The sequence below is a fragment of a genome, unplaced genomic scaffold (assembly GCF_019419815.1).
Source record: "Pyrus x bretschneideri cultivar Hongxiangsu unplaced genomic scaffold, Pyrus_bretschneideri_v1 Contig61, whole genome shotgun sequence".
Lineage (NCBI taxonomy): Eukaryota > Viridiplantae > Streptophyta > Magnoliopsida > Rosales > Rosaceae > Pyrus > Pyrus x bretschneideri.
In genome coordinates this window covers 318,376-443,636 of record NW_025999800.1, presented here as the reverse complement: position 1 = coordinate 443,636, position 125,261 = coordinate 318,376, and the positions used below count along the sequence as shown (strand labels likewise).

At 37.9% G+C, this 125,261-nt stretch overlaps 15 protein-coding genes across 40 annotated transcripts; 9 read left to right on the top strand and 6 right to left on the bottom strand.

Moving 5' to 3' along the window:
• The first annotated feature begins 4,068 nt into the window (after positions 1 to 4,068).
• Positions 4,069 to 6,188, top strand: LOC103929278 (trihelix transcription factor ASIL2-like). Its single transcript, XM_009338444.3, has one exon. It carries the CDS (start codon positions 4,758 to 4,760, stop codon positions 5,808 to 5,810), a length of 1,053 nt encoding a protein of 350 aa, XP_009336719.1. The 5' UTR covers positions 4,069 to 4,757; the 3' UTR covers positions 5,811 to 6,188.
• An 11,851-nt stretch (positions 6,189 to 18,039) lies between these two features.
• Positions 18,040 to 30,013, top strand: LOC103929277. Of its 4 annotated transcripts, none has more exons than XM_048572410.1 (11): positions 18,040 to 18,472; positions 19,138 to 19,271; positions 19,366 to 19,548; positions 19,661 to 19,760; positions 19,850 to 19,880; positions 22,176 to 22,218; positions 23,072 to 23,224; positions 24,362 to 26,534; positions 26,706 to 28,107; positions 29,054 to 29,137; positions 29,501 to 30,013. In XM_048572410.1, the coding sequence occupies exons 2-11, from the start codon at positions 19,213 to 19,215 to the stop codon at positions 29,563 to 29,565; spliced, it is 4,293 nt and encodes a 1,430-aa protein (XP_048428367.1). In that variant the 5' UTR covers positions 18,040 to 18,472; positions 19,138 to 19,212; the 3' UTR covers positions 29,566 to 30,013. The 4 variants fall into 4 exon arrangements, with proteins under 4 accessions (XP_048428367.1, XP_009336718.2, XP_048428369.1 ...); XM_009338443.3 differs by having other exon boundaries at positions 19,094 to 19,271; XM_048572412.1 differs by lacking the exons at positions 18,040 to 18,472; positions 19,138 to 19,271; positions 19,366 to 19,548; positions 19,661 to 19,760; positions 19,850 to 19,880 and adding an exon at positions 21,490 to 21,662.
• A 7,469-nt stretch (positions 30,014 to 37,482) lies between these two features.
• On the top strand, positions 37,483 to 44,056 carry LOC103929276 (ABC transporter B family member 19). The gene is made up of 9 exons (XM_009338442.3): positions 37,483 to 38,994; positions 39,253 to 39,307; positions 39,424 to 39,599; positions 39,711 to 39,875; positions 39,970 to 40,265; positions 40,420 to 40,736; positions 40,846 to 41,069; positions 41,361 to 43,256; positions 43,481 to 44,056. The coding sequence occupies exons 1-9, from the start codon at positions 37,837 to 37,839 to the stop codon at positions 43,823 to 43,825; spliced, it is 4,632 nt and encodes a 1,543-aa protein (XP_009336717.2). The 5' UTR covers positions 37,483 to 37,836; the 3' UTR covers positions 43,826 to 44,056.
• An 889-nt stretch (positions 44,057 to 44,945) lies between these two features.
• On the top strand, positions 44,946 to 47,431 carry LOC103929275. 2 transcript variants are annotated; one of them, XM_048572539.1, is made up of 5 exons: positions 44,946 to 45,138; positions 45,293 to 45,982; positions 46,128 to 46,364; positions 46,475 to 46,566; positions 46,646 to 47,431. In XM_048572539.1, exons 2-5 carry the CDS (start codon positions 45,347 to 45,349, stop codon positions 47,268 to 47,270), a joined length of 1,590 nt encoding a protein of 529 aa, XP_048428496.1. In that variant the 5' UTR covers positions 44,946 to 45,138; positions 45,293 to 45,346; the 3' UTR covers positions 47,271 to 47,431. The 2 variants fall into 2 exon arrangements, with proteins under 2 accessions (XP_048428496.1, XP_018498521.2); XM_018643005.2 differs by lacking the exon at positions 44,946 to 45,138 and having other exon boundaries at positions 45,152 to 45,982.
• A 1,012-nt stretch (positions 47,432 to 48,443) lies between these two features.
• LOC103929274 lies at positions 48,444 to 51,538 on the bottom strand. Of its 2 annotated transcripts, none has more exons than XM_009338439.3 (4): positions 51,069 to 51,538; positions 49,781 to 50,407; positions 49,266 to 49,610; positions 48,444 to 48,845 (listed from the first exon to the last, which is right to left on the bottom strand). In XM_009338439.3, exons 1-4 carry the CDS (start codon positions 51,309 to 51,311, stop codon positions 48,570 to 48,572), a joined length of 1,491 nt encoding a protein of 496 aa, XP_009336714.1. In that variant the 5' UTR covers positions 51,312 to 51,538; the 3' UTR covers positions 48,444 to 48,569. The 2 variants fall into 2 exon arrangements, with proteins under 2 accessions (XP_009336714.1, XP_009336712.1); XM_009338437.3 differs by having other exon boundaries at positions 49,781 to 50,410; positions 51,069 to 51,533.
• Positions 51,539 to 52,935: 1,397 nt separating this feature from the next.
• LOC103929273 (25.3 kDa vesicle transport protein) lies at positions 52,936 to 55,472 on the top strand. 3 transcript variants are annotated; one of them, XM_048572584.1, is made up of 6 exons: positions 52,936 to 53,096; positions 53,634 to 53,834; positions 54,199 to 54,359; positions 54,482 to 54,628; positions 54,713 to 54,789; positions 55,353 to 55,472. In XM_048572584.1, exons 2-6 carry the CDS (start codon positions 53,647 to 53,649, stop codon positions 55,434 to 55,436), a joined length of 657 nt encoding a protein of 218 aa, XP_048428541.1. In that variant the 5' UTR covers positions 52,936 to 53,096; positions 53,634 to 53,646; the 3' UTR covers positions 55,437 to 55,472. The 3 variants fall into 3 exon arrangements, with proteins under 3 accessions (XP_048428541.1, XP_009336710.1, XP_009336711.1); XM_009338435.3 differs by having other exon boundaries at positions 52,938 to 53,096; positions 53,612 to 53,834; XM_009338436.3 differs by having other exon boundaries at positions 52,939 to 53,096; positions 53,630 to 53,834.
• Positions 55,473 to 56,261: 789 nt separating this feature from the next.
• On the bottom strand, positions 56,262 to 60,069 carry LOC103929272 (3-oxoacyl-[acyl-carrier-protein] synthase II, chloroplastic-like). Of its 2 annotated transcripts, XM_048572559.1 has the most exons (14): positions 59,930 to 60,069; positions 59,105 to 59,475; positions 58,745 to 58,950; positions 58,464 to 58,667; positions 58,134 to 58,244; positions 57,960 to 58,055; positions 57,818 to 57,863; positions 57,646 to 57,725; positions 57,495 to 57,563; positions 57,310 to 57,394; positions 57,018 to 57,172; positions 56,859 to 56,939; positions 56,628 to 56,687; positions 56,262 to 56,533 (listed from the first exon to the last, which is right to left on the bottom strand). In XM_048572559.1, exons 2-14 carry the CDS (start codon positions 59,187 to 59,189, stop codon positions 56,414 to 56,416), a joined length of 1,398 nt encoding a protein of 465 aa, XP_048428516.1. In that variant the 5' UTR covers positions 59,190 to 59,475; positions 59,930 to 60,069; the 3' UTR covers positions 56,262 to 56,413. The 2 variants fall into 2 exon arrangements, with proteins under 2 accessions (XP_048428516.1, XP_009336709.3); XM_009338434.3 differs by lacking the exon at positions 59,930 to 60,069 and having other exon boundaries at positions 59,105 to 59,920.
• A 1,529-nt stretch (positions 60,070 to 61,598) lies between these two features.
• Positions 61,599 to 64,975, top strand: LOC103929270 (zinc finger CCCH domain-containing protein 62-like). The gene is made up of 9 exons (XM_009338433.3): positions 61,599 to 61,979; positions 62,111 to 62,229; positions 62,386 to 62,500; positions 62,583 to 62,644; positions 62,876 to 62,927; positions 63,209 to 63,320; positions 63,526 to 63,624; positions 63,711 to 63,838; positions 63,934 to 64,975. The coding sequence occupies exons 1-9, from the start codon at positions 61,789 to 61,791 to the stop codon at positions 64,673 to 64,675; spliced, it is 1,620 nt and encodes a 539-aa protein (XP_009336708.2). The 5' UTR covers positions 61,599 to 61,788; the 3' UTR covers positions 64,676 to 64,975.
• A 466-nt stretch (positions 64,976 to 65,441) lies between these two features.
• LOC103929251 (peroxisomal (S)-2-hydroxyacid oxidase GLO4-like) lies at positions 65,442 to 68,596 on the top strand. The gene is given in 13 exon segments (XM_009338412.3): positions 65,442 to 65,595; positions 65,894 to 66,041; positions 66,119 to 66,243; positions 66,333 to 66,346; positions 66,348 to 66,380; positions 66,456 to 66,533; positions 66,659 to 66,783; positions 66,979 to 67,036; positions 67,151 to 67,213; positions 67,349 to 67,418; positions 67,642 to 67,742; positions 67,917 to 68,021; positions 68,127 to 68,596. Coding segments are annotated over 12 exon segments (1,095 nt in total). The 5' UTR covers positions 65,442 to 65,595; positions 65,894 to 65,898; the 3' UTR covers positions 68,307 to 68,596.
• A 1,824-nt stretch (positions 68,597 to 70,420) lies between these two features.
• On the top strand, positions 70,421 to 77,882 carry LOC103929268 (peroxisomal (S)-2-hydroxyacid oxidase GLO4-like). 17 transcript variants are annotated; one of them, XR_007253831.1, is made up of 10 exons: positions 72,949 to 73,237; positions 73,552 to 73,699; positions 73,777 to 73,901; positions 73,991 to 74,037; positions 74,113 to 74,848; positions 74,929 to 75,100; positions 75,270 to 75,347; positions 75,471 to 76,450; positions 76,538 to 76,820; positions 76,928 to 77,882. XR_007253831.1 is itself a non-coding variant. In XM_009338464.3 (7 exons), the coding sequence occupies exons 3-6, from the start codon at positions 73,557 to 73,559 to the stop codon at positions 74,212 to 74,214; spliced, it is 417 nt and encodes a 138-aa protein (XP_009336739.2). In that variant the 5' UTR covers positions 70,421 to 70,483; positions 73,193 to 73,237; positions 73,552 to 73,556; the 3' UTR covers positions 74,215 to 74,848; positions 74,929 to 75,632. The 17 variants fall into 17 exon arrangements, 1 of the variants encoding a protein (XP_009336739.2); XR_007253835.1 differs by having other exon boundaries at positions 75,454 to 76,450; XR_007253832.1 differs by having other exon boundaries at positions 75,424 to 76,450.
• Positions 77,761 to 85,060, bottom strand: LOC103929267 (protein PHYTOCHROME-DEPENDENT LATE-FLOWERING-like). The gene is made up of 12 exons (XM_009338430.3): positions 84,620 to 85,060; positions 83,790 to 83,853; positions 83,648 to 83,712; positions 83,468 to 83,551; positions 82,917 to 82,997; positions 82,596 to 82,757; positions 82,403 to 82,501; positions 80,936 to 82,320; positions 80,310 to 80,536; positions 80,020 to 80,165; positions 79,405 to 79,443; positions 77,761 to 79,323 (listed from the first exon to the last, which is right to left on the bottom strand). The coding sequence occupies exons 1-12, from the start codon at positions 84,761 to 84,763 to the stop codon at positions 77,761 to 77,763; spliced, it is 4,059 nt and encodes a 1,352-aa protein (XP_009336705.2). The 5' UTR covers positions 84,764 to 85,060.
• Positions 85,061 to 85,358: 298 nt separating this feature from the next.
• On the bottom strand, positions 85,359 to 96,275 carry LOC103929256 (nuclear pore complex protein NUP107). The gene is given in 26 exon segments (XM_009338419.3): positions 85,359 to 85,792; positions 86,231 to 86,347; positions 86,457 to 86,617; positions 87,036 to 87,177; positions 87,418 to 87,620; positions 87,819 to 87,975; positions 88,112 to 88,286; positions 88,695 to 88,883; positions 88,985 to 89,083; positions 89,339 to 89,461; positions 89,777 to 89,908; positions 90,372 to 90,460; positions 91,122 to 91,179; positions 91,295 to 91,530; positions 92,321 to 92,419; positions 92,630 to 92,706; positions 92,709 to 92,796; positions 92,879 to 92,916; positions 92,919 to 92,970; positions 93,945 to 94,103; positions 94,330 to 94,455; positions 94,605 to 94,636; positions 94,892 to 95,007; positions 95,101 to 95,170; positions 95,362 to 95,669; positions 96,059 to 96,275. Coding segments are annotated over 26 exon segments (3,195 nt in total). The 5' UTR covers positions 96,139 to 96,275; the 3' UTR covers positions 85,359 to 85,723.
• A 6,126-nt stretch (positions 96,276 to 102,401) lies between these two features.
• On the top strand, positions 102,402 to 104,821 carry LOC103929246 (protein FLUORESCENT IN BLUE LIGHT, chloroplastic-like). 2 transcript variants are annotated; one of them, XM_009338407.3, is made up of 5 exons: positions 102,402 to 102,556; positions 103,079 to 103,194; positions 103,643 to 103,805; positions 103,974 to 104,297; positions 104,459 to 104,821. In XM_009338407.3, the coding sequence occupies exons 1-5, from the start codon at positions 102,454 to 102,456 to the stop codon at positions 104,659 to 104,661; spliced, it is 909 nt and encodes a 302-aa protein (XP_009336682.1). In that variant the 5' UTR covers positions 102,402 to 102,453; the 3' UTR covers positions 104,662 to 104,821. The 2 variants fall into 2 exon arrangements, with proteins under 2 accessions (XP_009336682.1, XP_009336680.1); XM_009338405.2 differs by lacking the exon at positions 102,402 to 102,556 and having other exon boundaries at positions 103,079 to 103,202.
• Positions 104,822 to 105,034: 213 nt separating this feature from the next.
• Positions 105,035 to 109,680, bottom strand: LOC103929263 (oligouridylate-binding protein 1B-like). The gene is made up of 12 exons (XM_009338424.2): positions 109,421 to 109,680; positions 108,422 to 108,483; positions 107,876 to 107,978; positions 107,622 to 107,698; positions 107,475 to 107,536; positions 107,293 to 107,380; positions 107,043 to 107,118; positions 106,740 to 106,770; positions 106,472 to 106,591; positions 106,204 to 106,289; positions 105,753 to 105,929; positions 105,035 to 105,574 (listed from the first exon to the last, which is right to left on the bottom strand). Exons 1-12 carry the CDS (start codon positions 109,523 to 109,525, stop codon positions 105,287 to 105,289), a joined length of 1,275 nt encoding a protein of 424 aa, XP_009336699.2. The 5' UTR covers positions 109,526 to 109,680; the 3' UTR covers positions 105,035 to 105,286.
• An 8,530-nt stretch (positions 109,681 to 118,210) lies between these two features.
• On the bottom strand, positions 118,211 to 119,273 carry LOC125471804 (protein TIFY 6b-like). The gene is made up of 2 exons (XM_048572587.1): positions 118,676 to 119,273; positions 118,211 to 118,574 (listed from the first exon to the last, which is right to left on the bottom strand). Exons 1-2 carry the CDS (start codon positions 119,164 to 119,166, stop codon positions 118,451 to 118,453), a joined length of 615 nt encoding a protein of 204 aa, XP_048428544.1. The 5' UTR covers positions 119,167 to 119,273; the 3' UTR covers positions 118,211 to 118,450.
• Between the last annotated feature and the right edge of the window lie 5,988 nt (positions 119,274 to 125,261).

The window sequence follows — 125,261 nt, the reverse complement described above, 5'->3', positions numbered from 1 at the left end:
CATTTCTGAACCAAATTCCATGAAATTGGTACCAAAATGAAGCTTACAACAAGTAGAACAAAATCTTACCACTTTCAAGCCCTGAAATTCACGGAATCTCGCCGGAGAAACTTCGCAAAATCCGGCCAACCTTAGAATTTGCTATCTCGAAGTCCAAAATCCTTCAAACTTGTTCCCCGAGCTTCGTGAGAGTATTCTAAAACTCCCTAAGACCTTAAAATCCACTGAAACCTTCGCAAGGAACAGTGCATGAAAATTGGGTTCTCGGGTTCTAGGGTTTTCAAGGGTTTCAAGTTCTAAAAGTGGTATGGATGAACTTAGGAGCTTGCAAGGAGTTCGAATCTTACCTTCTAGATGTTGATCCGTGCGTGAAAGGTTGGTTTTGAAGTTCGTCCATACACTTGCAAAGGAAATGGAAGAAAATCCGAGAGAAAGAAGAGAGAGGGAGTCACATGAGTGTATAGTATAGGTGTATGTATGTGTTCTGTAAAGTCAACCACCAAAAACAACAAAACAACACACCAAAATGGCAAATACCCACCAAGGGCATTATCATCATTTCACACCTACGGTACGATTAATTCGGGACAGGCTGTCACACGACCCGTAATTCTAAGAACTCAAATCTGAACTCAGTTCCACCGTTATCTGAACCCGCTGCTAACCCATTTGCGAATTGAAGAAAGTCTTCATTGTGTGAGTAATTTTTTGCAAATTTTGGGTTTGAGAATTAATGTGGGAAAAAGGGTGGGTGATGAGGGATGGGAGAAGGGGGTGGGCTCAAGTGGGGAAGACGAAGGGGATTTGTGTTTGTTTGTTTATTTCTTTATTTATTTTACTTTTCTTTAATTATTTATTTTAATATTCCAAATTTTTAATTAAGTGTTTAGTAACGTGGCAGAAATGTGGCAGCCACGTCAGCACAAATGAAGACTCTATATTTGTCATATCATCATTTAACGGTTAATTTAACAGACTTTGTAACAATTGTATGAAATTGAAATAAAATAATAGTAAATGTATAAAATTGAAATGTTTTAAAAATATTGTATGAGGTTACAATTGCACCGAAACCTGAGGGGGTAAAATGTACTTTATCCTTTTTTAATTCTCCAATAAATAAATGTGAAAAGTAAAAATAGATGTGTAAATGCCACTCAGCACTACAGTCTAAGGGTATTCCTCTTTACTTGAAAGTGAGAGGTCTTAAGTTTGAATCTTGTGGATGGCGAATTCGATACTAAATTAGGTTACCCATTGTGTGGCTTAACCGAACTCTCGCTCCCTTTAGTGTAAAAATATAGATGTATTAAACAAAAATAGAGGTATAAATAGAACTTTACTTTCTTTTTTACTAAATTTTATTTAAATCCAAGAATCTGTAACTACAAGCAACTAATAAAGAACCATATTGCCACTTAATACAACAATCTAGTTGTATTAGTATTCCTCTTTACTTATAATTTACTTATAAGTGAGAGGTCTTAGGTTCGATTCTCGCCAAATGTGAATTTGAACCACATTATTACTAGTCTATAATAAGACTAAACCCACCCATCCTTTTTAGTGTAAATTAGGGGTGCAACTTTTGGTTAGGCCAACCCGAACCTGCTCAAACCCAACTCAACTTTAAGCCCGAACAAGTGGGCTTTTTTTTTTAGTTATAACCCGCCCGAACCCAACTGATTTCAACCCGTTCATTGATTGGGTTGGGTTGGGTTGATCCTTTGCCCGCCCAAATCAACCCGAACCCATTTATTGTTGTGGCACATAGAGCTGTTAGGATCACCCATAACTCTTACTGCTTCCAAGTTGATATGGAATTATATGGACTAGAAGGATGTACCAAAGATATGAATTGTACTCGAAATCTATCAACAATCTGACTTTGAATTCATAAATGTTTAGTGGCACAATCATCCATTTGATCCAAATTTGACCTTGGTTCATTCCAGTGGGATTATTATTTTAGCTACCTGACTATTGTACGTCTAATTCAGGGGGATGAATGTGGTAGTTTGGTGGACTTCGGTGCTCCAACCGTTGATGTGCAATACACTTTTAGTAATTTTTCATTCAAGGCAAGGCATATAAACCCTAAGCTGTTATTTTTCTTCCAATGCTAGATGAAAATGAGTGATGGTGGTTTTTTCTACACAGCTCTTTTGGCACTGGAGTTTCATGCTCTACAGAGACTTGATTCTAGCTTTGGAGGGTTCAAAACTTTATAATAAGGATACTGTTAGAGAAATCAAAATTTTAAATCAAATGATATGGTTATTGATAATTGAATTGATTAAGGTGCTTATTTGTTATGAGTGACATATCATTTGGTTTGTAAATTTGGGTTAATATTTTAGTCTCCCTAGCATCACCCTTACAATAATTTAGGGGATAGTGGAGTTTCAAAACACGGGGAACATAAGTGAAAATTGAACACCCTATACACTAGGATATTAAGCCACATGCAAAATTGAAAACCGATAAACTTATCAAACAAACCACAAAATCAAGTTATCATTATCACCTTCTGTGAACTGGGTTTATGTGTTCTTCAAAAACCCATAAACAAGGGAAATGGATCCCTTCCTCATAATCCATCAAATTTGGGGATTTGGACCATTAAATTTGATCAAATGGCTAAAGTTATTATAACTTCTAAAGTGGACTTCTGTCTGGAACCGTTGAATCAAATTTCAGTTGTTCAAATCTCCGAATTTAGTGAATTCAGAAAAAGGGATCCGGAGAGCCTGCTTTGACTGTGCAGCCCCGTGATAGCCTCATAACGTCCAAGCACCCAATGAGCCTTACCTATGACCTACATGAGCATGTTCCCTTATCGTGGCATCACCAGCGGTCACTGGCAAGTGTCAGTTTACCGTCCGATTAAGCGATTACTAGCTAAATTATGAAGAATGCAATTCCAATTCCCAACCAATCGGAATGCCCAGCCTTTTGCTTTGCTAGCTTGACAATTTAACTACTCAACTAAAATTACTTTATTACCCTCAACAAATTGATACTTTTTGTCCTCTTTCTTTTTCTTGTCATCTAATCTTTTGGTTGTAATTTGTGTGGATTGTTTGGACAAATGATACCTTTGATTCCTTCGTATCAACTCTTGATGCTAATGAAATTTGAACTTTTTTCACTAACGCAAAAACGAGTTAATGTTAAGAGAAGACATGTCGTATGACTTTAGATTCTTAGTTGCATGACGAGAGTAAAGAAATTTGAGTATGATATTCTAACTACGTGAATAGTTAGACATTCTCACAGAGAAATTTGAGTATGATATTCTAACCAGGTCATTAGTTGTTCTTTACACTAGTAACGCAAAAAATCTTATGTGTATTTTTTTTTTTTTATGTATTTCTCATTCTCCTAGTTCTTCTATTTTTCTTCTACCATATTTGTCTTATTTTTCTCTCTTTTTGTGTGTGATTCTATTGTATGCACCATGTGTTAGATGAAATACCTTAGTTGACAAGCATCAGCAGTCTTCAACGTTACTCCACCATATACTGCATCAAACCTCGACATATAATAGTAGTTGTCAACATATGTTGGCATAAGCTTTTGGCATATGTTGGCCGGACTTGACATGTGCTAACTAGATGCTTGACAAAATCGCCTAATAAAACATTTTTTATTAATATTATGACCGTTTTATTTGAAAATCCTGGCTCTACCACTGTTTCACAGTGTTTGAGTAATTCGAGTTTACGCATATATAGCTCTCAATGCATGTGGTACAACTCTTATTTGTACAGCATGACGACATTAATCAAATATAATCGTATCATTAAATCAAGGGAATTATTATTGTCACTTCAAAAATCTCATTCTAAACTTATCAAACAAACGAGTTATTAGCATTCCAAATTTTTTGAATGCTAATAACAATTCTCTAAATCAAATAGATAAAATTAATGACTTGAGAGAAATTAAACACATGATAATTAAAGATCTTCGAGATTCTCACAAAAAAAAATCCGGAAAAGATTCTCATTCTGCGTAAAAAGCAAACAAATATTGATCTTTGTGTATGTTCAAGTTCGTGTACCAATAACCCTAACTTTTATCAAAAGAATATTTTCCCTATTAGGAATTCCGGAACACCGGAATTCAGATCAGGGAATCCGAGCCAGATAGAGGTCAGGTAGGTAGGGAATGACCGCAGCGGTAATTGCAGTGTATGGATAAATGGGACCAAGTTCCCCACGCTGCCTATCAAGCTGGCTCTCCCGTGACGCCGGTGACGGGAACTCTACCTCTCACCCAATCAAATCCGGACATCCCCACTGCCCCGTCCCCCACCCTCGCCACGTGTCCCCACGTTCTGTACCCCTCGACGGACGCCGTCAAACACCCAACGCCTCTCTCTCCCCCCCCTCAGTTTTTTCCGTCAACCGAGTAAATGCAACCCAACAAAAAAACACCCAATTAACGTTTTCCGTAAACGCGGAAAGCCGGTCAACCCAAAACACCTTCTCTCTCTTTCTCTCTCTCCTCTTTTCCGTCTCGCGCACTAAATGCATTCCAACCCCCAAAATCTTAAAATTCACATCGCCGATATCTCTTATCGTACGACCTCCGGCGCACGGTAGCACCCACCATAATCCTTACTCTCAATCCCTCTGAACCGGTCCCAGCTCCCAGATCGGTGATATTCGACGCACCTCTACGCAGTTTGCCACCGAGTCTTGGATCTAGATCGGACCGATCCAGATCGGCGCGGGATAGCAGTTGCATCGATGGAAGAGGACGACGAGATCCTGTCACCGGCGTCTGGAGGAAGCCAATCTCAGACGTCGCAGAGGCAGAACGGTCGGATTACGGTGACGGTGGCGGTGCCGCCGGCGCAGATTCCGGCACCGACGCCGTCTCAGAACAAAACCCTAACCCTAGCTCTCCCGTCGTCGGGTAAACAGCAAGGGCGGAGCAGCGGCGGAGGAAGGGAAGATTGCTGGAGCGAGGGGGCTACGGCGGTGCTGATCGAGGCGTGGGGGGGGAGGTACTTGGAGTTGAGCAGGGGGAATTTGAAGCAGAAGCACTGGAAGGAGGTGGCGGACGTCGTGAGTAGCAGGGAGGACTACGGTAAGATTCCCAAGACTGACATACAGTGTAAGAATAGGATTGATACTGTGAAGAAGAAGTATAAGCTCGAAAAGTCGAAGATTGGGGCTGGAGGAGGACCCAGCAAGTGGCCCTTTTATGAGAGGCTCGATCATTTGATTGGTCCCTCTGGTGCTAAGGTGGGTCCTGGGTCTGGTGGTGGTGGTAGTGGTAGTGGTGAGTTTTCGGGACATAGCCAGAAAATGCCCGTCGGGGTTCGACATAGCCAGTTTCTGGGGCATAGGGCGAAACGGGAGGGAAAGATTAGACAAAAGGATTTGGTGGAATGGGACTCAGATGAGTCGCGGGAGCTGTCGCCTTTTTCGATTGATAATGAGGTTTTCGAGCGGAAGAGGAGGAGGACTGCCAATGCCAATGCGAGTGTGGGGAAGGGGGTAGGGGGTGGATTAAAGCCTTGTGCGGTGGGTAGAGAGAAAGAAGGAGGAGGCGGAGGGTGGGGAAGCTCGATGAGGGAATTGACTCGGGCGATATTGAAGTTTGGCGAGGCTTATGAGCACGCGGAGACAGCGAAGCTGCAGCAGGTGGTGGAGATGGAAAAGCAGAGGATGAAGTTTGCCAAGGAGTTGGAGTTGCAGAGGCTGCAGTTTTTCATGAAGACACAGGTGGAGATTTCTCAGTTAAAGACCGGAAGTGGAAGAAAAAGCGGGGTTAATGGGGGTCGGGAATGCTAGTAACCATCGTAGCAGCAACAACAACAACAACAGTGATTGTAGCAGCTAGGAAAGGTAAAAAAACCAACCCATGTTGGCAAATTTGTATTAAAAAATGGTAGATTTGAGTGTGTGATCTGTTTCTTGTGGGTTTGTGACATAGTAGTTGAGTCAGTTTGTGAAATCATGGTGTTAGGAGAGAGTAGCGGTTATTGTTAAAATGGTTGATTAGGATTTAGAGTCGGATTATTGCTGGAAGTATCGTCGGATTATGAAGTAAGCATCAACCTTAGCGAAAGGAGTAACGAAAAATTTAGCGTTGTTGCTTGCTGCTTATCAAGTGTATGATCTTCATGTATTTTTATGGTCACTTGTAATGAAATGTCGTTACTGTGAGAATCTCGAATTGTCGTTGCTGGTTGTAGATTGCTTATGAGATGAATGATGGCTCGTCTAGGACTGATTTTGTGCTTCTGTAAGAAACACTTATGCTCCTAAACACTTTTTCTAGAAGCACTTTTATTAGAAAAACATTGAAACTTTTGTTAAAAATCCAAGTGCTTTTAGTAAAAGAGTTGGAAGTGCTTTCGCAAGGAGCACCTAAGCTTCTTTAAAAAGCGTTATGGGAACCAAAAGCACTTTTAAACTTATTTTTTTGTTAGAGTGTAGGCGGACACGTTTTGATGGCGGGAAAAACATGCTTTTTTAGCATATGTGATACTAGCTAACTAGTTTATAAATTAACTACGGCAAGTGGTCAATTGGAAATGCGGTAGAATTTTAGGTATGCAGTATGCTCTCGGTCTTGGGTTTGAAGGATGATGGTGGTAAAAACAAGGATGATTCCCTGGTTTGAGAAGGACGTGTATTATTTGACTGTTGTCGCAGTGCACTGAATTCCTTTTGTCTTTTCGGGCCCTTTGGAGATTAATCCTACCATTCAGGATGCGGGATACCTCAGACTTGAGCCAAAAAGAAAAAATTACTTTGTAAATTACTTATTCTAGTGTGGTGAGAACTGATAATGTAAGTATGAGATGTTTATGTTGAGGACTGAATGTTTGTATGAGATGTTTACCGTTTACTTGATGAGCTCCATAGCCAAAATTCAAAGTGATTAAGCGCATATTATGTTGGGTGTACTATATGGATCGAGTCAATAAGTTGGGCCACAAATTGTTTACAGAAGGTGGTTTTTTTTACACCCAATTTTTATTTTTGGACACCTCAATTAAATTTACATGTTTTTTTGGACACCCATATAAATTTATAATATTTTTAAATAGTCCGTACTTAAAAATAGAGAACAAAATTGGCACAACCATCTCAACTGTGAATTCCAACTCAAACCGGCCTCCCAAACCCTTCTCATTTCTATCGCGTAAATTACATTTTATCTCTCAAGTTTTGGTGTAATTGCAACCTTGTATAATATTTTTAAAACATTTCAATCTCATACAAAAACTTGTATTTGAGCCGTAATTTCATACATTCAAAGTCAAACCGTCAATTTGATCATTAAGTAATAGGGTGGCAACTGCGGGTCTCTTTTGCTGAACTTTTTGAAGGTTGAGTTTTAAATCTATTTAAGCCTTTTGGCTTCTATTGTAATACACATTCAAGAATTAGTTAAATAAACTTTTCGGTTTTCCCCCAAACTCTAGTGGATTCTTAACATTAAACTTCTGCGGTTTACGTTTGTATCCCTTGTGTTGTTAGCTTGTGCTGCGCGCATAAAACTACTGGAGAAACAAAAGAATGATAACAATGGCACAAATTTCTTTCATGAAAAGTAACTGTGCAATGCAGACAACTGGGTTTACGGGATTGAAATGGAATATAATTAGGATAAAAAATACCAAGTTAAAACCCACTTTATTATTATTTTTGTTGTTGAAAGAATTACACCATTGAAGCCATGGCATGATTTTTGTAACTTGTTCTTCTTCCATATTCTCACTTCCAATGACCCAACACATGTAGTCTTTATCTTCAACTTTGCTCTGTAAATATTCTAAATAAATAGATGCTATTTAGACATATGAACTGATGCTCTGTAAATATTCTAAATAAATAGATGCTATTTATCTTCAACACATGTAGTCTTTATCTTCAATTTTATAAAAAAAATCTTACAAAATTTAATCACAAATTTCATTTGGGTAATTATCAAAATAAAAAATAAAAGAGATTAAAAGGGTCAAAGAAAAGAATTAGGATAAGAGTTAAATACTAATAAATAAAAGGAAAATGAAACAAAAGAATGAAACTACAATCAATATTAAGATGTCATTTAATACTACGGTCTAATATTATTCTTCTTCACTTGTAAGTGAGAGATCTTAAATTTGATTATTACCAAAGGCGATTTTGAACCAAATTATTGCTAACCCATTGTGAGGCTTAGCCCATAATATCGTTTGTTCAAAAAAAAAAAAAAATCTTCTATTCAGATTGATCATAGTTCTCTACAACAGAATATTTGATGATTTGAAAGTTAAAGTAAAGGTGTTCGGCCTTCTAAGACACATTAAATACTCTCCCTTAGTACAAATAAAAAAAATAAAAAAAATAAAAAAAAACCCCAATTCATAGATTTTTGAGGCCTCTGATTTTTCTACCAAAATATGTAAGTCATCAAATCCATGTGCACTTCCTATTTAGTTTCAGGTAGATATGAAACTAATTACATAAAAAGAGTTAAGCTATACATCTCAACAAAGAGGTAGGCTATAACATAAAAAGATTGCTTGGTATAACATCTAACAAAATCACTTCAATGGAAATATAAACTTTATGTAAGTGGCCAGTCTCCAAATTGAACATGCATTACCTAAATCTATCTTCTGGAAGTGATGATCATAAAAAACACCCATATGATCGCGCCAAGCTGGAAGCAAAATGTATTTTACTTATGTGAAAGCTTACATTTTTATCTCATACCCAACACTCAAATATACAATAGCAATACAAATTCACCAAACACTTAGGCATAAACAAACAATAACCGACTAAAAATAATGAAGAAACTCAACAAAAAAAACCCAAAAAAGTAAAAATTTACATTCAACAGAAAAAACACACATCATGGGTTGTTCATATCAACATGGATGGTGTGATTATGTATTTAAAAGGCAGCAGATTAATTAAAAAAAATTGGGAATTATGGTTGTTTAATTGTACCTAAGATACAATAGTTGTGGTTGCTGGTGTTAATTGGCCTTCGAGGGAATTGAAGACCTTGAATTATAAAGGAATGCAGAAACTAGGATTAAACTAAGAAATATGCTACTAAAGGTCCCTTAAGACCGAACGGAAAGCTTATGCAACATTGATCTGCACGCAAAACATACTTTACATGTAAGCAATGGGGTTTGAGATTAGTAACCAGTGAGTATTGGAAAAACTATAGTATTTTGATATGCGTGTTAAACTAAGGAATGATTTTTTACATTCTCGTTTTCTCTTTTTGCATTCTTTCATTTGTTTTCATCTCATAATTTTCTTTGATTTGACCCATAAAAAAAAAAAAATTTCCCCTCATAATATCGAAACAAAAGGAAGTGCAACGAGGAAGTGCAGAAATCATTTTCCGCCATATTTATGCCTTCTTAGGTGGCCATTTGGTGTTTTCTCCTTAGGTCGGGATGGTGTACTGTTTTTGGGCAACAACTAGAAAGGCCCAACACCAAAGTGCACGGTAGAAACTGCAATGAGAAGCAAACTAAAATGCAGGATGCAAAGTGAAGTGGCAGGACACTCATATACGTGGCGTAGAGTTGGATCTTGTTATCGGACATGTTGTGCGGAAGCTTCAACAAGTGTGAGTGAAAAATAATAAACCCTAGAAACTGATAACAGATAAATGGAACAATACCAACAAGAACACCAAGATTTATACTGGTTCGGTAATGCCTACATCCAGTTTGGAGACGACGGAGTATTTCACTATAATCAATGAGAACATACAATAGTGTTTATCACTCAATTTCCCAAAGACCCGAATAACCCAAGCTCACACACTTACAATAGGAAGAGAAAACCAAAAAAAATACAAAGCAAGACAATTTGAGAAAATTCTTCTCTATGCCGAATGGCTTCTTGCTATTTTCCTTTCTTCCTTGTTATATTTGAGTTATGCCTACACCTCCTTTTATAGGCCAAGGCCTCTCATCAAGTAATAAAGAATTAGGCATAAGTGCATCTCCCACCTGTAAGTGCATCTAATTTTTATTTCCCACCTGTAAGTGCATCCATTTTTTATTTCCCACATGTAGCATGCCAACCATAAAAGTAGCCGAAAGTAGCTGACATCATTTGTTGGTTTTAGACTACTTTGTTTGAGCCAATAATCAACAGGACAAAACTTCTAAAAGGATAAGTTTAGGTCTCTTGTGCCTGAACCACACCATTCACACCATTTTCTTACGGTTCTATATTTTTCAACCGACTCCACCGAGACCGAGAAAGAGATAGAGTCGACAACTTTGTTTCCTTTTTTCAACCCTCTTCATTGTCTTCTCCTTCACGATGCACTGTGTTGGACGAGGGTTTAGGAGGTTGCGGCTATCCAATGGGGTTTCCAAGCTACCGACATTGGTAATGTATATAACTCATATATAATACACACACACACACATACACATATAAATTGTGTGGTTGGTTTTCTTAGGGTAACTTGTGGAGAAAGAAGGAAATAGCATTAAAGACTTTCGAAAACATCTACTCAAGGACTTGAGGAATTCGAAAGTGAGGTTAAACTTACTGAATACTATAACATGTGAATCTAGTTTAAATTAGTCGTATAAGTAGAAATCTTAAACTGTATCTGGAATAAACCATGATGGAAGTTATCATCCAATGCATTTTATCTTTTCAACCGAAGAATCCTAATAGTTGTCAACAATGCATTAACAGAAGATCTACAAAGAAAACAGCGATCATTTCTTATTTTCGTTGATTGACATCATTTGAAGGCATGAAATGCACACTACTAGATTTTGTATGGGAAGATATTGAGGAGCAACTTTGTCATTACAAAAATTGGATCTACGAAACCAACAATTTGGTGAGCAACGCATTGTCTCTACAAAAACCAACAATTTAATGACTAAAATACTTCGCGTACAAATAAGTAAAAACTTACGAGATCAAATCAAAAGCTGATAATTTATTACACAATAAAATAAAAAATAAAAAATAAAGCAATTAGTCATATCTTTTTATAAGCTAACGAAGTAGAATAATTATAATGATGCAAAATATATATACCTTTGATTGTTTTCTAAACTGGGAATGGAAAAAAAAAACCTAAATATGAGAACAGTAAACTTTAAATAAAATTAAAAATACAAAAGCGAATCTTGCTTGAAAGTAGATCCTAAAGTACCGTTTGGTACGTGGGACGGGACGGAACAGAGTGGGATAAGGCGTTCTATCCCACGTTTGATGCGCCTAAAACGGGTGGAATGAGCTATTCCACGGGACGAGTTTTGGGTGAATTTTCGTTCTACCTCATCCCCTGGAACGACTCGTTCCACATCTGTGGAACACAAAATTATAACCTCTCCGTCTTCTTCTTCTTCCTCCTTGTTTCCATCCGAGGGCATCTTTACTCCCGCTCCGTTTCGTTCCATCCTGTCCTGTCTCGTCTGCATACCAAACGATACCTTACGCTTGATCTTGGAAAGCAAGTCAAACCCTTGTACCAAGTCAAAATCAATGTGAATAAAAATTGAAATTTGAGAATTAGGGATTCCAGATTTTTCCCAAGAAGTACGGTAGTACTTGACAAACTCCTCCCTCGAAGCTTGGCATTCTACTGGATACCACAAATCTTCAACGCGATTTAGGTCTGCTTTTTGTTCGATTCTTTCTCTATACACGCGTACAAAGCGTCCTGAGCCTTTCCAAACACATCAAGTTGCAGATTAAACCCCAAACTTGACAGGGGCAAAATGGAAAGCACAATGTTGTTATGAACAGTAAAACAGTTTGTTTTGGGTTTTAGTATGCATCAAGAGAGATTATATTAACACACTCCAAATTATTTCTCCTATATCTTTTTAATTTTTTAATATTTTTCTGACGTAATTTGAGATGTGTGAATATAATATCTCTGTGTTAAATATGCTTATATTTAAGAAATAAATCTGACCTTTAACAAACGAAAAAATTGAAGTTATATAGTCCACTTAATAAATCTAACATTTAAACTTCATGCTAACATTCGAACATATCATTCTCCCACTTAAGCATAGGGGTTGTAAAATCCCGTTCGTAGATTTCACTGTTATAATCTACTTATTGTTATTATTGAAATTCTATGTTATTTTTTGGGAATTTATATTAATTTATTTGAATTTAGATTTTAATTAAACTAATTACGAAGTTTGAAGTTTGAAAATTAATTAATTTAAAATCTGCAGACCTTTCATATAACAGAACTCTGAATCCAGAAGGTAATACCATTTGCTTGTTAATTGATATAACAAATCAGTAGTTTGGTTTAACTCAATTTAATAACCTTATCAATAATATATATATATATATATATATATATATATATATATATTTGCCGCATATACATGTCAAAAAGGGGTAGTGGCAGGAGTGAAGAGGTAGTGTTTTAAGTTGAAAACCATTAACTTTAAGTTGGTTTATTAAAGGATAGAGAAAGAAGGTTACGATAGAACCTTACAATGTTGATTGCATAGATGAGAAATAATATGTATGGTTACTAGTATGAAAATGTGACTTGGTTTTATAAATGTGTTTTATATGAAAATGTGATTCTTTTATAATTGGCCATCAATCTATTTTATCAAATGTGAATTGATTCATGGATTGGTAATATTTGTGAAAAGGTGATTTGAAGTGCATATTGAAATGTTTATGAATTGTGTTATAAATATACATTTGAAATGTTGAGAAATGCGAGGGCTAGTAGGGGACCGTTACCCTAGTGTCACGGGGTTAGGTGACACCCAGTCCACACCATGTAGCAGTGGTACATGAATGGTCCTACTTGGTTAATCCGCGATGGGGGACCATATTATTTATGGATCACGCTTGGTTAATCCACGATGGGTGATCCTTATGCCCATGTATACTTAAGAGTGATCATGCTTGGTTAATCTGCGATAGGTGATCACTACCTAATAGTTCCATAGGTGTGACTCTACTTGGTTAATCCGCAATAGGGGGTCACTACCTACTTAGCTATCTTGGTCCTGCTTAGTTAATCTGCGATAGGTGATCACTACCTAACAGTTCTGTAGGTGTGACTCTACTTGGTTAATCCGCGATGGGGGGTCACTACCTACTTACTTTTCTTGGTCCTGCTTGGTTAATCCGAGATAAGGGACCATATTTTCTATGGATCGTGCTTGGTTAATCTGCAATAGGCGATCCTTATATTTTTGGTATGCCATACACACTCTTAGGGGTGATCATGCTTGGTTAATCTGTAATAGGTGATCACTGCCTAACAGATGCGTAGGAGTGACTCTGCTTGGTTTATCCGCGATAAGGGGTCACTGCCTACTTGGTTACTGCAGGGGTGGTTCTGCTTGGTTAATCCGCGATAGGGGGCCACTTCCTATTTGGTTACTTATGTAGGTTTCGGCCGAACTGCGTCCCTCTAGCCCTAGTTTTTAATGCACATATGAAGGATGGTTTTGGGAAATCTTGGTGGTTTGAATGGGAAAAGTCATTGGATGTCTGGGTAACTCCTTTGGAGTTTTCAGTGACTTGATTATGATTTCATAAAGCATGATTCTATACTCGATGTTTATAGATTGTGATCGATGATCTGTTTTTATTAAATATCACATAATTGTATTATTGTCACTCACCCGAGCTTCACAGCTTAACTGAGTTCTGATTTACCAGTGCACCATTCCCTTGATGTAGGCACTGATTTTCCATATGACAGGTCTGGGTATATTACGAGAAACCGTTTGGTATTTTGGTTTCGTTAAGTGGTCCGGGACCCGATGTTATTGGATTCCGTTGAGTGGTTCAGAATCCTTGCTCTTGTTCATTTCCATAAGGTTATCGTGTATCCTAGATTTGAGTGAATGAGAATTACCCACAATAGATCTTGTGAATACAAATTAGAATTACCATGTTATTACTCATAATCCAAGTAGGGAATTATATAGAGTTCCTTGGTTAAATTCGTGAAATGATATGTTACTGCATTCATTGATTAATGTAATTAAATGCTAAGATCTTGCATCTTTGATTCATGAATTGATTAATTGACGGGATCGTGAAATGACGATGGATATGATTGTTATTAGTATGATTATTTTAGTTGATTGATGTGGCTAGAAAGTAATATTGTGCTTTGTTGATTCTTTAATTGGTTACATGCTATGTATTGTGATTTTATGTGGAGAAACATGATGGTTTATATGATGGATGAAGTGGAAATATTAATGGTCTTGTGGGATTGATATGTAACCCTTAACCTAGTAATTTCAAGAATGTCAAGTTCTAATAATTGATTGGTGAGTGCTATAATTTTCCACTTAAAAGTATTGTGATAAAAGTTGAGGATTATGTTTGAATGAACTACGAATGGCTTGATCCCTATTTATGGTACGTAGGTAGTCTAACTGAGGATGTTAGAGGCAGCTATAAAGTCTACAAAAAATTATTGCCCAATTGGATCTTAAGTTGTGTTTTGCCATTTCCTGAAGGCGAGGTATGTTAGAGTTACGGGTATTTAGTGACGTCACGTGTCGATCCTGGACGTATTTCGGGATCGAGGCGTGACAGGGGTGGGCACGGGCTAGGCTGGGCCCAAATTTGGAGGAACTAGCCCTACCTGTTTTAAAATGTAACGGTTAGGGGCAAACCGAGTAGAAGCATTTTGAGTTTTGGAACCGAACCTAACCCGACCCGTTTAAAACGGGCCGGTTCAGGACGGGTTCACAGGTACAACTTTTTTTTTTTTTTTTTTTGGGTCAAAGAAACTTCAATAACAACACAACAATAATTACACAACTTGAGGCCCAATTATAGACAACAAAAATGGACCCCAAAAGCAAACGGCAAAGAAGCCCAAAACAAACCCTAATTGCCTACATCCGCCGCCGTCGCCAAAACGCTATATATCGAGCCTCCAACAACCACCAGAATTCAAGTTGATCATAGCCCCATAAGTGGATGAAAAAAAGACTGGATCATCATCCAAAAAGCACCCACGAGATTGTAGCCACCAGTGGATCATCCTCATGGTGGAATGTTTCCATCAAATCGAAAAATATGACAATGGATTATTCAAAACAGCCAACAATGGAATGAAAACGATACAAAAAATAAATGAAAGGGATATTTCCTATTGCACCAAACAGTGAAACCAAAATTAAAGAACAAACACACACATATCAAATGAATACAATTCCATCCCCACAACCTTCATTCTGATAGCTACAATCTTGTATTCCCCAACCAAAAATTTAGAACCCAGAACAGAATCTAGACCATTCCTGATTCAAAAACCCTAAATCTCTAAACCAAAAATTCACATAAATAACAAACGCCTAATTCAAAATTACCAAAATTATAGCAGCTAACGACGGTGATGGGGTGATGATGATCGCGACGGTCATCTAAGAATCGAGATGGGTGGTGCCGACGAGGAGGAAAGAATCGAGATGGTTTGTACCATCGGGATGGCGGTGCTTTGGGATATCATCAAGGAGGAGAAAAGGATGGGTGATGTCTTTTAGGAGGAGAAGATAGAAGAGGAGAATGATGGGTGGTGCCGACGAGGAGGAGAGAATCGAGATGGGTGATGTTGAGGAGGAGAAGACAGAAGAGTGTGGGTGGTATGGACTTTGGAGAGAGGATTAGACCGGGAAACTGAGTGGGCTTGGTAGAAACGGGTCCAGCGGGGGCCCTGTTTCTTAGGCCTTTTGGACCCGTCCTGCCCCATTTGTGGTTTACAATTTTCAAACCCTGCCCCGAACCGCATGGACCTGACCTGCCCCGCGGGTTTAGTACCTATTTGCCCACCCTTACTTGAGCATAAGTTGAAGCTATCACATAACTAATAATGAAATCAAAGACATGAACCAATTGTTCATGATGAATTTATTTTTATAGTTCTTGCATAATCTGAGATTGAACTAATTGATCAAATCATACTCCATTGTTCAAACTGTTTATGTATTAAAAGATAGTTTCAATCCTTTCAGAACAACTCATCGCACATAAGTTAAAGTACACCAATTCCTATAATGACCAAAATTTCAAAAGCAATCACAATATTTTTGCATTCAATTTGGTTCTAATTGGCTCCTATCCATCGAACAAGATCAACCAAAATTTTGATAATGGTCGGATATTGCGATAATATATCTTGATTAAAACGAGATAATCATGACCATTACTTCTTCTCCAGAACTCAAAATTCATCTTCATGCAGAAGTTAGTTTTACAAAAAGATTGAATGCGCATGAATCAAATATGTATATCCTAAAAACTACATGAATTATAATGAGTTCAAGTAAATAGAAAATCACTAAAATTTAGCTTTTTTATTAAAAAAAAAAAAAAAAAAAACAACCAAGATTTCAGATACATCAACAAATCCTAAGAGATAATCAAATGGACACAACATCCCTCTCAATTTACGATTCCAATCTAAATATCGGAAGCATGAATCATAATTGAAATCACAAATATACCAGAAGGGGAAGAAAATTTCGACATAAAATAAATTTAATTTCTTTAAGGTTCTAACAGTTAAGTTAGTGCGATAGTAACAAAAATCAGGTAAAGTCACAAAACCCAATCCACGAGCCAAGTATCTTAAAACTCTATAATTTTCACAACTATAATAAAACGGATCATAAACAACAATAAGTTCTACTCATGGCCATTCTTTTGAATGACAGTTCAGACTAAAAGTATCAACTGGCAACAAATAACATGTAAGTGAAACCCAAATATTCGAACATACATGGTGTTAGATAATTAGGAACATGCCAGTACAGTCGTAACTGCACTGCACACCATAAAGTTTCAATTAGAAACTATGCAATACCTTAACCATAACCATAATTAATTAAAATTGGTCTAACCAAAACTGGAATATCAATTACATTCATAACATTAAAGTCATCATCAATATAATACTTGTATGATCCGAAGTTTCCAATTTAGGCTCTGATACCACATGAAAGAACAAAATCTGACCTGAAGGAAATTTAAAAAATGAAGTCGTGACCGATTTCAATAGGAAGCTTATCCTCTCTATCAAATACAGAATGCTTAACCAAACAGTAGGTCTTTGGTCCAATAATGAGTGTTTTTTATCTGTGAGACTAGGGTTCGCTATTTCTACATATATATTGACAAACAATCCCCTTGATTCTCTTATTAAAACGGTTGTAGGAACCTAACATTGTCTCCTAGTTTGAAAATAAGTGAGTAATTATAGGATCAATTCTCAGTTTCAATCGTACATAAACTAGGACATCCAAATCTCTTCCAGTAATATTTTTCTAAACCAATTTGCACTCAAACATTTGGCCAAAATAGAGCTCATCCTTTAATAGGTGGTACTATTTACACACTAAATTTTACCTTTCACACACTCCTCTCGATTTCTGTCCGTTTGATCGAATAAATTAAAAATGATCAAATGACGAAAATTAACATGAAATGTGTGAAAGGGAAATACGGATATGGGGGTAACACCATCTAATATAAACTTCAACCTATTAGATGTTTTAAGCAGGGAAAATATCATCAAATGTGTAATATGTAGTTAACTAGTCTAAGAAACCCATTTCTTTCACGGAAAACAATAGTAGATAGTATAAATCGTTTTAAACGAATGTAGAATGAGTCGCACAACTAATTCTCATTTCTTGTTAAAAAAAAAAGATCTCTCTTGCTAAGTAAGCTATCTGTTGGTATAAAATTTATCTAATGTGCTCAAAATTTCAAAATAATGGGTAAGTTATGATTTTTTTCTATCACTCTTGATTAATAGATCGGATTAAGGTTTAAATCGAGTTTGCAACAAATGAAGTCGCATTAAATATACTGATTAAATTTGGGAAAAAAATATATAGAAGAATGGCAAACATGGTAATTTGGAGTCAAACCACTGTCAAGTCCATTTCGGTAAATTTACGTCAGCACCACCAACGAGTCTCTGTCTTCCAATTCTAGTTAAGATTTTTTTATTTTTTTTGACAAATTAAACCAAAATTTTGTCTGAAACTCCAAACACAGATACACACTCTCTGTCTTGCTCTCTCTCTCTCTCTCTCTCTCTCTCTCTCTCTTCTCTCTTGCTCTCTCTCTCACCTCTCTCTTTCTCTCTCAACTGTGTATTTTTAAACAGGGAGATTGTAGAGAGAGAAAGCAAACACAAAGCAAAGCACTTGGAGAAAAAAGGGAAAGGGGGGCAAAGATAAGGCACATTTGAGATGAATGAGTAAAAGCAAAAACCATATTGTCATTGCTGCTTATTAGGCTTTTTTCTCAAAAGCCCAAATATTAACTTGAAATAAGAACCCAATTGGAAAATTTGAAAAACGAAAATTTTAAAATTGGAGAGAAAAAGGGGAAGTGAAATGCCGGCACCGGAGTGAGCGAATCAGAGGATCCGATTGCGGCAATCGGAGATCTCCCGGGAGATTGAGCTAGTTCAAGTAAGTTCTTGTACGGGCGATCGGTTTCGCATTTGGGTTTACATTTTGGATGCGATTGGTGTGGATTTTGCATTTACTGCATGCAATTTTAAGCTGCATTTAAATGTGGGTGAGTCGGTTTATCTGTATGGTCGCGTCGGTTACGGTTTCGCATTTGAATTTGTTTTTTGGGGGTGAATTGGGCATTTTTGTATCTGGGGTTTGGTTGGTTTTGCATTTGAATTTGGAATTTGGAGAAATCGGATCTGGGAAATGTTTGAATTCTGTATTTGAAGCATTGGGGTTTCCGTATTTGGTGCAAATAGGTAGACTTTAGGTGCATTTTGCTTTTGGCTAGAGTTTCTGGATTGAGATCTGGTAGTGTATTTGTGGTAGTATTTTGGTCTAGAAGTAGTAAGTTTTAGCTACTGGGGTTGTGCTTTTTTCTTTGGGCATTTCCATGTATGGAATACCCCTTGTTGATTTCGATTGCGGATTAGTGATGTGGGATTCTTATATTTGATTCTATTAATGGAAGTTTCATTGTCAAGTCCTTAATAACTTCAACTTGCACAATCATGCTGACTTGCAAGAACTGATATAGCTAGTTTCTAAAACTTTTGTGTTTTTCTTTTGGTTCAGATTATGCATTGTGAATGAATTAATCAAAACTGTGAGAATCTCAGGCATTTGGGGGCTTGAAAACTACATCTGTTATATGAAGGGTCATTTGAGATAAAGGAACTAGTGTGACGGGGAAAATGAAATCCGATACTCCTATTGATTATGCAGTATTCCAATTGTCACCAAAGCACTCACGGTGAGTGTCACGCTTCTATGTACTCTTTGCGTTTTCATGTTCTTTTAATATTTCCACTTAGATTATTGATCAGATATATATTTTGTTTTGGCAGATGTGAATTGTTTGTTTATAGTGATGGGAACACTGAGAAGCTAGCGTCTGGTTCAGTCAAGCCATTTGTTACTCATTTAAAAGTTGCAAAAGAGCAGGTTGCACTTGCAATTCCGTCGATCAAACTTGAGGTTGACAAACATAAACATACTGAGACATGGTTCACAAAAGGAACGCTTGAAAGGTTATTTCGGGTTGCCAATGGGATATTTTTTTTCAGTTATCTAAACCATGCTGGCCTTTTATGTTGTAATAATTTAGGCTTCTTTAACTTGATTAGCCAATATTGTTAACAGGTTTGTGCGGTTTGTTAGCACACCTGAGGTGCTGGAACTGGTCAATACATTTGATGCTGAGATGTCCCAGTTGGAGGTGGCACGGAGAATATATTCTCAGGTATGGTCATTTATCTGTTAAGTAACTTTAATGCTAATGAAACCGCATTTTTCTGTTTTAATCGAACTTGCGGAACTTTTTCAAATCAGGGGATGGGCGGTCATCATGCTGGCGCATTAGGTATGTTCATCACTACCAACTTCACTTTCAATTGTTGATTGTATTTCAACTTGACTTGGTTTAAATGCAACAAAACGTGATTTCTGGCATCTTGTATAATTTGTAATTGATTGTATTTGCTTCAGTACTGGAGGACTTTGACCTTATTGAACTTTCTTTGTTATAACTGTTTGTGTGTGTGTGTGTGTGCGTGTGTGTGCGCGTGTGTATATATATCTATGTGAGTGGTTGAAACATGAGAGAATTTAGGATTGATGGTGCAGAGGTGGCTCACCATTTGTTTGTCTTAGTTTCTTCATCTAGGAAAGTTCATTAAGTTTCTTGCACAAATATAGATGGTCAGGGATTGTGTTGTTTACTTGAAAAATGCTATGTAATTTCATACTTTATTGGGAGTTCATGCCTTATATTTAAAGCAATAAATATATGAAAATTTTGCTACTATGTCGAAGATATATTAGTGATTTCCATCTCGTTTGGGGTTATTTTCAATGGCAATACTGATTTTGGTCAGATATATTTTTTGCTATAACTAGGTCAGATTGAAGAAGTACTATAGATTAGTTAGGTCAGATTGAAGAAGTACTATAGATTAGTAAATGTGTAAGGGGAGAGCGACAAGCACTTAAATATCACACCCTTCATAATTTTCAAGATCAGGCTCCATATCCTTATAGACTTTCTTCCACCATCTCTACAAGTCAGATAGGAAAAGGAATTGAAACGCACACATACACATAAAAGAAAATACTAATGATTTTTTTTTTCCACCGTATAATCGCACCATGGAATATTCTGGTCCTCATTCAAGGGAATGCAGTTGACACTGCTTCATGCTTCAATGCAACTTTACTGAACAGAAAACAACCAAAAAAACCCTTTATGTTGGTTCTCACCTTTTTAGGCTTTGACGTCTCTGTGCTGTCTGCCTCGTCCCTTTGTAGCTTGAATGTAGTTGCAGTAACTTGGTTTTTTTATTTTATTTTTTATTAGTGGATTAATCGATATTTTTAGTAATATTATTCTCGCCAGAACTCTTTGGTTTGGTGTTATTATACAGCATACTTGGTTGCTAGGAAATTAGTGTCCTTAGGTTTTTATGCTGTTACAATATTCTTTTTTTAGGGTGGGATATGGACTTAGTGCTAATCCCAAACCTTAGGGCTGTCATGCATGATGAAATCTTCAACTTACATTGGAAAAGTGAAAAACCAAACCAAATATGGTGGCCCTTGAATTTGTGATTAACAAACTAGGTACTAGGTCCAAAGTCAACAGAACCAAGACAAGCAAATCATCCATGCCATTCTGGGTTTGTTATTGATTTGTTTCCTAGTCAGGATTACTAGTTTATTATAAATAGGGCTTTTGGGAACTTTTTAAATCAGATTCTTCTGGATGAGTTAAACAATAAAACTCATATAGTTATCTCTTCCTTGTATTTGTTATGAATTCAGAGGACCCCATGGTGGATTCCAGAGTTTTCTCGCTTTTGGGCTTGAAGAATGCCACCGCCCTATCCTTTTCTTGCATTCATTCTGTGCCACTCATGGTCTGGCCCAAGTTCCAAACTCAAATAGGCGAGTGTTATGAGTAAAAGGGATTTGATGTCCCTTTCTCTTCAGGAAGTTTCAGTGTCCCGTTCATGCAAGTTAGCATCTGATCCTTGAAAACTGGGGTGTGCATTATGCAGTGAGGAAGTATTATATTTGTTGTGTTGAAGACATTTTCCAACTTGAAGTTGGGAAGTGCAGAGGCAGATCTGCTGATTGCAATGGTTAGGTATTTACTCTTATTGTAAATGCTTAGGTGTTTGTTCTCATTGAAAACGGTTGGGTGTCTGCTACTGCACCAGGAATTCTAGGATTTGAGTGGTGTTAACTTGGCCCAGCAGGATCTTTCCTAGCTAGCCTGGCATGGCAAGAAGTGAGATGAGATTATGCCTGGTTTATGGAAAGCATGGATACCGTGGGTGAACAGTTAAATGAAAAGTGCATGTAATGTACCTCTACCATGTGACTTGGGTGACTAAGCAATTAGGCACATCATAATATAATCTTCTGAAACAGTTTAAAGAACTCAGTCTATTATCATAATTGTTCTTGTATACTTTTCATAATGGTCATGTACATCTAATCTGACTTGGCATCTTAAATTCATCAACTTGGAATGTCATTATCTTTTTTCCTGTGCCATTGTACATCTGAAACCTTTATTTTTATTAGTGTTATTTCATTCACATCTGGATATTGATCAAAGCATGAATTTTATCACAATGCTGAATTACTTGCTCAGGTGGGGATGGAACAGGTACCACAGCAGCAGCAGATGCAACAAAGTAATGCTCTGTTAAATTTTAAATTCGTTAATAATTTACTTAATGTTGCCTTAGATTGCAGTAAATTTTTTATTCATTAAATTTGGTCAGAGTTTAAGTTATGGAAGAATTATAATGAAATTGCAGCACTAGGAGAAAATTTAGGAAGTTCTTTTAAATAACTGAACGCTCTTTAAGCGAAAATGTTTTTGCAACCTATCCTTAATAAAAATGCAAGTTAATCCTGGAAAAACACTTGAAGTGCTTCCTGCAAGAAGCACATAACTGGTGCTTCTTGAAGAAAGCACTTCAAGTGCTTTTGAAACCCAAAAATATTTTCTCTAAAAGCGCTTGCAGTCATGAAAAAGCAGTTCTTAAACAAGCCCTTAAACTCATTAGGTTGTCCTCATTTTGAACTTTTCTTTGTGTTGGAACTTTGAAGTCAGCAGTGGGAAGGATTTTTTTGTTTTAGTTTTTTAAAGTGTTGATCTGTTGGTGGTGATAATAATTGGGTCATTACCATGAGATGTGGTTGTGGAACTTCTTTTATATGAAGTTATTATGGTTTGAGATATTTAGGAATGTTTATTCGATGTGAAATATTGAATTGTTGTTTGACAAAAATTAAAATGGAAAAGAAATATATTCACAATATCTGTATCAAAGTCCAAATTACTAGGTGAAGTTAGCAGTTAAAGATAAAGATAGGAGTTGACTGCGCATGTTAATTTGAACAGTTCGCCATAGCTCTGCTATCATCATTACTGATGGCAGTAAATAATCTAAGATGCATATTCTATTTTAGAGCATCCCACCCCCTTCTCCCTCCCAAAACTGATGTCTCATTTTTATTCTCTCAATACAATTCGTACAGGAAGGAGCTTTTGAGGGCTATGGATGTACGACTTGTTGCAGTTAGGCAGGATTTAACCACAGCTTGTGCTCGTGCATCTGCGGCTGGTTTCAACCCTGATACAGTCTCTGAACTACAACACTTTGCCGATCAGTTTGGTGCCCATCACTTAAAGTAAGATTCTTGAAATCCTCTCTGTTCGCTGCTTCATCAAGTTTAATTTATATTATCTCAAACTCACCTTCTCCAAAAGAGAAAAAGGTCTTATTTAATAGCCCAGTGCCCCTGCCGTATCTCTTTCTCCATGTGCGTGTGCATGCTCTCACTAGCATATGCTTGTACCTCCATGCCTGCATCTTGGTGCTAGTGATGAGTTTATCTGGTTTTTAGTTGTGACAAACACAAATCCAATATAAATCTGGAGGAAACTGTCTTGAAACTTAACTTGGGTCAATTCTCTCAAGAATCAACTGCATAAGGAATGCAAAATGAGATATAACGGTTGACCAGGTTATTCCTTCATGGTATATAATCATTTTTCCTATTTGCCAATGTGTGGTCTTTTTAGGCTCTACTTTTTCCATTAGTACTATAGGACTAACTCTTGTCGATGTTGATAGGCTATTCCAGGTTCTGCAATCATAACCTGATGCATTATTCTGAAAGCGATATGCTATCACAGCCCTTCGGGTATCTGATAAACTTGAAAATAGCAACTCTTAAATGGAAAAATAGTTTAACAGGGTGGCCTGATTAAAGCATGCCATTGGACCTTTTTAAATGATTAAAGATGGGTAGCTTTTCGTAGAAAATGTGACTCCTTGTTACTTGTCTGCATATAATAGTTGGTTCTTTTGTTCCAAATCCTTCATATCTTTTATTAGCTGACAAGGATGTTCTTAGAACAAATTGTTTTTTTTCCTATGTTATTTTATACTCATTTTTTAGTTCTTTAGTACCAACTTGATTTGAATTTAGTAATCTTTCTATAAGACTTTGTTTCTTCTGTGTTTGGTGATCATGTGAAGTACATTGAGTGGGTCCATTATATATGAAGTATATTAAGTGGGCCACGTTGGGCCCACTGTAAAATGCTTAAGGGAAAAAACGAAGGTTGGTAGAACTTAGAAAAATAGTAAAGCAGTCCGTCACAATATGGCAGTTGCAATGGTCTTTTCTGTTTTTCTCAAATCTCAACTGCCATGTACTTCTTACCTAATAAAAATATTATGAATTCTGTAATTTTATATCTGTATATATGAATACATTATTCTTATATAACTACTTATTTATTTTATGAAAACTGTGCAGCAAAGCTTGCCGCAAATTCATCTCACTATGCCAAAGAAGATCCGACGTGATCTCCCAATGGAAGCCAAGTGCGGACGACAGAGCTGTTAGATCCTCATGTGAGTCTGACATGTCCATTGATGACCTCACTGAAAACTCGTCTGGGCCCCACAACCAACCCCAAAATAGGCAGGAGCAACAAGAAGACCCATTAAAGCCCTCCACGTGTCAACAACCTGAGTCCCTCAACGCCAACTTCCCTACACAACAACGTAACAGTGTAACTGAGAGAGACAAAGAGGAAGGCAAGGCCAAGGTGGAGAAGAAGGTTGAATCCCAGACTGAGTCGACGACTCCTTTGGGCGTGAGTCAACCCGGGAGGCGGCTCAGCGTCCAGGACCGTATCAGCCTCTTTGAGAATAAACAGAAGGAGAGTTCTGGCGGTGGCAGTGGTGGAAAGCCGGTTGTTGCCAAACCTGGGGAGCTCAGAAGGCTCTCCTCTGACGTGTTGTCTGCCAAACCTGGGGAGCTCAAAAGGCTCTCCTCTGACGTGTCGTCTGCACCTGCTGTTGCAGAGAAGGCCGTGCTACGAAGATGGAGTGGTGCCAGTGACATGAGCATTGATTTGAGCGGGGAGAAGAAAGAAACGGAGAGCCCCTTGTGCACACCATCGTCTTCCTCTGCTTCTCATTTATTTTCTCAGACAAAGGTGGCAGCGAATACAATATCTGGTGTGACTGTGGATAAGGACCAGAAGGGGTCAACTGACTCGACAGATTTTTGTAAGGTTGAGGGAAGGAGTGCTTCTAGTAGAGTTGGTGATGTTGAGCTGAAAGATGAAGCTGAGGGGCAGACTCGGGTTGGGGTTTTTGTAGGAAAGGAGGAGGTGGGTTCAAAGGTGAAGAAGGAGCAGGTGGGTTCTCATACTCAATCCAGGACTTCTAGTGGAAGAACTGAGCAGGTTGGGTTAGGTGATCAAGGGATTTATTCGGGTAGCGAAGAAAGAAGCAGTGGTTTTAAGGATCAATCAGGTTCTGAGACACAGTCCAAGATTTTTTCAGGTCGGACAGAGGTTGTTCGAGGGAAGAACCTGGTTGGGGGTGCAATATCTGGTGGTGGGTTTGGAAGTAGGGTAGAGGATTCAAGGCCGAGAGATCAGCCAATGACTCAGTTACTTCCTAGGGGTTACCAGGGTCATTCCCGATCTTTCTCAGGGCAGTTTGAGGGTGGTGTTGGACGAAAACTTGAAGAAGATTCTTCAGCACAGCTCCAAGGGTTTGAGAGTGATCAACTCCCTCCCCAGCCTATGTTTAGATCTTTTTCTGGAGAAATTGGGGAGGAGGGTAAAGTTGACTGCACATCATCTGATAAGAAACACATTAGAATGGAAGATTCTGGAGCTCAGAAAATGAGATTCCAGAAACCGGTTTCTGCCAGTCGCGAACAAATTAAGAAGCCACAGGGAAGGAGAGATGAAAGCAATAGTGGTCAAGAAAGCAAGTTGGATTTAACAGGTGACAAAGTTTCAAGGAATGAAGAGAGCTTTGCTACGATACCGACAACACCAGTCGAGCAAGTTCAGAGAGTTAGACAGACCAAGGGAAATCAAGAGCTCAATGATGAGCTCAAAATGAAGGCAAATGAGCTTGAAAAGCTTTTTGCAGAGCACAAGCTTCGGCTTCCTGGGGATCAGTCTAGTTCTGCTCGAAGAAGCAAGCCCGTGGATGCAAAGAAGGAACAGGCAGTAAGTTCACAAAACAGAAAACAAGCAGTGGAGGAGATTGCTTCTGCACAATTTCCTGCGGCTAACACAGTGTTGGAACCAATGGGTAGTTCTAGTGAGATGGAAAATTTCAATACTACTCCACCAATGAAGATAGCTGCTATCCAAGATTACGGTGATAATCTGAGGCAAAATTTTTCAGAGCCTGGTTTCTCTCTTGATTCTAAAGGAAAATTCTATGAGAGGTACATGCAAAAAAGAGATGCTAAACTGAGAGAAGAATGGGGTTCTAAAAGAGAAGAGAAGGAAGCCAAGTTGAAGGCCATGGAAGATAGCCTTGAGAAAAGTAAGGCAGAATTAAAAGCCAAGTTTTCAGGGGCAGCAGACAGACAGGATTCAGCATCTAGTGCTCGTAGGCGCGCAGACAAGCTGAGATCATTCAATTTTGGATCTAGTATGAAGAGGGAGCAGGTACTGATTCAATTTAAGTTACCATGAATTTAGGTGTAAAATTGATGACTGGAAAGTTTGATTTTTCCCATTTTCCTTTTTTTTTTTTTTTCCTGACCAAATCTTTGAAGATATTTGTGTTGCTGGTTGGTATTTGTATCTTAGGATAATAGTTTTCTGTTTTGACAACAGCCAATAGATTCCATTCGTTCGGAGAAGGATGAGGATCTCTCTGAATTTCCAGGCCAAAATTTGTACGGAGAAGATAGGTTCTCTAACGAGGCATCTTTAGGAGACGGTGCTTCTAGAAGCATTCAAAATAAAAAGCTTTTTCCCAATAGAAACTTGCCTTCGTCTACCCCCTGGACACCAACTGCACCAGCTCCACGGTCATCAGGCAAAGTTTCCAACCTTAGTTCAGGTCGGCGAAGACCAGAGTTAGAAAATCCTCTAGCACAGTCAGTTCCCAACTTTTCTGATCTCAGGAAAGAAAACACAAAGCCCTCTTCTGGAGTTAGCAAACCAGCTGTTAGCAAAATACCTGCTCGTTCACAGGTCAAAAGCTTTTCCCACAGCAAGAGCACTAGTGAAGAGATAATGGCCAAGGAAGAGAAGCCACAACGTTCTCAGTCCTTGAGGAAAAGCTCTGCAAATCCTGTAGAACTGAACAACTTATCTTCTCTACACTCTGATGGGGTTGTCTTGGTACCATTTGATGAAGAGCAAACCGAGCAGGACTCCTATGATAAATTTGCTAAATATGTGGAGTCGAAGTCGTTTTTTAGGAAGAGTAATGGCATAGGCACTGGTTCTGGAGTTAGTTTTTCCAAGCTGAAAGGATCCATTTCTTCTGAGACTTTAACAAATGAAGAAGAAGTTGAGGGAGAAGATTCAGTTGACACAGCCAAAGAAGAAGAAGAAGAGAAAGAGCTTGAAAATGGTGTTGATATGGATATGGCAGTTGAAGATGGTGATGATATGGATGTGGATAATGGGAAACGAAAACCGAGCCAGGATTCTGAAAGGTCTGATAATGTCGATTCCGTAAGATCTCTTTCTCAAGTGGACCCTGCTTCAACGGCTGAATTGCCTGCGGCTGCACCCTCAACATTTCATACTTTGGAGTCTCTACCAGACTCACCTGGGGAAAGCCCCATTTCATGGAACTTGCACATGCATCATTCCTTTTCCTACCCTCACGAGGCCTCAGATGTTGATGCCTCTGTGGACTCCCCAATTGGGAGCCCTGCTTCTTGGAATTCTCATGGTCTTACCCAAATAGATGTTGATGCAGCTCGGATGAGAAAGAAATGGGGAAGTGCTCAGAAACCTATCCTTGCTACCAATTCATCTCAAAATCAGTCACGTAAGGATGTGACAAAAGGATTTAAACGGTTATTAAAGTTTGGAAGAAAAAGTCGCGGGACAGATAATATGAGTGACTGGATCTCTGCTACGACTTCTGAAGGGGATGATGATACAGAAGACGGGCGAGATCCTGCAAACCGATTATCAGAAGATTTTAGGAAGTCAAGAATGGGATTCACGCAGGGTCCTGATGACAGCTTCAATGAAAGCGAGTTCAATGAACAGGGTAACTAACGGATATCCTAATTTCCAATTATTTTGACATATAGAACTTCTTGTATGCTGGAGTATATGATGTTGAGAATGAATCCCACATTGATGAGACGAGGGACCTTGCATGGGCTTATAAGTAAGTTGGGCTACTCCTCGTATTGCCAATTGGTTTTATGGTGGAACCTCAACTTTCTTTATGGTATCAGAGTAGGTTGTCCCATGTGTGAAGCCAAACGGCCACACACACTCCATGTCACCCCGTTTGTGTTGTTCACGTGTTAGGTTTGAAAATTGGGGGGGGGGGGGGGGCGTGTTGAGAACGAATCCCACATTGATGAGACGAGGGACTTTGCATGGGCTTATAAGTAAGTTGGGCTACTCCCTATATTTCCAATTGGTTTTATGGTAGAACCTTAACTTTCTTCATATGAGTCCCAACCATTTTCTTCTTAGGGTGAGAAAACCGAAGTGGCTGAAAGCTGCCATGGGTTACTAATGATCCTTGAACAGCTCTAGGAATCCTTAAGCAACCCAACATCTGCACTTTCCATTCCCAGCTAAACTTTCCACGTGGCCGTTTCTTGTTTTCTTATCCAGCTGGTATTTTGAGTGTTATTCCAGATCATCAAACACGCACACATATAATGTGTTCCATGTGTATCCGTAGTTATTGGAAGGACCTTCTTTGGATTGTACTTGTTATACAGAAAGGCCACTGAAATTTTCAATAACCATTGATCTGTCAGTTTAAAAATGTTTGGATCGAAAAGTTACTGTAGAATCATATGAAACAGCAAGTAGTTTGCAAATCGTAGGCCATCGATTTAAACAAATTTTCCTATTTGATTTGTTTTTAAAAAACCTGGTGAATTGTTTTCTTTTAAAATAAGTTTTCTTATTTCATTTCTCCTTTTAGAAAAGAATGAAGAGCTGATTTTTCAAATTTACATTCTATGCAGTACAAGCGTTACGGACCTCTATCCCGGCACCTCCAATGAACTTTAAACTGAGGGAGGATCATTTATCGGGAAGCTCGTTGAAAGGTGATGCTCTATGTACTTGTTTTGTCATTTATTTTACTTTTCTTGGTAGTAATGCAATGATTAGTTTACTCTGTTCGAGGTTCATCCTCGTATATCTCCAGTAGTACACTGTACTTTGTTGTCTCAACTGAGGAAACAAATCTCTCGTGTAGTAGCCCTGTTTTGGCAGATGAACGTGAAGCTGTTAAGAACTCAGAAATTGGTTGGCTTAATCATTGACAGCTTTAGTTCACCTAGTCGGAATGCGTTATCAGATTTTGTCATAGTCATTTAGGATTGCGTCAAGGAAAACGCTTATGTTTATTTACTGGCATTGGCATTGAATCTTTCTGATAACGGTATACTCACGGTTATGTGTTACAGCTCCGCGGTCATTCTTCTCACTCTCATCATTCCGAAGCAAGGGAAGCGACTCAAAGCTGAGGTAATTACCACTTGGAGAAAACCACATAGCAAGTGCTTGGATCATTTCAAGGTAGATTAAAGGGATGACCGCATTATATGATACGAACGATCGAGTAGGTGTGTCTCAGCCATCTATAATATAAACTCTACGGTGGGATTATGTATATGTTGGATTCACTTCACGAAGGCGTGGTCATTTAGTTAGCTATATACGTAGTTGTATTGGAAATATATGGTTGTATATTCTATTGAACGATGTCGATGGTTGGCGTAATGTAATCGTGTTTTCGGTAGTCGAGAGGCGTTCTTTTTCTTGTTCATGTGGTTAGCCTTTGTGTGATGCTGTATATCTCAACTTTTGTTAGAATCAACGTTACATTGTTGACAGTTTTAAAGAAGAGTGTTGTGAGTACGCGGAATAATAGCTTGTAAAGACCACCATTTTTGTGGTGTTGTCACTTCTCCTGTCAATTTTTGGCCTATGTAGGGACTATTGGCTACGTCAACAAATTTTAGTTATTTAAATTACTTTTTAGGAAAATGATAACGACCCATCATTTTCTTCTCCTATACGTTCTCATAGTTTTTAGCCATCATATTGAATATATCAAAAACAAGTAACAAAAGAGATTACACAAGAGTGTGTACTGTATAGGGTAGATACGGCATTCGTGTCGTATTTTTTGTGTTTGTGTCGTTTTCGTCTTATACCTGATATCTTAATAGGTTGTGTTGTGTAACATCCGTTAAATAAACAGGTAAAATGACCCGACCCGAAATTGACCTGATAATATTAACGGGTAATATAATCCGATCCGTTAACCGTTAAGGAAAAAATATTTTAAACCAATAAATAATCAAATGAAAAATATAATACTAAATAAGTATATACATATCATATTGTCACATTCAAAACATAAAAACACAATTTTCTTTTAAGTATATTTTCGCTTACCTAAATTGATCAAATGGTAAAATTGGAAGATATTGGAATAAAGAAGAGGTTTTTTCATCCAAAAAAGTTTTAATAATATAAATGAAATAAAATCCAACGGTATAGATTTACTATCATTTATCTTACGACTGTTATTTAAGTAAAGTCTTCAATAGTTTTTTAATTAATGTAGAAGTGTAAAAAATATAGAAAAAAAATATATAAACGCTTTTAATGACAAGTTTTACAACTTTCATGAAGAGCTTAACTTCGAAATTCGGACTATAATCATATAAATCATATATCAAAATTTAACTGTTGATTGTTGTTTACATTTACGCTTCATTGTTCTCATCAAATTTTGTTTTTTTTCTTCAGATTTTCTTTTTTGAAAACATGATCTATTAGAGAATGCAGGAAAATGAACGGTTTGGATCGTTGATATTATATTAAGAGTTTTACGGTTAGTGAAAATATTGCTTTATGTTTATAAAGTTTCTACAAACTATATGACATCAACTCATATCTCAGTCAACTGTAAATATCGAAACATGATATCAAAGATCTAAACAGTTCATCTTCTTACATCCGCCAGATGATCATGTTTTCAAAAAAGAAAATTAAAAAAATGAAATTTAGTAAGAAGAATAAAGCGTGAATGACAATTGACGGTTAAATATAAATTTAAGGTTTATGGATTATAATGCTGGATTTCGAAGCTGACCCCTTCATGAAAGTTGTAAAGCTTGTCACTATGAGTTATTTTTGTGTGTGTGTGTGTGTGTGTGTGTGTGTGTGTGTTTTTACATTTTTTACACTTCTACAATAATTATTATTAATTTGATTAATTTTTCCCTCAAATAAAAAACATTATTCATGAGGGTTTGGAGGATTTTAAAAATCTAAACGATAATGTAAGTGTAACCATTATCTACTCGTGGAGGAATAATGATGAATCACAAGTAATTATATATTCTTTTACATTTTTCATACTTGTATGTATGTCTTCTTAGTTCTTACCTATACACATACTATACTAGCTTATTTTAATTTTGGACAACATATTAAGTAAAATTTATCCTAGTAATGATAATAAGGAACCCTCATAGTAAAAATAAATAATGACTAAATTTTTCTTTTTTAACTTATATAGAATAATAATACAAAACTATATATTTAATATAGAATATATTGTGTATATTAATATGGCTATTGTATTTTATAATAAATTTTTTAGTAATTAAACTTTAAAATTATCAAAATAATTTTTTTCTTAACAGGTCGAAACAGGTTACCCACATGTTACCCGCGTGTATACCTGTTAAGAACTTGTTATTAACGGGTTCTTAATGGGTCACCCGATAATGACCCGATTAGTTATCGTGTTGACCTGAAACCTGTTATTTCATGTCGTTTCATGTTGTGTCATCGTGTCGTGTCAAAAACTTGCCGAGTCTAGTACATGCAAGAAAAAGAGAGTAGTTATCATTTATCTACTTTTTTAAAGTTTATTTTTCTTTCTAAACAAAATGTGAAGTGTCTAATTGCCACCTCGTGCCACGGTTTAGTGGTATTATTATTCACTTATAAGTGAGAGATTCTATGTTTAATTCTTGCTAAACATGAATTTAAATTACATTATTGCTAGTTTATTGTGAGGCTAATCCTATCCTCCTTCTCTAATGTAGATAATATTGTTTGTTAAAAAAAAAATGAAGTGTCTAATTTAAAGAAGAAATACATGATGACTTATTTATTTTGAAAGAAACTTTAGACTATTGAAGTGTGGAATAAACTCAATTTTAAAAGCTAGATACTTTTGACCGGTAATTATTAATATAAATTTATTATAAAAAAAAATTAAATAGTGAATGACACGTGCAGATAATAGTTAGACCAATTATTTAGAGTCCTGTCTCGGACCCCTTTGTGCCAACTAATCACGAAGAAGAAAATTCCATGTCAAATCATTGTGAAAATCATAGAAGTTCTAAGATTTCGAATTATGTAACAAAAGCTTCAATAGCTCTAAAGGTTAAAGAACATTTTGTTGAAATATTCCACATTTGTCAAAAGTAGAGAGAAAAAGAAAAGAGTTTAAATATCCTAATCTCACTTCATCTAATACAACGGTCTTTTGTGATAAAATTCACACGTATCGAACTTTGTAGGTGATAACTAATAAGTTATAAATAATATCGGTGTTATTGGAAATGAACATTTGACCGTCTTTCTTGTAATTTGACACATTTGCCCTATGTCTAAGACCCTGAATTAGTAAATTTGAGTCCATTACTTAATGTAAAAGATATTAAAGGATAATGTATTGGCCTAATGAATTTGGTGAGTCCAAAATGTTGGTCTGTTCATCTGTTTCTTGGTGAAAACTCCAAAAAGAGATTTTGATCAGGTAGTGGTGAGGTTTAGTCAGAAAAACGATAATTTCTAATGGAAATAAAAAAAGAAAATGCTTTGTAAATCATGAGCTAATGACAGTCGGAGAAACCTACACAGAATCTTGTATAAGTTGCTAATGCTAATTAGAGATTATCTTTGGGGCTGAATTTTCTAATATTATTCTTCTCATCAAGGAGGAAAATATATAATGTACAAGAGTGATTTACAAGGAAAGAAATAAACATCAAATAACCTAATTACAATTTGATTATAAGGACTCAAAAAAAGGTAACTAAACTAATTACAAAAAGTCAACTCTCCAATACTCCCCCTCAAGTTGGTGCATAAATGTCGTTCATGCCTAACTTGACAAGAGAGTTGTAGAACGCTTGACTTGCAATAACTTTAGTTAAGTTATCCGCTAATTGATCTTCTGACTTTACGAACGGAAATTGAATAATATTCCCATCCAACTTCTCCTTAATGATGTGTCTGTCAACTTCCACGTGTTTTGTGCAATCATGTTGAATTAGGTTGTGTGAGATATCAATAGCTGCTTTATTATCACAAAACAAATTTGAGGCTGAATTTGAAGGATACCCAAGTTCACCACGTAACCTCTGAAGCCATAATAGTTCACATACTCCTTTTGCCATACCTCTGTATTCCGCCTCTGCACTTGATAAAGCAACCACTTATGTTTAAGCAACCACTTATGTTTCTTACTCCGCCAAGTCACTAAGTTTCCTCCCACAAATGTAAAGTAACTAGATGTGGACCTGACGATCAGTAACGTTGCCTGCCCAATTTGCATCGGTGTAACCCTCTATTCGGCAATGATCATTCTTGGAAAACATGATACCTTTACCTAGGGAGGACTTCAGGTATCGTAGGATGCGTTCAACTGCACCCATATGTGCCTCACTCGGAGAATGCATAAATTAACTAACAACACTTACTATGTATGCAATATCAGGCCTGGTGTGAGATAAATAAATTAACCTTCCAACTAACCTTTGATAACTGATCTCTAATAGTGGGAACTTGATCAGGGTGCAAGGCAAGATGGTGATTTTGGACTATAGGGGTGTCAGCCGGTTTACAATCAAGCATTCCGGTTTCAGCTAACAAGTCAAGAACATATTTTCTTTGAGATAGAAATATACCCTCTTTAGATCGAGCTACTTCTACACCCAAGAAATATTTCAATCCACCAAGATCTTTCATATCAAACTCAGTTGCTAAGTAATCTTTCAGCCTTGAGATTTCCTCTTTATCATCACCTATCACAATCATATCATCCACATAAATAATAAGTGCCGTCAATTTACCCATTCGACGTTTCAAGAAAAGTGTATGATCAGAATTGCTCTGCCTGAACTCATACTTCTTCATAGTCGTCCAGAACCTACCAAACCATGCCTGAGGTGATTGTTTCAATTCATATAATGCCTTATTCAACTTACACATCAATCTGGGTTGTGAAATCGATGCATAACCAGGTGGAATATCCATATACACTTCTTCTTTAAGATTACCATGTAAGAAATCATTTTTCACATCAAATTGTTGTAATGACCAATCCAAGTTAGCCGCCAACGAAAGTAACACTCTTACTGTATTAATCTTTGCTATCGGAGCAAATGTTTCTGTATAATCAACATCATACATCTGAGTGTATCCTTTGGCCATCAATCGTGCTTTGTATCGTTTAATCGACCCATCATCTTTGTACTTGATGGTGTACACCCATCGACATCCCACTCTCTTCTTTCCTTGGGGTAGTAGAACTAAATCCCATGTTTGATTTTTCTGAAGTGCATCCATTTCTTCCTCCATTGCCTTGGTCCATCAATTATCAGATAGTGTCTCCTTCAATGAACTTGGTGTGTTATCATTGGATATTTGTTGTACAAAAGCTTTGCCTAGTTCTGATAATTTATGTGATGACATATCGTTGGCAATGGGATATTTAGAGCCTTTCGTTGTTTCCGGTGAATATTGATTGGGTGGCTTTCCTCAGTTGTGCCTGAAAGGTAACTAATAATTCGGAACATCGGATACATCAATAGGGATAATAGATCTTACCTCAGGAATATTCTCTGGAGTATGGTCATCTGGTGGTACTATATTTTGAGACGAGAGGGTAGTAGTATCAGTAGAAGTCTCAAGATCGGCAAGTGGCAGCACTATTGTCGTGGGTGAGCACAGCACTGCAGTGCCTGCTGCTAGTTTTATGGGCAGAGATGCTGCTTCTGCTTGGCTGGGCTGGCAGTGCAGCCATTGCGGACTCAGCTAATAGTGGCAATAGAAGATCAGTGGTAGCAGCAACCAAGGTCCAAACCTGCTCGTCATGCAGTGTCTCCCCCTAAAGTGGAGGGTTGGAAGAAGCTGAAGAGTAATACATCTCAGACTCGGAAAAAGTAACATCCATGGTAATATCCATCTGACATGAAGGAGGGTGGTAGCAACGGTATCCTTTCTGATGTAATCCATACCTCATGAAAACACACCGGAGAGCACATGGGTCAAGTTTTGTCTGTTGATTTTTATGTAGATGAACAAAGGCAACACATCCAAAAACTCGCGGTGGGAGCACCAAAACGGACGGTAGAGGCACGAATGTAGCAAGAACTTGCAAAGGTGTAAGAAAATTCAATACTTTGGATGACATACGGTTGATAAGGTAAGTGACAGTCTGAAGAGCAACATCCTAAGAAGAGCGGGGAACATCCGCCCCAATCAATAGCGATCGAGCTGTTTCTAATAGATGGCGATTTTTGCGCTCAGCCACCCCATTCTTTTAAGGAGTCTGAGGACAAGTAGTCTCGTGGAGGATTCCGTGATTAGTTAAATAATGTGTAAAATCATTATTAACATATTCACCACCATTATCAGAACGCAAAATCCAGATTTTAGTAGAAAATTATGTCTGAAGCATGGTGTGGAATGTCTTAAATGCCAGCAACACATCACTTTTATGCTTAAGAAGGTATAACCATGTCATCCGTGTGCAATCATATATGAACGTCACAAACCACCTAATACCAGATGAAGTAGTAATCGGAGATGGTCCCTAAACGTCAGAATGAACAAGACAAAAGGAATATCACTTTTATTAGAATTCAACGGATAAGAGACACGGTGACTCTTGGCAAGTACACAAGTGTCACATTTAAAGTCTGAAACTGAACAACCAACAAATAAATCCGGAAACATATGTTGTAAATAACTGAAAGATGGATGACCCAAACGATGATGCCATAACCATATCTGACACTGTTTGTGATCAATGGCTCTTTGGGCGAGATTGACCCGTCCTGTACTGACATCGTCCACAAAATAGAGATTCCCCATTTTAGTACCACGACCAATTATCTCCTTCATGAGAATATCCTGAATAAGACAAAACTTTGGATACAATAGTACACAAAAATTCAATTGCTCAGTAGCTTGGCCAGAAGACATTAATTTATGCTTTAGTGAAGGTATAAGTAGTGCATGCGGCAAAGAGAGGGTAGGCATGAGGCGTACAGTGCCAGCACCAGTTACCGGTGAGGTGACACCATTAGCATTAGTAATATTTCATCGAAATAGAACAGTATCACAAGATAAATCAGTCGAGACATAGGTCATATGATATGTGGCACCAGAGTCAATAATCCAATCGGACTGAGTATCGCAATTATTCATATTAAAAGCATAACCATAGTTACTAGACGACTTTGGAGGCATGTCGGAAGAACTCGAAACAGGAGGATTCATGGTAGGGTCAATTAGGGTAGTAGTGTTTAGTATAGGGGTAGGATTGGTTAGGATGAAATTGTTTCCACCGTGGAGTGGTGGTAGGTTCTTCATGGGAGGGCCGAGTTTGCTTGAGGGAACGGGCAGAGCAAAAATCCTAGGATCTCTGCTATGATACCATGCTAATTAGAGATTATCTTTGCGGCTTAATTTTCTGATATCATTCTTCTCACTAAGGAGGAAAATATATATTGTACAAGAGTGATTTACAAGGAAAAAAATAAACATCAAATAACCTAATTACAATTTGATTATAAGGACTCAAAAAAAGATAACTAAACTAATTACAAAAAATCAACTCTCCAACAGCTAATACGCTACGACGACGATAAACTTATTTAATTGATCTTCCTCGACATATCAGCCGGCCTTTAATTTTATTTTCGGCCTGCATGTTGTTTGCATGCCTATACAAGGGTTGATGAAACAGTGGATGGCGTGTCTTCTATTAGCTAGCCAGACGGTAGATACTACCTAAGTGCGACAGCATGCTCGGTCGATTATAATTGCATAACTTTGTTGTTCCATATGTAACAGACAAATTATTCAACTCCCTAAATTATTACTTAATTCAATAAATAAAACTGCTAAATTTGATACAGCAACATTTGTGTGTTTTCGTATAATGTAATTAGCTAACCTGATAACGCATAACAATTTTTTTTTTTCTTTTTACGCTACAAACGCATTCTAGTCATCTAATATTAAGAAAGAATGTATCGAATATGTGGTCTTGAGTGCATAATGAATACGATAAATGCTAAAAACTCTTTCTAAAAGCGGTATAATTTAAAAAATTGTAAACAATCGTTAAAGTACATAGAAATATTTTAGAATAATTAGACATTAATCCATGGAAGATTAAAACAATAGCCTTATTAAGTGCAGTGAAACATAGACGGATTCAACAAAGTATGGAACCAACAACCAAACATATTTGGACAGCAACAAATCATCGCAGCACAAAAGACAATCTACCCTTTTATTTACAAGTGCAACTGATCCAACTGAGAAGGGAGATAGCTCCTCTCCACTCGTCTCCAACTTCACCAATTGGCAACTTTCCCCACAAAGCTGGTAACTCTTTTTCTTTCCACTTTCCCACACCTTCTCACACAATCTTCTCACCAGCCAAACACTCCGTAAACTCCATTAAATCATGGCCGGTATAGACTCCTCCTTCGATTTCGAACAATCCTCCTCCAGTCACCGCCTGCCACGCCACCCCACGCCCTTTAGCTCCAGCTCCTTCACCCCGGTCAGCTCCAACTCCCAGTTTACCCAAAGCCGAACCCCCGGCAGCCGAAGGTCCCGCCACATCAAGCCCCCCACGACTCCATTTGCCGCAGACAACGACAAGTCGTGGCAGGGCGAGATTTCTTGGCAGTTTGAGCCCACCGGGTGGAGCGACACGCGAAATTTAGGCTCAGTTTTGAGCCCATGGGCCACAGCAAACACATCCTCCGAGGCCCACATAGTTCGCCGCTCCGCCAATTACTACTACCTCTCAAGAACTAGCAGACGCGCTGCCAGGAATAACCCAAATTACAATTCTGTCCCTGATGGCAGGCTTGAGCTTCAAAGCTATGTTGCTCCTCCTAGGGTTAATAATGGGAATGGCAACACTAATTTGAATAATAATAGTGAGAGTTCTTTAATTTCTGCAAATAGTATCTATGGTGCACAACATAAAAAGCCCCCAAGATTGGAAAAAATAAAGGAGTTGGGAAGTGGTAATTATAGCGGAAGTGGTTCATTAGCTAGAAAAGATGTGCTCGGTCTGATCGATTATGATCATCCACCAAACCGAACAAAAGATGACGCATCCGAAGTTTTGAGTCATGGGATGCCACATAATTTGGGTCATGACCTTGGTGGTCATTTTTACGATCATGGCCATCACAGTCATCATGGTACGTCGAAAATTATAGGACATGATGACTATGGTCGAGGGTTGTCACATGTGGGACGTAATCATCATCTTCACGGTTATGATGATCATGCATGGCAATCAACAGTCTCTGGCCACCATAACGGCGGCGTTGATGGGTATGCCGATAGCGATCAAGGTTCAGGTTATGATGAAGAGGATGATGAAGAAGAAGATGCCGTGCCACCAAAGCAAGTAGGGTTGCTCAGCTTGTTCAAGTATTCAACAAAGTGGGATATGGTTCTTGTGTTTCTGGGATGCATTGGTGCTCTCATTAATGGAGGGTCTCTTCCTTGGTACTCGTTTCTTTTCGGAACGTTTGTGAACAAGATTGCTAAGGAATCAAAGTACGCTGACAAGACTCAGATGATGGATGATATTGAAACGGTATGTCAAAACTATTCATACATGTTTTAATTTCTAAATTTTTTCTTATTAGCTTAGCCTTTTGAAAAGAAAAGTTGGTATTTTTACACGTTTTTTAATATTACTGCATGTATACTGTACTCAAAAAAAAAATTACTGCATGTATTTTTTTTTTTTTTTTGCCTGATACGAGCGATACTGGTATTCGAACACAGAACTGCAAAAAAATTTGGTTAGATTAACAATGGAAGCTCATTTTTCATTTCAATTTAATTTCAGATAGCCCTGTATATGGCTGGATTAGCAGCAATAGTTATAGTTGGAGCATACATGGGTAAGATGCACATGCATCATGATGTTCCTCTTTGTGTCCTTTTGAATAATATATTTTCTTCTCTTTTGTGGTACAAATGTTTAATACCAAAAGTATTTGTTGATCACTAAATGCAGAGATTACCTGTTGGAGAATGGTAGGGGAGAGATCTGCTCAAAGAATAAGAAGAGAATATCTAAGAGCAGTTCTACGGCAGGACATTAGCTTTTTCGACACAGAGATCGCCGCCGGCGACATTATGCATGGAATTTCTAGTGATGTTGCTCAAATCCAAGAAGTTATGGGGGAGAAGGTTTGCTTGCTATTTGCTTTTTATAAATTTCCTTTGAACTAATTTTTATGATTATGCGACGATTAGGAGCTGATAAATTTTGGGAATTTTGAACTTTGTGAATAATTTCAGATGGCACATTTCATTCACCACCTATGTACTTTCATATGTGGATACACAGTTGGATTTCTGAGGTCATGGAAGATCTCTCTGGTAGTCCTCTCAGTCATACCACTGATGATGTTCTGTGGTATCGCTTACAAAGCGGTTTATGTTGGCCTCACTACGAAAGAAGAGGTATCGCTTACAGCGCGGTTTATGTTGGCCTCGATCTTAAATTTTCTCAGCACTTACATATTTTCCTAAATCTTTTCTGGTGCATTTGTCACAGGTTTCTTACCTTAAAGCTGGTAATGTAGCCGAGCAAGCGATCAGTTCAATCAGAACTGTGTTTTCCTTTGTTGCAGAGGATCTTCTGGCTGAAAGATACGCAGATTTATTGAACAAATTGGTGCCTTTTGGAGCAAGGATCGGCTTTGCTAAGGGTGCTGGAGTGGGAATTATCTATGTCGTTTCGTATTCAACATGGGCGTTGGCTTTCTGGTATGGCAGTGCTTTGGTTTCTAAGGGAGAGATCTCTGGAGGCGCCGCCATTGCTTGTTTCTTTGGCGTCAATGTTGGAGGAAGGTATAAAGAATTTCTGTAATTGTGGGGGAGAGATTCTCTGTGCAGGACGTCCTTTCTTTAAGAAAGACAGGAAAGAAATGATGTCCTCCACAGAGACGGAACTGTAAAACTTCAATTTTCTTGACACATTTTGCATGTGGCTGAATTTTCACAGGGGCTTGGCGTTGTCCCTATCATATTTTGCTCAGTTTTCACAAGGCACAGTAGCAGCAGGCCGGGTGTTTGAAATTATAGATAGAGTTCCGGAGATAGACCCCTACAGCTCAGTAGGCAGCACCCTGCCGAGTACTCAAGGAAGGATTGAATTTAAAGGCGTTTCTTTCTCATACCCGTCTCGTATGGATGCTCCGATTCTTCGTTCCCTGAATCTGGTTATCCCATCTCGGAAGAGTGTAGCACTGGTTGGCGCTAGCGGAGGTGGAAAGTCCACCATTTTCGCTCTTATAGAAAGGTTCTATGACCCTAACCAAGGTATCATAATCTTACGGATTAACAACATTAAAAAAAAAAAAAACTTGTGATAAAATGGACTAACTCTAGTTCCTTCTCTGATTTGGTTTTTGCATGTTTGTTTCGGTAGGTACAATCACATTGGACGGTCATGATTTAAGGACGCTTCAGGTGAAGTGGCTAAGAGATCAGATAGGTATGGTCGGCCAGGAGCCCGTGCTCTTTGCCACAAGTATATTAGAAAATGTATTGATGGGGAAGGAGAATGCCACCAAGAAGGAAGCGATTTCCGCCTGCATTGCTGCCAATGCCAACAGCTTCATTTCTGGCCTTCCACAAGGCTATGACACTCAGGTTCAACAGCAAAAATATTCTTAAAGTTCTCTTGCTATAGTGTTAGAATATGCACGGAAATGTTCTATTGCAAGATATCTAGCATGACATGTTTTCAACAGTAAATCTGGACCACGCAATTAAACAAGAATTCACCTAATCCATGATCTAGATTGACAGTTCGAAGCACATATCCTCGCTTGTCTGGCAAGAGAACATTTACACAACGTTTATGTGCACATACACATACGTAAATACATAGATGCTTAGGTACTCATGGTGCAATGCTTATTTCATTGTCACATTTGGCAGGTTGGAGACAGAGGAGCACTGCTGTCAGGAGGTCAGAAGCAAAGAATCGCATTGGCTCGGGCGATGATCAAAGACCCTAGAATCCTTCTCTTGGATGAACCTACCAGCGCCCTAGACCCTGAATCCGAGGCTGCAGTCCAAAAGGCTATTGACAAGATCTCCTCAGGCCGAACATCGATTGTAATTGCTCACAGGCTATCGACAGTAAGAAATTCTCACACCATCGTAGTTCTTGACTCTGGCTCTGTGGTTGAGATTGGTAATCATCGCCAGCTCATGGAAAAAGCCGGTGCCTACTATAGCCTCGTTGAGCTTGCCGCTGATGGGGTAACAAAACCTTTGTTGAAACAAAATGATAATCAGAAAGTTACTCAGTTTTCGGTGTCTGATATGCATGATTTGTCAGGATCGCCATTCGCTCAAGAGAAAAGCCGAGTAGAGGAGAAAGATGTCCAAAAACAAAAACCGAAAAAGGTTAAACTTTTGGATATATGGTTGTTACAAAGACCAGAGGTTCCAATGCTCTTAGTAGGATTCTTCTTGGGTATGAATGCAGGAGCAATTTTGTCTATCTTTCCTTTTATTCTAGGCCTAGCCCTCGAAATATATTTCGATGACGACCCATCAAAAATTAAAAAAAAAATTGATCCTCTTTGTTTAGCACTTGTTGGGCTTGGCCTTGGGAACATACTCCTCATGACAGGACAACAAGGGTTGTGTGGCTGGGCTGGAACAAAACTCACATTGAGAGTGCGAAACCTCCTGTTTCGTTCGATACTAAAACAAGAGCCTGGTTGGTTTGACTCCGAAGAAAATTCGAAAGCAGTTCTGGTCTCGAGGCTCTCAGTTGATTCTGTCAGTTTTCGTTCGGTCCATATTGATCGATTATCAGTCTTGTTGATGGGTTTGAGTTCAGCCATCGTGGGACTTGGTTTGTCCCTTTGGATTAATAGGTGGCTAACTCTTTTGGCTGCTGCTCTCACTCCCTTGACTCTCGGTGCAAGTTACTTGAGCTTGATCATAAATTTAGGGCCAAAACTCGACAATGATGCTTATGCGAAAGCGAGCAACATTGCTTCTGGTGCTGTTTCAAACATAAGGACAGTCACAACATTTTCTGCTCAGCAACAGCTGGTTAAGTCCTTCGAAAGGGCTTTATCAGGGCCAAAGAGAAAATCAGTTAAGAGGTCACAAATCATGGGCCTAACACTAGGGTTTTCTCAAGGTGTTATGTATGGAGCATACACCTTAACCCTTTGGTTTGGTGGTTACCTTGTGAAAGAAGGCAAAGCAAGCTTCGGCGATGTGTACCAAATTTTTCTTATCCTTGTTTTGAGTTCGTTTTCTGTTGGACAATTAGCCGGTCTTGCACCAGACACATCCATGGCTTCAACAGCAATTCCAGCAGTTTTCGATATCATTACTCGCAAGCCATTAATCAGCAGCAGAAGCAGCAGCAGAGAAAAAGAAAGGAAGCTTGACCGGTCGAAACCATTGGACATTCAGTTCAAAATGGTGACATTTGCCTACCCTTCTAGGCCAGATGTGACCGTGTTGAGCGACTTTTGCTTGAAGGTCAAAGGCGGTAGCACCGTGGCATTGGCGGGCGGAAGCGGGTCCGGGAAATCGACGGTGGTATGGTTAATACAGAGGTTTTATGATCCAATTCAAGGGAAGGTGATGATGGGAGGGGTGGATTTGAGGGAGATAAATCTGAAGTGGTTGAGAAGGCAAATAGCTCTAGTGGGTCAAGAGCCTACATTGTTTGCAGGCACTATGAGAGAGAATATTGCTTTTGGAAACCCTAATGCTTCATGGTCTGAAATTGAAGACGCTGCAAGGGAAGCTTATATCCACAACTTCATTAGTAGCCTCCCTCAAGGCTATGAAACTCAGGTATATATAGTTCAATTTATAGCACTATATGCTCTTTAGTTCGGATAATTGACAAGTGTCGATAACGTGTCTGTATCATTATTTCCAACAAAACATACTAACATATTATCAAATACATTTTCGACAAAACAAATTAAAGAGCAAGCGTCGTGCACACAAAATTTTCTATCTTCTACGATGCGTATCTTTCACCATAATGGTTTTCTCTTTCCTTTGATCTATAGGTTGGTGAGAGTGGGGCCCAGCTATCCGGGGGCCAGAAGCAAAGGATTGCCATAGCAAGGGCTATACTGAAGAAATCAAAGGTACTACTTCTAGACGAAGCAAGTAGTGCACTGGATTTGGAATCAGAGAGGCACATACAAGAGGCACTTAAGAAGATCAGCAAAAGGGCTACAACCATCATAGTGGCTCACCGGCTTTCGACAATCCGAGAGGCCGATATGATAGCAGTGATGAGCAACGGCGCCATCACAGAATATGGGAGCCATGATGCACTTATGGCCTCTCACCTTAACGGTGTGTATGCTAGCTTGGTGCGTGCAGAAACTGAAGCCAATGCGTTTTGATTACAGTATGTAACTTGTAAGTTACCCCTGGAACTTTTGTGATGGAGAAGATTGATTAGCATGCTTGTAGTTATAGAGAAGTAGCCAATCCATATTAATATTTTTTTGGTCCACACTCTCATTACTTTTTGTGATGTTAGGGTTTGTAATTGATGTACCAACGTACATTCAATGACTCAAATGGTAGGGTTTAAACTTGTAAAGCCTTTTGTTCTAGGCTTGTTACCGCTAGTTTTTTTTGTTTGATTTTGTTTTCAACAAATAATATTGTCTGTACTAAGGAGGTGGAGAAGTGGACTTAAGTCTCAAAATGAGCTAGCAATAATGTAAGTAGCTTGTTATGGCTAGTTGGTAAATCTAAATAATAGGGACCCGGTAGGGTACATTGAAGTACTTAATATAATCACCTATTGACAGTCAAATATGGTCGTCAAATGTTATGATTGTATTGTACCCAAGTTCCTAAATGAGAAAGATAATATTTTAATTTTGGCAGGAATGAAATCGCATAATTGCGTCTACTTGTTTACTTTCATGGAATGAGAAAATCCTGAAGCGAGGAAGGGGAAGACAAAAATGAGTATATAGATCAACCATCTCCCCTAGTTAATTTCATCTTTGATTTTCAGGCATTAAAATGCGGATTTTAATGTGGTATTCTACTTTTTTTTTTGTTTTTTTAACAAACAATATTATCTACACTAAGCCTCACAATAGGCTAATAATAATGTCGTTCAAATTCTCCTGTGGTGAGAATCGAATCTAAGATCTCTCACTTACAAGTGAAGAAAAATACCATTAAACCATAGTACTAAGTGGTACTCCACTAGTTAATATCCTTGATTAAGATGCCTAATGTTTATATGATCACATGTAAAAATTCTGGTGAAATACTATATGAGGCTACTACTTTGTATATAAGCATAATTTGTGTTCCCAGAAATTGGAAAAGTCCTTCCGTCTCAATTAACTCTTCCCAAAAGGAGAAACGCAACCACAAAGAGACCCACGACCTAATCAACAAACCAAATATATAAAAAGGGTGATCAATCACATTTATCTTGATTAATGTTGGCCCTTTAATCGTCATTGATCATCACATAAATAATAAACAAAAAAGGCCATAAAATTCTGTGCGTTTTTATTGTAACTTGACTTTGAAGCCAAGAGAAGCTGAAGTTTACGTGCCTCGTATGCAAAGCTAAAGCCTACAGAAGTGCTTTTGGACAAGCCAATATTCTTGCCATTATTCTCTGCCTCATCATCACTATATGCAGGATTCTTCCCTTGATTTTACTACATCTCCCCTTCAGGTATTCAGAAATTTATGAACAATCCGATTGTAGTTGTTTTCGTTATCTTGGTTTTGTGGTTCAGAATTTGTAACTGATGCTAGTTTAGTTTTCGATGAACTAACCGATGTTAGAAATTTGATTTTCTTGATTCGTGTTGTTCGAGTTGTTTCAGAATGCGTGGCGTTCATTAGTCTGGGTTTAGCAGAAGAAGAGAAGAATTGAAGCAATGGCCTCCCTCACACCAGGAGTTTTGATAAAGTTTCTACAGAGCATAAACTCCAACGTGAAGGTTCGAGGAGAATACCGATCAGTCCTGCTTCAAGTGATCAGCATTGTGCCAGCCTTAAGTGGCTCGGAACTCTGGCCTAACCAAGGATTCTTCATAAAAGTCTCCGATTCTTCTCATTCCACTTATGTCTCGCTGTCGAGGGAGGACAATGAGATTATATTGAATAACAAGTTGCAGCTTGGCCAGTTTTTCTATGTCGATAGAATGGAGGCAGGAACACCGGTTCCTATTCTTGTTGGAGTCAGACCAGTGCCAGGAAGACACCCTTTCGTGGGGAACCCTAAGGATTTGATGCAAATGTTAGAGCCATCAGAGAATCCAGTCCAAGCTGATCATGAAGGAACAAATAATAGTTCCAAATCGAGGGAACCCTTTGATGAAAACCCGAGACAAAAGCTTGTTATTAAAGAGGAAAGGGTGGCTGTTGCATCTAGGTATATGCAAGGTGTTTCGACATCAAATTCAAAAGCTAGCGCAGCGGATTCCTATGGAGGTGGGAAGAACAATGATAATGAGACTGGTGCTAAGAAGGTTGGCATGGTGAAAGGCAAGCAGCAAGAGCTTAATGGTCAGGTACGATTTGCGCGCTAGACATAGTTTCCGTTTTAAGTATATAACTGTTTTTTGACAAATGTAACAAAGTTCTAGTGTAGGAAACACATTTCTGTTGAATCTTTTGACCAGTTATGTAGTATGGTCATTTATACTAGTGTAACAGGCACGCTCAATAGCTCCTCCCCGCAATCGACCTCGTGCGCTTGCATCAGAGGCAGATGTGGCTGCATCTAATACCAAGGAGACTGCTGTGCCTTCAAGAAGCGCTTCTGCAAAACGCACTTCAGGAAAACAGGAAACCATGAACACTAATTGCTTGTCAAACCGAAAAGATAAAAGTAATTCAGCAGAGGCAGTTTTGTGGCCTTCTCTTCCGGCTAATTTTGTGAAGCTCGGAAAGGTATTCCAGGCAACAACACATATTCATTGACTCTCATTCATGTGATCTAGGCAGCAATATATTGAATAACAATGTGACACAGTTCGTATATTTTGTCAAAATTTTACAAGGGAATGCTTAGAAGGAGAAATCTAGCTTCTTTGGTTGCAGCAGAAGCTCAAAAAGAAGCATCTACAGCTGCAACTCTTGTCAAATGCGTTAGGTAAACAATAATCTTACATGTATGAATCATCTTAACAATTGTCTCACAGTAAACTCTTTTTCTTTTCTTTTTTTCCAAGTATGTTCGCCGATCTATGCTCATCTGCTTCACCGGACAATCCCCACATCTCTCTGAACAAGTTTTTCATACTCCACCAGCTGATTGACCAACCAAATATGACAGCTCCATTAAAGGATAATTCAATTCCTTTAACTACAAAGCAGTTACCTCCAGATGTCGAAACGTTGAGCAAAAAGACAGGCCTAATTCATGGTAAAGGCACATTGAAGTCTTCGAAGGTCCCCGCTGAGTTAAGTGGAGCAGAGAAACTAGAATGGGCGAAAGGAGATAGTGCGAAAGAGATAACAGAACTCAGAGAAGCTCTCTTAAACGAAACAAGATCTTGGTTCTTGAAATTCTTGGAGGAGGCACTGGATTCTGGATTTCGTCTGAAAACCCCCCAAGAGAAGAAAGGTAAGGACAGTGCTGGGCGCCGCAATGAGCCAGAGAATCAAATCGCTGTGACGCTATCACAGCTTAAGAAAGGAAATGAGTGGTTGGATAAACTGAAAAACAGTCAGAGCTCAGAGAACAATGGATTGGTGGAGACCATTGACAGGTTGAAACAAAAAGTGTATTCCTGTTTATTTGTCCATGTTGAATCTGCTGCTTCAGCTCTAGAAAACAGATCCAATCACAATTGATTCAGCGAAACATACGAATAATTTATTACATTTGAGATAGATTTTGTTGCCAACCAATGTGATTTGAGCCAAGCATTGTTACTGAACTTGTGGATGATGAAATAATTTATGGACTGTTGCTTGTGTATAAATTAATTCCAATAAAATGATGATATTTTGTACATGAACTTTGAAGAAATACATACGAATTACAGAAGAAAAAAAAAAAGAGCATCAAGGATGTCAATGTGTAACACTTACGGTCGATGATGTTAAGGCCGTTGCAGCACTGCAGAACTAGAATCTGTTCGGAAATGAATTCGCGATACAATCATCGGTTAACTAAGTTAAAATGGGAGCTCCGAAAAAATTGGCCACCTTCACTACTGCCAACTTTGTGCCTGAAAAAGAGAGAGTCCAAGATGGAGAGCTAGAGCACATGCGAAATTCTCAGACAATGCTGATATATCTAGCATGTGCCCTGCTTCTCCAGCATGGCTCTTTCTCCCTATATCCACCCTCAACTTCCGGCTGAACGATCACCAACGTCCGCCAACGGCCTCCCCATAGGCTTTTTTTTTTTTTTTTTTTTTTTTTTTTTTTTTTTTTTATACGGTTAATTAATAAATATCTTATAAGAAGAATGGAAATAATGGTGATTATAAAGGATTTTATATGCAGAAATCCGTACTTGTGTGGATATACCTAATGCTGCTCAAAGCTGATGAGCCTATGGATCCCACCTACTAGGTTGGCAAGCACTTATGGTGGTGGTAGGGTTGTTTGCTCTTCTGCTTTTGCTTCCAAAATAAGCAATTTTTTTTTAATTTGTTGTTCTGTAAGTGAAGCAAGAGGAAAGTTGAACCATATGTTTCAACTATGCCCGAACCGTTGGAAGTTTGGCTACCAAAAGAGAAAAATAGGGTTGCATCTAGAGAACAAAAAATATTTGAATTTAACGAGTTTTATTTGGAGGAAACTACTCTCCAACCAATAAGTAATAATATAGGTATGGACGGTTCTATTGACCCAATTTCTTCATAAGTTTCCGTAAAATTTTTCGACGAAAGATCAGGCATAACATAACCTTGTCTGAAGATTTTGAGGAAATATGAATCACCGGCATCAGAACTAGATATAGGGCCCTGTTTGAAAGAACGACTGACCTAATTCCGAAATGGAAGTACTTGAATGTAACGTAAACCACTTTCACTGATATAAACGATTCAACACAAAGAGTCATTACATCATGAAGCTACCATGCTTCGTTCGAACTAACTCTGACTAGAGAAGCTTACGATGTGCACCAGCACAAAATTTTCAATACTCTCTGAAAGTAAGATTCAGACGGCCAGCTCGGAGATTTGTTTTTTCCAGCAGGGTCTTAGGAGCAGTGTCTGGCTTTATAGACGATACACCATGAAATACATGCCTCGATTTTCCACCAAATATTAGAACATCTCCAGATTCCAGTATAACCTTATTTGCCCTGTCAACATCCCTTTGCTCACCGTACAAGAATTCTGCAGTATCTCCAATGGAAAAAGAGACAACTGGCAAACATTTGCAGAGACTTTGTTCACTTTCATCACGATCCTGCAGGAAGGCATGGCCAAGAGATGTTATCAAGTAGTTCAGAACAGTAAGGTTTTACTTATTTTAAGATTCAGAAAGTAATACAGGATGAATTTCATTATATGGGAAATTTTGCAAATTTTGCTTCAGTCTTCTAAACGATCCAGAAATAACTAACGTGGACAACAGTTGCATTGGGTTATAGATGATTTGGAAGATGGTGCAGCTGCTGCGAATGAATGCCATGCAGTTCAGTGCATAAAATAAAAGTGACAGCTGTTCCTCCAAAATGGTTAAGAGATAGTTCGATGCCTGACAGTTACAGATGTAATGCTTACCAAAGTTGTATCAAATGCGCATACGACAGAGGGAGAAGGATTAAATTAGAAGAAAGAAATGAATCCACTGCAGAGAAATAGATAAGGCTCTTTTATTACAAACCTGATGAAGACCTAGTCGCCCAGAGGATGAGTAAAAGTTCACAAGACATATGTCTGGGATCATCCATGGAAGTATGCCTTTAGAATTGCTAGTTTTAGAATCTTTCATAATAAGGGACTGGGACTCTTTGATTGCATTTTCAACCAACTGAAAGAATTCATCAGGAATCTTTGGCGGAATAGCACCATCAACAGGTCGACGATCTCCATACTGACCTGTCTCAGGGTCCCAATTCTTACCAAGGCACATCATCATCAAATTCAGCTTTGCTCCATCACGGTAACCAGGTCTGTAGAAACCTCCAGAACCCAAACCCAAGTCTCGGCATAACTTGACTATATTCATCTAGAAGAAATCAAAAACAGAAAATCTCACAATCCATCAACTTACTCTACAATTTTCATGTACCATTCACATATTTCAGATTGGTGAAACATAATTATCAGTTGGAGAATGATTTAACAATGAAAACTAATCACAGAATTTAGAAGAAGTAAAAGAACACAAAGAAGCACCTGGTCATGGAGGGAAAGGTAACTTTTTAATAGAACCATTCCAGACTGCAAAACAATTCCACTGTTCTGTTCCTTGGAGCGCTTGATTTCATTCCGCCTTTCTCTATTCTGTACTAGCAGAGGAGCCTTTAGGGTAATAGAACCCCTTGATTTAGGAGGACATAAATCAAAAATCGACTGTTCAGAAGGCTCTGGCTTCCCTTGGTTGGTTGCATTTACAGGACTGTTAATAGGGAAAGGCACACCATGGGCCTCAGATTTGCAGGGCAGAGTTACACTATCCTCTGTCATCTCACTCGGGGTTTCTCTAATCTGCATTCTCTCTACCCCGGCATGCAAATTCTCAGAATGACTCAGATTAGAAAACGAAGGAGGATGCTCTCTGTAGCTTGCATCTGAGACAGCTGACCACTTTGAAACTTTTGGGTTAACACCCCTGGAATCAGTTGATTTATGTCCCTCCTTCAAACTCTCAGCATGAGAATGCATGTCCTCTCTTCCAGATGAATGCCATTCCTGCCGATGTGCAGAACTGGTGGCAGGTTTATGCTCAGAATGATATGATACCAGAAACTCATTGTTACCCGAGGAGTCATTAGAAAATGTTCCATGAGTTCCAGGCCCGGCCTGCTGTTTGTGCAAACAGTGTGAATAAACACAGTTCAATCAACTCAACTTCACAAAATCATGTGCAAGGATAACCAATATAAACGTCGAAGATAACCAAACAAATCCATTTCATAAAAGAGCAGCTAAAAAAATGAAATGCCACTAAATCTACCAAGGAATGGAGCTGAGTCAAGACATCAAAACTACAAGCCAGCCCTAAATTTATAACAGTTTTCCCATCCCAGACTTGAATTCGTAGCTCAAACGTACTAAATCAAAACACAAACCAACTATGATTTGTCTAAACACATATGCTGCTCAAAGTAAACACTTTTAAACCATTGACCACCACATGCTTGAAAATTCTCTTACTCACACCCAGTTCCCATAGCACATTCTAAATCCTCAAACCCCAAATGCCAAATCATTTAGAAGTGCAAAAGTAAGAAAAAGTTCCAAACTTTTCAACCAGAACTCACATTACATTCCAATTTAATTTCAAAAATCTCAAAGTAAGCATGTAAAATTAGAGTCTTTCACTTAAATCTAACAAAAGTTCATTATAAAATGCACAAAAATCCCATGATTAACAAGATCATAATCATAGAAAAGATGAAAAAAAAAAAAAAAAAACCAAGAAATCAAGTCTGTCAATAGATAGGGGTGGCGATAAACTTACAGGGCTGTGGAGATTGGAAGGGTGGCCGGCGGCGAGAGGAGAATGTCGGCCACCTCGTTGGTTTCCTCGGGCTTGACCTCCCCGATTCGTGGGAAAACGTCCGCCTCGGAGGCTTTCTCGAGCTTGACCTCCCCGGTTCGTGGAGAATCGTCCGCCTCGGAGGCATTCTCGAGCTTGACCTCCCCGTTTCGTGGAGAATCGTCCGCCGCGGGAGATGTCGCCATCTTGCGCGCGATTGTCCATGGAGTTTCTTGGACCTAAATCGCTGTAATTGGCGGGGAAATTACGGTTAATTTTGGAAGAAATGGAAGAAAATGACTGAACAGTTGGAAACGGTGAAGAGTGAGAAGTGAGAAGTGCGGAGGAGAGATCGAAAGGAAAGTTAATATTTGATTATATTAGAAAATGGATGGAGTTTGTGGGGCCATTTTATTGGAGGGAGAGAATATAAATGCCACTCTCTGAGAAACCTTCAGCCCGAAGTTACCAAGTCCTTTGAACTTCTTGGATTTTCACCTTTAACGATTCTCCACGAAATGCCGACGAAAGGAATATAAATCTTTATATTTTATAATGTAATCTCACTCATTTGTCTGTAGGGCTATCTACTCGGTCGTACACATTTTTTTACATTTTTTCCCCTCATATTTTGAGCAATAACCCTTTCAATATTTTAAAAACATTTCAGTCGCATATTTACGATTTTATTCTAATTTCGTATCATTATTATAAAATTTGTTAAGTTAGATGTTAAGTGATGGCGTGGTAACAATAGATCACATTTTTGTTGACAACTAATAAGAGATATTTGAGTAAATTATATTTGGCATCTTCATGCTTGTGTATAACTACAACCTCATATAACATTTTTAAAACATTTCAATTACGTTGGGATCCTCAGAGCATCTCCAATGGAGGACTCCCACCATCACTTTTGAGTACTTATTTAAGGACTTAAGGGAATCTTTATGTTCCTAAAAGAATATTGACTCCAATGGTAGAGTCCTTATAGTAGAAACCCTAAATTTGAAGTTTTTATGGTTTTACGTGATAATTTAATTAGATGTACATTTTTTGTTTATGCTGGTGTCCCAGTGGTAAATGCCGGATTATGAGGCTTCCTTAAAACTGAAAACTAGATGTCTTAGGTTTGAAACCCGCTGATGGTGTGGAAGTCACACTTGTGGTCAAACGAAGGCTGAAATGTCTATGTAAGTCTTCCCGGCCCTCAAAAGAGATGGATAACCGTAGCTTGCCACCAGTTGGCCTCCTTAAAAAAAAAAAAAAAAAAAAAAACCTTTTTTTTTTAATTAATTAAAATTAAAATCTTCAATCAAGATTGTGGGTATGGTTTTCCAATCAAGGTGCACACTTTTTGTTTTTGTTAATCATTTTTTTATTAATTAAAAGCTACGATTAAGATTATGGGCCTTGTTTTCAACTTAAAATTGTCTCTATACAAACCTTAAATGTGAGGGAATTCAATACAATATGTATTTGGTGAGTCTATATACTTTAAGGACTCACTTTCCGATCCATTGAAAATTCATTTTGTCCTATATTTATTTTATACTCATTTTATACCGTGGTCATCCCTATTGAGATACTTCTTTGGATATGCTCTCAGAAGGTAAAATCACTTACTATCTTTCTGCCACGTGTAAGTGAGACAAAATTACCTATTTGTTTCATGAGCGAGGCGGGCGACTCAGGCCTGTTTCTTGCATCGGCCCATATTCAATTCTATCCCGACCGACATCGATGTTTAAATGGGGCGGCCCGACTCGTCGTCGTTCACGAGCCTGGCAGCATCAAGATGTTGTACCTTTGAAACTTCTTTCTTGGCAATCTGAACGTACAACCTCATAAAACGCACGCAGAGATCGCAGATTAAACTAAAAGGCCAACCCTTATTTGCTCTGTTTGGTCCTCGAAAACCCCCTTTTGTTTTTCCAGAGCTTCTCTCAATTCTTCTCACTCAGATTGCACCATCGTCCTCACCGTTCCTCAGATCAATGTTATAAGCAGGTATACGTCTTCCAAATTCGCAATCAAGTTTTCGTTTTTTGCATCAATTTCTCAGATTTATCGTAAATTTTTTGGATTTCACTGCATTTCTTTTTATGATTTTGGATAAAAATTGTAGTTTAGGGATTTTTAGGGGCAAAGGGGTTTAGATGGTTAAGGGGATCAATCAACTGGAATTTCAGAACTTGAGCAGTCTTTGATTTTTGTTAGCTAAAAACCCAATTAATCAGTATTAAAAAAAAAAAAAAAAAACCCGATTAATCATAAAAACAACATTGGGTCTCGTTTGATATTTAATTTTTTTTGATATGGAAGATGGGATTTGGGTTTTAACTGTATTGGAATAGGAAGCCCAATTTCTAAGACTGCACGTTTAAGCTCTATTCGAAGGAAGATAATGCAGAGATAATGTAAGGCTGTCTGACAATGTGTGTATATTATTGTTGTATTTCTGGGTCATTTGTGTTTTTCAAGCTATCCTGGATCTGGTATTTGATGATCTTGACGTGGCACAGTTAATTTCGCATTGCTAGGAAGTTGTGAAGCGAAGATGGTGAAGCTGACTATGATTGCTCGTGTTACTGACGGTCTTCCACTAGCAGAGGGACTGGATGATGGCCGTGATGTAACAGACTCTGAATTCTACAAACAACAAGTCAAGGCTTTATTCAAGAACTTATCAACCGGACAAAATGAGCCTTCAAGGATGTCAGTTGAAACTGGACCTTTTGTTTTCCAGTATCCTTGTCGCTTCGTCTTCATGATTTATTGAGTTGAAACAATTTGTTTTATGTTGATAAATTTACTAGCTATAGGTTTGTGCAATCCCCTTATAGCTCCTGGACAGGATTTAGATGCAATACAAATAGTGATAATTGTGAAACTTTGTTGATAAATGTGTCTTAGGTTTGTTGCAAATCGGTTGACTTAATTTTATATTGGAAGACAATATGTTAGTTTCACATAGCTGTTGCTGTCATTAAAACTTAAGCTGCTCATTCAGTAATTGTCTTATTGATGCTGTTATATAAATGCTATGTTATTGATTGTTCTCGTTAGAGGAAGAGCATACAACTGTTATTACCTTGACCTTTGTTCTTAGCTATATCATCGAAGGACGTGTGTGTTACCTGACAATGTGTGACCGTGCCTATCCAAAGAAACTTGCCTTCCAATACCTTGAAGATCTCAAGAATGAGTTTGAGCGTGTTAATGGGACTCAAATTGAAACTGCTGCAAGACCTTATGCATTCATTAAATTCGGTAGGTCTATTGCCATAAACTATTGTCCGTCATATCATATGTTAGACTTGTGTACTTATTATCTACATTTTTGTTCTCCTTTTGCTGGGTTTGATTTCCTTCCACATTTTTGTGTTTAAAAGATACATTCATACAGAAAACAAAGAAATTGTACCAGGACACTCGCACTCAGCGGAATATTGCAAAGTTGAATGATGAGCTGTATGAAGTCCACCAAATAATGACTCGCAATGTTCAGGAAGTGCTTGGTGTTGGTGAAAAGTTGGACCGTAAGTCTTTCTATTTGCTTCTAGATGGAAGTTTATTTGTTTGTGTATATGTGATAAATTTCCTCCTGAATTTCAATTTTGCAGAGGTCAGTCAAATGTCGAGCCGTTTAACATCAGAATCTCGCATATATGCTGATAAAGCAAGAGATTTGAATCGACAGGTTAGTCTTATCTGATTATCCATGATAGGCACCATTTTAAACTAATATTATATGGATTCCCAAACGTTACATATCATATGATTTCCCTTTACACCCCATCCTTGATTCCTGTATGAATGATGTAGCGTCCAATCATTTCGATTACCATATTCTTTGGATTGGACATCTTTTGTGTGTCTCAAATTCAATCAAATTGTAATGTCTTGTGGCAAGTACGAATGCAGTTGTGGCTGAGGCATTTACATGACATCTTTGTTTTGTTTACTTGAATACTTGTTCAAAAGCTGTTAGTTATGCATGCCACTGGGCTTATTAAACTCAGGTAGCTGTTTGCTGATGGTGCTGTATGCTGGTGCTATTGCTAATCCATAATAATTGAGTATTTCTTTTACGAAGTAGGTCTTTCTAGCCACATTTGTTTGAATTAGGAATATTGCCTTCTCCAATCTGCCACAAGTTCTCTAGATTGAGCTGTTTATGTCAAAGAATTTATGTCATATGTAACTTCTATTGCCAAAGTAATGTAGCAGAAACTTATCATTTCACACGTCTGTTAATTGTAGGCTCTGATCCGAAAGTACGCGCCTATTGCCATTGTGCTTGGAGTTGTTTTCCTCCTTTTCTGGGTCAAAACAAAGCTCTGGTGATCAAACTGCTTCATCTATGTTCTGAATTTGCGGCAATTTTGACGGGCTTCTGTTTGTTGCGCTGGACTGTTTCCGTTCCATACGGGACTTGGGAACTTCAGATTGGCTGCCTTATCCTCGTGAAAGATTTAAAAGATGTTTCGGGGTTACTTTTGTTGGTCACGCCGAGTTTGATTGAGAAAATTAATTCTGTAAGAACCTCTGCTGATGGGAACATATCCACCCTTACGGAAGAGAGACCCCTCAAAACAACAGATTGAGGAGTCAGATCTTATCAGTTATCATACTACTAAGTACAAGGGAGTAGATTTTGCTGTTTTATATATACATTGTCAAAATTCACTCACTGTCTAATATTATTTGTGGCGTTTGGTCAGTACCTATCAACAGGAGCGCCTTTGTGCGGCGCATTCTGTCGATTGCGTTATCTTGTTTATGATTCTTGCACAATAATGCACCATACACAATTGATCTTAGTCTTGCATCTACAAGATCGACGAAATCAATACGTTCTGTTGTGCACAATTTCTGCAAACGCTCTCTCGATAGCGATTTTGGTTGCCAGTTTTAACCCGTTGAGCCATGCCTAATTGAGCTTGCACAAAACTTTGCAAGTGCTTTAGTGACGAGCCGGGTCGTGTCATATAAAGCAATACAGAACCAATGTAACTCTAGTGCTCTGCAAGGGCTGGGGGTTTTGTAGCTCGGTTAAAGCATTCACCGGTGCACACAAGGTCCCAAGTTTAATCTCTCTCCTCCAGTTTCGCTTGGATTAACAAAGAATACAACGTTGTTCGCTATCAACAAAATTTCACTAAAAGTAAATAGATTGAAAGGATCTTATTTTTGATAAAAATGGCAGAACAATCAGAAAACAAATTTGCCCTCACATTAATGGATTTTGGCCAATATCTTGTCAAATGATAATGGAGTTTTCAAATCTCCAAATTTGACATCTATACAAATTTCTGTAGTATTCATGACTTGTAGGGTGCAAATAAGATAGAAGAGTTGTGTCCACCAAAACCAAATGAGTTGGAGAGTGCAACTTTTATGTCCAACTTCTCCTTCTTTGGGCCGACAAGCACATTCATGTCCTGCTCATTTCCGATATGTAAATTAGAAACAAAATACATTGAAAATATTCTGCAAAACCGTAAAATTTGATTATAAACGACTAGAGATGCATACCACGCTTTTGTCTGGATTTTCAAGATTGATGTTCGGATGGATGCATCCCGTCTGTATAGCCTACATTTTCAAGATTTGATTACAATGAATCTACTCTTTAAGTCTTCTTTGCAAGCCAAAAGAAACAAGTTGTTCTTTTAACAATTGTCGTCCATGATAACTGATCTCATAACCTCGTCCAACAAAGTAGAGACTGACGAATGACGAAATTAAAACATGAGGCTGACTGACCTTGATTGTTGCAACAGCTTCCACAGCACCTGAGGCTCCCAGGAGGTGACCGATCATGGATTTTGTGGAGTTCACTCTTAGCTGCAATAACCAGAAATAGTTTTTCAGCACCAGAGTCACCTGATAACTTCAATGACTAGAAAGATGTTTCGTTTTCACCTCTGGATTATTTCCAAAACATCGGATTAGAGCTCGATATTCTTTCAGATCACCCGTTGGTGTTGACGTAGCATACGCGTTTATGTAATTCACATCTTCTCTGTTGACCCCAGATTGAGCCAATGCTTTCTCTATGCAAAGAGCAACTCCTGTCCCTGGTTTTAGACGTAAAGATGGAGGGTGATGAGCAAACCATCAAGTCATTTTCGACATATCAATGCGATACTGATGCACGTCTGTTCTCACGTCCTGCATGGAGAAATTCTGGTGGTTAAAAGAGTTTTATACATACCGTCAGGATGAGGCTCAGTCATGTGGTACGCGTCACAGGTGAAGCTTCCACCTAGAAACTCGGCATAGATTTTCGCACCTCTTCTCTGTAATGAGAGGGGAAGAAGAGGGGTTGAGCCGGAAATATGTGGATGCACGAAACTTCAATGATCCATGGAAAAATACAGAGATTGATTTGCAGCAAACCTTAGCGTGTTCTAGCTCTTCCAAGAGCAAAACTCCAGCTCCTTCTCCAATGACAAATCCGTCGCGATTCTTTTCAAATAGCAAATAAAATTTCAAGTTAGGGATGAGGGATACGAAAATCCTAGTTTGAGGCTGAGAGAAGATGCATTACAATATCCCAAGGGCATGAAGCTTTGGTCGGTTCACTATTCCTTTGAGACAGCGCCTTGCACGCCGAAAACCCTCCCAAGCCTGCACTTTAATGATCCATGAAACTCGAGTAAGTTCACACGCTGCAGGGATTGTAAACTGAATTACGATATGGAGAATGACAAGTAGTACACCTATGGGGATAATAGCTGCTTCGGATCCACCACAAAGCATCAGGTCCTGCAAATTTCAGCAAGTTTTGGTAAGAGCATTTGGTTAAATGATCCAAAGTGCACATTGTATATTATGTCTGTCTAAAAGCTGGTGAAAACTTACGGTTTCACCTCGCGAAATATGATACGCAGCATTCAGCATACAAAAGTTACTTGTTGCACAAGCTGTAGATATTGAGTAGTTAGGGCCCATCCAACCCTGCAATTCGACAACTTAGATATGGCTACAAGGTTTCAAAAACCTATCCGAAGATTCTAGCACTTCCTCTAAACTTACCAAATCCATTGCTAGAATGGCAGAACCCATGTTAGTTGTCGAGAAAGGTATACAGAATGGATTCATCTTCTTGTACGAAATCCTCAATGCTTCTATTCCGTCATTAAAAACCTGACCGAGTTTATCATAAGTAGGTAAAAAGTAGAAGATACATAACCTAGTTCTTGAAACTTTTGAAGTAACTAGATACTGCACACGAAAATAAATTTCGTGCTGTATTCCACATCGTGCCTCAAGACTCGAGCGATAGTCAAAAATGAAATTTTCTAGCTGTCTGAATTTGTAGCTAATTTGTATATAAACTGAATTTGTATACAAAGCTTAACTTACTTTCATGCCTCCGAGTGCAGAGCCAATTATGACTCCACATCTACTTTTATCTAAATTTCTGTTAACTTCTTCTGTGACCCCGCTATCTGCCAATGCCTTTTTCCCGGCAGTGATCAAGTAAATCATAAATTTGTCTGCCCTCTTAGCGATTTTCGGTGAGACCCATCCGTCTGTTAAGAAACTCTTTATTTCTCCAGCAATTCTCTGTTGTAAAAGGAAAACTAGAGTCAACAAATGTAGATGCAATGCAACAGAATGAAACTGAGGCAAAGAAAACCTACTGTCGGAAATTGCGCGCAGTCAAAAGTCTCTATCTTACTTATGCCACTGATACCTTCAAGAAGACTGTTGTAGAAGACATCTGGATCATGTCCGAGAGGGGTTACCACACCCAATCCCGTAACAACAACCCGCCTTTGTTTCGTTAGAAGTTTTTTATTTGTTGTGACTTCCTCTGCATTTTGCACAGGCATAGCGATTGTTTTGCCTAACAACATGTTCAAAATGGCAGATCAAAACCATTAAGAGTTATCAGATCTATAAAGTACTTAGAAAGCAACAAGGATTACGTTAACTACAACGAAATCCATGACAATCAAACAAAATAGTCACTTTCAGAAACGAATGCATAAATTGTTTACCAGAGTGAACAACCCCATTCATGCGCATTTGCCTTCCAGTCCTCGACGCGGTTTTTGACCCAAAGAAAGCCAAAGAGTCATACATTACTTCGAAATTGTAATAGTTGTCACACGGCTCAAAATCTAGGCAAGAGCTCAAATTGCTAGCAGAAGCAACACCGACGCCAGTAGCTGCGTTTCAAAATGAGTTTCTTTCTCCTCGCCCCCTGAAACTTTCTCTTAGGAGACTGAAACATAGAGGACCTCATAGGGTGGTCTTTCTCATGTGCAGAAGATATGCAAGAAGAAAGTATACGCGCAGAAGACGAAGCCATTGAAGACAATGAGAAAATTCACACAGCCAAAACCAAGAAGTTCCCCGGATGGAATATCTAAAAAAGGGTTGCAATATATAAGAAAAATAAAATTGAGAAGCCAAATCAAGCATGTATAAAGAACCAAAAACCCTCTATAAACCCTATATTATTTTCCTGGAACTGAGAAGACCATTTAAATAAGGGAAGTTAGATGTTTGAATTGTCTAGCCAAAATGTTTTAACTTCACTCCTCACACAAATTCTCTCTTCCTAAAAATTAGCAACTTTGGTGCTCTCACGAAGAAAAGGCAGGCATGCAGTGCCCCAAACAAGGAGACTAGTGATAACACTTGCGTAAAACGGTACACGAATGGCTCAGGATACTACCGCCACAGTAACATCTCAGTTGCAGCTAAGTTTCTTTCCCACACGAAAGAAATTCCGGGGGATAACACTCGACAAAGAATTTCAAACATCTCCACCTCTATCCCCATGCTATAGAAACTAAAATTGAATGGGAAGACTTTACAAGTTGGTTTGGCTTCTGCTTAACAAAAAAGCAGTGTACTGCTACATCAGCATCCGCAACTGCAAAATTAAGCCAGCCAAAAGCAGCAAGCTGGCGGTTTCCTAATTTCATGCAGTGAAGCAACGGACCCAAGTATTTATTTATCGGCTTAAGAAGGATGCTCAAAAGATATTCCATGGCATTCTGAATATTCCTGCGGGCACAGCATTTCCTAGAATTTATAAACCGGCATTCTGTCAATATTTCGTAAACTTGTAGTGTTGACAAAATTGTGGTGTCATATGAGCTAGCACTACTCGTGACGTGCCCATGTTTTATCAAAGATAATATTTGGTTGGAAACAATGTGTGTCGAAAAACAAAGACGTCATATTTGTCGTCATAAGCACAAGTACAATATCAACACCAAAAAATAAAAATATCAAAGCTAAACGTACTCCTAACAAGTTGCTGGCTTTTCATCCCCTGTAACATAGGAGGCTTGGGGATCAAGTCAGATGAAGTGCTTAACTTCCCACAATATATAAGAAGAAAAGCCTAAAGGCATCTTCAAATGAGATGTCAACATTGCCACATAGGCATACACCAGTATAAAAATGGTAGCAAATTCTCTCCAACTGAGCCTTCAATTTCTTAGGTGGCGCTGAGTCATTTGAAGGCAAAGTCTTTTGCTGTCAAATTTGACAGCAGATGTCAAATTTATTAAATGATATTTTAATAGATTAATATAATATATAATAAATGTTGTTATGTTTTTGAAATATTTGATTGGTTGCCTTAATCATTGGACTCCACAAAAAGATAAAAAATTTATTAAATGACATTATTATTTAACATTAGGGTGGAGCAAAATATTGTATAAAATGTCAAATTACCACAGTTTAAAATTTGACATCTCCTTTGAAGATGCTTTAAGGTGCTAAACCATAAAGCATCCCGCTTTTGTCAAAGATAGCCGTCCATGTGTAAGCTGGTGGCTATCTTTAGACGCGCTCGTAAATATAACAGAGAATAATTAGGAAAACGAAGGCCACCTAGCTAGGCTTTAACATCAAAATGACCTTGTTTGGAGTACAAGAACAATATCAAACACATACATAAGCAAAAATCCCATGGGAATGAAGGTTGCCCTATACAAAACCTAGCTAGAGCTTGGAGAGATTCTTATTTAGGGATTCAGCTTGCCGGTTTCGGAATTAAGACAAGGAATGACGAATATGAGAAAAAGGGCCTCCGTTTCGTAAAATTTGTGAAAAATGTCAATTGATCCGTAGGCAGGGACGAACACCACGACGATTGAGGTCATTGCTCTGCTTCGGCGGAGCTTTTAACGAGATCCTAGGCCAGGCGGGGTTACCTGAATTTAAGCATATCAATAAGCAAAGGAAAAGAAACTTATAAGGATTCCTCTAGTAACGGCAAACAAACCGAGAATAGCCCAACTTGAGAATCGGACGTGTCACATTTATAGCGTGATTAATGCAACGAGGAATATGACCGGACGACTTTTACAATTAATTTGAGTTTGGCTTTCGAAACATATCTGTAAGGTTGATCAAACATGTCACATAATTTGGTGCCTGATCGAAAAATTTTATCCTGGGCTTGGGCTCCTTCCCCAATATCTAGCAAAAGAAAAGGACTGTGAGTTTGTAAATTTTCAAAATTTAAATTGGTTTTCTCTACCGTTACATGATTCCAACGGTCGTATAAAACATCCCTCTTTGAGGTGTGTGCAGCGTGGTCTCAGAATTGAGAATTCCCCTTTTCATAGTCCTCAATTTCCCACCTTTCCGCCCAAACCTTTAGCTCAAACGAACCCTTTCTGGTGTTTCAGCAATAAACCAAGATAACTAATCAATGGCTGCCCCTGAGGAATCCAAAAATCGTCGATACGAAGAAAAAGATGAAGACTTGTGGGAAATCGGAGAGTCCGAGTCCGACCCAGAATACGATTCGGATGAGTCAATGAAGGACCCGACTTACAGCACTCTCGAAGAAACCCACGCCAAGTTCTCAAATCTCTCGATCAAGGGTAAATCAAGGGCTCGGTTAGTGTCTGGTTTGCCCTGAAAGAAATCTATGTTAATGGGTTCTTTTGTTTGTCTTTAAATTTGGAATTAATCTATGATTAATGTGTGATTCAGGGTTGGAATTGAAATTGGTATTGTTCGATTTGCAGAATTGTTAAGGATAATGATGTCGGTAGTGAAGCAGAAGTTGATGGACAGGAGGTGGTTGTGCCTGAGCTGGACGAGAAGGATAGACAAAGCTTTGAAAATGTTCAGAAGATTATTGAAGGTTAGCCCAGAAATTTAAGTGCCAATGTGGTTCTGTGAATTGTGGGCTAATTGAGATCAATAAGATGTCAATTTGGGCCAATCGATTGTGAAAATGCAAAATGTGGTCGTTGTCAGTTTTGATAAGTTTGGTTTCTGTGTGATTGTTTGGTGGCAGCTAGACAGATTGAGAAACTAAAAGTGGAGCAATGTAAGCTGTACCTTAGGAAGAACGGGTTGAGACTCACCGGAAATAAAGACACGCTTATTCGGCGCATTAAGGAGCATTTAGAGTAATTTCAGCCACTTTGGTAGCTTTTGGAGATCTGAGTTTTTTTTTCTCCCCATTTCTGAAGTTTGTTTGTGTTTTTGCAGGATTTTGAATGGTGGAGGTGAGAAGAAGTACCCGGCATCTACCTTTGTTTTGAATTGTAAAGGTATATAATTGATAAGTTCATGGCAAATTGTTATTACCAGCATTATTATCTTCGGTCCAAATGCCATGTGCCAAAACAAGGATTGTTCCCTGCTGCCCGAAAATCCTAAGGTCATCTTTTCAATGATATCATTCGTTGTGTATGTTGAATTTGCTTTCACTGAGAGTGGTGTACTGAACATTTTTCGCTCCTCTATGTTTAACAACTGAAGAGTAATGTGACCTTGTCCAGGGGATGCATGCACTGGCGATGTCGTCATGTTTGAACAAAATGTTTATGAAATGTAAGCCGTTGTTTGTATTTGTGTTCTTTTGTTTCCTTTTACAATTGGAGATAAACTGGAACAGCATTTGCTCTTTGTTTAAACATGGGAACTGTTGGAATATGATCAAAGTATTTTCTAGTTGATTTGAAGCGGCCTGAACTATTCTCTTTCTCATTAAGACAGGGAATTAGGATGAAGTGAATGTTCATTATTTGTGCTGCTACTCTCTATTCCACTAGCCGCACAAATTGTTACCGTGTGCATTGGTATTCTATTCTTAATCTTTTCTTATTTTGCAGGTTTGACATAGCATCGCGGAGTGGAAGAGGCCCTCCATGTGGAACAAGGATTGTTGCAGGTAGGATTGTGAAAGAAAGCTATGGAGCTGCTAAACAGCAGCACACCTTTACAGTGAGTCAAAGTATTTATGATTTTGTTAACGAGATGAATATGTATTTTTAGATTGAAATAGAGCTTGCATGAAATTAGAGTGGATGGAAAGTAATAAGCACCAGATTTTTAGCTGACTCAAGATTCGTTGCTAGACACCTAGAACTCAATAAGCAAGTTCTTATTTTCATATGCTAAAAGTGCTGTTTTTGTAAATGCTGAGCAGATTGAAGTACTCTGGAGCAAAGGGGAGACACCACTTCCTCCACTCCATCCCCTCCTAATTAAGGGCCGGAACCTGTACCGGTTGAAAACTTTGAGACAGGTCTGCTCTAAGTAACTTCTGTTCCCTTGTCATCGTTGTCATTGGTAGCCGTTTTTAAGATAATCAACTCTTGCTGTCAACTGTAGAAATGGGAAGATGAAGGGGAGAGGCAGAAAGTCTTGATGGAAAAGCACTCTAGGGGATCTCTTGCTAGGTCTGACAGGGAAGCACGGGTCCAAGAGAAGGAAATAAGGAAAGTGCTCAAGACAAATCGGTATTAGAACTGATTGCACTTGAAACTAGTTTTTATGTCTGTATTTACTAATTTGTCTCACTTCACTCATCTGTGCTGTCGTTTCTGCACTTCAGGGTTTCAAGAAAGGGAGGACCGAAAAAGAACAAGCCTCAGTTGAACTCAACCTCGGTGCTGAAATCATCTCTTCAACCTCAACAATCTGTTTCACTTGTTAACTCAGCAAACCTACATCAACCAGTTGGTATATCAGTTGGTTCAGGAAACATGAAAGCAGGAGCTCAGCAGTTGGGATTGTTTTCTCATTCAGCAAAACCAGCAACTCAACCTCACCAATCAGAATTTACTGCCTATTCGCAAAAACCAGCCACAGGACCTCCAGCTATAAGCTCGGGCTTTTTTGTTGATTCCAGAAAAGTGACATATCAGCCTCAACTGAGAAGGAACACTACAATGCAAGATAGGTATTTCAATCAAGCTTCTCAGAACTTGGATGCGAGTACAAATCCAAGCAACATACAAAGAGTGTATAATAGAACTGGAGAGGCTCTGGTTAACATCTATGACAACAAATCTAATGCTTATACTGTCCAAGGAATATCATTCCAGGGTCATCAAAGACAGCCGTTGGCAAGTGTAAACCACATCCTTCCCACATGTCGACAAGGGCAAAAGCAGATGTGCCGACATTATGCTCAGGGTAGATGTTACTATGGAGAGAGATGCAAGTTTTCTCATGAAAATGAAGTAAGGGAAGAAAGGTGGTCTCAGCAGCAAAGTTACTACGGAGAGAGATGCAAGTTTTCTCATGAAAATAGTGAGGGAAGAGAGGTGGCCTCTGCAGCAAAGGAATTTTGAGTTATCATGGAGACAGCGGCAAATTTTCCAATGAAATGAGAGAGAATTACAGAGGAAGGATGATGGAAGACAGGTGCCTCACGTGCAAAGGTGGTTTTAGAGGAAGCAATAGCAGTTCTGGAGGAACATGGTGATTGAATGAACATGAGAAATCTAGCTCGACTAGTTCAATTTTGTTGATATTATTTTGTTTCTCTGTGACTGGTGAACAACGTTTTGGCGAAGCTCAGTAGCTTCCGAGATATGTGGTTCCCACTATTTTTCTGCAATTGAAACAGCTCTTTTCGTTGTTCCTTGTTATACTAACCGTGAAGTCTCCTGTTGAAGCTTTTAGTTGTGCACCATCTTTATAGATACAAGTATCAAATACCATATGCTTTGATTTTTTTCATAAGCATCAAAATATCTCAAGGGATTCTTTTGCCTACTGCAACTGCATCTGATCACAGTTCCCACTCAACGTCTGCTTGCTGGAGCTGCTGCACCTAGTAACAACTCAAACCCTATTGCTCAAGACGGTTAACGGTCTGTCAAGTAGGAATCACTTCTGCTCGCAAGGGTTTTTGGTGGAAGTGCTTTTGTTAGAAGCACAAAAAATTAAATATCACAGTTCTATTGCAAAATCATGTCCCATTTCTTGTTTGAAACATTGTAGAAAGCGCTTTGAGTTATTCAAAAACTGGAAAAATAGAGAGTAAACAGTAGGTAGTGCCAAAATAAGCTCCAAGCCAACATGTCCGGGCCCCACATGTAGAATATTATCTAATAATTTTCTTAGAAGGGAACAAAAGGATCAAATATTCACTCAGTCCCAAAAACAGATCTAGTCGATCAAGCACGGTTCTCCATTTCTCTCATCCAAAATTCAGCAAAGAATTTAACCAGCAACAAATCAGGGTTTTGCAAATTTCAACTCACAGGTTAGTCTGTTGGTTTGAGTGGATGGATCATCATGCTTTCTTTGTCTAATGGATTTCAAGCAGCTCTCTTAATTGTTTTAGTGCTAATTCTGAAGTTTCATGCTGTTTTGCATATATTTTTGAGGCAGGAAAATCTAAAATTCAGGAGTTGCTGAATATTTGACATTTTAAGATTGTTTTAGCGCAATATGTTTCATCAAACAATGAGATTCCAAGTGAAATATACTTTTTTGTACTTGTCAGTGATTATATAGTAGATTGCTCGAAAGCTAGGAGTTGTAAATGTTTATGTTTCCAGGATAAATGGCATCTGAACCCGTCAATGTCAATGAGTACCAAGAATTGGCTAGGCGAGCCCTTCCGAAGATGTACTATGATTTTCACGCTGGGGGAGCTGAGGACCAGCACACGCTAAAAGAGAACGTTGAAGCATTTCGCAGAATCACGTAAATGTTTAGTTCTACTGCTAAATGCTCAAAAATATGGTATAATTACATGAGTGATACCAGTGTCTTTGTTCCAGGTTGCGGCCTAGAATTCTCGTCGATGTTAGCAGAATAGATATGTCAACCACCGTATTGGGTTACAAAATTTCAGCGCCTATAATGCTTGCTCCTACTTCTATGCATCAGTTAGCTCACCCCGAAGGTCTAAAATCTAAACCGCCTTCCAAAGAGTTCTCCGTTGAGATTGGTTTTGGATACTAATTACTACCAGCTCTTTTATATCGAATACAGGAGAGGTTGCCACCTGCTAGAGCAGCAGCTGCATGTAACACCATAATGGTATTCTATGAGTTACGACATGCATTGAGCGAATATGCGTTGTTTGGTGTATAAATTGTAGTGTTTTCGTTGTAGATTTTGTCCAGTATATCTAGCTGCACTGTGGAGGAGGTTGCTTCCAGCTGCGATGCTGTTCGGTTCTTTCAACTATATGTATTTTTTCACTCTTTAGCTTAATTTTGTTTTACAGTGATATTTCTTCTTATTTCCTTCATTTTTAAGTCTCTATCCTGCCTATCAGATCTCAAGCTGTCAAACGGTACACTTTGTTGGAACAGGTTTTCAAGAGGCGAGATATATCAGCTCAGATAGTTCGCAGAGCTGAAGAAAACGGATACAAGGCTATTGTCCTAACAGTTGATGCTCCCAGACCTGGTCGAAGAGAGGCAGACATAAAGAATAAGTTTGTCAACCCCCATTTTTTTCTTTGATTGTTTTATTTCTCCATGCTTTGCGATTTGTTGCTTTTAAAGTATGATTGGAAAGGGAACTTTTCTGTATAATATCATGTCGATTGTTGTTCTGTTAAATCTTATGTGGTACATCGAATTATATCTTGTGTATCTCGATTGAAACATGATTGTGACAACTGCTGCAGAATGGTAGCACCTCCATTGAGGAATTTCGAAGGCCTTATATCAACCAAAGTAGACTCTGTGAGTGGAATAGTTAAATCCTGAACACTTTAGTCCAAATGTGCAATGTTTCTCAGCTGTATCATCCAAGTGAAAGGTTCATTTTTCTCCACACGCATGACATTTTCTCTGCAGGATAAAGGGTCGAACTTGGAAGCTTTTGCCAAAGTGGCCTATGATGCTTCTCTGTGCTGGGAGGTATAAATCAGTAGACTCGTCTGATTGCGTTTTCATATGCTTGTAGACAATCTATTAGAGAACTTATTATGTGCCGATGTGCTAGGTCGTTTCTTTCTTCTTGAAGCTTAGTTATTGCGTTGTTCACGCGTGCAGGACATAAGATGGCTGAAATCTATTACAAACTTGCCAATTCTAATCAAGGGGGTACTCACTCATGAAGATGGTAACTGATGATCAAGGCTCCATATTTTGATATCTTACTTCTGTATATATAAAACTCAAACCGAAAGATCTAGAAAAAGTTCTCTAATTCTTCACGAATCCAAAACAGGGCATGCTTTTTGTTACTCAACCAACCCCATGTTTGAGATACATTGGTTCAATTGTTTAAGTTGGCGTACCCCCAATTACCCCTTCTGAATGCCTGTTGTTTTACCATATTTCAGCAAGAAAGGCTGTGGAAGTAGGTGTTGCTGGGATTGTTGTCTCGAACCATGGAGCCCGCCAACTGGATTATACTCCCTCCACTATTTCTGTCCTGGAAGAGGTGCAACTCTATCTCTAATTCATCATTTTTTTTTCTGGCGTAACTTGTTAAGACACGAAAATGGTGTAACTTCCACATTAGAAGAAAACGTGCAAATGCTTTTTGCTGTTACAAGCTGACTCGAAAACTTCGTAAGAATGTTCAATCACCATATTCTATCCATAATGTATTCAGGTGGTTCATGCTGTTGGAGGAAAAGTTCCTATTCTTTTCGATGGAGGAGTACGCCGAGGAACAGACGTGTTCAAGGCGTTAGCTCTTGGTGCACAAGCTGTCCTTGTAAGAATCATATCCACCACATTGCTTATCAATCTCCCGATATGATTCCTTAAATTGCTTCTACTATAGTGGCTTTTCTCATTGATCAATGCACATCTACTGAAGGTGGGAAGGCCTGTTGTCCACGGCCTCGCAGCAGACGGAGAACGGGGAGTGAGGCGGGTGATCGAAATGCTGAAGAACGAGTTTGAGCTCACAATGGCCCTTTCTGGCTGTCCTAGTATTAGGGATATCACCAGGAGCCATGTGAGAACAGAAAGTGATAAACTCCATTCAATGCTCTAATTTAATTTACAGAAAGTGATTTCCGCACACCTATTTTCTTTCTCTCAACGCCCATGTGTTTCCCGTCTCTGGATTGAATAAATCAAAGGTGTGCAGAAGGAGAAATAGGTTGTGCGGGAATCATTTTCCTATTTTAAAAGCATCGATTAAAATAATATTATGCAGAGACGTGGATGGAGTGAGACCATCAGTAAACTGCAGATTCTAAAACTAGCTGTTGTAATTGAACTTTCTTAAAGACAAGACTTGTTTGAAAAAAATTCCACTTCTATTCGATTTTCTTTAGCTTTGGTCTCATTTGTTTATATGATTGATTGCTTTAGGGTAGTAGAATCATCATTTAGAGCTTAATCGTTTGGTTTCTAGTCTCATATTGGTTAATCGCTTCGATTTTAGATTTTATCAAACCGTGGCAACGTACCAAAGCTCTGAGGAGCACTTTATACCTAAATAATCAATCATAACAATAAATGGGATCAAGTTAGAAGAAAATTGAAAAATAATTTTTTTTCAATTTAAACCATGACGTCAATGCATAGAGAATTTTCAGTCAATTTACCATCCAGGTTGCTTTCACCATTTAATTGCATTTCAAGAGTCATTCTCTTTAGATGTAGCAAAAAAGGAAAAAACAAATCTTCTTTAACATGACGGTGTGACATCATTTCACATACAAACATTATAATTCGAACTGTTTATTCTTTTATAGATGATCTTTACATGATGGTAAAAAGAATGTCTGATTCCGTATATAATATTTGTACAATGAAATGATATTACGTAGTCGTGTAAAAAGAAATTACTCTTTACGCGCAAACTGTTATCCTTAAAATATCAAGGGTGGCCACTGGCGAAAAGAAAAGTTCACTTTCGAACAAAAATTGGCCAAACACGCATTCCATGATTCTATGCTCTTCCACTTTCTCAAGCCCCATTCCCACAAAGAAAGTTTTTTCCTTTTTCTCTAATCAGTAATTGCATAGAAGTTTCCAACTCTCAAATAAGTTTCATCAGTTCATCATGCCTTCTTAATTTTTTTTAGTTTTTGATGGTGTATTAGCTAATTTAGCTTATCATATTGACGCTTTTAGCTCTCAAGTATTACTTTTCAGATTACTAAATATTGTTATTCGTCATGGGCCTCGCGGGCATGCCAGGAATTTACTCAAACATGAAATTGGCGGGTGCGAGCGTGTCACTACTAGATGCCGCTAGTAGACGGGTTTTGAATGATTGAGGTTGCGCCTGAGTTCGACTTCTAACCAAGAGATTGTGCCATTGAGTGGGAGTGGCTCAAATCAAGGTTGCTGGAAATGTAAATGACAGAGAAAGTAAATGACTGGTATTATAGATTGTTTGTGAACTAAATGACTGGAAATGAGTTATACATAAACTACAAAGGAGATTGATACTACCAGATGAGTAGCAGAGCTAATAAACTAGACAAAAGACAGCTTTTTTAAGGAATCTATTGCTAAAAGAACTGAGATATGGGCTGATAACAACTTTTGGATGCAAATCTAGCTTGAGATCAGAGTTTGTATGTTTGTTTGATTGATTGAATGTCCCTAATCCTTGTGCCTCTGCTTCTTTATATAGAGATATGAGGAAGCCCCCCTTGCTGAGAACACCAATCATGCCCGAATGCATTCCATTTGCCAGCTTGCATGTGAAATAATATTTAAAAAGGCCAACTTGCATTTCCACCACATGTTTCCAACACATGTCCCCACCACTTGCAATAAACTAATAATTAAAAGAAGCAAAGCAACTTGTTTCCTCCATATGTCCACTTCCGCGTCTGCATATTATCTTCCAATCCAAAAGCAAGCATTTGTTTTAATTAAACAAAGCTCTTGGCAAACCTCCATCACTCAAACAAAAGGGAAAAACAATATTATAATGTCAAACTACCCCACTTGCAACCAAATATCCTTCCAAGTTAGCCTTCTTCAACAACAATCCTCCAAATACCAAATGGCCCAAATGAGTAAAAATGGGTACATTTTAGGTGCAAACAAATATAAAAAAGAATTGAGCAGTTGGATGAATGTGTTAACCAACCCAATTGATTGAATTTTCTGGTGTTTAAGAAAGCTAGATTGCTCGAAACCCGAAAGCAGAACTACTCGATCAAGCACGGTTCTCCATTTCTCTCATCCAAAATTCAGCAAAGAATTTTGTTAAAGAAATCAACCCCATCTCATTAAAGGACCTACACAAATCTAGAATAAAGAATTCTAGAACATTCACTAAGGTTGGTTAGCTAGATTATCCAAGTTAAAGTAGTACTTTGTAGAAATGACTAGAATGTTGTTTCTTAAGTTGGTGGAAGAGTCTAGAAGAATGGTGAGGTTTCCACCAACATACAAGATTAGTGTAGGTAATTCTAGCTTAGGAAGTTAATGGAATTATCTAGATATCTCTAGCATGGTGTGTCCATGCTTCTCCAAGGTTACATCCATGCCTATAAAAGGAGAAGGCATCCACACCATTTGAATCAACAAATCAACAAGTAACCAATCAATTAAAAAGAGCTAAGTAAGAGAGTGGGAAGCCTTGTAAGTAGTCTTGTAAGAGTGTGAGTGCTCTAGAGTTTGTCTCTAGAAAGTAAGTGAGTGTCATTGCTTCTAAGAGTGTCCTTTGAGAGTGTTGTAATATTTTGTTTGTGTAATACAAGTAATTTGTTTACTTATGTTGTCTCTCCAACACTTGTGCTAGAGTTGTGTACTCTAAGTTTTTCCCCCCAACAATTAGTATCAGAGCGGTACGATCAGGGACTGTCTCTATTAAAGCTTTTGAGAATCGTGAGAAGTTTAGTTCTTTGCAAGATTATTCGTTAATCTTGTTCGGCTTATCGAAGCTCTGCCGACACGATGGGAGATCTTCAAGTTGTTGGAGCAATCAAGAAGTTGAACAACAAAAATTACAACACATGGGCGACGTGTATAGAGTCTTACCTACAAGGCCAAGATCTTTAGGATGTCGTCGGCGGTAATGAAGTTACGCAGCCAGAAGAAGACACCAGCGGCACTTTGAGGAAGTGGAAGATCAAGGCAGGTAAGGCCATGTTTGCCTTAAAAACTACAGTTGAAGATGACATGTTAGAGCACATACGGAAGGCCAAGACACCAAAAGAAGCATAGGACACCTTCACCACACTCTTTTCAAAGAGGAACGATACAAGACTGCAGCTTCTTGAGAACGAGTTGTTATCAGTGGCCCAAAGGGACATGACAATTGCACAGTATTTCCACAAGGTAAAGTCTATTTGCCGTGAAATTTATGAACTAGATCCTAGTACTGCCATTGTAGAATCCAGGATAAAAAGAATAATTATCCATGGATTGAGACCCGAATATCGAGGCTTCGTTGCCGCTGTACAAGCATGGTCGACCCAACCATCACTTGTTGAGTTCGAGAATTTGCTTGCCGATCAAGAAGCTTTGGCAAAGCAAATGGGAGGGGTCTCATTAAAAGGTGAGGAGGAAGCGCTCTACACCAAAAGTAAAGGCAGCTTTAAGCAGCGTGCTGGTGGTTGATCTAAAAGAAATGGTGACAAGGAAAAAGGTCATCAAGGAGGAGGGAGTTCTCGACCAGGGGGAGCTCCAAAACATCAGGGCAATCATGGTTAGTCCCAGAATAATAAAAGGTTTGAGGGCAAGTGTTACAATTGTGGAAAGAAGGGCCATATGGCGAATGATTGCTAGTTCAAAAAGCCTGTAGAAAGTAATGTTGCCAACTTAGAGAAGAAAAGTGAAGATGATTGGAATGTCATAGCATATCTAGCTATGGATGAAGAATGGGATGTTGAAGCATCTTCTTGGTGGTGCTCAGAAAATGAAGTGTTGCCTGACTCAAGAGAGATTAACGATATGTTGCAGGAGAAAATGGGAGACCAAGCTGCCCAAATCCAATCGAGTCCAGATGAGCTCGAGGAATTTCTTGATGGTAACGATGTCAAGCAAGAAGTACCTAAGAGTCATTGGAAAACTGAAGAAGTTAGATCTAGTGAAGTGGAAGTATCAACTCCACGATCACAACTAAGGAGGTCAACAGGAATACTGAAGCCAAATATCAAATACACCACCGCAACCATAGTAGAAGAAGCAGTTGAAGCTGAGATGTGTAAAGAAGCATCACAGAATTCCGAGCGGCATACATCTGGGCGAAAAGGATGCTGTGTTAAAGAAATATCAAACTTGGGATCCAGTGGCAAGGCCAAGAAATGTGAAACCCATCTCATACAAATGGGTGTTCAAGATGAAGCGTTGTCAACCCAACGTAGAAAGAAGAATGAGATGGTGTTGAGGGGGAGTGTTAAAGAAATCAACCCCATCTCATTAAAGGACCTACCCAAATCTAGAATAAAGAATTCTAGAACATTCACTAAGGTTGGTTAGCTAGATTATCCAAGTTAAAGTAGTACTTTGTAGAAATGACTAGAATGTTGTTTCTTAAGTTGGTGGAAGAGTCTAGAAGAATGGTGAGGTTTCCACCAACATGCAAGATTAGTGTAGATAATTCTAGCTTAGGAAGTTAGTGGAATTATCTAGATATCTCTAGCATGGTGTGTCCATGCTTCTCCAAGGTTCCATCCATGCCTATAAAAGGAGAAGGCATCCACACCATTTGAATCCACAAATTAACAAGCAACCAATCAATTAAGAAGAGCTAAGTAAGAGAGTGGGAAGCCTTGTAAGTAGTCTTGTAAGAGTGTGAGTGCTCTAGAGTTTGTCTCTAGAAAGTAAGTGAGTGTCATTGCTTCTAAGAGTGTCCTTTGAGAGTGTTGTAATATTTTGTTTGTGTAATACAAGTAATTTGTTTACTTGTGTTGTCTCTCCAATACTTGTGTTAGAGTTCTGTACTCTAATTTTTTCCAACAAATTTAACCAGCAACAAATCAGGGTTTTGCAAATTTCAACTCACAGGTTAGTCTGTGTTGGTTTGAGTGGATGGATCATTATGCTTTCTTTGTCTAGTGGATTTCAAGCAGCTCTCTTAATTGTTTTAGTGCTAATTCTGAACTTTCATGATGTCCTGCATATATTTTTTGAGGCAGGAAAATATAAAATTCAGGAGTTTCTGAATATTTAGCGTAATATGTTTCATCAAACTTTGAGATTCCAAGTCAAATATAGTGTTTTTTTTTTCAGTAGTTTTCACTCAGTGACTATATGGTGTCATCTAGGATAGATTGCTCGAAAACTCGAAAGCTAGGAGTCGTTAATGTTTATGTTTCCAGGATAAATGGCATCCGAACCCGTCAATGTGAATGAGTACCAAGAATTGGCTAGGCAAGCCCTTCCGAAGATGTACTATGACTTTTACACTGGGGGAGCTGAGGACCAGCACACGCTAAAAGAGAACGTTGAAGCATTTCGCAGAATCACGTAAATGTTTAAATCTACTGCTAAATGCTCAAAAATATGGTATAATTACATGAGTGATACCTGTGTCTTTGTTCCAGGTTGCGGCCTAGAATTCTCATCGATGTTAGCAGAATAGATATGTCAACTACCATACTGGGTTACAAAATTTCAGCGCCTATAATGCTTGCTCCTACTTCTATGCATCAGTTAGCTCACCCCGAAGGTCTAAAATCTAAACCGCCTTCCAAAGAGTTCTCCGTTGAGATTGGTTTAGGATACTAACTGCTACCAGCTCTTTTATATCGAATACAGGAGAGGTTGCCACTGCTAGAGCAGCAGCTGCATGTAACACCATAATGGTATTCTATGAGTTACGACATGCATTGAGCGAATATGCGTTGTTTGGTGTATAAATTGTAGTGTTTTCGTTGTAGATTTTGTCCAGTATATCTAGCTGCACTGTGGAGGAGGTTGCCTCCAGCTGCGATGCTGTTCGGTTCTTTCAACCATATGTATTTTTTCACTCTTTAGCTTAATTTTGTTTTACAGTGATATTTCTTCTTATTTCCTTCATTTTTAAGTCTCTATCCTTAAAATATCAAGAGTGGCCACTAGCGAAAAGAAAAGTTCACTTTTGAAAAAAAATTGGCCAAACACGCATTTCATCATTCTATGCTCTTCCACTTTCTCAGGCCCCATTCCCACAAAGAAAGTTTTTTTTCTTTTTTCTCTAATCAGTAATTCAGCAAATAAGTTTCCAACTCTCAAATAAATTTCATCAGTTCATCATGCTTTCTTAATTTTTGTAGTTTTTAGTGGTGTATTCGCTTGCCATATTGAAGCCTTTTGCTCTGCAGTAATACTTTTCAGATTACAAAAATAAAAAAGAATTTTGAGTAGTGGGATGAATGTGTTAACCAACCCCATTGATTTAATTTTCTGGTGTTTCAGGCAGCTAGATTGCTTGAAACCTGAAAACTGACGACGATCGGTTGACTAATGAATTTTTATGTTTTCAAGGATAAATGGCTTCATCAGAACCTGTCAATGTGAATGAATTTCAACAACTGGCTAGGCAAGTCCTTCCGAAACTGCACTGCGATTACTATACAGGGGGAGCTGAGGACGACCAATGCTACAGGAGAACGTTGAAGCATTTTGCAGAATCATGTACACTGCCTGCTGATGTTTACTGTAAAGTAGTGAAGTATAATATTACGCGACTGACTGATTCGTGTGTTTTGTTCCAGGTCGCGGCCTAGATTTTTTGTCGAAGTTAGCTGAATAGACATGTCAAATACTGTGTTGGGGTACAAAATCTCAGCGCCGATAATGATTGCTCATACTGCAAGGCAGCAGCCAGCTCACCCCGAAGATCTAAAATCTATATACCGCCTTTCAAGAGTTCTCTGTTGAGATTGGGTTAGGACACTAATTTCTACCAGCTCTTTTATATCGAATACAGGAGAGGTTGCTACTGCTAGAACAGCAGCTTCATGTAGCACCATAATGATATATGTTTGAGTAACTTACGACATGCATTAGCTAATACGCGTTGTTTACTATTTGAATTGTAGCTTTTCCGTTGTAGATTTTGTCCAGTAGGTTTTCCTGTACCGTGGAGGAGGTTGCTTCCAGCTGCAACGCTGTTCGGTTCTTTCAATTATATGTACTTGTTCTCACTTGAGCTCGTTTCAATTTTCGGTAGCTCTGATTTCTATTTTATTAGTTACTATCCCTTCCAGCCTATCAGAGCTCATCAAGCTATCAAACAGAACGGTTTTCTGAACAGGTTTACGAGGGAATATCAGCTGAGATAGCTCGCAGAGCTGAAAAAAGCTGGATACCAAGCCTTTCCTAACCGTCGATGCTCCCACATTCGGTCGATGGTAGGCAGACATAAAGAATCGGTCGTGTCATCCTACTTTATTACAAATATGTTGTTTTGCTGACACTTATGTTGTTCATTGAATAATATCTTATGCATCTCGTTTAGCAAATGCGGTCACAACTGTCGCAGAAGGGTTGAAGCTCGATTGAAGAATTTGGAAGTAACTTCTTGCGCTGATGAAACTTTGCGTAGCGTAAATCTGTATATTGTGATATATCCATAACGATGAGCAGATGTATACATGAAGTGCACAAAATAAAGAGAACAATAGGCGACATTTATATCTGTGTACGATCCAAGTGAAAGTTCATATATATATGACACTTGTTTGGTCATTGAAATGCATAAGTTTTTGTTAGTGTTCTTGATTTATCTGAGTTATGCGATATGGAGATAGAGAGAGAGAGGATTGAAGGATGCAAAAGGAATGAATGTTCTTCTTCTCTCTTACAGAAATTGCAGAGAGGAATATATTTCTCTTAATGGAAAATTTTAGCACACACACGTGCATTTCATGACGGTTAGCCTTAGCTGGATCCACACACATCACATTTGATCTCAACCACACATCTAGCTAATTTATAGGATCACTACACATGGCTATTTTAGCCTTACATATTGTAGCCTCACACTAGTCATTCGAAAAGACTAAGTGCATACACAATTAATCATTCAAGGCTTCTTATTTACTAATCAGCTCATTACTTACAATTCTACAGTTTTATACTCCTTTTCTGTGCATGTCTTCTTACGCTCGCTATTTCTTTTCGTCTTGAACGCTTAGTTATTGCATCGATTGATTGAGTACGCGGGACATAGGACGGCTGAAATATATTACGAACATGCCAATTTTAATCAAGGGGTCTTACTCATGGAAGATGGTAAGATCAACTGATCCTTTAAGTCGACGTGTGTGACGTGTCCAGATTAGCCCTTCTGATCACGGCTGTTGTTTTACCATATTTCAGCAAGAAAGGCCGTGGAAGTAGGAGTTGCTGTGATTGTTGTCTCGAACCGTGGAGGCCGCCAACTCGATTGTACTCCTCCCACTATTTCTGTCCTGGATGAGTGCAACTCTATCAACTGCTGCTTCATCATTTCTTTTTTCCTGTTACGAATTCAATTGGAAAGTTGTATGATAAGGTGTTCAGGTGGTTCATGCTGTTGGAGGAAAATTTCCTGTTCTTTTCGATGGAGAAGGCTATGGAAGGCGTGTTCAAGGCGTTAACCCTCGGTGCACAAACTGTTCTCGTAAGAATCATAACCATCCACCACTGTTTAACCCTTAAAACTAGTTCTACTTCTGTTGTTCCTGGCCTTATTGATACGTACATGAGAAATTGCAAATGTCGACGCAGGATGGAAGGCTGGTTATCTACGGCCTTGCAGCAGGCGGAGAACGGGGAGTGAGGTGGGTGATCGAAATGCTCGAGGATGGGTTTGAGCTGACAATGGCCCTTTCTTGCTGTCCTAGCGTCAAAGATATTACCAGGAGCCATGTGAGAACACTAAGTGATCATAAACTCTTTGACCAAAGAAAAAAAAATCATAAACTCAACTCCATGGGAGAAATTGCAAATTGTAAACTAGCTAATGCAACTCAAATTGTTGTTTTCTTTTTTTTTTTTTTTTTTTTTGACGAGACGGGTGATTTGAACTTTGAATAATTTTTTGCAAAAATGATGTTTATATGATAATAAACACATTGAATGATTTTGATCACATTGTTTGTACGGTAAAATGCGTTAATCTTAAGTGGGATTCTCCCATGGAAAGGACACTAGGTACAAAAAGAAAATAATTTGGTCACACAAAAAAAAAAGTCAGAAAATTGCAAATACTTTCACACTCAATCTTCACTTATAAACACTAACCAATCCCCAAGAATTTATACACTTGTAGAGCAGCAGAGAGATGGATCTTATTTCTTAGGAGCCCCCTCTAGCACAAACCATTGCACTCCGGTAAATGTATATTCACCTTTATGCCCCGGAAAAAAGGTGATATCATGTACCAAGCTCATAGTTCTTCTGCCAAAAATTATTTGAACAGTGCATGTAAAGTTTACCGTGTTATTAAGGACTAATACGTCTAAATGTCAACTTAACTGTGGGATTTGAGGGGGAGGCTTCTGACAAGAGCGGCTGAACTATTTCCTCCCGAGAACACCCCCGAAGATCTGATATTGTTGCTACGGATTACCAACAGAGTTACTCTTGTTTACACCTTGAAGGTCCATAGGAGAATTTGCCATACTACCGACTGAGCCGTGCGTTTGAGAGCTTAGCTGTGGGCTTGCGGGACAAGCCTCTGGATTACCAGCACTCATGGCATGCATTGCCCCTGAGCTCAGCTGTGGACTCATCGGAGTTCTTTGGCTCATTTGCTGTGGGCTAGCCTGCTGATGCAGCTGATGCTGTTGCTGCTGGCTCTGGTGGGCCAGTTGTGAAATTCCTGAGGGAGAGCCCACCTGCTGCGGCGAAACAACAGCCTGTAGTGGTGAAGTCGTTTCTTGCTGCTGCTGTTGCAATTGCTGCTGCTGCTGCTGCTGCTGCTGCTGCTGTTGTAATTGCTGTTGCTGTTGCTGTTGCTGCAACTGCTGCTGCTGCATTTGTTGTTGCTGAAACTGTTGCTGCTGCTGCTGCGGATTCATGTACATATTCGTCCCTGCCATCCCCGCCATCAGCTTCGGTGGACCCATGGGCCCCACTCCTGGCGTGTGTTGCATCGGACTCATATTACCTCGGTTCATAGTCTGACCTAACATTGAGAAACCAGCAGATCCCGGATGCATCTGTCTGCCTCCTGACATGCCAGCTATGCCTGACTGAGGACTGCCTAACATGCCGCCTCGGTTATTTTGCATCCTTAATTTTGATGCTATGAAAGCAGCTTGATTTAATCTTCCGGCTTGATATTGCTGGGTTAAATTGCTAATATTTGAACCCTGGCTTAAATTCATTGGATTCTGACCCACATTACCCATTCCAGAAATAGGCGTCATGGGCGCAGATCCCATTCCCCTTGCAGCTCCCATGCCCATGGTGTTTCCAACTCCGGAAAGCCCAACCATGTTATTGCCCATAGCTGTTCCAAGCCCCACAATCATTTTTCCCTGCATTTGCGGACTCTGTTGCTGCTGCTGATGCTGTTGCTGCTGCTGATGCCGTTGCTGTAAAAGCTGATATTGCTGCAAGGGGGTAAGCTTATTACTCCCCATGGGTAATTGCATGTTGGAATTCTGTCCAAACTGTGAAAGCGAATTTGCTGCTAGCATCATTGATCTCTGGAGCTGGGGATTCTGCTGTTGGATCAATGAGTGTTGGCTTTGCTGATGCTGTGGCTGCTGTTGTTGCTGCTGCTGTAGTTGTTGTTGCTGCTGCTGCTGCTGTTGGTGTTGCTGCTGCTGCTGCTGGAGTGATGGTTGTGACTCAAGCTGTTGTTGGCGTTGAGGCATTGAATTCCCGGCCATGAGCCCTTGAGACATCTGTAAAGCCTGAGGGTTTCCAGGAGGCAACATCCTTGTGCTTGGTAGAAGATTGTGGGATGAAGTTAAGGATGAATTACCGCCATTAACTGACTTTGCAACCTCATTGGGCGGCTGGCCTGAAACTGAATCTGCATATTGTTGCATATCAGCTGCTGAGTTGTTACGGGGCAGCCCAGCAGCATTTGATTGATTGCTTGGGGCAACAGTCATGCGGGTTGGCTTTAATTGGATGTGATCATCCACAACATAACCATCCTTCACCATCTGAATAAGAAGATAACATAAATCACAAACTAAAAGTGTAATTTAAACTCTTTGTTAACTTCAAGACCATTAAAAACATACCAGCGAACAGAACTGTGCTGCAAGCAAATCCGCCATGTGCTGTTACAGGAATGAGTTTAGATATATAAGTCAGTACAACAGAAAACACAAGGAATGGTAAATAGTGAAGGTTATCCCAACAGAGATTCCAGTCCAGCTCTTTTACATAACCAAAGTTGCTAAAAGTTGTTTAATAGGATCCGATCAGCTATATGATAACAAATTACTGTGAATGCCGCACCAAGCTCCACAATGCAGAATATTTTAGGACATATATGGTGACAAATTTTGTGCAACCAATGGCAGAAAATGGTAAGAAAGATTAATCAAAGAATATACAAGCACGAAAATCCCACAAGCCAATAGCAGATTTTAAGGTTCAAAAAGAAGTCTGAAACAGGAATGTGAAAATGATATCAAATAAAGAGCAAAAATGCTAAAAAAAAAAGTAAAAAAAATCAGAAACCACAAAAGACAAGTATTTGTGTAAATTTATATTTTGAGAAAATGAATCGTCAGTAAGATAGGATGACAACTTAATTTGTTAATTGCCTCAACTATGTCTGGTAACACTCAGTTCAATCAAACAGATGATCACCTCAGACAGCAAAGTTTAACTTGTACAATAACACTTACAGTATTGGACAATGTAGGAAGATGTTCCTCGGCAGACAAAAAATCACCATCTTCTACTTCGCCATAGTACATTGCTACAGTACCATCATTTGGTCTCTCTGACACGATCAACCTAGTTCGTTGCTTGGGAAGATAAACAACATTTCCTGCCGAGTCAAAAGTAGACTTTAGAATCATAGGCAAGACAGGGATTCTACTAGATATATAACCAAACCGAAATATCTGGCCCAGATTTTGAATAAACATATTAAAACAAAGGGCATGTATCTGATTGATAGGATATACTGCACCTTGAACAATATGCTCTTCCTTCTCAAAATTCAAAATTCTAATTTTGCAGATATTCATGCTTCCACCAACAAGTGACTTCGACAAACGTCTCTCACATGAATCATCTTTGAAATCCTCGTTATTGGAACCATTTGAGAGGCAGGCTCGAAGATGTTGATCTGGGAATGTATTTGGCTTCCTGATGTGGTAATCATCAACCTTATTCTTTTTTTTGTTGAGCTGATACCTGAAACAACACCCGGTTGAAAATAACGAATCTGTTATTGGTATATAATTGATAAGTCTTTCAACACCAAAGATAAGATCTAAGAAATTTGTCCTGAAATTTTTGCAAGTTAGAAAACACTGCGTGAGGGGAAAGTAGACAAAAACTAGGAGAGAAAATCATGTAGCCAGACTGTAGAGTCTACCATTATCTCCTTGAGTCGAAACTATTCCTGATAAATGCTTACACAATTAAGGAACACACATTTAAAAAATTTCAACTTTCCATCCACCTTTCACATTCTTTTGTAGGTAGAGAGGGAAAAGAAAGTGCTGGGGATATAGTGCAAAGAAATTTATATAAATTCAAAACTAGTACCATTATTACCCTATGATCAAAGGGTAAAAAATAGGGTTATACCTCATGGTCACTGCTTCAATTTTTGCGAATTTTTCAAGTATGGTTTGATCAGCGGAGGATGGAGTTCCAACAGAAGGACTGCCTGCATTTAGTGGAACACTTATATTACTAACGCTGGCAGGAGATCCAACACCAGTCATTGCTGAGGTCTTAGGGAGCGAGTTTGTTTTCCGTTTTGCAGCAGCTTGAGACTGGTGTTGCCGTTGCATAGACTCATTAGCACTGGAAGCCAAACATGAGGATCCAATAGTAGGAACTGAGGTCATTGCTGCCTTCTCCTTCTGTGATGCCGCTAAAGCAGAAGTCACTGCAGCTGTTCCAAAGTGGGGTCTTACAGAACCAGTAGAAAACTCCCCTGACTTTGATGATAATGGGGATTGAACTAAAGCCCCAGAAGATACCCGAGGACTTTGAGCTGATTTTCTTTTTGGGAGTTGATCATCCTTTCTTGCATCTTTCTCCATATTCTGACCAAGATTACTCCAGGATGGCTGAGAAAAATTAGATCTAATGAATGCATGCGGTGATAATCTTTGGTGAAGCCTTGATGGATCGAGATGGCTTGTGTCTCCTTCCATTATCGGCATATCGGTCTTAATCCCACTGAGCTCTGACCCGTCTATCTTACCTATATCAAACGGCTCTTCCTTGGCACCATATCTCATGTTTGGCTGTCCTACAGCAAATGGCATTGTCCCAGGGTCCTGACTCACCGCCCCATCAAACATCTGCTGGGAAAACTTCTGAATTCCTGTATTTGAAAACTGAATTCCTTTGGCCATTGCTTGCTGCTGCAAATAGTTATTCTTCCAGTTCATATCTGATCCATGGAAGCTATCCATATGTGGCCCTAGTTGCTGATGTTGCATTCCATCAAGGCCAACTGGTGTGGGTCTTTGCCTCTTATTAAACGTAGATAAGGGTGACATTTGGCCATCTTGATGCTCTCTCTTTCCATGAAGAGGGACATTACCATTCACATTGTCAGTATACGAGATCATCATGTCTTGCCCAACAGGGGACGGTGATGCATTGACAACACTTCCTGATCCAGCGTCCTGCACACTTCTTGGGGTTCCGACCCCCATTTGATACCTTGATTGGTTCGGTGCTAAATGTGGTGCTGGAACAGAAGCATCGGTCATAAAACTCTTGGATCTTAGAGCCAACAAGTTATTTGTACTCATATTTTGATCGGTCAAATTTTCGTGGGCGTGTGGCGTCATATTGCCTGGAAGGGTTCCTGAATCTCCCAACCTACTGTTAGATCTTTCTGGAACTCTATCAATGCAAACTTTCTTCCCATGTGTCTTGCTATTAGATGCGACAGTTTCTGGCATCTGTCTCAACCTCTTTCTCCGGATACCAGTCAATGCCAAATCGAGCTGCAAACACAAAAATTGATATGATTAAAATGCATCAAATCATCCGGGTGAAGTACATCAACTAAACCTGAAACTTCATTACCCTTGTGGGAACTGGATTTTTACAGAGCCTGTCTAACTTGGGAGTTGGATCTAAATGAAGTTGTGGCTGCAAAGCTTTCAATATTTGGGACTCCACTTCCTGCAATTTAAAGTGAAGACTATATGTTGACATCACAACTCAAACATATTACAGAGAACTATTTGGAAAGGATGGGAGACATCTAGTTACATACCATCAGGTCACCATAAGCCCAAGAATTATCTGAGATCAGCGGGATATCCTTCACTACATTTTCCAATGACATTTTAAGGCATACTTTATTTACAATGACAGATCCATTGGTAGAGGGACTACCAGGCCCTTGTTCAAAAGCACATTTGCGATAATCACGAATCTGTAAGAAATCACATATAACCAATTTTGAAAACAAAGTATAGCTAAATAATGTAAAAATTAGTTAATGTTTGTTGTCCTATTCCCATTTCGAAATACTTTTCTATTAGATTATTTCACTGTTCTTGCATAGGTAATCTTACGGAACAAGATAACTCACCTCACACACAAGTGTTCCATCGACATACTTGCAAGGTATATCATCTAGAATATCTCCAGGCAACCGGCCAGATTCAATTGCCTACAAATATATTTGCAAATGGAAAAGGAAGAAAATCTTAGTACAAAAAAAAAAAAAAAAAACTACAAAAGCAAGAAATTCCAGATAGTAATTTCGATGCAGATGACAAGGAAGGAGTTGCAGGTGGCATAAAGTGACTTCTAAACTATTTAAATCAAATAACAAATTGATGAAGCGCCTTTTGAAAAAACCATTCTTTCTTATTTTTCCTTTGTTTGGTTTTACACACTCATTGCACGTAATACATGCTCATCAATGGTCAAGTCCATCATTATAACAGTCGGTTTTCTGGAGTTAAATGAATCAACAAAACAGCGAAAACTTTATATCGAAATTTTAATGGAAGAGTTTTATGCCATACTATATTGCATGCAACTACTGATCTTCCAAAGAAAAATTGCAAAACATTCTGACCATAACTGGACACTCAAAAGAAATAAAGGGGGAAATTCAAATGACTAGACATTTACCGAAAAAAGAGTTTCTGACGTCCTATCATATGGGTGTAACAACTTTGGAACATCTTGACGTGTAGCGTGATGCGAAGTGTCATTCTGAAAATTCATAAATACAGAAGACCTTAAGAATAAGAAACAAGATTTTAAAAAGCCATGTTTCTGTCTTATCCATAATTATTCTTTTTAACAAACCTCTGATGGTTTTCCAATAGAGTATCCATCTGGGAAGAGATTCAAAGTGAAGGAAACTTCGTTTTCTGTCAAAACAAAGGAAAGAAAAATCAAGATAAAAACAATGGCAAATCCCCAATCCCCTAAAAAAATTGTGACAAACCTGCAGATACGAGAAGCCCTTCAGAAGACATTGGTGGACCAGAAACCCCAGCCCCATTCTCACCCTGTACATACCATAAGAGAATCTAATTAGTCAAAAACAAGGATAGAATGCAAATGGCACATCAAACCCTCTACTCATTCTCCTTATTCAAGGGTTCTCAATCAAACTACAATGAAAGCTTTCTGCTTGCATATTCCATATCAGAATAAGTAAAAAGTAATGCTCATTTCTGTTTCAGTTGCAAGAAACCAGGAAAATAATGTGGATTCTGTTCTGCGTCTCCTTCCGTGCACCTTTTAAGTTGATCAAGGGCAGCAAAAGAATAACTCCATAGCCCTTGGGGGATTAAGAATTTACTGGATACGGATATAGCTTCAACATTCAACTCGAGGTGATGGATCAGAAATTTTTAATTTCAACAATTAATTTAAGTACCCATTTTGAAAACAAAGTGCTGGATCTAAAAATTTTGATCTCAACATCCACTTTCCACTCAAAAATAAATAATATTTAGCAGAATCGACCCAGATATTCAAATTCAGGCTCAACAAAACGCCTGGACACACTTTGTGAGCAAAACCCAAATGCCGAAAGATCGAAAATAGCTGTGAACCTCTATGTAAATTCTTCCCTTGTACATCTTGAACAGCCAAAAACACCCCAGTAAAGTAATCACACAAGCAAAGCAACAAATTAAACACTTCGCTAAATTACAGTAATAAATTAAGTTCAATTATCAGCAATTTCTTTTTCTCACATTGCCACTCATTTCCCCACATTTTCTCAGCAACCAAACAGAGAGAAATTCACCAATCTCAAAACTTTACCTCGAGCTTTCTGGGGACAGCTCGGGAGCTGCTGTTATTGGGAGTCTCCGACACGTCATCACCGGCAACGTCGGCCTCGGACTGCAGAGGCGGCTTCGGACGGAACCTAGTACCGGTCCTTGAAACCTTAAACGAAACACCCATGATTGGGTCGGAATTCTATTGAGTTTCTCAGAATTTGAATCCGAGGTAGTTGCTGGGATGCAGGCGAGCTCGGATCATGGGAAGTTAATTGGAGGACGATAAAATTTGGAAACAAACAAACAAAAATTAATGATAAATAAATAAAAACAGAGGAGAAGAAGAGAGAAACCAAAACCCTAATTGGAATCTGCGTCTGCAATTTAGTCAGTGTTGAATTTGACAGAAAATAGGGCAGAGAATGAGAGAAACGGGTCGTACAAAGGTTGTGTTTTTTCTACTGTTAATGTTGTCTGATTTGATTTTTATATGATTAGGATTTGGGAGGAAGATAAAACATCTCTCATTGGCTAGTGTCTATTTTTGTGTTTTATTTGTTTGCACTTTTTATTAAGCAAAAGGTACTGTTATCGACACCCTTCTTTTTATTTTTAACACATCTTTTATACTTTTTATACATTATTTTAATTTTTAACCATCAAATCAAATGAATTAACAAAAATTTTAAAAATTGATATGTAGATATCACCACCGTAAGCCTAAAAGGTTATAGTTGACATCCGGTTGCGTGTAACAACAGTTCCAAAAACGATATGAATAGTAGCAATAAGAACATGTTTACAAAAATAAAAATTGTCAAAAACATTGATCATTTTCGACAAAAATAAATTAATATAACATCGATATTTGTCGACACCAGGAGAAACAATATCTTTATCATTCAAATTTCAGCCACCCACATAGAGAAGTCTAACAAAAACCTATACAAACGATAAAATCTTCAAATTTGTCACTATCTCCATCTCAAGTTCAGCGGGGTAAATGTAGAAAAAATTGTGGTGGTGCCGCCGTCGTTGGTCACTGATCCGGAATACCTGTGAACGGTAAAACTACAGAACGTACCATTTTACAACCCTATCAGCCTTGCAGCGAGCACCAAGAGACATAGCCTTAACCAACAAGTCAAGAAGAAAGCTCCTCTTCAAGCTCCATTTGGCTTATGGAATATTCCCTCTCAAACAATAAAAGTTCCTGCAGATGAGACAGCGGTTCGATAAGTCGGGTCATGTTCATCAGCGGATGCAAAAAGGGGTAAGTAAAAGAGGGAGCTCCACGGAAGTTTCCGAATGATCAAATAAGCTTACGGGGTACTTTATAAGTACATAATTCCAAAACTGACAAATTTAAGGCCCAGCACATGTTCAGTGATGAATCTGTGGATGATGTGAAGTCAAGACTCAGAAGTGAAGGCTATGTTATGGTATGGCGGAGGCCAGAGGGCAATGGCTATCAGTTGAAATTTTGATGGCAAGGGTTTTAATTTACGATGCAAATGTGCCTTTAGGAGGAAGAGTAGACGTTTACATCCAATTGTTTAAAAGTGGGAGATCGATAGACAAAGGGACAATATGCTTAAAGCCTCAAGTTATAAATTGTCAACCTGGTGAACAAATGAGAAGTATCTATTACCTGCAGTTGTTGGTGACTAAACAAATGAAGAAATCCAGCTTCGGAGCTAGCAACTAATTCAATCAACTGATCATGGCTTTCAGGTGGAACACCCAACTCTATAAGCGAAAGCGAGACCTGCATATTATGACATAAATTACACAATTAAAAGGTGTGCACAGTTCTTGTTACTGTATGGAATCATTCAATAAATTTCAAGTACAAGGCCACTTGGGAAGAAGGTTACCTGCATGCATCGAAGAATGACTTCTGGAATACAGCACTTACGACATAGACCCAGCACAATGTACGTTGCTGGGCTCTCCAAGGAACCTTCTTTGCTCGAATACCAGGCATCTAATCGGGAAATCTCAATGGTAGCTCCAGCTTGAAAACGAGGCAACTCACCTGCGATGAAAATTATTCAGTTCAATCACCTTTTCTCCTACTATTTCTTTCATTCAGCATTCGAATAGTACATTTCTTTTTCCTTCAATTATCCTGTTAAACTTTCACAATGTTTCTTCTGTTTGTAAAGAAATTTTGTTGTCAATTGTTGATTAGAATTCATTCGATTTTGACTCTCTAGCAACGTGACCAGCACTTTGATCAATTTGTGAAGATTGTGTTAGGTTGAACATAGAGAGCTGCCGAACAATCCATTTATTAACCTTTGCTTTTTTCTAGAATTTCCAATATAAGATTCACTCACATTGAGCACAGCCAAAAAGCCCGAGCCCTAAAAATCTAGTTGGAAGATCAAAGAAAACCAGAGAGGGACCTTGAGCAAAGAACACAGAACTCCAGTATCAATAATATTGCTTACCCTTGAAGCCAGCAGCCATTACAGTACCAAGAATACCCCCATCAGTGTTTTCCTGTGACCCAAGACCATCACCTGCCACTGCCAAGCAGCGAAGCACCACCTCGACACAGTAATTGTCCTTTGAGGATATGGTGACATTTATCTACAGAAGAACAAAAAGATTCCTGTTTGTGAGCAAAAGAAAAAAGAAGAAAGAAACGGAAAGGTTTGTGCATAAAAGATTAGGTAGGTAAAGGGACAATATTCTGGACAGTGTAAGCCTCTATTATTGTTCCCACCAATGAGAACCCACACCAAGAGAAGCTTTGATTCTTAGTTTTGAGAATCTATCAATGCACGTTTCTTTTATCCTTTCTTCCTTTCCGCAAACAAATAAACATACCATTAGTTGCCTATGCAACACATCTTCCTCGCTCACTGAAGAGTAAAGAGCACTCATTAATGTAGTGCACACGGTTGCATCTGGAGGCAAACATTCACCAGATGGCAAGCAAAGCATTGCGGTGGCATGCAATTCAACAAATACAGGTTCCACAGATTCATACAAATGATCTTGAGCTGAAGCTAACCAAGGATTTTCAGTTCCTATATACAAAGACAACTTACTTATATGTCAAGCAACTATTAAATCTGAAAAAGGTGAAAAATAGAAAGGAAAAAAAAAAGGACAATAATGGATCTAAAGCCATTGTCCTCGGGAAATTTTATTTGAACAAACACAAGCCAATCCAGATATCTTTCTGAGCTTGTTTTCACATTTAGAAAGAGAAATAATCAGCTTACTCAGTAACAATGACAAAGATGAATTCAGAGTCTCCTTGGCTGCTGAAACGGCTCTTTGTTTTTCCTCCATTGAGAGTTCAAGGGGGGACACCTCTGCATTCTCTAATTCAATTTTGAGCCAGTTGCGATATTTTGCATCACAAGAATAATACTCGCTCTGCTCAAAATAAAAAACAAATTAATATCCACATACGTAAATGTTATATAAAATTTCACAAGGATTTGATAACATACTTACCAATAAGTTGACACTGTTAACTGGACAGAGAGAGAGGCATAAAAATGAAGCTTACCCAATCGTGGAACTCTTTCAGGTTCTGAGAAACGTTGTAAACCTCCACGGTATCAGAAGATTCTGAAAGTTGCTTTAAAGGTTCAGCAAGGAAGCTAAGTAATGTGTGAGCACCAATGGGCATTGCAGGAACTCTCCACATTGAACCCAGGGCAAACTCCCGAAACAATATGTTGCTATAAGAAGAAAATGGGAGGTTAAAAGTGAGGAAATCACAGATAGAAACAAAATAGGACAGGCAAGGAAGATGCAATGAGAATGTACCAGCAACAAATACCACCTAAAGAATCTCATGGAACTAGTACAACAATTAGGGACAACAAATACCACCTAAAGAATCTCACGGAACCAGTATAACAATTAGGGAAACTATCCTCACCAAGACGAGAACTACAACTTTAAGATATAAATCACCTTTTGTTTTCTTGCAAGAAAGTATACATCATCCTTAACACATCACAAAAAGAAAAGAACTGAACTATTCTTTCGTGCTGTTAGATGATTTTAGAATTATGTACTGACCAGAAACCAGTTTAAGGTTCCACAAGCACATACGGAGCTATACAACATGGTACAACCATTACCTGTGTGTCAAAGATCGTAGAAGAAGTTTTGTACTGACATCCCCGACATTAGTAACTGTGGAGGGGGGTGTAAAGCATAGCCACTGGATAACCATAGCTTTGGGAAGGCTCTGCAGCCGGTGCTGCTCTGCAACATCTGATAACTTATCATACTTGCCAACTTTCATTTCCCGAGATCTTGACAGAACCCTGTTTAAACAGTTTGTTAGAAGTAGAATAAGGTACAGAAAAATCAAATTGCTTTCTTCCCATCCCAAAAGTAAAGTAGGATAACAAAGAAACCGAAATACCTCTCAACAATCTCTTCAAAACTTCCTTTTGAGTTGTCCACTGGAGAAAATTGTAAATACCCCATAGCAGAAAGGAAGATCTTATATTTGACATGCACACTGTTAAGAGACGACATAGAATAAATAAATAATATATATATATATATATATATATATATTATATATACCAGGTAATAAATAAAGCTCCACGTCCCCTCCATCCACAGAAAAAAAATTATAGGACCCCGCATAGAATACCCTACAATTTGCGATATCTTGCTAACAAAAATTTACAATACATTTTACAAATTTGAATACCCTACATGCTTTGTGTTAAAAAGGTAATGGGAGAACATTGTACACAGAAACATTAACCTGCTGTTCAGCCTCAGTTCCATCATGTGCACAAAGAGGTCAATGCAACGGTGGCGTGCAAGTTGAGAAGCATATATACCCACCAACTCCTCATGTTGTATGGAAAAGAGAAACATGGCATACCTAGATCAGAGTCACCAACCATTAACAAACAATAAACAAAATAGTGCATCCACACACACACACAATCCTCTTGCAATACACCAGAAATCTTCGTGTCCATTTAAGACAAAAATCAAGCTGCCTCGAAGGGCATGAGAACCACCCTCTCTACACACTCATCTCATTCATGGGTTCCTCCAAACTTTGTCCCATATTGCTTCCCCAAGTTCTTGTCTTCTTGTTCATCATCCTCATCGGTTTCACAAAATGTTATTCAACAATAGTGAATACCGTATCACATAACAATTGCAAAAGACATGATTTGAAGCTACTTACATGTGTATAATGAGATCACCAACATTCATAATCTTCTCTCTCAAAGTGTCCTTATTTTCATCATCAAGTAAATATCTAAGCACAAGTACTAGATGAGCACCAAATCGAATCATCTGAGGATCTCCATGAGGCCTGACAAAAAAAAAACACAACGCCCCATTAGTCATTAAACCAATCCTATGAAACTAGACAACTACTTATGTTGTTTGTTTCAGCAGAACATGAAAAACTGCAATAAATTTGTTTACAAAAAATATCGAAACCAATGTCACAAAAATATGTTGAAACCAAGACATTCATGTACAAAAGAAATCACCAAAGAAAGTAACATGGAGAATCATTATATCGTGATCATCTATTTCAAGAACTTGCATATTGCATTGAGCTGATACATTTTTCAGCCATCTCAGTCACTGGGTCTTTCCGGGAGGCAGAAAATATGCTGGTTTGTGTGAGTTTAATATTTGGTCATACAAAATGTTATCAAATGTTGAAGGGCCCAGGAACAAAGAATTCACTTGTTCCTCTGAAACATAGTTGTCTCTAACACATATGAGGTCAGAGAACTGAGGTGAATGCAATTAACCAACATTACCTGAAGAAACTCTGATCATCTTCTGAAGGGGCTATCCATGACCATATCATGTCCAGCAATTGTGGGATATCTCCTAACATTAGTTTCATCTGTCAGACAATTTGTTGTTATAAGTACAGAAAACTTTATATCCTTCCTTTGAATAAAAAAGAAAAGAAACGAAAGCAGGCCCTGAAGTATGAAATACAGGTAGGAGTGAGGACTTATAAAAAGGAATAGTACACATATTGCAATTCTTTTGTCAAGAAGAAGAAACATGCACATATATTTCAAGTGATAACATTTACACAATTTCATAGAAATTTGTTTCAGAAGAAATCAAATTTCTTTGAGGAAAGGTTTTCCACCGAAAGAATTTGTTTTTGAAAACGTCTCTTAAGAAAATTTTCCTCAAAAAAATATGATTATCTTCTCATTATATTTTTGTCAAGGGTTCAATCTAACACAAGTGTTTGAGAATTACATTTGATAAAGGCTTCAACCTAGCACAAGTGTTTGGGAAACCTTATCCATAACATTTTCTTTGACTCTGTTTTTGTTTGTTTGGTAGATTTAAGAGTGATTCTTTTTTTGTTAACAAAAATACATTTCTATCAAAAAAGAAATGCATGTCCTAAAGAAATTTCCCCAAGAGAAAAATTTCCCATTGAATCAAACAATAGAAAAAAGTTTCCAATCAAAGAAACTATATGGTGGAACTATTTTCCATGGAAACAACAAGACAATGAACTAATTGTTTTGTGAAGATACCTCAATTTGGCGTTGCTGCTCCTTGCATCCTCGAGTAACACTTTCATGAACCAATTCCCTAATCCAAACAATTTAAAATTTTCATCTCAAATAAACATTCTTTCATTAACAATAAGCAATACTGCAGAAAAGGACAGCTCAAAATCAGAATGAAAACTGCATTGTATATATACCCTGATTCAAGTTTCTGGAGTAGATCTGAAAGTTGTCGTGGTTGTTGGTTAAAAACTTGGAGTGGCCAAATTCCTGGTCCATTTGAAGGCTGAACAGCTCCGTCACTATGTCCAGGATTTCCATCAATTGCATCTCCAATGCTTTTAAATTGATCCATTCTTCCCGGTTCCAAATGAGCCAATTCCAAATCCACCTGAACATGTAACCATGATTTCGCCATAGCCCAGCATGCTGACTGCAACTATCTTGGTTAGATTTACGAAAAGTGTCTAAAACTGAAGGTGCAATTACAAGGGAAAGAAAAAAAGAAGAGCTTGTCTAGTCACACCCCAACACACATCTGTGTTCACAAATTCTACTCTTACTGAAAAACTGAAACACTAAATACTCAAAAATAAAAAAAAATAAAAAAACCACAAACGAATTGCAAGCCCCCTTCCCCCTGAAACCACGCTGATATGTCCCACCAGCCCAACTATCGCCCTCCTTTCTATCGTTAATGCATCTAAATTAGGGCAGTCTTGCCATTACAAAAGGGTATTGTCAACCACTAAAAAAATCAACAAACCTCTAGTTAAATTGGGAAAGCAGCAAAAGAAAAGAAGAAAATTATCTGATTTTTGTATTCAAGTACTCTAAGACTCTTTTTAATTGAAGGATGGGGGAAAGGAAGAGTGAAGGGTTCTTCAATTCTACTTTTAAGTTGAAGGGAGGGAGGGAGTGGAGATCGAGGGTACTCAGGTTGTGGCCCTGTGGCATGTGTTTTTTATTTCATAAACTTTTGTATTTAATTTTAGAGTGCAGCAAGCATAACAACATTCACACCAAACAAAAGTGGCGTTTTTAATTTTTGATGGAAGTTATGAACAGACTGTAGCACGCCATAATTTGAAACAATAAAGAGTAAATGTAAAAAAAGCTACTGACTCATCAAACCCACATTAAAAATCAGCAGTTAAGACAACAGATCAAATTAAAAAAGATTTTGAGGATTCTTATAACTTTGGGGTCAAGGGGACAAATACCTCCCAGTCAGTGCAGATTGGAAGCATGCGCCCTATATTGCTACATTGTGCTGCATACACTGCTGCTTCATATTTCCCAGCATCTTGCTCAGCTATTTTCTTCAAAATAGATAGAAACGAAATTTAGCATGTTAAAATACTTCGGGGGGGAAAGAAAGGAATAAAAAGCAACAAATAATTCTATAACATCAAGAACAATGAGAAGACCAGCGAGCAGAACACAAAATATTTACATATTCAGTATTAACAATGTATGAAATCCATACAAAAGGACAGAAATTTTATGTTGCCAATTCCTTTCAACTCTACCTCTGATGCACAATATGATGCCCATTTCCACAGATGCCATTGATGGCCAATGCCACTTTCCAACTCAATGGCTTGCAAGTTCTCTTCTTTCCATTTTTCACCAAGGCTTCAACTGAAGGAAAATCATCAATTCCTCCAAATATGCACAAAGTTGCAGCTCTCCATGGCTACCAAAATGTTAGCAGGTGTTAAGGAGCAACATTAACATAAAATAAAGTATTATCCCATATTTTTCAGAACTTCATTAACCTGTCCTGCAGACCGGCAAAGGTGACATGCCTCTCCCGTCTTCCAGCTCTTAAAAGAGTCCAGACATCTTCCAACAGAGATTCATCTTGTTTCTGCAGGCGTAAAACTGTTAAATTCGATCTGATAGAAATGTACATGCACAAAAAAAATAGAAGTTACATATGGCAGATATTCTGAACCAACAGAAATTAGCAGATAATTAAAATGTCACAAAGCCCCTTTAGATAACATTCTTTGACATAGAAAAATTACAAGTTGATAACTAAAGTTAAAAGTAGATTTGTGCATCACTAGCCAAAAAGAAGGGGTGAGGGTTGGAGCTGGGTTTTGAATTAATTGCTTCTTACTTAACAAATCCTGGCCCCTTCAATACAAATAATGTAGAGCCTAACACAATTATGGGTAGACCAATCCTTGTTGTCTTGCAGCACAAATACACACGTACTGTATCAGTTACAACTCCACGGGATCTAAAGTACTTTCAATAATTTTAAACGCATTTTCCAGACAACACACAAAGAAAGTTCACAATGTTATAAAGACCATCATCTTTCCACACAGCAGCTTACATCTTGATATTCTTTGTTTCTTCTTAAAAGAAAATATATAATGCCAGTAATATTCTACTTACAACTTGATATATAATCCATTACGTACTATACTGTCTTCCTTACATGCTCACTTGATCAAATGTAAGCTTTGTGCCAAAACCTCATGACAGTGAAGTCCACTAGGGGAATTAATCCATTAGCAACTTCAGGATAGCAAAGCACAAGCGGCAGTCATAGAAAAAATCCTCTACACAACCTAGTTAATTTGAAAGTCCATTTTATAGCAGATAATTAATTTGTAAAGTTTATAATTTTCTTTTTTGTGAACAAACGATATTATGTATACTAGGGGGACGGGGTGAGCTTAGCCTCACAATGGGCTAGCAATAATGTAGTTCAAATTTGCCTTTGGCGAGGATCGAACCTAAGACCTCTCACTTACAAGTGAAGAGGAATAGAGCATGGCACTTCAAAATCTAAGAAAACTTAAATTTGTGAGAGAAAAAAAAAAATACTTTGTCATCAGGTAGTAGTTGAGCATGTTCACGTGTCGGAGCATCAAAATCCAAGTGATGAATGGTATTTGTACTGGAGGCTCCTTTCTTAAGATAGCATTGAGTATGATACCAAATTCCAGAGCTTGGGAGACAGGCACCGACATGAGAACCCCGCACCTACAAGTATTAAATTTTCCAACTTCAAAACTTCCTCCTGATACACAAAAAGCTACAATAAGCAGCGAAAGCTCACTGTCTTTGCCAAGTAAACAGGCCAATACATGCCGTGATGTGACACTAGAACTAAAAGATTGCATGATAACATATTGGTATATTAACCAGAGAATAATCATTGTGCACAATTAAAGATATTCTGGGGAAAATTATAGCAGAAAGTGGTAACCTTTCTTTCCAAGTCAAGTGCTTTGGAGGCTAAGCCTTCTAGCCATTGAACAATGCGTAAACATAATTGTGCCGTATGGTCCTCTATGACAAATTGGCAAGCCTCCAAGTGTGATGTTGAGGGCAACTGTCATGAGTCAATATGTTTAAATGAGTTTTTTTTTGCTTTTTGGCTAACCTCCCTGTACTTCGAAATATATTAAATTTTCTATTAAAAAATAGATAAATTCACATGTTTTTCCAATCAAACAACTAATGACAAGGAAGATGAATTACCAAGATGAACTCTTTTGGGATTTCTTCAGTCCCTGCAAGAAGAAGAATAACTGTCACACTAAACTCAAAGCTAATAAGTGTAAGACTTGCAACCAAGAGCAAATATTATTAACCTAAAGGGAACAAAAGAAATTAATTTTTATTTCCAACAACTACGAATAAAACAACTTGGTATATAGTTGATAAACCTATAAAAACACCCAAAAATTTATGCAGTTTTTTCCTAGAAATGGTTTTTTTAAATAGATTAGCATTAGAATAAAACTTCAAAGTTAGAGATAGATTTCCTTTTCCGTAAAGGTACCACAGAAGGGACCAGGAAGCAGCCTCATCAAGCAGGAGTTGAGCCTTCTGCCTAATCAACTTGTCCTCTACAACACGATGCCTAATGTTGGAACCATACCTGTAGAAGAAACCAGAAGATGCATTTATGCGTATGGCGGTACTAAAAGCTTCCATACCAGTTTAAAAAGTACTTTCAATAACAGAAACATACCTAATCGACTCTGAAACATTTCGGCAGGATTCTTCAAATCTTAGTATCAAGTCAGGAAAAGGCATCAACCCTGCAAACCAGTAAAAAGATAAATAGGTTAGTCAATTAAATGCTACATCAAACTGCTCATCAGGAAAAGTTGATATAATTAATAAAACTGAGAAGAAGCACTCTCAAAAGAAATATTGAAAATGGATATAAACATAATAAACAGAAGTCTAAATTCAGTACTATATTATTAGGTATGTCTAGCTCAAACACCTTGAAGAGCAGAATCAAGTAGCGATGCAAAAAGGCTAAAGGTTGGATCTCCATCATCAGCCAGTGAATCCTCCTCATGCTTCTCATCCATATCAGCACCATCAATGGGCAACCTCCTTCTTGAGAAAGAAGTTCTTTCCAAGTGATCAGCATCAATGCCTTCAGCCTCTTGTTTAATATTTTCGAGAAGAAGTGCAGCATTGGTCGGGCTATGTATATTCTGCCCGTCATATAGTAGCCTAGGTTCACTGTATTTAGAAGCTGAATTCTCTTGGTGGGGCGATATGCTTGAAGTCAAGTGCCTTTTCCTGGCATTACATTAAATCAATAAGTCAAAACCACAAAATGTATACGATTTGCGGTTCCAAAAACACCCAGAAAATTTCACTTCAAACATGCAAAAGCAAAAGCTCGTAACAATACTGCGAAATTTAAGTAATTTGAATATAAACTGCAAAACATATCCATATGGAATACACACACATCATGCCTCATTAGAATTAACCTTCACAATGTGACATCAAAACCCTAATGCTTGAACCAACATTTACCAATCAAAGTAAAATCAATTTCAGTTAATTTCACCAAAAAATAACTAAAAGATCCACTTATGAATGAAGCTTCATCCCAGAAAACCCAAAATCAACCAAAAAAAAACACACTAAATTCAGCTAGGTTGGGAAATCTGGATCCGAACCCGTATCTACGAAACTTCTCTCTGATTGTGAGGTCTTCAGGGTCGAAGAAGCTTGGAGAAGCGTCCATTTCTACGTCCATCAGCACCAAAACGACGTCGCCTTCAAAACTCTAGGGTTCGCAGTGGCTTCTGAAGGAGCCAATCTTAAACCCTAGAGGAGCTCAAAGCGCGGGAATCCGAAGGAGGGTGTGAGGAAGGAAGACTGAACTCGAAGGCGATCGGAGGATAACGCCGTTTGGGCTTTTATTTTTTACCACTCGCAGTTGCATATTGGGCATTGAGCCCAACACATTACGGAGTGCACCAATATAGATTGCAAAGCCCAGGAAATTATGAACAATGCTTAGAGCAGTTAAAAAAAATAGTAAATTGCATTTTACTATCTCGGGTTTAGGATCAATTTTAATTCCTTACAACATCTTTAAAACATTTCACTTTCATACCTTAAGTGCTATTTTATCTCAATATAATACATCTGTTACATTTTCTATCCATTGATCCATTAAAAGCTGACGTGGCTGTCACATTTGTGTCACATGGTAAAAAAAAAATTTATTTTAAAAAATGATAATAATTTTTTATTTTTTAAAAAAAATTTACTAAAACGCAGAACCTACCCCCACCTCACCCCGACCTTCCCCGAGCCCTTTCTCCTCTTCACCCTCACCCCCTTTCTCCTTCTCTCTTTCACTCAATTGAGCTTCTCCGATCCTTCAAGGCCTCTTTAGAAGGGTGTTGGGAATCCTGTACAGCTCTCTCTTTCCCTTTTACTCTACTCTTCATAGTTGCTGAAGGTGTACAGCAAACCCAACACGCTGTCATTTTTGTGATAGAGTTACACGGAAGAAGCCTGCCTGAAATGAGTCAAACCAGGAATTGAGCCCTGCAGCCAGAGAGACCGGCCTCGAAGGTACTTTTTTACTTGCTCTGCGTTTTAATTTCGCTTTGTTTGAGCTCGATTTAGGCTAATTTCATAATCTAGGGTTTGTGTTTGGTTTGGTAATATGGGGTTGTGATTGGGGTTTTGTTCTGGTTTGGGGGTGAATTGTAGAGCAAATGTGGCAATTGGGGCTGACGAGCACCGAGTTGTACCCGGAAAGACTCAGCATGCCCAACTGTGTCTACTACATGCAAACCGGAGATACTCGGAGTTGCAGAGGAGAAAATGGTGGGTGGGGTTGCATATGAGAGAATGGAGAAAGGGGGTGGGGGTGAAGAGGAGAAAGGGCTCGGGGAAGGTGGGGGTGGGGTGGGTTTTTGGATGTGAGGGGAGGTGAAAATCTGCCTAGTTTAAATTCTTGTTTTGTTTACTTTATTTTCGTCCAAAACCAAATCCCCCTTTATTTTAGAGTGTCTAACTAGTTAAAATTTGTTTTAGATTGTGTTTTCAAGTGTTTTGAGTCAAATTAGAACCAAAATTCGTCCAAAATTGTGTTTAGAGTCAAATATGCCCAGTTTGTGTGTTTTAGGCAGTTTTGAGTGTTTTTAGCTTATTTTGAGTCTTGTGAACTTGTTTTGAGTCTTTTAAGTTGAGTTAAGTGTTTTAAAGATTAGTTTTATCTATTTGAGTTAGTTTAAAGTGTTTAGCAATCCCTCATAATCCCCGGTTTAAGAACGATCCCTACTTACTTATATACTACAATTGTCAAAAGAGGGTTTAATTTGTGTGTTAAGTTAATTTTCGCATCAAGTGGCTCGGGCCGTCTCGCCTTAGGCTTGGGCCCGTGTGGGTTTGAATGGCATGGCTTAGGCCGTGGTTGTGACACTATGGGCCTTACCGATGATGGTTGTCGTGGTGGTTGCCATGATGGTGCACTATAGGGGTAATACCGCTCCACTCATCGTTGTGTTGAGCCTTGTAGATCGATGCAGTCCTAATCCTTGAACGTTGGAATTTCCATTCGTCGAGGTTTCCGAATCTCTTGCCATTGTACTTTTCTTTTTATGTTTTATCAAAGAATTTTTAGAAATAAAAATTTCAAGAATAATAACGTACAAAAAATCTACAAATGAACAAGAAAACGAAAAATCTTGAATGCAAAAATCTTCTACGAGCATTTGATCAAGACTCTCAACGAAAGCACCAATTTGTGGATGCAAATTTCTTTCTTCTTGTTCTTGGACGAAAATGCACCTCAAAAATAATAAACACCTTAGGTCAAGGTCAAGAGCCTCACACGCCCACGATAAATGGGGGGTTGGCTGATGAACCTCAGATGCCAAGGTTAGAATTTTGAGGGAAAAAAGTTTGGAGAATTTAGAGAATTTTGTGAGAGGATTCAACTTAGGTTTTTGAAGAAAATGGGGTGATATTTATAGGGGTGTGGCCGGCCCCTTTGGGAAAGATGTGAACCGCCCACTTTAGTGGCTTTTTGGGTGTTAATCACCATCAATTAGCTAATTAATGAATTAATTGAGTAATAAACAAATTAATTAGCTAATCAATATAATTTGAAAGAAATAATTTGGGAGTTACCTTGTGGGGAAATTTTGATGAGGATGGATGAAATAGGTTTTGAATAAATACCTATTTTGATCACTCTTAACCTTGATTGAGTGATGATTATTCGTTGCTCGCACGTAGGAGTTCTGATGTGTCTCAAGCGTAATCTTGTCTTTTAAACCCAAAAATCCACGTATTGCCTCCATATTTTTCTTGATTATTTTTTGTTCCACAACGGCCACACATGCTCCATGTCACCCGATTTGTGTTGTTCATGTGTTAGGCTTGAAAATTCTCCATAAGTGAGAAGGTATGTTAAGGGTGAATTCTACATCAATGAAAAAATAGACATTGCATGTGCATATAAGTAATTGGACTGTTTCCCATATTATCAACTAATTTTATGGTGAAACCCCAACTATGATATCATCTAATCTGGGTATCCCTCACACTATTCTTCTAGGCAAATCCTTTTATCTATGGGTCCTTGAACCAAACTAGAGACTGAAAAATATGAGTTTGAAAGCTTCATTATGATTTTGTTGGCAATATGGAACGCCGAGATTTTAAAACTATGGTCCGGTTCCAATGTATTATCTGATCAAATTGTATCTCGTGCTCTAATATGGTGGCAGGAGATTTCCCATACCCTTTTCCTTCCTTCCTTAGGTTTGACAAACTTAAGATTAATGTTGACGGAACATAGAATGAGACTCATTGAGTGTGCAGAACTTCAACAATGTGGCTTCTCTACCACAAGTGAATGCTTTAGCTGTTAGATAAGGTTTAATATGGCTATGTAAAAGGGATATCAAAATTTCATTCTTGAGAGCGATTCTTTTTTTTATCATAACGGCTTTGCAGAACATTTTGAATCAAGCTTCTATAAGTCCATTAATCGATGATTCAAATGCTTTGTTGTTAGTTGTAATTGAAACTTCTTCCCATGTCCGCCGTCAAGCTACGAGGCTACCTATCACCTAACACGCCTTGCTCTCCGTTATTCAGATGTTTATACTTGGTTTGAGGAACCTCTCAATTTTATTTGTGATGTAATTTAAGAGGAGAGCCTTCCTACTTTTTAAATGAGTTGCCTTTTAGCTGTGAAATGAAATTATGAAACTTCTTTTCTAAAGGAAAAAAAAAAGGGTTTCTACTAGCTACAAAGGGTGTAATGGACGTTTCATGTCAAGTAAAATAAAAAAAGAAATTAAAGTTCCTAGACCCATCCAAAGTCTTATTTTTCCACTCACATTATAATCTCACCTACCATAAAAATTTTAAAAATTAAATGTTATTTCCTCGCCCACTATTATTCTTTGAAATAACCTCTAATATGCTATTTCCCACCTACTATTAGTCCTTAAGATTGAAATACTATTTCTTCAACAACGAAGTCTCTTCCGACAATAATCTACAACAAATGAATTAACCTTCAAATGTTGAGCTGATGTGTGATTATGCACTTTAATAACTACCACAGAATTCAATCATCATAAGTTGCTACCTTATTACCTTTAATTTAAAATGGCATTCACACTTTTTCGTTTCAGAATTCCTTATCTCCTCATTTTTTATGATTTTTGTTTCCAAATTCGGCTTACCTGTTGTCCATTTTTTTCACAACCCAATGTAAGTCTAGGGCCCCTATTACCTTTTCGTGCCCAAATTAATATTATTACAAATCTTGTAAGGTTCTTGTCAGTCATTTTACAGATAAACAAACTTATAAATAAAAATTTCATTAGAAAGTAGATGAAGAGATGAAACACTCTTGGAAAAAGAACACACTTAATAATTAAGCGACATTAACCTTCTCTCCCGAGTCGATGAGAGTCTTTCTCTCTAACTGAGACTCTTTCTCACCTCTGGTGTGAGGTTTTTGTTCTTGGTTTTTCCGTTCGGCAGCCGACCCAAGCTATGGCTAGGGTCGGTGGTAATCCTTTTTTTTTTTTTCTTTTTGCTTTTCCCTCCCTTATTTTCTGTTACTACTCTTCCTCTGCTATCCATCATAATCAGTGCGACCATGCATCCTTGATGCCATTATTCCTACTCAATTAATTCCTTATATCCATCCAATCCATCACTCCATCTTCATGTCCCTTATCTATCCCCACAAAGCTGATCCTATTTATTTTCGATTTGGCATCATCCTTCATCAATTTATACCCTTGTTTGGTCTGCAGTCACTTTTGACCATGATCTATCATGGTACATCGAGAAGGTGTGTCGAGTTTCGGTCTTCATATCAGCTCGAGTGTCTGCTCCAACTCATTCTCTTAGTTTGCCTTTATTGGCAGTGTTGCTTTTGGGATTCTCACAATCTTCTTTGTTTTCTTCTCCTTTGGTCTTTCTTCCTCCTATCTCTGAGGTGTTGATTGGTTGGAATTATGGTGTCCGATGGTGTACTTGGTTCCTGCTGTTCGTGCGGTGCTACAGAGGCAGTTGTAGCAAAAGACAAGGGTTCTTTTTCGATGGGTCTTTGTTTTTGGGCTTTAACCTTTGTTTTGGCCCTTTGTGTGTGGTTTGTAAGGTCCAATTTTGTGTTGTGTATATGGTTTGGACCTTGGTGTGTAGTTTGTTTGGCCCTTTTTGCTTTGTGTTTTTTTTTTTGTTGAAATGTTAAATATTATTAAACACGAATCGAAATGTTTACATAAGACGCTAGAGTATTAAACAACCATTTGTAACCAAAAAAATAAAAAAATAAGGGTAAATATCAGTTTACTACCCTCAAGTTTCATGGTTTTCAACATTTGGTACATGAAGTTTTTTTTGTCCCAGAGTCATACCTAAAGTGTTAATTTTGGGACAATCTCATACATCTGTTAGTCTAACTATTACGTCTTCCGCTCCAAACCCTCATCCTCCTCATCCCAAAACCTAACCCCATCCTCCACACCCCAAAACCCAGCCTCAACCAAGAGACGATGCCGCATAAGTTATTCACGAAGCCCAATCCTCCAACACGCCAAGCCCAAGGCCGCATATCTCTACCATCCTCCTTCGGATTCAGTCAAGGCCTCCGAGCCTTTGCTCGAAATCCGACGCCAATGTGGATCTTCCCGAATTCGACCCAGAATTCGTACCGTTGGGCACTTCCGAATCGAACCCCTACCCACATCTAGCCTAGAGACCCTGACGTCCTGCAAATCCACTTGTTCTTGGCGGAGATTTGATTCTGAACTTCCTTCAAATTCACAAAAAATGGAAGAAAAAAAATTAAAAATCATAGAGGTAGAGAAAGACAGATCGAGGAGGAGAGATAGTACCTGCAAGATTTGGGTGTCCTCGTGTAGAGAAGAAGAATTGAAAGCAAGAATTAATTAAAGTGGAAACTAGTGGTAAAGGAGGGGAACGGTGACCATCGAAGTGGGAGTTGGAGAATCAATTAATTTGGGTGGGTAAAGAGGAGAGAAGGGAGGGAGGGAAGGAGAAGGGTTGGGACTTGGGGGGAAAAGTAGGAGACAGCCTAGAAAAAAAAATTAATTTAATTTTTTTTTTTAAGTTTTAATTTTTTATTATTTTTAAATGTCCAAGTGGGGCAAGCTTGAATTTTTAATTTCCACATAGATCCCTTAACGACACATGATGCCTAGTCATTATCCATATAGGCATCACGTCATCAGTTAACGGAATACTTAAAAGTCAGACTAACGGATGTATGAGACTGTCCCAAAATTAACACTTTAAGTATAACTCTTGGACGAAAAAAACTTCATGTACCAAATATTGAAAACCACGAAACTTGAGGTATTAAACTGATATTTAGTCCAAAAAATAATTAAGCGACATTACGCCACCAAATAATCCAAAATAAAATGATATGTGATCGCGTCGGATAACCAGTGGCAGTAATGTAAATAAAACCATTTTTTTGTACAGACAGAGATTCTGACTGCTTATATCGAAAATCCCCCTGGAAACAAACACCAACGTTTATCCGAACCTAATGGCAGTGGTACCCCGTTTCTTTTGCTGCTTCTTCACTCACCCCAAGAACTCCTGCCGATCTCCGCCGTCCGATCAAATTTCCTTCAAGCCCAATCTTTCCGGTCAGTACTTCCGTCTGTACCCATTGCTTTTGCTCACTTGTGACTTCGAATGTGACTTCGAATTTCTTAGTGACCTTGAGTTTTCGAATTTGGGAAATTTTACTTTCTGTTTGGTTACTGAGAAAGTCAAGGAAACTAAAATTTAAAAAGTTTCCATTTTTTTCTTCCCTAAATTGAACTGAATGAATAAGCTTGCATACGAGTGGAAATGTGAGGAGACGAAAGTTATTGAATATTGTAATTTTTTTTGCATTACCTTTGAGAGCCAAAAAGTTGTATTAATTGAAACTCATATGCACATTGATATAAACAGTCGTATACCCGTGTCATGTGGTATTCCCTCGTGGTCATACAACAATTCTTCTTGTTAATTCGAGGTATCTTGAGTTGTATCTCTGTGTCCGTGTCCATGTCCGTGCATCGTAGGTTAGTAGTAAGTACATTATTTTGTTGCAAGAATTGGTGGTGTTACTTAATTTGAAACTCATCTGCATATTGACATAAAGTGTTTTTCGTTGTTAGAACCCGGGAAGTTGCCTTCTCTTCCATTTAAAGTCGAAAATCTTGTTTCGTCATTTGGAAATGCTGTACATGGAGTGTATGAGATCCACCATATGTTGCCAAAATCAAAATGTCAGGTATGACGGTGAGTTCCTGCACCAGATGTTTCTGATTTGTTTGTGCATTCTTTTGGTTGATTCGGGTTTTTCATATTCGCCACCTTGCCTATTTTGTAACTTGTGTAAAGGCAATATTAGATATGATATTGTGCAAGATGACAACACTAATCGTATTCTGTTGGGTGGTTTTTGGCGAAAACATGATGAGCTTATGCATTGTGGTGCTTCGTTCAAGTCATATATGTATATAATCCCCCTGTGGGTTGATTTTCATAGATTGACAAATGCATCGTCGGATGTAATGGATTGGGATATACAGTATTTTTGAATTTGGCTAGTTTCATGAATACGTATGTGTCCGAATTACTATTTTTTTGCGTTGTTACTTTCTATCCCGTATGATGTGCTGATCTGTATTCAACAATGCTTTTTTGTGACTCTCATGTGGAAATTATTACTTGTGCAGGGAGACGCAAAGTTGAGATTCCCGGCAATGGGACTTCTTCTCGGCAATTCCTTAATGTTGACAACACCACTGCAAGCTTTGGCGGAAACGTGTGAAGCTGACAACTCCGGTTTCAGCATGCCCATACTGCTATTTGTAGCCCTTGTAGGGGCCACTGTTGGTGGTAAGATTTTACTGGGTTATTAATTACCATCAATTCTGTTCCATTAGGTTTATGTGCTTGCTTTTGAAACTGTTGTAAGTAGTTCTGTTGATTTTATTTGTTTCAACGATATCTTTATATGATAGCCATGTTGAGCAGTTTGTTGATAGTTTAGCGCTTCTATGATAGGCTTGGTTGCTCGGCAAAGGAAAGGAGAATTACAGCGAGTGAATGAACAGTTGCGTCAAATTAATCAATCTCTAAGAAGGCAAGCTAAGATTGAATCGTATGCTCCTAGCTTGAGTTATTCACCGATTGGTGCAAAAATACTACCAGAGAGTGAGGTGATAGTTGACCCAAGGAAGCACGAGATGATATCTCGACTGAAGGCTGGGAAGAATTTTTTAAGAAATCAAGAAACGGAGAAAGCACTTGACGAATTTAAGACAGCTCTTGAGCTTGCCCAAAGTATGAAGGACCCAATTGAGGAAAAGAAAGCTGCAAGAGGTTTAGGTTTGTTTCTGATCCCCTTGTTCCATGAGCCTTATTTCTTAGCTTCAGAAGACAGTATCGACGATGTTCAACAGTTCCAACTGTGTCTGTCTAATTGAGCTGGCCTGTAGATTGGAAATCCGTTCTGATTTTGTTTATTAATTGCCATTTGCTTCTGTCAGGAGCCTCACTGCAAAGATTGGGTAAGTACCGAGACGCCATTAAATACCATTCTATGGTTTTGGACATCTCCGAGCGAGAAGGAGAAGACTCAGGAAACACAGAAGCTTATGGAGCAATTGCTGATTGTTATACCGAGCTTGGAGATCTCGAGCGTGCAGGGAAGTTCTACGACAATTACATTGCGAGGTTGGAGTCCGACTGAATCAGCTTCGCCCAAAAGTTCTCTCTATTAGTTACAGAGTTATGTTGGCATATCACGAGGGGGTGTAGATGACTTGTCACCGGCGCTAACCTGCAGATCCCAGAACGTTTTGATTTGGTTTCGCGGTACAAGTGGTTTAATACAGAATGCCTTTGGTTAATCTGCCTACTCCGTCAAACCCCGTCTCTGTCACCTTAGTTTGTAGAAAATGCCGAGTTTTGTATGCGAAGGTGACCGGTGAATCCATTAGCGATATTGCACAACTCGAAAATAGCTTTCAGCTAGTAACAACCGAAGAAGGGGTGTCGATTTTACTGTTATAATCAACGGTAGACTCGTAGCCAAAACGATAAATGAAGAGACTGAAAACAAGTGTGGAAAACCCAACTTCCTCTAATAAATAACCACTCATCATAACGCAGTCGAAAACAGATCATACATGTTACATACCCACACAGACAGCAAGCACATAAGGCAGGGTACGGTAACAACCTCACCGTCGCCGCTTAAGGGGGAGAAATAATAAAAAAGATTCCTAATGGGGTTTATAACTCAGATAACACCTGCACAATGCAGGAAATAGATTATATAGGTCGTGCCATTTAACAGATACCCTTATGTATTACTACTGGTAGTACATGAGCTGCTGGGCAGCAGCAACATTCTGGAATCCACCGTCGTATATAGCTTGGCTTGCTCCAGCTGTGCCCATTCCCAATGCTGCCTGCTTAAGGGGATGCTGTCCCTGAGGGTGCATGAGGGAATGGACACCACCCATCTTGCTTATTGCCAGTTGCCGTTCATAGGCCAAACGGTCGGTTGCAGAGAGGCCCGGTAAAGGTGCTGCTGCCACTGGCGGCGGGAGTGGGTTTGAAACTGTTCCTGGTGGAGTAGGCTTGCTACCCCAAGAACACTACATAATAAAGGCAAACAGTCAATGCAGAGTAAGAGAAAGAATAAACACTTGAACAGTAGACATGCAAATGGGTCTCTACGTGATGTCCCAGGATGATCGACCGATCTAGTCCACTACTTTTGGTGTTACGGTAATACTTTTTATAACAGCTCTAGTAGTAAGCATAGAAGCGCACCTTTATTTGTCTACCACACAAGATGGACTGAGTGTTTCCCATTTGAATAGCCAGAGCTGCCTCAGCGTGGGTACTGAATCTCACAAAACCAAAGCCCTTGTCACGCTGCAGCCGAACTTCCTCAATCACTCCAACACCAAGAGCATGAAAATGGCGATGCAGATCAAGCTGACTGACCTGTAAGAATAAGACCAATAAAATTTAATGATACTGGAATTTCTATGATCCCCGAGTAGTGAAGATATTCATTTTATTCTCCACATCTATTCCTCTTTCCAGAAGTTAAAAACCACCAACTCAAGTTCAAGTTAAGAAGCAATCATGGTAGAAAATTCAAACTCAGTTCTGTACCCAAAAAACTTGTGTATCAATTCATATCCAAGGCATAGCAGAAAGTAATGGTGCAACAGCGCACGTTTGCGCGGTGCAAGAGAGAGAGAGGATTTCTTGCCTCTGGAGCAAGATTGCCCACGTAAACAGTAGTATACTGAGGGTTGTTCTCCGGAGCCTCACTGTTTGCTGTGTCCTTTCCATCTTCTGCACAATGAAAACAGAATATGAGTCTTAGGCAGAGGACTGTATCTTTTTACACAAAACAGAGTGTATAAGAAATTGCTACAAACCAAATTATTTTCCTCTCATTTTCCAGTCAAACTAGACATAACATCTTTTGTGTTAGAAAAGGGAAAAAACGAGTTTGAACACGGTGGTAAGCTCACCTGATGTGCCATTTGTTAGCTCCACCACACTTTTAGCATCTGAACTCTGCTTGTCTTCATTGGCGGCAGCCCCTTTTGTTGCCCAGTTGCAACGTATCTGTCTGCTGCCGAGCCACTTACCTGGATATCACAGCCAAAAAGATAGTTCAGAATATGGAGAGAAGGAATACAAGAGGGGAACCCAGAACTATTGTACTTATCCCGCATGCATTTTTTCAACAAACTTGTCAAAATAATTTTTGAATAGGAAGAAGAACATCATCCTTACCAGTTAAGTCATTGATCGCATTTTGAGCATCCTGACAATGAAAATGAGAGTCATGAAAATCAATTTAGTTACAAATGAACACACTTATAAAGGCAGAGGCTGGCTCTAAACTATTGACTCTTTAGAAGAAAATTTGATGTCATTATACCAAGCCGTTACCTAAGTTCACTCATCCTAATCCCTTGCATTCAGTTACCAGTCCATCAGAAACTACCATTCAGACTCACAATAGATTATTAACAAAAAAGAATTCAACACGCATCTGAAAGATAACAAAGGTAAAATGTTCCACAAAAATACTACCTGTTGGATTCGGAATGAGACAAACCCAAAGCCTCTTGAACGCCCCGTCTTCTGATCCCACATAACCCTTGCATCTCTAGAACCAACAAAACAATCTAATTAGGCATCTGAAGAACACACAATGGATTACAATGTAAACTTAACAAATGTTAGCAGATGAACGCAAGACTTCCACGTCTTAACTATTAGTCATCAGAGGTTTTATTAAATATATGAAACTAAGAAAACCAGCGCTCGAGAAGACACTTACGAACAACTGTTATAAACAGAAAAGCATGCAAATAATGTAGCATCAGTAACCTCAGGGCTGAGATCACCGACAAAAATGTTGAAATGACCTGCACATCAGAAAGACAGTATTATAATTAACCTCAATGATAAATGCCAAAGCATCATTTAAATTGGTTCAACGAAAGAAAAACAAAAACCAACCTGATGTATCCTCCCTCTGACCACTAGCATATGCCCAATTTACTTTGATAGGCTGCCCAAACCTGAAGATCACATATCAAAGATTTTAGAGAAAGTACAAATATAAGCAAACAAAATTAACAAGGAGCATAATTAATTTGTACTTACAGATGCCTGCCATTGAGAGACATTATTGCAAGAGCAGCTGATCTGCGATCAAAATAGTGAATGAACCCATAGGATGACTGCAGAAGGCACAAAAAAAAAAAAAAATTATCAATTATATGATCACCATATGGTAGAATTGAGTTAGGCTCATAGTAAACTAGTCAAGTCCAGAAATTTTCATACGGCGAGAGGATTGTTGAACAGAGAACAGATAAAAAAACCGCAGACGAATATGTGCACCGTTGCAAACTTACCTTTTCCTTTCTTATAAGTTTGCAACTTTCAACAGCACCAGTACTTGCAAAAACCTCTTGAAGAAGTGGTTCTGTCACCTGGGTATGGATGTTCCCCACGTACCTGAAATTTTTCAAAGTAAACAAAAGTTTAAACCAGAAGATAAAAAAGAAATGAAATTAAACACTTCGTAATCAACTAATCACACTGAACCAGAAAAAAAAAAAAAAAAAAAAAAAAAACACAATTTTAGTTACACATAGGTAACTTCGTCTGGATTTTTTTAACAGAAAACATAGCGAGTGAGAGGGTTATTTTATGAGAAGGATGGGTAATTTCAGATACTTGAAATTTTTTATTACTTTAGTAAGATATAGCATGGCCAAATGCAAAGCATCCATGGAAAAGATAAACTTATCATAAAGCTATTCAGTGAAGATAATAATATCAAGTCATCGACCAGGGGTACGATAATGCAGAGAAACAAAATAATTACATAAGCATAGAGGTGAAACAAATAAAAACTCAAAATAGAAAGTAAAAAAAATGTCTAGACAAACACTCACACACTGCGGCAAGTACTTGGATCAAAACCAGGAGGCAGATTTCCACTTGGGATTGGCTCTATCTGCAAAATAAAAATGTGAAAAAGAAAAGAAAATAAAGGAACCTAAAAAGCCAGAAGCAAAAAATAAAATAAACCTAAATCAAAAGAAACTAATTCCCTTGCTTATTTATCAACAAGATCAGGAGTACTTCAACCTAACAGCAAAATCATTTGCACCGGAACCCAACAACGACAAACTAAAGTACTAGTGGTCCATCTGGGAAAAAATGCTTATGCAAGACAAAAACATGGTGGGCAGGGAACTAAAGATAACCTAAAGTGCGACTCCTCTTAACTTTATCAAAATTCTAAGACAGGGCCAAATGAGTATTTGGTTTACTTCTATACCGATAACTGTTATCCGCAACTTACTGGAGGCTTGGAAATCACCACCAACCAAAGCACCAATGCACGAAAAAAAAACAATTCGAAAAACCACAGAGTATTAAAAACGCTAATAGAGTCTCCTATTTCTATTTTCCATACCATTCCACTACGACAAAAAGATAACAAAAAGTGTCAAGATGCAAACAGTTCTTCCCCATTTCAGAATTCCGAAAAAACAAAACGAACTACTATTCAATCTTATTCAACACCAATCGCAGAACCTCCGAGAATCGAGCTCCGCTCAGCTCCGAAACATAACACGAATGAGAGAAAACCCAAAAAGTAACAGCCCCAAGCTCATTTTTCACTACCGAGAAGCAATAAAAAAGCATAAACAATAAAAGTCAAAACTTTCCCACAAAAGGAAATTTCCCGAAAATCCCATCTTTCGGAATCGGTACTTCCGAAACACGAGAAGGAAGAGGAACTCAACTAACCCTAGCTGCCGTACTGCAATCACACACAAAGACAATCGGAGATGGAAGACCAAAACCAAAATCGAACCCGAAAGCAGAATCGAAGCCGGAGGACGGGAAATTGGAGCAGCAAGACGGAGAAAGAAAGGTCGAACCTGAGGAGGAGCTAAGAGGCCAGGGTGGTAGAGGGAATGCTGCTGGAGAAGAGCCTGCTGCATCAGAGCTTGTTGCTGCTGCTGCTTCAGCCTCTGGTGCTGCATTTCCTCCGTGATTCTCCGAGAAAGTCGGGGTTTTGCCGAGAAATTTGAGCGTTAGGGTTCGAGCAGAGGGCCTCTATCGAAAGAAAGAGGGAGATAGATGACTCTTGACAGAGAGAGAAGAAAAACAAGACAAAAATGGCTATTGGGACTGATAACATCACTGAGCTGAACGAATTATTTGCCCCTTCCCCCTCACCAAAATCTTTGCCACCTGACACGTGGCCACTTTAATTTTATGGATAAACTTGCTTAATTATGGATTATGAATTTAATAAGGTTTTGATTAGGACTTGGTTGGGCTTTCCTAATAGGATTAGGGTTTCTGTCCAAAGACCATTTCAGCCCATTTTTGGTCAATTTGGACCTTTCCAAATTAAAAGCCTCCTTTCAAAACTTGAGCCTGGATTTAGGGGTTGTGGCTAGATTTTTCTCTAGCCCACTATCCATTTTTTTTCAGATTTTTTTTCCATATTAAGATTTTAAGAATTAATAAATTACGTTTTACCGTAGTGGTAGAAATTAATTATGTATATGCATTCAATGCGTGTTCTAACCCTGCTGATTCTTCTCCCTAACAACTATGTAACTCATTAACACTTTAACACTATCGCTATACTATAAAAAAGTTTTAAAAATAAGTATGAAAATCTTTTATCATTAACTATCAAGTAGAGTCCAAATTACATGGCAGTCACTCAAAAAAACTCTAATCGTAAATGAGCTAGGGCTATTTAAAATTTCATAAACGAGAACTGTTCATCTACATGCTTTAAAAAAATGCTTTTTAAGAAGCATCGTAAATCCTACTTATACTTTCCTTTACTTTAATACTGTCAATGGCAACAGTGTTTTTTTTTTTTTTTTTACCAAACACATTTAATGTCCCATATTTTTTAATAAGCTTTTTTTTTTTTTTTTTTCAAGTACCACAATCTCAAACTTAGTCCTTAGAGCATCTCCAAATGAAATGTCTAAATGTTTAAATCTAAAATAACGGTAACAAAAGACAGCAGTAATGTTTTTCAACCAAGAAGTCAAATTTGATGCGGCATGATATCTCTCCCTCTTGCTGTTAAATTTGATAGCACCTTCAAATTTTTTAATTAATTATTGAATGCTTTTTATTAATTTTTTATTGGTTTTAAAGTATTATCCTTTTGTTTCTTTTCATTATCAAAGCATTGTTTAAATATTTTTAGGATAATACTTGAGTACTTCCTAGAGAGTACCCAATTTACTCACTATCTTAAGTGGCCCAACAAAATCATGACATGTGTAAAGTAAATTTTACTCAAGTCCATATAATTCTACCATCCAAACATACACTCATCTCTTTAAACCTATACCCAAACATATCTCTTCCCTTTAAACGCATAAACACTACCTCCTTCTTCCCCAATTTGGTGCTGCCATGGAAAATACACCACTGCTACCGTCAGTCCCACCCTATCCCATCTCCAGCCTCTTGCCTCCCTTGCTTCCTCTTCAATCCTTGTCTTGTACGGTGTACCCACCCCAAATCCTTGTCTTCTTTATCGAGCCCAACCTTCAATCCCACTCTTTGCGGCAATCCCACTAACAATTACTTTCTTCACCAGCGAGCCCAACCCTCATTTATTTGTTCTCCAACGAACCCAATCCCAACCCCACTTTTCTCCAACAAGCCCACCCCCAAAGTCTCTCTTACCCAACGACGCCACCTGAAATCGCTCTCTTCAACCGCGTCAGTTTGAAGATGAACAATCACTGGGGGAGAATGACAAAGGGATAAGAGAAATAGGAGTTGGATGTTTGGTTACGTGGTGAAGGATGTTTGGTTACAGAATAGTGTTTATATCAAATTGTTTTAAATTAACATATGTTCGTGTCATATTGGGCCACTTAAGAGAGTGAGTAAATTGGGTACTCCATGGGAAGTACCCAAGTAGTATCCATATTTTTATACCTTTTAATTAATTTTCTTTCATTCCCAATGCAAACAAAATAAATATGAATTTTTATTTTATGTTTAAAATTTGATATATTGATTGGAGATCAAAACTTTAAAATATGTCAAAGTGGCACATAAGCCTTGAAATTAAAATTTTAGATTTAAAATTTGACATCTCATTTGAAGATGGTCTAAGGCCATCTTCAAATGTGAGCATCTCCGTCCAAAGGAGATGTCAAAATTGCCACGTAAACATACAACAGTAAAAAATGGTAGCAAACTCTCTCCAACTGAGCCTTCAATTTCTTATGCGGCACTAGGTCATTTGAAGACAAAGCCTTTTGCTGTAAATTTGACAGCAGATGTCAAATTCATTAAATAAATTTTTAATAGATTAATATAATATATAATCAAATGTTGTTATGTTTTTTAAATATTTGATTGGTTGGCTTAATTATTGGTGTAACATCTCACATCGCCTAGGGGAATGGGTCATGTAAGCCTTATATGTATATTCTCATCTCTACCTAGCATGAGGCATTTTGGGAGCTCACTGGCTTCAAATTCCGTAGGAACTCCGAAGTTAAGCGAGTTCACGCGAGAGCAATCCAATGATGGGTGATCCATTGGGAAGTTCTCTTGTGAGTTCCAGAAACAAAACCGTGAGGGCGTGGTTGGGGCCTAAAGCGGACAATATTGTGTTATGGCAGAGTCGAGTACGAGATATGGTGGGGCCCGGGCGGGGATGTGACAATTGGACTCCACAAAAAGATAAAAAGTTTATTAAATGACATTATTATTTAACATATCGGGTGGAACAAAATATTGTACAAAATGTCAAATTGCCACATAAGCTATCAACTATCATTTTGATGTTTAAAATTTGACATCTCATTTGGAGATGCTCTGAAATGTCAAAAATGTCACATAGACATATAACAATAACAAATAACGTACCATTTACTATAACCAAGATGTCAAAGCTGACATGGAAAATGAGATGTCAAAATTGATACCATTGCTCAAGGCGTCAGACATTAAATGCTAGCATATTTAAGCATCTTTTATGTCAATTTTGCTATTTCCAAAGGTATTTTACTTGTCTTATCTTAAATGCTAGTATACTTAAGTATTTTTTAGGGGAAGCTATCCACACCTCATTGTACTTCTCACACACCTCTTGATAATTTATGTCTGTTGATCTTCTTCAATTCATCCGATTCGATGACCGAAAATTAAAAAGGTATGTGAGAAGTAAAATGGGGTGTGTGATATCCACACCCTATTTTTTAATTATTTTTAAACCATCAATACCCCAACTTTTTGTTATTTTTGTCATAAAAAAAAACATAAATGAAGCGGTAAATTTGGCATATCGGGTGGAAGAAAAATATTGACAATATGTCAAATTGCCAAGTTAGCTATCAAATTAAAATGTGATGTTTTGAGTTTGAAGTCTCATTTAGAGATGCTCTTAGTGTCATAGACAACCATAATAACTAATTTGATGTGTATACATCAATTGAGTTTTTTTGTATTCCCAGTAGATAATAGCGGGAGCATCGTCTATATTGATATCCTTAATTGTTGAATTTTCATCTATTTAATTATTAATTACACATTAAGTCAGTTCATCAAGAATTCATGCTATAGACTAGCCCATAGTAAAATTTTCATATGAATGATTTTGTTTAAGGTATTGTTCTTCACTTGTTAGTGAGATATCTTAGGTAAATCTCGTACATGAGGAGTGTGGAAGCCAAAAATTACTCTAACTGAGATGTCAAAGCTGACAGTGAAAATAAGGTTAAGTTGACATGGAAAATGAGATGTCAAAATTGATACCATTGCTTCAAGGCGTCAGACATTAAATGCTAAAATATTTAAGTATCTTTTAAGTCAATTTTGCTATTTCCAAAGGTATTTCACTTGTCTTATCTTAAATCCTAGTATATTTAAGTATTTTTTTTATTATTTTTAAACCATCAATACCCTAACTTTTTGTTATTTTTGTTATAAAAAAAATCATAAATGAAGTAATAAATTTGGCATATTGGGTGGAAGAAAAATATTGACAATATGTCAATTGCCAAGTCAGCCATCAATTTCAATCTTGATGTTTTGAGTTTGAAGTCTCATTTAGAGATGTTCTTAGTGTCACAGACGACCATTATAACTAATTTGATATGTATACATCAGTTGAGTTTGTATTCATAATATATAATAACGAGAACATCGTTTGTATTGATATAATTAATTGTTGAATTTTCATCTATTTAATTATTAATTACATATTAAGTCAGTTCATCACAGAATTCATGCTATAGACTGACTAGTCCATTATAAAATTTTCAGATTAATGATTTTGTTTAAGGTATTGTTCTTCACTTGTTGGTGATAGATCTTAGGTAAATCTTGCATATGAGGAGTGTGGGAGCCAAAAATTGCTACTCCACTAACACGACAATCATGGGAAGTGGATCTACAATTAAGCAACCTGATACCCACTTATGGAACATGGATAAATAGAAAGAGAGTGAGACTTGGTGTTAAATCACACATCGTCCGGGAGAGAGGATCCTCTATGTCTTATATGTACATGTCCACCTCCATATAGCACGAGGCCTTTTGGGAGCTCACTGGCTTCGGAGTTCATCGGAACTCCGAAGTTAAGCTAGTTCGCGCAAGAGCAATCCTAGAATGGGTGACCCACTGGGAACTTCTCGTGTGAGTTCTCATAAACAAAACCGTGAGGGCGTGGTCGAGGCCCAAAACAGACAATATCGTGGTACGGCGGAGTCGAGCCCAGGATGTGGTGGAGCCCAGATCAGGATGTGACACTTGGAGCCCAATACTTGAATGCCTATAAAAGGGTAATAATCTCATTAGCGTGGAGAGGGAAAGACGAGATTACTTTATGAAATATTGCAATCATTTTGAACAAATACTGACTTGAGCATCGAAATGTTTTATTGCAGGTCCCCTTCCTCCCTCATTGATGGCGAGCGAAGATGGTGTCTAAGACTTCTCAACCTGTTCAAGATTACTTGTTGGTGTAGAATTACAGTACCCGAAATTTTTTGCTCAATAAAGAGTTTGATACCAATTTATTTTCATATCCTTTATTATAAATATATTGTTAAGAAAAGAAAAATGTTACGGAGACCATGTTTTTAGTCCATAGTTTATAGACCATTATGTGGTCGTTTATGGTTGTATTAATCGCCGCATCTTGAGATTTACAAAATGTGGTTCTAACTTATGATCTCCCTAACATTTTCCTTAAAAAAAAAAAAAAAAAAAAAAAGGGATATTCTAACTTTGAACTTGAATTCTTTCTACACTAATTAATAACTAAATTAGTGTGATTTGACAAACATTTGAAGGATAAGGAGGCCATGTATGAAAGACAATTGAAGATAACCATATAGTTAATATGTAATTTCATCTCAGGTAAGATGTCATATATATGTTGCTCCAAGATAAAAAGGACTAAACGAGTGACCCACTTTATCGAAATCTAATGGAGTTATTGGTAAGATATGAAGTAGGGAAGTAGGCTACAATGGTGGATTCAAGAAAAATATTTCAGGGGGTCACATGTAAAAGTTTACAAGCATTTTTTAGACACATAATAACCTTAAAAATTAAACCATAGTTCCATCATTCATAGCTTATAGAACAAATAACAATACAAGTTACAATAGTCCCCGATGCGTTTTCATATTTTGAAAACCTTGCATTATAGATTCATTATCAATGGAAGAAAAAAACATTGCTTTCAATATAAACCACTATACTATCACTCAACTATTGATCTCACATTCGGTTTCGCAATGGAGTATTCACAATATTCATAGCGGAAAAAACTCTCTCCACTGAAGCAGTAGCAACCGGTAAAACCAAAGCCAATGTAAATAGCAAATACACATGATTATATACTCTATTCCTCCCCGTCTCCACCATTTTTTTTTGCAGGACTACCAATTCCTTTCAATTGAGAAAATTCACTACTCGAACGCATATCAAAAATATAATACCCAAGTTGATCTTCAAGTGCCAAGAGTTGACAAGTAGTAAATTCATTCGGATAAAATTGAGCAAAACAAATTAGCCTTTATTCATCAAAAGCCGATAATGAATCATCCGGGTTCAAACTTGTCAAACAAAGAAGCAACTGTGTATTTACCTTATCAAACATTTTATCAAACAGTTGGAGGTCATATATGAAGCCAACTCTAATCTTCAAAAGGGCAACACCCAAGGTATCTATGGACATTCACCAAAGTTCAGTGGGTCAGCATCCTAGATATCCAAGAATGTTCACTGAAGTTCGGAGAGTTAGCTGACCACCTGCCCCTCAATGCATTCGCCATTGGTAGGCTATTCCCTACTTTGATTTCGACCAAGTGGACCTATTGGTCCATTATATTGCGAATCACAGTGTGAATAAACCTCATTTCAACTCAATTCAACTCAGAGTTATATATCAAGTAAAATCCAAGTTACGTGGTAGCAACTCAAAAAAATTCTAAACGTAAATGAGCTAGGGTGTACTTGCTATTTAAAAATTTCATTAAATGAAGACGGTTAACTTGCATGCTTTAATAGAAGCGTTTTTTTTATAAGAAGCATGGTAAAATTCTGCTTCTACTTTCCTATGTTTTTCTACTGCAAATGACAACCCTAACCACATTTGATGTCTCTAATTTTTTTCATAAACTGTTCTTTTGTAAGCACCAAAACTCCAAACCAGTCTTTAATGTCTGGACAAACTGGGTTAAGGGTGTGAAAGGCGGCAAAGCCTAAACAATTTAGTGCACAAATTAATTAAAAATGCAAATAAAAAATTAAAACAAAGACGACCATAATAACTAATTTGATGTGTATACATCAGTTGAGTTTGTTTTCCAATAGACTAATAACGGGAGCATAATATGTACTGATATCCTTAATTTTTGAAGTTTTATTTATTTAATTATTAATTACACATTCGGTCAGTTCATCACATAATTTATGCTATAGACTAGTCCATTGTAAAATTTTCAGATTAATTATTTTGTTTAAAGTATTGTTCTTCACTTATTGATGAGAGATTTTAGGTAAATCTCGTATATGAGGAGTTTGATACTAGTTGATTTCCATATCCTTATTATGAACACATTGTTGAGAAAAGAAAAATGTTAGAAAAACCATGTTTTTAGACTATATTTTATAGATCATAATGTGGCAGTTGATGATTGGATCAATCGCCACGTCATGAGATCTACAAAATGTGGTTCTAATTTATGATCTCTTTAGCATTTTTCTTAAAAAAAATTGGAATGTTCTAACTTTGAACTTGAATTCTTTCAACACTAATTAATAGATGGTTGATGAACTTCCATCCTGATTTACTTGATCAACTTTGACTAAGTCAAACGGCTATTTAGAGTTTTTCTATATTATTTTGGTTGTCAATTAGCAATTGTATACATGTTATGTATTACTTATTAAAAGTTTAATGTAAAATTTACACAAAGGAAAAAAGAATATATAAATTGATTGCTAAAACTTTTTTTTTTTACGATCTTCATATGAATTTTATTCAATAAGCTGTTTCTGAATAACTATTTTATTACTAAAAATTTATTTATTTTAAAAAAATGTGGAAGAGAAAAAAGTCGTGACGCTTTAAAAGAAAAAAGGTACAACTATTTTGTTCATAAAATACTATATTGCCATTAACTTTTATTTTGGTTATTTTTTCTTTAAGTAAATTGTAGCAATGGTCCCTTAACTTTAATTCAATTTAAATAATGGTCACTCAACTAAAAATCTATTGGTCCTTCAACTAAAAATTCATTACCATTGATCCTTCAACTTTAACCCAATTGGAGTAATGATCCCTTAACTTTAATTCAATTGTAGCAATGGTATTTCCAACATAACTCATTTTGACAAAATTTTAACAAAGTTGGTGAAAATAACCATAGCTACACATTTTAATGAGTTAAGGGACCCCAATTGTAGCAATGGTCATTCCAATATAACTTATTTTGACAAAATTTTAACAAAATTGACGAAAATGACCACAACTACACATTTTAATGAGTTGAGGGACTAATGGTAATAAATTTTTAGTTAAGAGATTATTGCTCTAATTTGATTAAAGTTACAGAATAATTGCTATAATTTACTTTTTTTTCTTTAATTTTGGTGACAGAATTAATTTGATGTTTTCACCTATTTTTTGATTGATAAGAAAGATTTTGTTAATAGATAAATTAAATAAAAAACATATAAAATATGTAAGACGCCCAAAAATCGTAAGTCGATGAGTTTTATATTAATTTATTTCCTATATCCTTAGAGTAAATATATTTTTGTATAAAAAAACAGTTAAATTTGTAAATACGTTCATCATCATAATTCAAACTCATAATTAGAGATTTTTAAGAGTTGCTCCACATAAATATTTTATTTTATTTTTCTAAAAAAGAAAACTAGTAACAAACTATGATTATCAATTATTCTAGAAATAAAAAAGACTAACAAAAACATATAAATATTTTATTTTATTTTTCAAAAAAAAAAATTAGTAACAAACCACGATTATCTATTATCCTAGAAATACAAAAGGCTGACAAAAACATTAGGGTCACCCTCTCTCCGCGGCCACAATCCTGACTTTTACACCAGAAATTTACATTCTTCCCATCGCTTATATCCAAAAAGTAATCAGGAAAAATTTCAATCCAAAAAAGAAAAAGTAATTAGAAAACAGTTGGAGAGTAGTCCAACTTTTGTTCATATTTCTTTATTTTGTTTCTCAGAAATGGATTATGCATCCAATCTCATTGATAAAATAATAATTACACAAAAAATATATTTTTGATGGAAGAATAATTTTGGCTTACAACAAATTACACAGTCAGGATCATAAGTCGCCAGAAACTAACCCAATTTAACATAATAAATCTAAACGGAATTAGAATTGTGAGTCGATTTAATCACTAGAGGCTGAGTTCAAGCTGCTTTGAACTTTGCCCTTGTGCCCTCGAACTCGTTTGCTCGTCACTTTTGGCAGGAGAAGATGCTCTCTGGTTGTTCAGTTGATATGGTGCTACTGCTGTCACCCTGAAAATTTTAAATAACCCAATTGGAGATGCGTCGCTTCGATTCGTTTTTTACTAAAAAAAAAACCCTTCAGAAAATAAATAATTTGGAAAGTAATTTACCTTTCTTTTCTCTTGGCCAAGAACTTGTGTAGTGAAGCTCTTCTGGCCTGGGTTGGCACCTTAATTTCCTGAGAATTATTTTCAGCGACAACATTCGACTGATTCTCAGAACCCAATTTCTTCACAAATCCAGCAGAAATCTTGGAGCTTCCAGTTGTAGCCAAACCCATGATTTCCTTTGCCTTCTCAGCCTGCAGATCATTGAAAACCAGCACCTGCCCACCATAAAAAATAGTCATCTGGGCAGCAGATCCTGGCTGCTGATCTCCCAAAGCCGCTTCTGGGTTTTTGGTAAAATGCGGAAGCAAATCGATGCTGGGTTTTGATGACGGAGTCTGAGCCGTCTGATCAACTGGGTTCTTAGCAGCAGCCTCCATGGCCGTCAGCAAGTTCATGGTTGTGGGAGGGACGACTTGGAGGGTTCTCTTCTCCTTCAAGAACTGGCTCAAGAGGTTGCATGTCTGTGCGAAATTCAACTTCTCAGCTGCCATGTCGGATATCTTTGTGATGAAAATTGTCGATGAAAACAATTGAGAGAGAAAATTTGATGTAATCTCGGTGATGGTTTGCTGAATGGTGGGGAGTGGATGAGTGGGGGGGAGGATGGGAATATAAATGGGGAAGTCAAGTAAGGCTGCCTGTGCAGGAATATTGATTTTTTTATTGGATTTTTCAAGCACGTTTTTTTTGCATTATAAAATTGAGAGGAAAAAGAATGGCAAAAGCATAAAGAGGAGATAGGATTCAAACACGTGGAGTCAAGTGCGATGGGAGTGACCTTCTACCTGTCTTTTTACGAAAAAGCCTTTGAAACTACATTTCGTAATAAAAACAACTTAAAGCAGAGACTCTTGAAGAGCCACCCGTGATCCGGTCTGATATTATTCTTACGTGTTTGTAAATGAGAAATATTAAATTTAAACGTGAGTTCAATACTAATTTTTACGTTGTTAATGTTTACGTAGGAGGAGTGGAGAGCTAAATTAATTTCAGGTATACATAGAAGGAAATTTTTATTGACATTCTAAAAATTTATAAATTAAAAAAAAAATTACACTTGTGAGAAATGCAGAATTAGATTATTGCAGTGTTAATAACTGTTCTCTATAGAGAAATGCTTCCAACTGAATAAAATTACATTTAGTTAACTGAAAGAATTCTAATATTTTTAGTACAGTTAAAATCAAATTTTTACTTGTAAGTAAGAGCTATTTTTCTTAGTACTACAGTATAGTAGTATTCCTCTTTACTTGTAAATGAGAGTTCTTAGATTCAATTCTCATCAAAGATAAATTTAAACCATATTATTACTGACCTATTTATTTAAAGTAAATATATCGTTTATAAAAAAAAATCAAATTTTGACAATGAAAAGTTCGATATTTTACTTCAAAACTAGAGCTAACTAAATTACAATATAAAGGTTCACTGTCGTTTAAACTAAGCCACATATGGTAAAAAGATTGACACTCTCTTAGTACAACGGTATAATAATATTTCTCTTCACTTGTAAATCAGAATTCTTAGATTCAATTCCCATAAAAAATAAATTTGAATTTTATAAAAAAAATCAATTTTTGACAATAAAAAGTTCAATATTTTACTTCAAAACCAGGGCCAACTAAATTACAATATAATGGTACGGTGCCGTTTGAACTAAAACACATATAGTAAAAAGTATGGCACTATTCTGTAGCTGGAGGAATATGTGGGGTACATTGGTCATTTGACAGGTCACAAAAGTTAGGCTTGGACTGGGTTCGGTGGAGACTGGAGACGTAGAGTTGGGTTCAACGACCGACTTGTTCGCGGGACCCACGCTTGAAAATGGCAAACACGCGATGTTTCTCTTGTTTCCTTACATCGTGTCCTCGAGATTCGAGAAATTGGGTTCGCTCCCAGCACGTGATACAAAAGTTTCCATTCAATTCCGGTTGGGCAATTTCGTTTCTTTCATACCACTGGCCATCGCGTTTGCCGCGTGTCCAATACGTATATTCGGCCGATGGTCCACACTCCGCACCTTAAGTTGGAAAGATTTTACAGTGTCCCGAAACACCTCGATATAATTATGTGTTACTAAATATATCTCGACATTTAATAGACTACTTATTATATGTCTTAACTTAATTCTCCTTCATTTAGTGTAAAAATATCGATGTACTAGAAAAAAAAAAATAAAAGTGTGTAGAATGATTTATTTTATTTTATTTTCAAAATAGAAAGAGGAAGAAAGTGAAAGAGGACGTAAGAGAGGTGAGACGTGTTATTTATTTATTTTTTTTAAAATTAAAAATATCACAGAATCACATGTAGTTTGAGATTTTAAAAAAAGTAAAATTTGATTTGTGTGAAATTACATTACTGTCAAATTTGTCTTTGGCAAAAATCGAACCTAAGATCTCTTACTTACAAAAGAAAAAAAATATCACTAAATCATAGTACTAGGTGACTATTTAATTAGAAGGATAAAAGTAATTTTACAAGGTTTTGGTTGACAATCAGATGTTATTATTATGTAATTTAGATAATACAGGTAGTTGTATATTTAAAAAAAAAAAATCAAACAACTTATATTATGATACTTAGTATAACAGATCGTATTCTGGTACAGTAAATTTTTTTTCCCAAGTTGGTTGTGGTTCGTGAGTGAGTGTTGCGAGGCCTACATTCACGTGGTTACAATATGAAATTGTGATTAAAATGAGATGGAAATTGCTACTTGCATTTAATTAAAATTTATTTTTTGCATGTTTTGAATTGGAATTTTTTTTATTTGTCAAACACGTAAAAATAGTTTATATATCGACTTTATTTTGTGGTTATATGGGTTTGCGTTTTTTGTACGTAAAATGACAATGTTTTATTTGTTGGAAAACCTTTAAACAATCTCATATATGCATGCCATGCGACATGAGCAAGTCAATTGGTGGAACATATTCATTAAATCGAGTCAACATATTGGTGGTAAAATCTACCACGACACGATTTTATGAAAAAATTAAGCATACTAATCAAGCCTAGAACGTGATAATAACATGACTTTTAATGAGTTGAATTAGTGTCTTAACTTGGTTTCAACACACAATACAAATATATATATATATATATATATTTATTTATTTATTTTATATTATTTTTTGAAACGATATGATATTTATTGATCAAGAAAAACATACAAAATTTGTGGATAGTGTGCATAATGGGCATTGATATATATTTTTATTATATTTTGAAAAGTCACTCATCCTAATATTTCATTGCTTTTGAGTTTGTATCGTTTTTGGTAGCATGTTTGGATATGTTGTGCACTTAATACGATTTCGATAAAATTAAAGTATTATTCTCTGGATTTTAGTTTAATTAGAACTATGGTTTTAAAATTAAAAACTCACAAGTGTTGGCTCATGAACTTATCAAAATGTGGAGTAATGATTATTTTTAGTCACACCATCATAAATTTCTTTTAAAATAAAATAATTAAAATGGACAAAAATATAAGAAAATTCTAGCAAATTAGTTATAAGAATTATTACCACACATTGTAATAAGTTTAGGAATTAATACTCGATGATGTCTAGTACAGGGACCGATACAACCACAGATCATTGCTCCAACTAACTCTTATTTAATGAGAAAACAAATAATTCAACTGAGTGAAAGGATAAATGCGAAGTGAAACCATAAAAGTTACCAATGGGTTTGAGTTTATACATTGAGGCATGATAAGTTGAACATGTTTTATATGGGTTTAAATTAATTTCGCACAATTTAACTGCAGAAAAACATAAATACGATAAAACAGGACGTGTTTACGTTTTAAAAAATATATATACTATTATTAAGGGGAAGGAGGGTTCAAAATTAATACAATAATTTATGGCAAGAGATAGGTAAAAATCTAATACTATCCACTAGAATATTAGATCATCTCCAAAGAAAATATCAAATTATAAGAGTTAAATCTTATGTTAAATTTTGTACTTTTCTAACCGAATTATCATAAGATTTAACTCCAACTCACAAAACTTAACATAAGACTTCGATTGGAAAGACTTTTGGTTAGAGTTTAATAAAAAAATTCAATTTTTTAATTGTATATGTACCCGTTCTTAAATATACCAATTTGTTATATGAAAAATGTACCCTTTGTTGCAGTCATATTTACAATAGAAATGTGATTGTGTAAATCCTAGTAGGTTTAGGAATATCTCTTATATTCCTATTAGGAGTTGATTACATATTAAGTGTTGTAATCCTAAAAGGGTAAGGGTTTTACCTTTCCTACTACTATAAATAAAGGCACAATGGGGTGATACAACACACACCTCACAATTAAATCTCTCTATTCTCCTTCTTGCTACCGTCGACCCCTCCCTCTCTAATCCCTTAGATAGCTCAGTTAAATAGGCCTACAACACGTTATCAGCACACTCTTGCTAGAAGCCGAGGAATTGACGGATCGTAGGAGAGGCTATCTTCCACAAAATTCAAAGGCTCTTCTTTGTTTTCTACTAATTCAAAGTCTTTGGAAGAAACTACCTAAAGTAGATTCAAGACGTGAAGCTCCATCTTACTGCAAAAGGTATTAAAGCCACCATCGAGGCACTTACTGACGACAAAACTGTCGACAAAGCTTAGAAAGCTACTGCAATGGTCTTAATTCAAAGACACATCCATGGTGCTTTGCAGACCGAGTACCTCGCTGAGGAGGAGCCACGCACCCTCTAGCTTACTTTGGTCGACCGTTTCGATCTAGATATAGTTGCCTGAAGCAAGAGACGACTTGCACTATCTTAGCTTCCAAGACTTTAAGTCCGTAAATGAATACAACTCTGAAGTTTGTAGAATCTGATCACTGCTGAAGTTTTGTAAAGTGGAACTAACCAAATCAGATTTCCTGGATAAGACTTATTTGACCTTCCATGTCACCAATATTATCCTGCAGCAACAATATAGGGCATAGAAATTCACCAAATTTTTGGATTTGAGCTCTATACAACTTCTTGCTGAAAAGCAGAACAAACTTTTGATGAAGAATCATTAAGCTCGATCGACCAGCTCGAACGTTGCGCCTGAAGCGCATGCGACCAATTCTAGCAGCCATAAACGACGAAAGAATCGTCGTGGCCATGGCAACGAATGACAAACCCCGCCATGGGCCCACGGTCTACAAAATCAAGGTCTACACAAGGGAGGAAATGTGACCCATAAGCGTCCACCCCTTGCCCCTAAGGCCCTGAACTTCAAGAACAAGGGAAAAGTTACCACTCAACTGGTTTCCACTGAAATGGACATGTGTTATCATTATGGATCAAAAGATTATTGGTCACGCATATGCCGAGCTGACCTCGAGGCTATTGTCAAGTATCATTCCCGTTGTGAGTCTAACTTTGCACATGCGGATTATCCAGAAGATACTCCTACATCTACGGAGATATCAAATTTTCAGGATGCGTCAGCTCCTATGGACGAATAAATTACACATGTTTTAGGGTGTTTTACCCTTAATGGCCGACCACTCTCCCCTATTTTTCAAGGTTTATGGTTTAATTTTGAACAATTTTTCTATGTCTTTGGAATACTTTGTTTGGTTTTGGTTTGTTTTGAATTATGGATTGTTATTTGATGGATATTATTTCTTGAATTGCTTAATTGAATGAATGGAATTATATTTATACATGTGACCAATTCAATCAATTTATTTTTAGGTATGTCTAGTGAGAAAGTTAGTTGTCTAACTGATAGTGCCACCACGCATAACATCTTGCGTAAGTGACTCTATTTTACTAACTTTATACCCAAGAAAGCACATTTGACAACTCTCTCAGGCCCATCCAACCTGATTGAAGGATACAGAAAGGCACATATCATGTTGTCCAATAGTACAGTCTTAACCATTAAAGAGGCACTTTATTCTCCATGTTCTGAAAAAACGTTGCTGAGTTTTAGATATATTAAAGATAATCAATATAACGTTGAAACCACTGAAGATAATGGTTCTGAATTTATTTGTATCACTTCGTAGGAATATGGCCAGAAACGTATTCATGAGAAGTTGGAACGTCTCCCAAGTGGATTGTACAAAACAACCATTCATGGCATAGAAGCCCACCATGTGGTCGGCCCTATGCCTGAGTTCCAGAGCATTTTGCTACTTTGGCATGATCATTTGAGACATCCTAGATGTGACATGATGTGCCATATACTCAAAACATCTTTTGGGCATCGGTTACCTCCATATGTTGGATTTCTGTCATGCAAAGCGTGTTCTTTGGAGAAGTTGAATATTCAACCCTCGATTACAAAGATTATTCACAACACCCCCTAAGTTTCTTTAGAGGATTTAAGGGGATATTTGTAGACCTATCCAACAACCTGCGGACCATTTAGATTTTTTATGGTGTTGGTTGATGCATCGACACGAAGGTCACATGTTTGCCTGTTGTCCACACACAATGCTGCATTTGCGAAACTCCTAGCACAAATTATTAAGCTAAAAGCTCACCACCATGATTATCTAATTAAGTTAATTTGACTGGATAATGCTGAAGAGTTTACGTTACAGACTTTTGACGATTATTGC

Coding starts and splice junctions, on each gene's coding strand:
- LOC103929275 (XM_048572539.1), top strand. CDS start 45,347: ATGGCCTCCCTCACACCAGGAGTTTTGATAAAGTTTCTACAGAGCATA. Junction 45,983..46,127: donor AGCAAGAGCTTAATGGTCAG/GTACGATTTGCG, acceptor CTAGTGTAACAG/GCACGCTCAATAGCTCCTCC. Junction 46,365..46,474: donor ATTTTGTGAAGCTCGGAAAG/GTATTCCAGGCA, acceptor AAATTTTACAAG/GGAATGCTTAGAAGGAGAAA.
- LOC103929277 (XM_048572410.1), top strand. CDS start 19,213: ATGAAATCCGATACTCCTATTGATTATGCAGTATTCCAATTGTCACCA. Junction 19,881..22,175: donor TCATCATGCTGGCGCATTAG/GTATGTTCATCA, acceptor TTACTTGCTCAG/GTGGGGATGGAACAGGTACC. Junction 26,535..26,705: donor CTAGTATGAAGAGGGAGCAG/GTACTGATTCAA, acceptor TTTTGACAACAG/CCAATAGATTCCATTCGTTC.
- LOC103929274 (XM_009338437.3), bottom strand. CDS start 51,311: ATGGACAATCGCGCGCAAGATGGCGACATCTCCCGCGGCGGACGATTC. Junction 50,411..51,068: donor CTTCCAATCTCCACAGCCCT/GTAAGTTTATCG, acceptor TTGCACAAACAG/CAGGCCGGGCCTGGAACTCA. Junction 49,611..49,780: donor ACCTTTCCCTCCATGACCAG/GTGCTTCTTTGT, acceptor GATTTCTTCTAG/ATGAATATAGTCAAGTTATG.
- LOC103929263 (XM_009338424.2), bottom strand. CDS start 109,525: ATGCAGCACCAGAGGCTGAAGCAGCAGCAGCAACAAGCTCTGATGCAG. Junction 106,771..107,042: donor TCTCATTCCGAATCCAACAG/GTAGTATTTTTG, acceptor TTTCATTGTCAG/GATGCTCAAAATGCGATCAA. Junction 105,930..106,203: donor TGGGCAATCTTGCTCCAGAG/GCAAGAAATCCT, acceptor TTATTCTTACAG/GTCAGTCAGCTTGATCTGCA.
- LOC103929270 (XM_009338433.3), top strand. CDS start 61,789: ATGGCTGCCCCTGAGGAATCCAAAAATCGTCGATACGAAGAAAAAGAT. Junction 62,645..62,875: donor CTTTGTTTTGAATTGTAAAG/GTATATAATTGA, acceptor GACCTTGTCCAG/GGGATGCATGCACTGGCGAT. Junction 63,321..63,525: donor AACAGCAGCACACCTTTACA/GTGAGTCAAAGT, acceptor AATGCTGAGCAG/ATTGAAGTACTCTGGAGCAA.
- LOC125471804 (XM_048572587.1), bottom strand. CDS start 119,166: ATGGCAGCTGAGAAGTTGAATTTCGCACAGACATGCAACCTCTTGAGC. Junction 118,575..118,675: donor TTGGCCAAGAGAAAAGAAAG/GTAAATTACTTT, acceptor TAAAATTTTCAG/GGTGACAGCAGTAGCACCAT.
- LOC103929276 (XM_009338442.3), top strand. CDS start 37,837: ATGGCCGGTATAGACTCCTCCTTCGATTTCGAACAATCCTCCTCCAGT. Junction 39,308..39,423: donor TATAGTTGGAGCATACATGG/GTAAGATGCACA, acceptor CACTAAATGCAG/AGATTACCTGTTGGAGAATG. Junction 39,600..39,710: donor AAGAAGTTATGGGGGAGAAG/GTTTGCTTGCTA, acceptor GAATAATTTCAG/ATGGCACATTTCATTCACCA.
- LOC103929267 (XM_009338430.3), bottom strand. CDS start 84,763: ATGGGTGTTTCGTTTAAGGTTTCAAGGACCGGTACTAGGTTCCGTCCG. Junction 83,552..83,647: donor CTATTGGAAAACCATCAGAG/GTTTGTTAAAAA, acceptor ATGAATTTTCAG/AATGACACTTCGCATCACGC. Junction 79,444..80,019: donor TTCCTACATTGTCCAATACT/GTAAGTGTTATT, acceptor TTCCTGTAACAG/CACATGGCGGATTTGCTTGC.
- LOC103929272 (XM_048572559.1), bottom strand. CDS start 59,189: ATGTATGACTCTTTGGCTTTCTTTGGGTCAAAAACCGCGTCGAGGACT. Junction 58,951..59,104: donor GAATGGGGTTGTTCACTCTG/GTAAACAATTTA, acceptor ACATGTTGTTAG/GCAAAACAATCGCTATGCCT. Junction 58,056..58,133: donor CCATTCTAGCAATGGATTTG/GTAAGTTTAGAG, acceptor GTCGAATTGCAG/GGTTGGATGGGCCCTAACTA.
- LOC103929268 (XM_009338464.3), top strand. CDS start 73,557: ATGGCATCCGAACCCGTCAATGTGAATGAGTACCAAGAATTGGCTAGG. Junction 73,700..73,776: donor GAAGCATTTCGCAGAATCAC/GTAAATGTTTAA, acceptor TCTTTGTTCCAG/GTTGCGGCCTAGAATTCTCA. Junction 74,038..74,112: donor CTGCATGTAACACCATAATG/GTATTCTATGAG, acceptor TTTTCGTTGTAG/ATTTTGTCCAGTATATCTAG.
- LOC103929246 (XM_009338407.3), top strand. CDS start 102,454: ATGGCAGTGGTACCCCGTTTCTTTTGCTGCTTCTTCACTCACCCCAAG. Junction 103,806..103,973: donor TGTAGGGGCCACTGTTGGTG/GTAAGATTTTAC, acceptor CTTCTATGATAG/GCTTGGTTGCTCGGCAAAGG. Junction 104,298..104,458: donor GAAAGCTGCAAGAGGTTTAG/GTTTGTTTCTGA, acceptor TGCTTCTGTCAG/GAGCCTCACTGCAAAGATTG.
- LOC103929273 (XM_048572584.1), top strand. CDS start 53,647: ATGGTGAAGCTGACTATGATTGCTCGTGTTACTGACGGTCTTCCACTA. Junction 54,629..54,712: donor TGTTGGTGAAAAGTTGGACC/GTAAGTCTTTCT, acceptor TCAATTTTGCAG/AGGTCAGTCAAATGTCGAGC. Junction 54,790..55,352: donor CAAGAGATTTGAATCGACAG/GTTAGTCTTATC, acceptor TGTTAATTGTAG/GCTCTGATCCGAAAGTACGC.
- LOC103929278 (XM_009338444.3), top strand. CDS start 4,758: ATGGAAGAGGACGACGAGATCCTGTCACCGGCGTCTGGAGGAAGCCAA.